General features: G+C 43.6%; 2 protein-coding genes across 7 annotated transcripts; one reads left to right on the top strand and one right to left on the bottom strand.

Annotated features, from left to right (window-relative positions):
- Window positions 1-8,586: 8,586 nt before the first annotated feature.
- Window positions 8,587-25,035, bottom strand: GNAT3 (G protein subunit alpha transducin 3). The gene is made up of 8 exons (XM_053406286.1): window positions 24,756-25,035; window positions 17,188-17,230; window positions 15,804-15,945; window positions 14,108-14,265; window positions 12,435-12,563; window positions 10,761-10,890; window positions 10,377-10,530; window positions 8,587-9,363 (listed from the first exon to the last, which is right to left on the bottom strand). The coding sequence occupies exons 1-8, from the start codon at window positions 24,871-24,873 to the stop codon at window positions 9,173-9,175; spliced, it is 1,065 nt and encodes a 354-aa protein (XP_053262261.1). The 5' UTR covers window positions 24,874-25,035; the 3' UTR covers window positions 8,587-9,172.
- A 39,708-nt stretch (window positions 25,036-64,743) lies between these two features.
- CD36 (CD36 molecule) lies at window positions 64,744-126,267 on the top strand. 6 transcript variants are annotated; one of them, XM_053406192.1, is made up of 15 exons: window positions 77,406-77,505; window positions 84,289-84,415; window positions 96,244-96,476; window positions 105,299-105,459; window positions 107,537-107,681; window positions 110,055-110,237; window positions 111,064-111,155; window positions 112,535-112,581; window positions 116,502-116,571; window positions 117,721-117,908; window positions 119,230-119,348; window positions 120,808-120,881; window positions 122,414-122,468; window positions 124,122-124,286; window positions 125,997-126,267. In XM_053406192.1, exons 3-14 carry the CDS (start codon window positions 96,357-96,359, stop codon window positions 124,284-124,286), a joined length of 1,419 nt encoding a protein of 472 aa, XP_053262167.1. In that variant the 5' UTR covers window positions 77,406-77,505; window positions 84,289-84,415; window positions 96,244-96,356; the 3' UTR covers window positions 125,997-126,267. The 6 variants fall into 6 exon arrangements, with proteins under 6 accessions (XP_053262169.1, XP_053262168.1, XP_053262166.1 ...); XM_053406194.1 differs by lacking the exons at window positions 77,406-77,505; window positions 84,289-84,415 and adding an exon at window positions 64,744-64,765; XM_053406193.1 differs by lacking the exons at window positions 77,406-77,505; window positions 84,289-84,415 and adding an exon at window positions 68,534-68,557.
- The last annotated feature ends 2,896 nt before the right edge of the window (window positions 126,268-129,163 follow it).

Genomic DNA, 129,163 nt, shown 5'->3' with positions numbered 1-129,163 from the left:
TGGGCAATTTGCATTAGGGGTCATCAAATGTTTTCAAAAGGGGGCCAGCCCACTGTCCCTCAGACCTTGTGGGGGGGGCGGACTATATTTTGAAAAAAAGATGAATGAATTCCTATGCCCCACAAATAACCCAGAGATGCATTTTAAATAAAAGCACACATTCTACTCATGTAAAAACATGCTGATTCCCAGACGGCCCACGGGCGGATTTAGAGGGTGATTGGGTCGGATCCGGCCCCCAGGCCTTAGTTTGGCTACCCATGCATTCAGCAGACCCCAGTTGAGAAGAGGTGGGGATGCTTTCTCTGGGAGCTTCACAACAAAACAGAACAAAGTCATGCTTTTCAGGGCAGGCCCAATTCACATTGGCACCTGAGGAAACCGCAAAATGCCTCCCCCTCCCCACCAACAAAAACGGGGGGGGGGGGGATAAAGCTCTACATTGGGACCTGCTGTCCTTGTGGATCTTCACATTGCCTCCTGGGTGGGCTAGTCTTTGGGACAACAGGTTGGAGCAAGAGTTTAAGGAGCAGTACTTTGGGGACAGTTGCAGTAGGATAGAAATGAACCTGTATCCCAAAGAAAACAATCGGATCTAAGCATTTAAGGATACAGTGAAGTCTCGTTGACTTCCATGCAACAGTCCTACACATACATGGATGGGAGTAATGCCCATTCAGCATAGTAGAGCTTATTCCAAACAGAGTGTTATACGTAGGGTTTCTTCTGAAGATGGTTCGAAAACTTCAGCCGATGCAGAATTCAGCAGCCAGGTTGCTCACCAGAGCAAGACAGCATGGTCACATTACACCAATCCTGGTCTGACTGCACTGGTGAGTTAGTTTCTGGGCCCAATTCAAAGTGCTGGTTTGGACCTATGAAGCCTTAGAAGGCTGAGGACCGCAATACCTCAAGGATCTCCTCTCCCCATATGAACCGACCCAGACCCTGCGATCATCATCTGAGGCCATTTTTCATGTGCCTCCTCCACAAGAGGTCTGGAGGGTGGCAACAGGAGAACGGGCCTTTTCTGTAGTGGCTCCCCATTTGTGGGGTGCTCTTGCCAGGGAAGTTTGCCTGGTGCCTTCCTTATATATTTTTAGGCTCCAGGCGAAAATGTTCATAACAGTGTATGTCCTTTTAAATGTGACTGTGGAAGGGGACAATTTCCTTTCCTTTCCTTGTTTTTATTGTGTCTGCGGTTTCATCTCAACGCATTAAAAAGCTTCCTTATACAGGGCAGCTTCAGATATCTTCTAAACAACAACAATAAAGTTCCAGATCTTTGGCTGAATTATACAAGTTTTAATAATAATAGGCTGATCATTTTGCTAGAATGTGCCCACTATATTCCTCTTTTGTAATGCATAAGCTAGTATACAATGTATCTTTCATATTAAACTAGGGCCATGATCCGTTTTTCTAGAATGACAAAAGGGGGCGGGGGAGCTTTCAGCCAACTGTTGATTGGCTTATTTTTTGTGATCTTTTTCACTGCATGGTTCCTGGAATAACTGCTGGTGTTACCAAAACAATTGAGAAATCTCAGGGAGGGTGTGCAACATGGATGATGCCAGCTCGCCCTCCTGTGGCTGAACCATGTATCTTCATCCATACTGATAAAGTATCTTGTCTTATAATTTCGCTTTCTGTCTTTTGCCATTTGTACAGGCTCCTGTTCTTCCCTCATCTATGATATGCAGGACATGTTTTGGATGTGTTTTCCTGCAAGTAATAACTTGAAATGATGTGCTCTTAGAGGTTTCTGTGTGCTTGGTACCCCTCCTGGAGTTTCTATAAAGGTAAAGGTAGAGGGACCCCTGACTATTAGGTCCAGTCGTGACTGACTCTGGGGTTGCGGCGCTCATCTCGCTTTATTGGCCGAGGGATCCGGCATACAGCTTCCAGGTCATGTGGCCAGCATGACTAAGCCGCTTCTGGCGAACCAGAGCAGCGCACGGAAACGCCATTTACCTTCCCGCCAGAGCGGTACCTATTTATCTACTTGCACTTTGACGTGCTTTTGAACTGCTAGGTTGGCAGGAGCAGGGACCGAGCAACGGGAGCTCACCCCGTCGCGGGGATTCGAACCGCCGACCTTCTGATCGGCAAATCCTAGACTCTGTGGTTTAACCCACAGCGCCACCCACATCCCGGAGTTTCCCTAGCATGTACCAATTCACCAAATTGTGGCCTGATCTTGGCCCAGACCTCCTGGACAAATACTAGACTCATATATTGGTTCTGTGTAGGGATGTATGAACCTGTTGATTTTGGATCTCTACATTTCTCATTTTTCCAAATTTTAATTCAGGTTTCCACATTTCCTTTGCAATTTGCAATTGTGCATGTTCCTGCATAAAAAGGGACGTGGGTGGCGCTGTAGTCTAAACTACTGAGCCTTCGGTTTGCCGATCAGAAGGTTGGTGGTTCGAATCCCCACGATGGGGTGAGCTCCTGTTGCTCGGTCCCAGCTCTTGCCAACCTAGCAGTTCAAAAGCACGCCAAAAAGTGCAAGTAGATTAATAGGTACCGCTCCGGCGGGAAGGTAAACAGTGTTTCTGTGCGCTGCTCTGCTTTTCATGTTCTGTTGCACCAGAAGCGGCTTAGTCATGCTGGCCACATGACCCGTAAAAAGTGTCTGCAGACGAACGCTGGCTCCGCAACCCCAGAGTCGTTTGCGACTGGACTTAACTGTCAGGGGTCCCTTTACCTTTACCTTTATGTTCCTGCATAAGGGCTGGCTCAAAGACCAGTGCTTGACCACAGTGTCAGCAGATAATATATGTGTATATGAATGAGATATCACAGATATTACACTATAGACACTTCATTATCCTAAAATGTAATGCTTTCCAAAGGAGTACCCTAACACATTCAGCTGCTTGTCATTATTATTTTAGTAATCAAGAAAAGTATTTTAGTAATGCAGAAAAGTTAATTGGTGTACATTAGTGTGTGAATAGGTCAAAGTATTTATGGATAACTAATTAAAGTATAAAACTCAGCTCTTCCTGCCTAGTTCATTACATACAGGGGCGGAGCTACCTGCCCAGAATGGTGCGGGGGCGGGGCTAGCCATCCGCACAGCAAGCGTGGGGGGGCACCGCTAGCTGCCTGCACGGCGAGCATCTCTAGCTGCCTGCCACCCGCACGGAGAGCGGGGGGGGCGCTGCTATCCACCTGGGGCAGCAATATCCCTAGCGGTCCACCGTGCAACGAGCGTGGGGTGGGGTTGCGGGTGGCGTGGCGATGTCACCCGCCCTCACGGCTGCGCACCACACCCTCTGCACCTTCCTCCGCCCGTGATTACATCTAGCCATTGTTAACTGTTCTCTAATGAGGTTTTGAACTTATTATCCAGAAAATGCATTTCACAATATCAGTGTTCTGTACTAATAAAGAGCTAATATGAGGTTTTCCTCTTCTCTGAAACCCGACTTTTCTGCAGCCTTCTGATGCCATTTCAAATTAAATTTAAATAGTACAGCAAATACACTATTTCTAGTTTTATTTAACAGAGTACGATGAGCTCTTCTTCTCAGTTAGCCTCACCCAGTAGGTGGGAAGACATCTTCACCTTCGGAGTCTATCTCCCATGGGATAACCCAACACATGAGGAGTTAGCAGGATGGCACGGATTGGCCCCACCCCCTGTGCCAGCAGGCTTACTAGCCAAGGCCCTGCCAGCTGCTCATATAAGGGCTGAGTGAAGAGTTCCTGTGCACACATGGACTGATTCCTCACATAGAGAAGTTCTACAAACATAGCTTGGTACGTGCATAGGGTCCTTTCTCACAGTTGACAAATATGCATATGGTTTAGGAGGGGTGTTTAATGGGGGGCACCAGCAGCCCCATGGCCCTCTCCTGCCTGCTTTTAATACTTTAAGGACATTGTCTGAACATCCTCATAGCTTCTGGTGGGTCAATGGGGAGGATCTGCCCTCACCTATCCCCCCCCCCGAGCTTCGGTGGAAAAAACTGGCATGATTATGAACACTACTAAAGACAACAAGCAAAGGAATCTCCAAACCAGGTGAGACCCACTGGTCAGCTGTCTAAAATTTCACAAAGCAGTAGCTGATGGTGTGGTCCTGCAGTGATGCTTACTTGACCTCCAGTTGGTCCTGTTGCTCCTGCTGCTTACTGAGAAGTAGGGGTGAGTTGATGGCTTGGTCAGCACAGTACAATGCATTGCTGGAGCCAATCTACTGCTCTTGGCATGCATTTGCAGCACACCAACCTCACGGCCACCCTGCCCATCTCTCTCCTAGTAAGCACCAGTGAAGCAACCAGCCAGAGCTCAAGTGACTACTGCAGTCCTGTCATGCTTTGCACTCCTGGCAAACAGGATTATAATGTGCTTTCCATAACAAGGCAGATACTTATTCTGGGCATCTGCTTATCTTTGACAAAATGTGGTAATAATTTGAATAAGGCTGCTGTTCATTTCTTTCTTTCCTTTTTAAAATAGCTATTTTAATAAAGATTTACTTGAGTGCAGTTTGCTACACAATGATGAAAAGAATAGATGGAACCCAAGTATCATTCTTTTGCATTAAGAGCATTGCGGTAGGAAGTCGAAATGTTGGGTTTTGCAGTTCCTTTTACACGCTGTTGAGCTATGCTACTGTGGTATTCAAATATTTATACTGGGAGGCTTTTTAAGGAAACTTCCTATTGACAGTATTTACTTTAGAAATAATTCATCGAACAACAGCATTCAGCAATGCAGATAATAAATCAGTGAAAGTGCTGGATTTCAAAAGCTCATAGGTGTGCATATCGCGGATGTGACAGAGGTCACTTGGGTTAGCATATACCATGCCCTTTCACTATTGATTCACCACTGTTGTGCATGTGTCAGGACCAGAGCTTGTGCTGGGTCTTGGACTAGAGACGGAAAGAATGGCAGGGTTTCTGCCTCTGCATCACCACCTCAGCAAGGAATGAAAGGCTAACTAGCCACATGGCCCTTGTTTGTGTCCAGGGCCGGATTTCAGTTTGATGAGGCCCTAAGCTACTGAAGGCAATGGGGCCTTTTATTTGTCCAGCTGTCCTTTGTCAACAACAAATTGTCACTGTTTTTTGTGTTGAATATATGCTATATGGTAATTTGTGGACCTAATAGGTATCTAAAGCCAATTGCACATAACAAAATATGTATTTTATCAAAGTAAATCCAGTTTTTTCCCTTTATTTTTTGGGGGGGCCCCCAAGAGAGTGGGGCCATAAGCTATAGCTTGTTTAGCTTATACGTAAATCCGGCACTGTTTGTGTTGTCCACAGCTGGTCAGGTAACACTATGGCTGAGCTTAAGTTTCTACAGGAGAGAAACGGGCACCAGGGGTCTCAGAAATGCCCCCCAAAGCACCTGCACTGCCTTTAAACTTGCTTCTTCTAGGAATGTTCACAAACTCTTCAGGCACCAAAGAAGAAGAGGAGACAGGCAGCACAGCACTGAAAGAGACAAGGCGTCACCCAATTGCTTGGCAACCGGGCAACTCACACTGTGCTGTACCAGATGAGTGGGAGAGCTCTCTGTCCAGTCAGCTGAATAACTCTCCCGTCGTTGTGTTACAAACTGCAGAAGAACGTAAAGAGAGAGAGACATGCCCTGGCATTGCCTCCACTTGCCCCGAACTCTTCCTGCGCCAGACTGTGAGGCTGCAGCACAGTGCAGGAAGAGAACGAAGTGCCCCCTGGTTGTGAAGACAGAGCTCCTTTCCCCCAAGCTATGCCCATCTTCAAAGCCCCTTCAGCACTAATGAAAGCTTGTAAATGGGACTACTGATTTCATAAAGGCTTTCAGGTTAAAAGTCTAAGTAAAAGAAAATCTGCTTCTGTTGACCACCTTTACCTTGTCCCAATCCCAACATCTCATCGGCTGAATCTGGTAGAGGGACTAGTTCTGTCCAATTGAAATTCCCACGTAAGTGTCATGACCTGGGTGCTGATGGGATTGATTCCTTCTTGAAAGTCTTTCCTCCTCCCTCCCCTGGCTGGAGGTGGCTTCTGCATGTGGAAGAAGAGCAGAAGTTCATCCCACAGAGCCTCTCCAGGGCAAACTGACAATATCAACTATTTTCTACCAGCCTGGAAGACATGAAGAATGTTATGCTATCACCTCTGCTATATGAAGCTGCTGCAAGAGATATGCTGAAGTTTTGGAGTGAGCTGACATTTCCATTCTGATGACAACCAGTTCTATTCTTTTTGGTCCCATAGCACCATCCTAAACTTGTATATGGCAGGGCCAGGGAACCTGTGGCTTCCTTGATGTTGCTGGGCTACAGTTTCTGTTGGCTTCAGCCCCCATGGCCAATGGTTTGGGACAGGGGTCAGCAAACTTTTCCAGCAGGGGGCCAGTCCACGGTCCCTCAGATCTTGTGGGGGGCGGGACTATATTTTTTTGGGGGAAATGAACGAATTCCTATGCCCCCGAGATGCATTTTAAATAAAAGAACACACTCTACTCATGTAAAAACACGCTGATTCCCGGACCGTCAATGGGCCGGATTTAGAAGGCAGTTGGGCCAGATATGCCCCCCAGGCCTTAGTTTGCCTACCCATGGTCTGGGATAATGGATGTTGTATCCCAACAATAGCTTGTGGGCCATGGATTTCCCCATCTCTGGTGTGGTTACTAATAGACTGGATAGGAAAAAACAGCCTTGAGTTCAATATAGTCAAGAATTATGGAACTTCTAGGATCTTTAGACTTAGGAAGAAAAGACCTCATAGATCAAAATTATGTCTCCTATGGAGCATCAGGTGATCCGAGTTTTGGTGTGTGGCAGCAGTAGCTCCAAGTGCCGTTTGCCAGTTATACATCATCTTACATCTTCAACCTTTACTACAAGATGAGGGCCTGGCCACTGTTGTCCATGCATCTGTAACCTCAGTAATAGACTACTGTGATACAGTGGTACCTCGGTTTACAAACTTAATCCATTCCGGGAGTCCATTCTTAAACCGAAAGTGTTCTTAATCCGAGGCGCGCTTTCCCTAATGAGGCCTCCTGCTGCCAGTGCCCTTCCACCGTTCAGCTTCCGTTCTTAGACCGAGGTAAAGTTCACAATCCGGGACACTGCTTCCTGTTTTGCAGAGTTTGTAAACTGAATAGTTTGTAAACAGGGCTGTTCTTAAACTGAGGTACCACTGTTTATGTTATGTCAGGCTGTCCTTCAAGAGGGGTCAGAAACTGCAATAAGTGAAGAATGAAGCAATCTGTCTCTTGATGTGAATCAACAACTGTGAATCAATCAGAAATATTTTCAAGTCGTGTTGACATCCTATGAGCTTCTGCACTCAATTTAACTTTTTGAAGCCTTAAACCAGCCTAATACTTGCACAGCTTAGTGCTGACTTCTCCATATAGGGACCCCCTGCTTGTTTCAGATTCAGCCAATGAGTTTTTGTAAGTTCAGCAAAAGCAGGAAGCACAACATTATCTATCATGCTCCCGCTCTGGCATTACAGAGTTTCTGTAGGCAAATTAAAACCTACTTAACCAAACAAGCTTTTGGTGATATAGCAACATTTGCATACATTTTATTGACAAAAACTGCTTTGGTTTTCTATTAAGAGAGACCATACTATGAAATTTAACCCAACAGATAGACAAATGTGTCAGAAGACTTGCCACTTAAGACTTGGGGGGGGGGGTTAGGGGGAGAAGACAGCTGCCTCTTATCCAGAGGATGCTATCACAAACAGTAAGAATTTCTTTTATTTATCATTTTTCTATTAATCCCACTGATGTGATAGCAAGGGCATTTTTATTTCAGCATCTGCAAGGAAAAAAATTAGGACATGATCCAGTCAACATGATCCAATGGATTTCACCAGTTAATCCACAGGCTTCATTGTCTTCCACTGTGATCAACTGAACTTAACAGTACTTAACTTTGGCAGAATTGTGTTCTTTATATATTTTGCTTCCCCACAACTTATCATGAAGCTTGGAGCACCAGTTAATCGACACCCATGAAGCAATGCCAATCACAACTCATGTCAACATTTTAGATAGAGATTTGTGGCACTGTAAGCAAATTTGCCAATGGAAAAGTTTAGAATTTCAGATTGCAGTAGGGTACAGGCAAACAAAAATTCTCAGTAAGATCGAAAGAATTGTGGAAGATTAAATTAGAAGGGAGGGAGAACATTGTGCCTGCAATGAAGTTACTCTACCCGATTTGGCTGTGTTAAATTGTGATTTGACACAAACATTTTAGCAAGTCAAAAAGGACTAGTATTTACAATATTGTGTCTACTTCTCTCTTTTTGCTTTTGCAGCTCAGACCAATGCATGTTTACTTCAAAGTAGGGATGGAGGAAGTGGGATGCCTGTGGGTGGCGCTGTGGTCTAAACCACAGAGCCTAGGGCTTGCCGATCAGAAGGTCAGTGGTTTGAATCCCCGCGACAGGGTGAGCTCCAGTTGCTCGGTCCCTGCTCCTGCCAACCTAGCAGTTTGAAAACACATCAAAGTGCAAGTAGAGAAATAGGTACCACTCCGGCAGGAAGGTAAATGGTGTTTCCGTGCGCTGCTCTTGTTTGCCAGAAGCGACTTAGTCATGCTGGCCACACGACCCGGAAGATGTCTACGGACAAACGCCGGCTCCTGTGGCCTATAGAGCAGGATGAGCGTGCAACCCTAGAGTCGTCCGCAACTGGACCTAACGGTCAGGGGTACCTTTACCATTACCTTTTAGGGATGGAAGAAAAAAATTCTAGCTCACATATTTAAGCAAATCAACCTACCTTCCAGATTAATCCATAGATCACAATGTAAATATCCTTCAGATTTCTCAGTTCTCTGAGTTTTGCTAGGTCAGCTGAAAAATGCTCAAAGAGCATATTTTAGGATTATATGTGATTAGAAAGGTGTGCAATTGAGATAGATGATGTATTTAAATATGTATCTTGTTCAAATACATATTTTTGAACTTTCAATTTTTTTAAAAAAATCACATTTTTTGAGAAATGGGTTAAAAGAGACTTATGAACACACACGGGGAACTGACACAAACTAGTAGCAGACTGATCCATCCATCCCTACTCAAAAGTAAGCCCAAGAGGTTGCAATGAAAGCTTACTTTCAGGAATGTATGGCATCCTTAACCAGAAAGAGAGAAACAGCAGGATGAAGGTGGCCCAGGGTGAAGAGCTAAAAGAGCCCACAGTCCTTCAGGTTCTCTTTGATGATTATATCTGTCACAGCATCAAACACAAACTTAACATTCTGCGTATCGGTGGCACAGGTCATGTGGGAGTAGATCTCCTTGTCCTCTTTTCTTAAATTCAGATCTAAGAATTGGTTCTTGATGTAATTTCCTGCATCTTCAAATGTGTTTGATCCTAATCAGAGGAAGACAGAAGGAACTGTCAGTAAAATGCCATACTAATTAATTTGTTAGAAATAGCCCTTTCCCTTCCCTTGGCACACAATCTGTCGAGTTCAGCCTCCACTGACCTCTGCCCTCCTCCCCAAACAAAAAGTATGGCGTGCATGAAATCTTCAGTGCACATGTAACTGTCTCTACAATTCTCATTTACTGCATGCAAGGAATCATTTTTTCATTCATATAGAAAAGTAATGAACCATGAGTAAGATTAAAAAATTATTTCCCTTTCCCAAAACTATCCCTTTGCATTCTTTTAATCATTATCCTTATGGGAGTCATGAAAATGCACAACTGTGCCCAGAGATGGACCACACAGCTGGACTCACCAAGCTGGACACAGCCTAGACTTTTATGGTGGCACTGTGGGTTAAACCACAGAGCCTAGGACTTGCCGATCAGAAGGTCGGCGGTTCGAATCCCCACGACGGGGTGAGCTCCCGTTGCTTGGTCCCTGCTCCTGCCAACCTAGCAGTTCAAAAGCACGTCAAAGTGCAAGTAGATAAATAGGTACCGCTCTGGCGGGAAGGTAAACGGCGTTTCCGTGCGCTGCTCTGGTTCGCCAGAAGCAGCTTAGTCATGCTGGCCACATGACCTGGAAGCTGTCTGCGGACAAGCGCCGCAACCCCAGAGCGGGTCACAACTGGACCTAATGGTCAGTGGTCCCTTTACCTTTACCAAGGGCTTAATAAAGCGGTCTCAAGAAGAGCTAAGAACACGTGTCTCTGCTGACACCAAGTAATGCTGTCTTAATTCAGCGGTGGGAAATCATTTCAATCCGGGGACTATGTTCCTCATGAGCAATCTGCAGAAACCAAAGAAGTGGGATGTGTAAGCCAGCACTGGCTCACCTGTGGCCTCCCCAGATGTTGCTGGACTGCAACTCCCATCATCCCCGATTCTTGCCCCTGCTGGCCAGGGCTGATGAGAGTTCAACAACATCTGGAGGGCCACAGGTTCTAAACTTACCATCATATTCTGGAAAGCAGACACTGAGATGAACTTTCAATATTTTTTCTTGGAAGAGATCCTTCTTATTTAGGAAGAGCACAATAGAAGTGGTTGCAAAGTACTTGTGGTTACAGATGCTGTTGAACAGGTGGAGACTCTCGTGCATTCGGTTCTGTAAAAGGCAGGGAAGTGTGGCTATTAGGCCCCATTACCTGGTGACATGCAAAGTCCAATGTTCTTTTTTAATTAAAAAAAAAAGGAATTCAGTGGGTTAGGGTTATCAGAGCAGGGAATGTGAATAATGTTCTTAAGGAACCATGCAAGGTTATCTTAACTGCTTTCCACAAATTGCAGCTCCCGTGACCCCCCCCCCCGCCCCCCACATTTGCTGTTCTGACTCACCACTTCTTCATCTTCCACCAGGACCATGTCATAAGCACTTAAAGCTGCACAGAATATTATGCAAGTAACTCCTTCAAAGCAATGAATCCACTTTTTCCTCTCAGATCTTTGCCCTCCCACATCAAACATCCTAGGAAATGAAACAAAAGATAAACATGTACGTCCATTCAATGCATCTCTGACACTGGTTATGTTGGGCATGTGGGGTGTGTGTGTGTGTGTGTGTGTGTGTGTCAGGATTCTTTCATCACTGCAAGTCTCAGAGATTTGCTGTGTGGTGTCTGCATGAGAAGTATTGTATACAGTGGTACCTCAGGTTACAGACGCTTCAGGTTACAGACTCCGCCAACCCAGAAATAGTACCTTGGGTTAAGAACTTTGCTTCAGGATGAGAACAGAAATCCGGTTCCGGTGGTGCGGTGGCAGTGGGAGGCCCCATTAGCTAAAATGGTACCTCAGGTTAAGAACAGTTTCAGGTTAATAACAGACCTCCAGAACGAATTAAATTCTTAACCCGAGGTACCACTGTACACAGTGAGCCAAGAAATCCTTCTATCTCCAATATGGGACTCCTGATCACAAATCATCTATGTGAAGTGCTATGGAAACTCAAATGCGGAGCTTGTGTCAAACTAATGCAGTTTGTTGTTTCTTTGCTATTTGCTTGCCTAGATTTGTAAATAGCATGCAAAGCATTTCACAAATATTTATTTGCTTCCACCTCCAACAATAACCACTTTTCAAATATTAGAATTGGAAATGATATGTTCTGCATGAAATCCAACATGCCTCTCACACAGCATGATGGATTCAGCAGGCAAAACAGTTTGCTCCATGGAGCTTACCAGGCAAAAATCAGAGGGGATGGGAGGGGGTGGATTTGCACATGACACCAGGCTGCACAGGTGTACCTAAACAGTTGCAAGTTATGGACAAGTACAGAGGTAAGACTAGGACGAAATGAGCTAGCTGCAAGGGTATGGCAGGCAGCAGGAAGCCTGCAGTTCCAATAATGGTTTGAGTTTCTCCTGAGCACGGGCTTTTAAATTGTTCCCTACCACAAATAAGCTAACTGAGACTGTCTTCATGTGAGCTGTTTATGTGCAGCATCTTAGTTCATGAATTGGGCAGTTTCCTCCATGTTACATCAAATCCTACCAGCTAAATCCTCCAGCAGTTTGGAGGAAAATCACCTATCTGCATCTTGAACTGATCCACATGACTGGCCCGATGTAAAGTAATCTGCGCAGTTCAACCATAATATGTAAAGCAGCTGAGAAGAGAACAGCCGGAGATTGAGAGACTTTCCAAATTCAGTAGCCCATGTGCCGCAACCCTCAATTTTAATTCTATTACTATTTCCCCCCCTGCCAACATCATGGAAGCTGACTGTGTACAGCTGTAAAGTTTCCATAGGTGGAATAGAGAGAGAGCATTTACAAAATGAATACAGCTGGGGAAACTGCAAGATTTCCTGGTAGAACATTGGATGTAGGGAGGCTCAGATTGTTGGCTGTGACCATAGCCATACCAAAGCCTCCAACTGCCCTTTAAGCTGTTTAAAATGTCAGAAATCCAGCAGCCTGAATCAGGTAGACTGCTTTGGCCTCTAATCTCAAACCACATGCATATCTATCACACTTAGGAAGAAACACGGAAGAACAGCTTTCATACCTAAAGTGCAAATCTTTGAATGAAAACTGTGTCTCAATAATTCCTGTTGTCTTTACTCGTGAGCGAAGGACATCTTGCTCGTTTGGGACATAGCCAGGAGCTGTTATCCTCTCCAGATCATTGAGATAGCTACAGAATCAGAAAGAGAGAGAGAGACAAAGCATTGCAGCTCCATCTTCCTGCAAGGTGGAAACAGGGACACTCTTGTGCATGAGGAGGTGAGGTTGGGGCAGCGCCTGGAAGTCCAGTGCCATGGCCTGGGGGATAAGGGTAGGCCAATACAATCCAGCCATAAATAGGGCACAAGCAGAAAGAAGAAACCAAATCTGCATCCAACTGGATGGTTCTACATGACAAAAGTTTGGGGGGAAGTCATGTATAGAAAATACACATTCATGCCAGGGGTATGTAATAGTGCCAGGATCCACCTTGCATCTGTGCATTAAAAAAAAAATCCGATCTGTTTCTGAGTTACTGGCCCCATTTGCACTCTCCATTTAAAACAGTGCCATGCCACTTTAAATGGTGATAGCTTCCCCCAAAGCATCCTGGGAAATGTGGTTTGTTAATGGTGCTGAGAGTTTTTAGGAGACTTCTCTTCCCCTCGGCTACAACTCTCAGAAAAGTTTAACAATCAGTTGCAAAGTCATGTCAAAAATATTTTTTTTACTGCTTTTTATTCTTTGTTTTTCATATCCCTTCTCACATTGCCTCCTCCTCCTCCTTATTATTATTTAATTCGATTCTGCAGTTTATTTACTGTGCTCAGTATTCACTGGCTTGTATCAAACCTGACCATTCTCAAGGAGAATAGACTTCTGCCCAGGCAACAAGACTCCACCTTCCTCCCTTCCCTCTGCCGTCCCCTGTGCACTCCCAAGTGTGGAGGGTTGGGGATTCTCTGGAGAAGATTTTGGGAAGCATGCAGGGGGCTGCAAGGGGGAGGAGCAAAGTGAAGCCCCACCGTGTGAGCAGAAGTCTTCTCATGCAATTTGGATTCTATTCACAACATTGGTATTTCAGCATTGGCTCGTGTTGTCTGCCTTTTGGCCTGTTTGAATGTTTGCAACCGTAAAGGCCTTTGGCCATAAGCAATAAAAAATTTACTTGCAAAATAGTAGCATTAACCATAATGGAATTGGTTTCAAAGATACAGAGATACATGTATTCAGTAACACACACACACACAAACACACACACACACACACGAGAGAGAGAGAGAGAGAGAGAGAGGGAGAGGGAGAGAGAGAGAGAGGTTATAGGTACAATTTGATTTGTGATTCCTGCGCTAGGTGTCATCTTTAGCTGCCTGCCACAGGCACATACAATGTGAGGAAGATGAAGAAAGAGGAGGAGTTGTTGAAGGAAAGAAGAGTGCGGTTGATAACTGAAAACTGGGATGTTTGGAGGGTGGTTTACAAGGCTCTACTGGAGAAGAGGATAATTAATTGTGTAATTCTGTTGTGCTTATGCTAGTTTAATAGCATCATAACAATTGCTTAATACCATAAATACAGAGCCAGCACCCTGAAGGCGGAATCAATTACGTAACTTCTAAGCATATGTGAAAATTGTGAAAAGCAACAGGCATTAAACACACACACACACACACACACACACACACACACACACGGTTTAGGATTACAGAAGTCAGTTGTAAACTGGCCCCTTACTAGGCAGCTGAGTCATTGAGTTGATACTCTGATGCTCTTTCAAAGCAGGCCTGAATCCCTGAATCCTTCCACAAACGTTTGATGATCCCAGCCAGTTCAGAAGACATGCTGCCATCTTCTATGGAATCTGCAATTGCCAAAAGCTGCCTTTCATCTTCCTGAAACGAGATTTCTGTGAATCAGGCTTGACCATTGGGGCTGATACTTTATTTTTTAAGTAATGAAAAATGATCTACCATATTAGGAGTATGGGGAGGTGGGGAGAGGGAAGCAGGAAGCAAAAGGGCAGGGAGAAAAGTTAAACATCCGACACATTTATCAGTTTCTTCATCAGGGAATTTCAAATGCAGAAGCTCATTTTTTGCTTCTGTTATCTTTAGAGATAATAAGATATCCTTGTGGTTTTGTTGTTGTTCCGGGACACAGCGCTACCTCTTGCTTCTGTTGGTCTTCTCAGGTTCAGAAGAGCAGCAGGGAGGATAAATAAGGGGTCACAGAAAAACAGTGGTCTATATATGGCTCTGGGCCATAGCCCACCCTGGTGCCTGTCTTGGCATACATAAACTTATAAGAAGATAACAGCCCAGCTGGATTGTGCCAAAGGTCCATTTAGTTCAGAATCCTGTTCTCACAGCAGCCAATGGGAAGCCTGCAAGCTTCCCCCCCACTTGTGATTCTAGGTGGCTGGTGCTCAGAGGATGCTCCCACCATCAGTGAAGGCAGGCCTTGTAGTCACTGGTAGACCAGACCTCCATGGATTTGTCTAATTCTCTTTTAAAGCCATTCAAGTTGGCAGTCAACATCTTGTCAGCCTTATTCGTGACTGCTGTGAACCTCTGTTCCTCAGTTGTTTTGAAGAAAGGTCATGGCAATTACCAGGTTTGCTTAATGCCACCCTTAGCAGTTCTGTGTCTAAATCTATGAGGTCACTAAAAGTACTCTGTCACCTTGTGACTGCAAGCGACAATCCTTTCTTAGCATTGTGTTTTGTTTTGTTTTGTTTTGTACAGCTCTGACTCGTTATCTGAATGGCTTATGGGCCTTTCAGATTAAACTGACAGCCATAGCCCAATGTGAATAATTGAAATTATGTTCAAAACAGTGTTCAAAAGGATAAGGAAATCTCTCACTGATGTCTTACCTCTGCTACAATAATATGAGGTCTGTTCAAGGCCACAACTTCTTCACATTTTCATTTGAAGGAGTTCGGTCATGTCTGCCCATGTCTAACCCTAACCCTTGTATATTGCATAAGAATAAAGGTCTGCACAAGAACTATGAGATCCTTTGCTCTCATATACAGAAATATATACATATGAGAATTAAGGTTTTTTCAGAGCAATGGTCACTTGGTGACCCTGAGGCTGTTACTGTCTGGGCAGAATGTCTCAGGCAAGCTTGTGAATGGGAGAATGTGCTTGAATGGCTGGATGAGGGCCAATAAACTGAAACGGACCTTATTCAACAGAATGGCAGCTGCGCTTCCCAGAGGTGAACTGAATTATGGCACTGCTGTGAAAGACCAAAAAATGAAAAGAAAAGAAAAAAGAAAAGTTTGTGCAGGAGGAGAGCACTGCTGCAATCTTCCCATGTTAGAGCATCTTGAGGTTCTGATGTGAGAATTCAAAACTGGTGTCCTGGGGTGACACTGGTTCAGAGACAAAATAATACTAGTTGAGAGAGACATTATACTCACTTTGCTTTCTGAGTTCCCATATTCAATTCCTAATGTGGACATTGCCTTGACGATAGCCAGAATGGATTGTAGCATATTGCTGTAAACCACAGATCTATACTCTCTGCATTCCTGATCTGTATAGCCATCTTTATGGATGATCCTAGAAAGCAAAGAAGGAGACAAATCTCACAATAATCTAAAATAAGAAGAGAGTGAGAGGGCAGGATTCTAAGAATGGGAACTGGGGAGAGACTGGCAGTCATAGACATGGCTGCATAATCAGATTTGAATGTCCCATTATCTAAGGAATAGCCTTCCAGATGTTGTTGGCCTACAAATCTCACCATCTCCAACCAATGGTCATGCTGGCTGTGGCAGATGCAAGTTGTATTCGATCAACATCTGGAGGGCACCGCATTGGCTACCCCTGCTCTAAGCAATGACATCTGGCACACCTGTCACTGGGGAGGAACACGAGCCCTGCCCATGCTTAAAGTCAGCAGGACCAGGGCTTGCTTTCTGGAGGTACTCGGGTACCCAGTACCGGCACCTTTTTCCCTAGAAGAAAAGTGCTGAGCAGAACCACATCATCCAGCCCCAGCCCTGATAGCCACTGGTGGAGGAAGAGGAGTGCAGGGGAATGCACCTCCCCTGGAAGTGCGATCCCAGTGGGGTGCCATCGCAGCTGCCCCCCACCTGCGCTGGGTGCCACGCCCCCACAGGTGGTGTGCCACGGCCCCAAGATGTGCACCAGCCCCACCCCCGCCTGCTCTCCGCCGCCCAGTGCCAGAGCATGAAGCTCCGCCTCTGCTGATACCTGCACACTTCCTGGCCCTGTGCCACGCCTTTAAAAAAATAATCCAAGGGAAGGATGTACTCATATGCATATTTCCATGTGCTTTAATGAGAACAAACATTACAATGTTCAGATGTGAACTAATATGCCATTGAACACATCGGAAAGTCCTGCCAGTGTAAGAAAAAGGCATATTTGTTTTTGTTGATAAATACATTGAGCAGTGACTATGACTTTCAATGGCAGGAAAATAACTGCAAAGCTTTTAGGAAAGGGTGTGGTGTGTGTGCTTATGTGTTTGTGTTTGTGTATGTGGCACCTTTCCCCTCCACCCTGATACCTATTTTAGCTGTCCCTCTGTCTTTAAACTGGTATCCTTGGCTTCAGATAGAAGAGGCCAATCACATATTGATATATTGGGTAAAACATCAGGTTAGTGAATGAGGTATAAAGGATTGCTTTTTTACATCCCCATGTACAGTATCTGTTAGGATTAGATTGTCAAGCTTGATTTGTTTGATCGCTCCCCCACCTCACACCCTTTGGCATTGTGCTTCATGTAGCACTTTGTGCTACCCAATGTGACATGAATATTGATGCACCTACTTCATTTGTTTCACAATAGTGCTCTTCCCTGATTCTCCAGCTCCTGCAGACAAAGAACATGCACATATTGGTCACATTTAAAGTTGTTAAAAAGGAGCCAAGTGGGAAAACGAGACAAAGAAAGTAAGTGATGGAGGAAAAAAGCACATAAAAATATGCAAAAGTGGTGGGTTTGTTTGCTTGTCTTTTTTAAAATAAAAAAACACTTCCACTTGGAAAAGAGGCATTCTGTTTCACCAGCACATGATTGGTCCAACAAAGGCTTTTGTGTGTGTCCCTCAAGCAGTACATGTGCTTTAGCCAAATGGGCAACTTGCGCTAGCCATGGTTTGGGGACATTTGTTTATGGACCAGGGTATTTAGCAAACCCTAGAGGAGTATGGGTTGCCTCTAGAAACATGCTGATTTGTAGCTACAACACATTTAGCTACTTCAAACAAAAGTACTCAGTTTATGGAAGCCACTGTGAGCATATCAAGCTCTGATAAGCATCAAATAAAAGTGTTTGATCTTACAGGGCGAATGTATGGGGAAAGTGCAGACCTGCTGGACCAGAAATCTAAGCGTCTTTATTTTACTACTCCCTAGATTTCTTCTGATATGATTGTGGGGGTGGATGCAGATAAGGATCAAATGGAAAGGCTTTCACTGCACTGTCAGACCGATTCCCCCCCCCAAAAAAACTCACTTTAATATTAGTGATATATATATTTATATGTTGCAGTAGCTGAAAAGACAGCCATAAGCAGTCAAAACAGAGAATGATTGGGCAGAGAAACCATTGCAAGGGCAGTTTTATGGAGCTGAAGAATCAAAAAGCACGGCAACAATTTCTCATTTTGTTCAACTTAAATTGTCACATATTATGAGCCAGAAATCTCAGATAATCACATCTAAACATTTTCCACCATAGACTCCCCAAGTCTTTAGACATATGTGGCAATCCAGGTTTAAGGATTTCATTTTAAGTACAGATTTCTTTCTTTAAAAAAATACCGTATTTTTTGCTCTATAAGACTCACCTTTTCCCTCTTAAAAAGTAAGGGGAAACGTGTGTGCGTCTTATGGAGCGAATGCAGGTTGAGCAGCTATCCCAGAAGCCAGAACAGCAAGAAGGATCGCTGCTTTTGCTGCGCAGTGATCCCTCTTGCTGTTCTGGCTTCTGGGATTCAGAATATTTTTTTTCTTGTTTTCCTCCTCCAAAAACTAGGTGCGTCTTGTCGTCTGGTGCGTCTTATAGAGCGAAAAATACGGTAAATAAATCTGACATTAATGGAAAATCTTGAGCACATTTTAATTTAGCATATGTATTAAGAGATCTCTTGACCTAACTCACAGAACTGCAGTGGAAAAGAGGAAATTCCTTCTATTCTAGTTTAGGAATGTCAGAGTAGTCCGAAAAATACCCTCCAGATATTGATGAACTTCAAACCCCATCAGCTCCAACCACGATGGCGAAAGGTGAGGGAAGATGGGAGTTGTAGTCCAACAACATCTGGAGGGTACCATGACAGTACCTCCCAGTACTACAGTACATTGTCTCCCCTATTATTTCCTGTTTAGATGGTCTCCTTGGGAGACATCTCAAGTTTCAAACGTCAGGATAAAGAGGTGCATCTTCAGCATTTGAGGAAAACTAGTTCCACAACTTAGGGGTTGCCACAAAGAATGCCCTTTCCCAGGTCACCCAACCAAGTTTATAAGACAGTGGGGCTGCCAGGAGGACCTCTTCTGCTGATATTAAACTGTAGGGAAGGAGATGGTCTTTCAGATATTGGGGCCTAAATGGTTTAGGGCTTTAAACACTACCCTTAGCACCTTCACTAGGCCCAGAAATGAACTGGCAGCCATGTAATTTTTAAATTTGGAGGCAGAGGACATCTAGGGGGAATGCCAGCCAATCTGGAAGTTACCAGAGAATGGAGTACAGCTGCCAAGTCATTTCTGTTCAAAAGGGACCACAGCTGGCAAACCAACCAGAGCTGGAAAAAGGCACTCCCAGTCACCAAGGATATCCCCCAGCTACTGACCTGCTCCTTCAGGGAAGTGCAATCCTACTCCAGAACAGGCTGTCTCCCCACCTCCTGGACTAGAAAACTAACCCTTACACTTCTGTCTTTTAGGATTTTATTTAAGTTTATTGGCCCAAGTCCAGCTCATCACCACATCTTAGAAATGGTCTAACAGCTTAGCCACCTCCTTCAATTCAGATGGAACAGAGAGATTGAGCAGGGTGTCATCTGCTTATTGATGACCATTCACTCTCAATCTCTCGCTGATAGATCTCAGTTTATGGCACTCTGTAAAGAACCAAGAAATTGATGCTGCCAGTGTATTCACTTACAAGCACAAACTTAGGACTCACCTGCACATACATGTACTTTATGGATTGTTAGTCATGATGAAATTAAGTCCATTGATTTCATTGGGTCTACTCTGAGTATGAGTACTCTGAGTCAGGTACAATCCAGTGTTTCATCACTTATTAATTTCTGGCAGAATTGCCTCCACCGGAAATGGCTGAATGAGATGCAATATGGGAGTTCTGTAGGTGGTGTTCATCCACGCTGCTGCTTTCAAACACAGCAAGCCATCACTCAAGCACTGCAGCATGTATGTGAGACCTCACTCTTAGTGGAACGGACCCAGTCTCAGGACCCACTTAGTTTTTAAAGTCGTAGGGAAAGGAGACTGGGACGGATGACCTCCAAAACGTTTTCAGCCCTGCATCCTCATTAGTTAGAATGGACCAGTCTCAAAAAATATTGTTGAAAACAGATTTCAGCAAGTTAGCAACAGTCAACTGTGAGTGATGAAGGGACAAATGATCCATGTTACAAAAATGTATGTAACAAAGAAACGGTATTATTTCTTTTTAAATGAAAAACCTTTTGGAGGCTGAGATTTTGAGCTGGGGGAAAGTCAAGTGATGCTTAGCCCTTTCCCTGCCAGCCCATTCCATCTCTCCAGCTTTATTTCCTTGCCATGAGTTCCAGGCATGTGTTTACAGGATTGAGCATATTTCTGATCCGGTGGCAGTGATGGTGAGAGCAGCTTGAGGGGTGAAAGGGAGGCACTGAGTAGAAAAATGGCTTCACTCCAAATATGAGGCTGCTGAGGTTACCTTTTATTTATTCATTCATTTTAAAAGGCTGAGCTTCATGATATGAATTTGCGTGTAATATGTAGCTTGCCCTAACTCAAGCAAATGAATCATGACAAATGACCCAATATATGGAAAGTGATCCCTAAAACCCACGATGTAAGAGAGAGAAACACAAGCAGCAGGTTCCATGATTATGCAAAGTTCCTGCCTGCCAAGTTTGTATAAATAATGACAACTTTGTCAACAAAAGTTTTGCATCTGGGACTTGCAAATTCAGAATTGCTCCCTGCTATTTCCCAAATGCATTTCTGAATAAACACAAATGCCATTAGGCACAATGTTTTTACTGTGGAGCAGAAGGAGCACATGGGCATCGTATACATGCAAAGTACAGGGAAGGCTGAAGAATCACAGCAAAAATTGTAAGCAAATGAAGCCCTTTCCTGGGCATCTGAATGGCAACGCTAAACTACAGTAAGTCTTAGGTTGGTAATTCCCAGGTTGTGTGTCAAAGCTCTTGAATGTGCTATGAGATTGCGTGCACAGGTGCCATGAGCCCCAAAGGGCATCAAATGCTGTGTCTGCAGCAATAAAGGACACACTGACACTTGTTTTGGTTCAAATCAGGCTACAGTTTTAACAATTACAGATGGAGGTTTGTTTGGCTTAGGAACTGGGTATCTCCCATATCATCCAACCCACCTGCCAGAAGATTTCTTGGGGTCAATCCTGGGATGAGGTTAGCCTATGACATACATCAGGTAGGTGCAACCTTGACTGGATCACCTCGCTAGCAAATGCTATGGCCCTCAGCCCCCGCCTGGGCATTTGGACAGAACTACCTCCCCTAGGATTCCTTTAGCAGGATACCCTACAGCCTGGAGGGTTGGCAGAGGCATACAAGCTCCGCTCCTTCCTCGGCTAAGGATCATACCCAATGCCTACCCTGCCAAAGTTGTGACAATTGCAACGAGGGAGGCAAAACCTGCAGAACGAGGCAATAAGTCTGTGGGGGGAAATCCGCCCTGGCCCTGAAATATGGCGGCTGAAGAATATCAAGGTTGTAGCAAAAGACCGCCCTTTGAGGAGAGGGTGCATTACAAGCAAAGAGGGAAGGGTGTGGGTGGGAGATCACATGACAACTGTGGCACTGAGGAGAGGAGGCAGGTTGAATTTAAGCCAAATTTTAGTTGAATTTAAGCAGACCTGAGTGAAGACTCTGACTCTGGACCAATCAGGTCCGCTCCCCGGAAGCCCATCTCCAGGCCTGCCTATGATTCGCCAAATTCAGGCAGGCAAAAACATTTGAATTCCCAATGGCCAATAGGAGAGGACATTATGTCTCCTGCCAGCTGCCGGGTACCATCTGCAGTGCAGAACAGGAAGTAGATTTCTACAGCATTGGAGCAATTACTGGGAAGGTTGTTTCCCAGCTGGACACACACCTTACCTCAAGGCAGGAGACTGCAGAGCAGTCCCTCCGAAGAAGAACAGAGTGGATGATTATGCTCCTGTCCAGCTACTTTTTGTGCACTTCTGGTGTGCCGATGCACTCCACATTTGTCAAAGCACCACAGAGGAAGAATCTTGTTATAGCCGTATGTACAATCACCTTTATTACAATTTTAATTTTGCAGAGCTCAGTTGATGCACACATGTACATCCTTGAATTAAATTGGGGAAGTTATAAATGAGCTGAAAGAACTGAAATAAAAGCAGCAACTAAACAGTGGGAAATTCTCAGTGCGCAGTGGGGAAGGGCCACAGCTTAGTGTGGGTGGAATGTGGCCTAGAGTGCAAGGGGAAGAGTCACCTCTGGCACTCTGCCCACATTTGCCTCTGGCTCCACCCACTTTTGCCTTGGTCTCTGTCCACCTTGGGAAAGTGGCTCCCAAGAGTTCTCTATGAGAGAATGTGGTTCTCTACCCCTGTTTAAACTGTAGGGATTAGAAAACAAACAAACCCCATTTTGTAGGAGGGTTAAAAAATGATGTTGCAACCTGGAATAGTAGAGTCTGGATTCTACCACCTGATTCTGCTGCACCTGTCAACCAAACTTCAGGTTGTGATAAGGAAGCAGCTGTCTGTCCTGTAAAATTTAGGGAACCATAAAATGACAGCTGTATAGTTCCTCCTTATCTTTTGCTCCAGAAGTTCAGGATGGAATCACTCCACTTTTTTATGGCAATAAATATTCCACAAGCAAATTCCCCTTTCCATTGACAGGCGTCATTTTGGTGTGATGAAAAGGGTCTGTGTGAGGCGCCTGAAAGAAACATCAAATGTCAAGCTCCCATGTGGTAGCTGTGATAATTCTATTCAAATCCCTGGGGTGTGATTCCATCCTCAGAGTCATGTCTTCCATAGACAATGGATTGCTGGCGAATTAGACTCCCTAAATTTTGCAGGGGAAAAACCCCAACCTATCTGAAGTAAAATAAAAAATGCTAATGACAGAAATTAATACAGCTACAAATGACCCCTTTCACAAATTCAGAACTAGAAGCAATATAAACAGTGTACTGTTTTCCTTACGTATACCAGGACTCTTAGTCAATAGTCATTGATCTTTTCTCCCTGGTGCTTTATTGCTGCTACAGGAACAATACTGACATCTGGTCCTTAATACGGTGGTAAAATAAGACCTGGGAGTGTGATAATCATCCTTCTGCATTAAGCTCAGGATAATCCTTGTGAAACTATTGGAGAATAAATTGGCTTTGAGATCGTACCTAGCAAGCAATATTGAAAACTGAGTATGAATTCTTTGGTGTCCACCCACCACAAAGTAAAAAAATACAGGAGAAAAAAAATCAGAAGCAACCACAAATTGTCTAAAGGAAATATAATTACCATCTACAAAGTGTCCCAGAGTTACCCCCAAATCTGGAGGTTCTTACTCTGGCAAAAAATGGAAGAAATTTCATAGGATGCAAGAAGAGTTTCAATAGCCCAACAAACCCATTTTTCTCTGACACAGAATGCACCCCTCTCCCATCCCACCAAGGTTCACATAAAGCAAAATTTCAAGGCAAATCTGATTGGGAATTCTAAAGAAGCAAAAGGTCTAAGACTAGTGAAATTTACAACAAGGTTTCCACACATCCTTAGTGCTGCATCCTTAGTATATGGGCATAAAAGTACCAAACCCTTGCTTGGAAATATGCACTCTTTAAGAAGAAATAGCAATAAGATAATCAGAGTGAAATGCAGCAAATTTTTTTTTAAAAAAAAATGACCCAAGATCAGCTGAAGTTACTGAAACATCAACAAACACTACTCTGATCCACATGTGGCACTCCCATTCATTTCCATGGAGCTCCAGCCTGAATGCTTCCTGGCTGAACATGCCTATAAAGATTTTCAGGATTGCAGTTAGTAACTTTTGAGCAAAATATTTTGAGCTCAAGATTTTTTAAGCTGCAGGCATCACATGTATTTCCCCTCACTATATCATCTGTTAAGTGTTTGATTCAACAAGCTGTAACAGCTTTGTAAAACTATAAAACTAACCAGTAGCATCTGGTGTTTCTTTAAAATTATTATTAATCAGAGAAACCATTAAAAACATTTACAAGTGCTAGCTTTTAACTTTTTAGAATGTATTTTAGGTGATATGCTATATATTCCCCCCAAAAGCAGACAGTTTTACTATCAGATAATTATCCAGACAGTATACTGTTCACAATTTGTTCTATTCACAAATTCACATTTTCATATCCCAGGAAACCATATAAATCAACAGCCACAATTTGGCTAACATGATCTGCAAGCAAGTCTCTTTAGATTTATTGAAACATGTTTCTTTTCCTGTGTGCACATTCTTTTCCTGATTTATCTCATACTAAGGCTACAGGGGCCGTCCACTCTGAACGTTCTCCGGAACTGAACTCTATGGCCCTGTCCCACAATCATCCATGCACTGTCATGTGCTCGGCCCATTGCGATCCAGGAGGAAATGCACATTTATACCACAAGTGGGTTTTTTAAATAGACATCTTCCATGTGCATTGCCAAGGATGCTATTCAACTCAGTTTCACCCTAAGTTGGCACATGACTAAGTTAAGGACAATTAAACTTAGTGGGTGTACTCTGAGTAACAACTAGTTGAATGCCACCCCCAGTGCCACACTCGCTGATATGGAGTGTGCATCCATGTCCATTCTGCAGACCCAGCAAGGGAGCGCACCTGTGAAGGCTGCATCCACACAAATATATCCATTGTTGGTCTGAGTGTCTGGATCATCTCCAGGCTGGTGAGTGGCTTGCGACCTGCAGCAAATATCTGAAAACAAAAACCACTCATTTCCAGTTCTATCAGTCTCTATCATTCGATTTCATGATTAAAATAAGTGGCATGCCCAAAGTGAGAGCTCAGAACACTTCTGACTGTCAAACAACATCTCCCATTCATGCAAAGGTTAATGTAGCCGTTTCATGAATGAAATGACACATATTTACCCAACAAGAGCAACTTGACTGTCCTGGCATCTCTCACGGCATCTTCTTGGAGTCTTTTTTCAAGTTCCCGTGACCTTTTGGCTGATTCTTTAGACTCAGAGCTGACTCCACTGCCCATAACTGTGGAGCTAAATTATTAGCTTATTGTCCAAGCAAGCTGGTGATGTCTAATCACAAGGAGCCTAGTGCAGAAGTGTTACAATGGAGCTTAGTTATTTCCTAGTCAGCCTTCTTTCTGCTGGCTGCCTTCACTCCAAAGAGCGGCTTCTGGTCTGTCACATGTCTCAGAGGACAGGACAGAAGGGATTTTGTAGATGCCCATGAAGTCAGCTTGCTATGATGTCAGACATGTAAATGCTGCTTTACCTTTGGAAAAGCATGTGTAAAAAGCACAGCAATGAATGCAACGACTCTGTGTTTGTGTGGCACCAGCGGTGCTTGTAGTGCAGAGCAATTTCATAGGGGAGGGGGGAAATATGGTGCAACCAAAGTAAAGCAGTATTTTTTATTCCCATTGAGCAAAACAGTTAGGCACATGCTTAACAGAATGAGAAAATCAGGGACCATGTCAATGCTGCTGTTGCTGCTGATTTATCTAAGGGCAGCTTATAACATAAGGTCCCAGGGCAGCTAATAACATTAAAACACAGAAGTTTTAAACAACTTACATGAAACTGAAGAACATGTAGCTGAATGTGTTCACCTCCATGCCTTTTTATCCTTGGCCCCTCTTTTTTGGATTCATAACCCCCACATTGTTTGCTTTTTATTCAGCTGTGTTTTTATTCCATGACACAGAAGGCTTACCTTTTCCAAATGCACTCTTCACAACAACCCCGTGAGGCTGGTTTGACTGAGCAGGAATAATATCTGGCTGAAAATCACCCCAATGCAATTCATAACTGAGCTGAGATTTGAACCTGGGCCACCCCTACCGAAGTCGAACGCTAGAGCTACTGCACCATACTGGTTCTTTATTGTAAGCTCTTTGGGGCAGGGATTTGTGTTTTGGGGGATTTAATGTCATATACATACTTGGATGATTCACTAATGACAACAACAACTGCCAGACCACAGAAGTCAGTGGGACCTTTAAAGTGATTGGAGTGTCCGTTTGTCTGGTTGTGTCCTTTGCTATTGAGGGGGGGGGGATAGCACTCTCTGTCAGCAGGCAAACCAACTCCATTGGTGTCTCCCTGTTCAATGGGGCCAGTTCATTAAACTTCACAGTTATGGCAGCAGGCTACGTAACAACAGGGAGGGAGCTCTGTCTTCCCCCAAAATGCTTCCTTTCCATGCTGCTCTGCATGCATGTGGCGAATGAGGCAGTTGCTTCTCTTGCAAATCTCATCCAGAAGGAGAAAAGGTGGTATTCATGTGGGAAAGTGACAACGTCATTGGTCCAACACCTTTACTTGACGTTGTTGACATTCCACTGTCTCAAGAAGCAATGGAGTGTGCCTCTGGGGTGAGGTCAAACCACTGGGTCAGTAGCACTGAAGTGACCTCCCTGGGGCGTAAGCCTGGGCAGTATGTATGGAGGTCCGGGGCTACCCAGACGACACGACCCCCCTCTCAGCCTCACTGAAGTGGTCCAAAGGAAAGAAGAGTAATCCGTCTGGCACCAGCTTGGCTGCAGGAGTTGCCAGAAGGAGGCGTACAATGCATCTTGCATTTGTGTAGGGTTTACTCCTTAGCCTTTTCTTCTCCTGAAGATGTCCCACAAGGCAGGAGAGGTTTAGAATCAGAGTGACCCTCTTAGCCACTGCTGTCAATGGAAGGCAATATTCAGTGCACAACAAGAGCAGGAGCTGGGCCTTTGCACAGGAATGGAGACCTGGAACCCCAGCAGCATACAAGCAGCCTGCTCTGTGAGTGGCAATTGCCCCTGCCTTGCCTGCCTTGCTTCCAGTCATCCTACGCCACTGAGGTTTTGCATCCTTATTTGCATTGTTTGAAAGCACAATGCAGTGATAAGCATATCTGGGGGCTTCATTTATTTTTCAAAATTACAAACGGACCACAAGATTTGGTTTGGACCTCACTTCTTCAGAAAACAGCTAATTTGGTCTGGTGCTTCAGAAGCTGCCTGGTTTGGTTTCACTCCACACCCAAATCCTAGTTTCGAAAAGCAAAGTTTGGTGACTTCCCAATGCACTATAGGGAAATCTAGAAACAACTATACCCCTCCCCCCTTTTAGAGTGTTAGGTAGACTTTGCAGGCACAGTAGCCTTTCCATCCATCCAAATGTCCGAGAAATAGGCCCAGGGTTTTTTGTTCCATGAATTGTCTACATTTTTATTATTCTTTCATTTTTGGCAAAAACTAATGAAATTTGCCTCTTTGGAGGAGATGGATCCTGTCAAATTTCAGAAAGATAACTGTAGTGATTTTTCTCACACGGCCTTTACAGTTTGGAGATGGTTAAAAAATGACTCACTTAATCTTCCCTATTGTTTGTTAGCGATATATACATCCAATAGTAATATACATCCAAGAAGTGCCCCTATGTAAAAAAAAAATCCTGCCAAAGAGATGAAAGGGGGCTGTGGTGGGTGCTTTAAAGTGGATTTTGGGGGTATCCCTTCTCTCCCTGTGTTTTTGGGGGATGAACATGGCATTCAATGAAGAGATGCGCCGGAAGAGTAACCTGCAATATTTCAGAAAGAGGAGTGCAGGGGACCAGAGAGTTAAGATGAGTGGAACAAAACAGCTTCAGGACTGTGTTCTGCTCAGCTGGCACCAAAAATCACATAAACTAAATTGCAGATTTGACAGGAGCAGAAATGTGAACCTGTGGCACCCAGGCAGGAGGACTGGAAAGCCCAGTGCTACCCAAACCATGAGCAGAACTAGCAAAGAGCACAAAACAGACAAGAACAAGGCTGGATTTAGACCACGTCAAAGAAGCAATTCAGTTAAATGCGTTGTAAACTCACACAGGGAAATCCAGTAGGGAAAGACGGGACTCCACAGCGCCACCTGGTGTCACAGTGTTATATCACACAAAAAATGCTTTTTCTTTATCAATTTAGCTGAGTCCGAAGTGATACATTGCTTCAACAACCCTTCCCCCAAACTTCTGCAGTTGAAGAGCCCTGGTAACATTATTTCCTCTGATTAGAAGTTAAACCTGTCAGTCACAAAAGAGCTCTCTCCCCCCCCCCCCCGCTACTCTCAGTCACCCTGTCATTTCACATGGCAAACTTTGGGAACAAATGTTTCTGGGGGTTTTTTGCAGATATGGTGCCTGATCAGAAATGCTGGTTATTATCTGGATACCATTTAAAAAACAACAACATTTATCATTTTTGAAACATGCAAATCTAAAACACCATACAACCCTGCCCCCCCAAACCCTACACAACAAATGGCATTTTGAAATGATGACTCTATTCTCTTCCATGTGCATTTGGTGCCTGGTGCACCAAAAGCCATTTTGAGCCACAGGTGCGAACTCAGTGGTATTCACTGAAAGCAGAACACTGGAAAATCTTTCCATGGCTTCACTTTAAGCAAATTGAAATGACAGTATGGGCCTGGAGATCCTGGGATGTCATCATTTAGGATAGAGTGTCTGTGAGATGTCATGGCATGGCCCATCCCAGATAAAGAAGAAGCACACGCCTGATATTTTACTGTCTATTGGCAAGAGAAAACTTTGCAGCAGCTTCCGTGGTGCTCCAGATTCACACGACGCATGCCTGCTTCGAGCCTGTAGACAGTGGTCTGCAGGTCTGGGCCCTATGGAGCAGTTGCAGCAACAGTGGAGCCCTTCTGCTCCTTTGGCTTATATACCCTCCTCCGATGGGCTCCTTTCCCAGCACCTGAGACGTTTCCTGCATGGAAGTCATTGCTGCTCTGCCTTTTTCAAGCCCCTCCTGGTTCCAGGAGACTCTGGGGTGGGGGAAGGTGGGGCATCTACTGACCCATCCGTTGCCTGAACTGCCCCTTCTTCCTCAGCTACATCCTGCACATCTTCCTCTGCCTTGGACTGCCCTGACTCCCTCCTCCCCAGACTCCCGCCTTGTGGGTGACATGACTGGTCCCTTCTCCTGGGCCACTCCCCTGGTCTCCTGCCTTCGCCACATTCTTTTCAGGAGCCCTGCAAGGCTCTGACATGGCAGATTTGGCCCAACAGCTTTCTTCAAGCCTAATTTTGGGAGAGGTGAGAGAGTGGGAATGTGTGGTTGCAGAGTGAGCACAATGCCCACAACATACTCTCTGGTTTGCAAATGTGCCCACGAGCCCCAAGTGTTGGAAGCCCCCGAGACTCTGTTTTTCTATGTTGCTTTCTCTCAAAATACACATTTTCAAATGCATTTTGAGAGCTCATTTGGGTCAAGAACTGGGTTGGAACAGTATGTAACAAAGTTCTGGTATGCACAGTTGTCCAGGGTTGCCCTCCTGCAATAAGTGAAAATCCGGACACATATTCCAAAAAGTGAAAACCCGGACATTTGAGCAATTTACGGCCGGACATTGTTTCCGACGACTGAATCCCAGCTGTGTCCAGGAAATTCCAGGCGTATGGCAACCCTACCTTTGCCCATCAATCTGGATGAGAATTCACAAAGATTAAATTTGCCAAGCATCCTCCTGGATGACTTTACTGATGGCTTACCTCAGTTTAAAGCAGCTTCCTATTTTTACTGTGGCCTTGCTTAAAAGAAGAGTCTTTTTTTAAAAAAAAGAATTAGAGACAGTCCTGATCTCCCTGAAAAACAAAGTCAGAGCTCTTTCAGGTTTAGTCAGCCTTCATCCTGATTTGTTTGTACTGCAGTTATACAGCCTCACCATCACTCCCACTTTCCCAACTCTTTTCTTACCACATTCATCCATGTTTCGTTTCATTAGTTGGTCTATTACACAAATGCACCAAACCCAACTTAATTGTACTGTATAACTTAAATCTGTCATTAAATGATCTGAAGATCTGATACAAAATACTGCTGTTGTGCACTAGATGGCAGGATAAACACCTGCAGATAATTGCTGCGGAAACTGACACACTGTATGCAGCCGGATCACTGACATATATGCATTTTGCAATACAAATATTATCTGAGTAAAGTGCTTCTGCATTCAATCAAAATGTTCATATTGTTTTTTGAAACAAGAACAGCAGGCAATCCACACAACTATATTTTACTTGGAATGTGGAAAACCGCCACACCATTTGGTCTGCCGTGTCTTTTCATTTGAGCCACCTGGTATCAGGTGCAGAGCACGTCAAGGTAGGGAACGCTTGTGCAGAGCTCTGCCCTTCCCAAGCACTGAGCACAGGGCTTGCACAGCCTTTCTGTCAATTACCTGATGCCTAAGGGACACGGGTGGCGCTGTGGGTTAAACCACAGAGCCTAGGACTTGCCGATCAGAAGGTCGGCGGTTCGAATCCCTGTGATGGGGCGAGCTCCCGTTGCTCGGTCCCAGCTCCTGCCAACCTAGCAGTTCGAAAGCATGAAGTGCAAGTAGATAAATAGGTACCACTCCGGAAGGAAGGTAAACGGCGTTGAGACTTCCGGAGGCGGAGCCTCTGACAATGGCGGATTCCCTCTGATCTAGAGGGAGAAAGCCCCGCAGAAATCGGGTCCTACTGCTGCAGCAAAGCGGGGACCCTTTCGAAAACCGCAGGTGGTGAAGCCTGCGACCATGGGACTCGGCGGGCACCTTTTGCGCCCCCCCCATCGGCAAAGGAACCCTGCAAAGGGCTCCGGAGCGAGACGGGGTGCTGGCGCGGTGCTGTGAGTCAATCGCTACTTCTGCGGAGCGAAGCTGCACAGCTGATGTCGGAGAGCGCTGTCCTCTTTCCTGTGACAATTCGGCTTTTAAACAACAACCCGTGAGTAGGACAATTGAAAGATCGGGAGATCAAAGGAATTCCCCCTTTGATCAAAGAAACAACCTTGAATTTGGCACCGAAGTGGGAAGGTGTAAAAAGGAAGTCCGCCTCCCGTTTTTTTGTAAATAGACCGAAGCAAAGATCTTATAAGCTAAAACGCCGGAAAAATTGATTTTAAGATTGAAATTTCCTGCATCTATAACTATAAAAAAACCCCTGGACAGCAGGAGGAAAGGGGGAAGAAATTTTGACCTTTTAATCCTGCAAAGAGAGTGAAAGAATACAAGCTTCCATCGTCCCAAACCTGGGGACGGAATGTCAGGACAGAAACTGTCGGTGATGATTATCAATTGAAAACGGGAAAACTACTGACAGCAGGACTAAAAGAGAAATAAAATAATTCTAATGCCGCTTTCTGCTTGTCTGCATTATATTGAAAGGAAACAAAGAATCTGAAAATCGAAAGTAAATTTCCCTTTGTTGGATACACTTTAAAGGACGTTAAATAGTAATTGTATCCCCTAGAGGGAGCTAGCCAGTGTGTTTGTTGCAATTTACAGGGAAGACATAACATCTGTGAAAATCAGACCGTGGGACCAGCTATTTGACCTTGACAGAAAATGAATAGGGAGGAAGCCTTACTTGCTGCCCTTGGCAAAATAAATGCTGTGCTGCAGCAGTTGGATGAGAAAGTGATCTTGATGAACCAAAAGTTGGATCTTATATCCGCTCCAGCTAGTAAAGATGAACTAACAGGAAACGAAGTTAAAGAAACCTCACAACAGGCATTACAGGAAACTGGTTCAACAAGGCAAGTCCAAGGGCAGAGGAAGACGGAAGAGGTTGCGATTGCACCTCAAAAGATACAGAGACTTAAAATCCCGCATGACCAAAAGCTGCAACATTGGAAGATTGAACTTGGAGAACATCTGTTAAACTTTGGAGTTAAGGAAGTCATTAGCTCTGGTGGGACTGTGAAACAAGTTGATGATCACTTTTGGAACAACTACTTCTTGGATTACAAATCAAATATTGGGGAGTGGAGTATCGGGGAATGGAGCAATCTGATAAAAGAAAATGGAGAATATTTCTGTATGGAGTTCCCCGGAGATTCACTCCCCAAGGAGAAAGGGAAGAAAACATGCAAGAATCCAACAAGGGACAGGGATGCGAGCAAGTTTAAACAGGAACAAGAAAACCTGCAGAGAGGGCACAGAAGGGACTTGAGAGCCTCTGATATTAGAACACCTGATTGATGGATAGAACATAATGGTGGAAGGACTGACATTATCCGAAACCAGGAAAAAGGGACGTTGGATAAATCCAGAATGAGAATCTCTTCTTTATAAACTATTTTACTTTTGGAATTAGTGTAATACTAATGAAATACTAAAATGTGCTGGAAAGTTCACGGCATGTAATGCCTTAAGAGAGAATATTATGAAAATGATTTATAGGTGGTACGTGACCCCAGTCAAGCTTGCAAAAATCTATCATTTGCCCAATAATAAATGTTGGAAATGTAAGGAAACTGAAGGTACTTTCTATCACCTTTGGTGGACGTGCCCAAGGATTAAGGTATTCTGGGAGATGATCTATAATGAAATTAAGAAGGTTCTTAAGTGTACCTTTCATAAGAAACCAGAGGCTTTTCTCCTGGGCATGGTAGGCCAATTGGTGTCAAGGAAAGATAGGACGTTTTTTATGTACGCTACAACAGCAGCAAGAGTCCTTTTAGCAAAGTATTGGAAGACACAAGAACTACCCACACTGGAAGAGTGGCAGACGAAGGTGATTGACTATATGGGACTGGCGGAGATGACGGGCAGAATCCGTGACCAAGGAAAAGAGACGGTGGAAGAAGACTGGAAGAAATTTAAACTTTATCTTAAGAACTGTTGTAAAATTAATGAGTGCTAAAATGTCATGGGTAATGTAAAACAGATTTGCAGCGGCAAATGATTGAGTAAGAGAAAAAGGATTAAAGAAAGTGAATTATAAGTATGTGAGATTAGGGGTTGCTGAAAAAATTTGAAACAGGGATGCAGAAAAGGGAGGCATGGGGAAGTCGCTGAAATTTGGCTCAAGAAAAAGAGGTTATGAAGTTATACGTGTTTATATGTTTGTTTGTCTATGTATTGTGAGTTGTGATGTGTCTCAATTTATGTTGGAAAATCAATAAAAATTTATAAAAAAAAATGGAAAGGAATTAATTGGCTTTAGCAGAAAGGTTTGAAGGAGTTAAGTTTAAATATGGTTTAAATTCTGAAATTTTGAAACTTTAAGGTTTAGAAGGTAAGATAAGGTTAAAGAAATTAATGGTAAATTCAACTGTAAAATTTTTAAATGGTAATGATGTCGAAACGTAACGAAGCAGTTCTAGTAATAAGGTAAAATAAGAACCTGTAAGAATGGATTGATATTAGATAGAAATCTGAAGTGACAACATATGAGGATAAATAATTAAGGGTAAAATAAGAAGGTATGAATTTGCTGAACCAACTTCTAAATGGAATACAAAAAAGGGAGGTGAGAGGAAGTCAGGAAAATAAGTAAATGAATGGTAAGAAACTGAAAAGAGGGATTTTTATTCTTTTTTTTTTACTTTTTTATGTTAAATTTTGGTTTTTGTATCTTTTGTGTGCTTTTTGACTTTTCTGTCTATTGTTTTGTAACCTTTTTTCTGTTAAAATCTAATAAAATATCATTTTTTTAAAAAAAGGAAGGTAAACGGCGTTTCCATGCACTGCTCTGGTTCGCCAGAAGTGGCTTAGTCATGCTGGCCACATGACCTGGAAGCTGTACGCCAGCTCCCTCGGCCAATAAAGAGAGATGAGTGCTGCAACCCCAGAGTCGGTCACGACTGGACCTAATGGTCAGGGGTCCCTTTACCCTTTACCTTTACCTGATGCCTTTATGATGTCAGATGACTGCCAGGTGGGTTGTCCCACCCACCTGCCAAAGTTGGTGCTTGTCAGTGAGAGAAGTAAGGATCTGGTCCTCTGTTTTCTACCTGAGCAGTTGGAGGTAAAGGGTGAACATTGCAATCCAACTTGGGAGTAAGTCCCATTGAATTCAAAAGGATTTATTTCAGAGTAGACAGAGGGGAGTGCACTCTGTCCTGCTAATTCCGGTGAAAATCTGGAGTATTCCTCCCAATGTAAATGATTCTCCTCATTTCTAGCTAAGCCCTAAGGCTGCAACTACATAAGGTACACAGGAAAAGCTAATGGGTGCGCCAGGCCCGGGCTTAACCCGAGCAACACGGTCCAGGTCCGGTCCAGAATCCAAGGGTTCCATGAGGAGTCAGTCCGATAGGGCCAAGGCAGGACACGAGGCAGGAAACCAGGCAAGGTCAGGCACAGGTTCACAGGCAGGTTCTGGCAAACACCAACGCTGCTCCCGCAACCTGGGGCAGGGTCCAGCAGCCTTTTATCTCTGTCAGGGTAACAGCTGGTCCTGATCCCCCAGTGACTCACCCCCTGTCTCGCCTGAAGACGAGCACTCCTCCTGTGAATACTCAGGTCTCTCCTTTTCTCAGACCTGAGTCTCTGCAGCTTGGGAGATGTTGGTGGGTTACTAGACCCAAAGGCCGCCTCAGCCTCCCCTGACCCAACCGGTAGTGGAGCAGCTGTAAGTGATTGCCCAGCTGGAGGCAATGAAGTACTCCCCGCATCTGGAACCAGGGCTGGCTCAGGCCCCTGACTCGGCCCAGCTGGTGTTTGTTGCAGGGGAACCTGTGCAGACTGGGGGTGATGCTATGGCCTGTCGGCTACGCAAATAAAGTCTATTCATTCATTCATTGCAGACTGGGGCTCTTCAGAATCAGGCCCCAGACTAGGTTCAGCTGCCGCCTGAGGCAAAGGATCCAGTGCGGACTGAGACTCCTCTGGCTCTGAGTCTGAGCCCGAGTCCCAGGCCATCACAATGGGTGGCAAACCGTGCAAAGTTTCAATTTTGAAGGAAATGTTAATAGTGATCAGCATCTGGGGCAATGCAACATGCTCTTTCCAAGAATTACTGCGTGGGTAGATGGGGCAATGCCTGATACAGAATGTTCCATAAATTTGTTCCTCAATCCATTAGGTGATTGAACTGAATATCGATGCTTGCAAGTTGCAACAGGATTTGCTTTCCACAGTCTTTTAAACAGGAAGATTGCACACTTATTGTAAAACAACAGTGCAGAATATATATATGTGTGTGTGTGTGCATGCACACATGCGCGCACTACTTAAAGCTATTTTGTACCTATAATTTTCAGGGACCACAGTGCCAACAACATTTACATTCCAAGGCTAGAATGTATTTCTGGGCCTCTAGGGGTATATTTTCTGCTGATGGTGTATGTTGTCACCCAGAATCTAAGGACAGCAAAAGAAGATGGACAGAATACAGCACAGCCTTCTTTAAGAATGTCTGAACTGCATATTTCCATTCAGAGGGGTATGGGCCCAGCTCAACCCGGTGTCAGACTTTTTGAATTCAGAACGTTCACATCATGAGTTCCCCTCATTGTGAATATACCCCATCCCTATCTCTCTGCTGCCTTGAGGAAATCTTTGGGAAAAGAAAAGGCCATGGAGTAAACCCTATACAAATCTGGAGTGGAGTCCCTAAGACGGTTGGTACGCCTGCTACAGGCAAGCTGGTGCCAAACAGATTACTCTGCTTTCCTTTGGACCACATCAGTGAGACCGAGAAGGGAGTCTTGCTGCCTGGGCAGCCTCGGACCTCCATACCCGCTGCCCAGGCTTGTGCCCCGGGGAAGTCACTTTGGTTTCTGGTTTGACTTCACCCCCAGAGGCACACTCCATTGTCTCTCGAGGCAGAGGGAAGCCAACAGCACCAACTGGCAGTGGCTTTCAAGGATTTCAGGCTGGGTTTGAACCTAGGACCTTCTGTTTGCAAAACAGGTGCTGTGCTATTGCCCTTCCTCCTTGCACCACAACATTCCTGCTCTAATAAAGCAAAGGGATTTATGTGTTTACCATAGAGAAGCTCGCAGAAACTCCTCTGTGCAACTCTCACCTGATCCCTACTTCCTACGCTAATGCAAAACAGAATGCAGCTAACCATTAGATGCTGCCCGGCTCCAAATCTTGCAACATTATCTGTGGGCTCAGCTCTAGGCAGGAACATTGTCCTGAGAGGAGAAGAAGAAGGGGAGTTTGGATTTAATATCCCGCCTTTGACTCTCCTTAAGGAGTCTCAAAGCGGCTAACAATCTCCTTTTCCCTTCCTCCCCTACAACAAACACTCTGTGAGGTGAGTGAGGCTGAGAGACTTCAGAGAAGTGTGACTAGCCCAAGGTCACCCAGCAGCTGCATGTGGAGGAGCGGGGAAGCGAACCCTGTTCACCAGGTTACGAGTCCACCGCTCTTAACCACTACACCACACTGGCTCAAAAGACGCTGATACAAAAGACCTTCATCCTAAAAGAGTTTTGCCTTTTACCAGGTGCAACTCGTTTTCATTTTTTTTTTTTAAATATTTATTAGCATTTTCAAGAATTAAACAAGAGCAAAAAATAAACAAAACAAAAGAAAGGTACAAAAATACATAACAAAATTAAACAACAAAAAAAGAAAAAATAGAAAAGATACACATAAAATTATTCATACTTATTGTTCTTAACCTTATTTCTCAGACCTCCTCACACCTCCCCTTCTTGTATTCCAATTTAAATTATCAGTTCAGCAAGTCCTTAACTTATTTCTTTACCTTAATTTATACATTTATTCTAACATACCATTATTTTACTTTGCTTCTTTTTTCCATTTCCTCCATTTATTTTTTACAATCTTATTTTCAATTAATTTAAAAAAGAAGAAACCAATTTTACCTTATTAAAAACACACATCAATACTTATACCTCATTAATTGTTCTTAAACCTTTTTCCTAAAGTCGACCAAAATTTCCCTTCCACGATTTACCCAATTTCCTTACCACTAATTAAAAATGAAAAGAAAAACAAATTATCCTTATGTACCCTTTGGGTTCCCAACCTCCACCCGCCCTTTTTCCCGGTTCCAGTCCCCAACCAATGTCCATCAGTCTTTATGTTATTTATTTAGCCTGGAGACCTCACGTCCGAGGCCCTTTTATCTCTCTCAGTTCCTTTCTGCCGGTCTCTTTGATGGTCCTTAATGTTAAACCCCAAGTCTCGGAGGGGCTCCGGCCCAGCAGAATCCTTGTTGCTTCCAGCCAGTCTTCCATACTTGAACGCAAAGCCTATGGGGGGCTCCAACTCTTGTTTCAAATTTCTTACAGATCCAGATGTCCCCAAGGCTCCAGCTTTCACCTTCCGCAGATTTATAATCTCCCATTCAGACCAGGCTTTCCACATCCGATTTTTATTGTCCTTTTTTATCATCATGTCAGGCCTCATATTGTAACTCTCCTTTAACTCCTGCACATCTCCTGCTTCTCCTTCATTTTCTTCAAAGACAGCACCTTGCTCCATCATTTCTGCACTTTCAGTTTCATTTACTTGTTCAGTTAAGTAGGCTTCCTGTTTCAAGTCCTTATCAGGCTCAAAACTGTTGTTCACTGTCCAGTGTAGTAGTGATATCTTTGTAGACATAACATTGTATTCATCTTTCAAGTTTCCCAAGAGAGCGAGCGTTCTATCCAGTTCTGCTTGAAATTTACGTACTCCAGCCATTTTTGTAATGTAGTATCCCTATTACCCCTCTAGGGGGATTTTAGTTCCTTAATATTCCTTTCAGCTCAAAACCAAAAGTCCAGTTAATTTGTATCAGCCCTCGTTATTTTCAAATAAAACAACAAAAACAGCAGAAACAATGTTCTCTTTTTCCAGCTGGCAACTAGCTGACTCGCAGCTCTCTTGACAGCTGTCAAAATCTTCCATGCAACAGACTTTCTCTTAGGACGTTCCCGGGTCTCGGGGGGGGGGTGAAATTTCAGTCCCCAAATTCTTTTTATCCTCCAGTAAATCCTTATAGTGTCAAAACCGTGAAATCAAGATCTTTTCACTAAAAAACAGGTTCTCTCGACCTTAGTTGCCCAGTCCTTTGCTTTAAATTGTTTACAAAGAGGGGGGGGTGACTTCCTTTTTAGCCCCTTCCCGCTCGTTCCAAATCCAGAATTAAGTTTTTTAACGTTCCAATCTCCGTATTACTCACGGGTTTATATTTTAGAGTCCAGTCGGTCTTGGAAGAAGTTGGCGCTCTCTGTCCATGGCTTGCGGCTTCACTCCGTAGGCGAGGGAGTACTCTCAGCACCACGCCTCACCCTGCCTCCGCTCCGAAGCCTTTAAAAAGGCTCCGGCGCGGATTGGGGGGGCGCAAATGGTGCCCGCCGAGTCTCTGTGTTCACAGGCATCCGCGCCTGTGATTTTAAGGGTCCCCGCTTCGCCGCAGCGGCCAGACCCAGACGCTACGGAGCCGATTCCCTCCGGAGCTCGGAGGGAGTCCGCCATTAAACAATGGCGCCAACCCGGAAGTCAACTCGTTTTCAGTCCGGAAGCTTCAGTTAGTGCAGAATGCAGCAGCACAATTGCTGACAGGAGTGAGGCCTTGTGAGTGAGTAACACGTATGCTCAGAGAGCTGCACTGGTTGCCAATTTGCTACAGGGCCAATTTCACGGTGTTACTATTAGCATACAAAGCCCTTAGCTTACCTACAAGATCGCCTTACTCTGCATGTGCCCAGTTGACCGCTTCAATCCGCAGAACAGGCACGACTGCAGATGCCACAGAATGCCCTTTCTGCATTTGTAAGAACTTTGTAAAAACAAATGCATTTCTGCATTTGTAAGAACTGGATCAATGCATCAACTTTGGAACTCCCTCCCTATTAAGATCTAGCTGGTGCCTTCACTGTACTCTTTTTGCTGCCTGCTAAAATCAGTCCTGTTTGGACAGGCCTACCCAGGTGCTTAGAAAGCTGAGGTAATTTTCATTTGTTTTAGTATTTTGACTTTTGTATGTCTTAAAGCATGGTTGTGATTTTTTTCTTGATCTTGCTGTTTCATCCCTGGTACGCCGCTTTGAGGTTTTTGTGTGTGCAAATTTATGAAATAAATAAATTATATCGGTGAGAATTGCTTGCGAAGATGTGTATATTAAAAGAAATGTGCACAAGATTCTTATAATTATTACTGAGGACTTCCTTTTTTAAATAAAAAAACACCATGAATTGATGTGGAATGCGGAGAAGTGAATTTAGTAATTGTGGGGGAACCACCATTAATCCCTTGTTGCTCCCTGTTTTCCTTTGTGGCTCTTTTGAGAGCTCAAAAAATCTGACTTGTGGGTTTGAGGAGAGGAGGGAGAGCTGCCCCATCTCTCTGGGGTATGAGTAGGAAAACTGGCAACTGAAGCTCTTGGTGAAATGAGGACTCAGGAAGCTGAACGAAGTCTTAGAGAGGCCCCGCCTTTCTCAATTGCTTGACATGAATTTCCTGTCAAAGGAACATTTTGTGTCCTGCGACAAAACACCTCCACCCTAAAAGAGTTTTGGCCCCTCTAACCTTTTTCTTTAAAAACTTAATTTTAATTCCCACATCAATTGACATTTTAATCAACAGTGCGTTGCAATCATAAATCATGCCTACTCCGAAAAGCAAACCTCATCGAGTTCAGGGGGGCTTACTCCCAAGTAAGTGTGTGTTGGATTGCAGGCTATGCAGTTATATAACTTTTAAAGGACTCCACACCTATTAAGCCCTTTTTAATGATAACCCTGTGGCTCAAATTTAACACCACCTTATAAAAGGGAAAGGATGAAGAATATGCTTCGGCCAGAGCCATTAAGCGCCTAAGCATCTGTAACTGTATATTATGGGACTAGCAAACATGTTACTGGTCTTCTAAAAATTGAATATCAGGTTTGTGGATGTGTGTGCGCGCACACACAAGATATTCATCAGGTTGCCCCCAAGATTGAGGAGGCCCAGCACATGTAGTACATGTATGACATCATATGTGCGAAATGCATCACATGACATCACACGTGTCTCCCAACTTCGTGTAGGCTGGTGCAGCCTTCTGCTAAGCTGTGCTGGTTTCTGCAGCATCTGACACCACGCAGGCCAGGGAAGCTTTCTGTGACATTCAAACAAATATTGAGGGGGGCCAAGTCTCTTGCAAACGTATTATATAAAATTGTTGAATAATACAAATAAAATCATTGACTGCCTTTTCATTATCTCAACCCACATGGTTCCAGGAAAAAACGGTAAGACCTTTCTTGATGTTTACTAATCAGTTATGTTATCTTAAAGGACAGCCGAAGGCATAATAATTTGCTTTTCTATAAATACCCCTAGGCCTGGGCATTTGTTAATGTATAATCCCTTTGATTTCTGGAAAATAAATTGCTAGCAGGGTAGGAGTGTAGGGCTTCTAACCTGGGCATACTTCTTCCAAAACTTGCATTTGGATCAATATAACAAATGGCAGAAAGTAATATCTAGATTTATCTGGCAGAGGAAGACACCAAGAATAAAATATAAATTATTAATTTATTCTAAAGAAAGAGGGGGCTTTTCCCTGCCAGATCTGAAGTTATATTATGAAGCGTCCTGCCTCTGCTGGTTGCGGGAATGGATTTTGTTAAAAAATACAGATTTACTAGACCTGGAAGGTCACGATAATAGATTTGGGTGGCACGCATATTTGTGGTGTAATAAAACAAAAGTACATAAAGGATTCCTGCACCATTTGATAAGAAATTTGATCTACAACTTATTAGAATAGAGAACACCATAGTGGCTCTCCCCATTGGAAGCAATTTCGGTTAAAAAAGTAAATATGAGAGGCAAGTGGGCCACATATAGAGAATTGTTAAAAGAGGCAGGGAAAAATGAAGATATTAGAGAATTGTTAATAGACTGGCCTCAGTATCACCAATTAAATGATGTGTTTAAGGTTGATAAAAATGGTTTTGATACGATGAGATTGAGGTTTGAAATAGATCTGTTGGAAAATAATGTCAAAGTGTTATAAAAAATGTACAAATTACTTTTAGAATGGCATACAAAAGATGAAGAAGGCAAGGCAGTGGTGATACATTGGGCTAGAGATTTTGGGTATAATATCCAACTTTCATCTTAGGAAAAGCTATGGAAAGAAGAAATAAAGTTTACTGCATGCTGTTCATTGAAAGAAAACTATATGAAAATGATATATCGTTGGTAAAATTGCTGAAATGTACAAAACAAGTTCAAAATTGTGTTGGAAATGTAAAGAGAAGGAGGGTACTTTTTACCATATGTGGTGGACATGTACATTGGTAAAGGCTTTATGGCAAATGTTATATAATGAACTAAAGAAAATGTTTAAATACATTTGTTAAAAAACCAGAAGCCTTCTTACTAGGTATTAGAGGTGAAGAGTTACCAAGAGAAGATAAAAGACTTTTTATGTATGCAACAATGGCAGCGAGAATGCTACTAGCCCAGAGATGGAAGGAGAAATACCAAAAAAAGAAGAATGGCAGATGAAACTGATGGAGTACGCAGAGATGGTGAAACTGCCGGGGAAGATCCGAAACCAGGAACATCAAGTATGGTTAAGTTTTATATGTATAAAATTATCAAAAACCCATATATATCTCAAAATATATCTCTATCATCTATCTATCTATCATCTATCTATCATCTATCTATCATCTATCTATCTATCTATCTATCTATCTATCTATCTATCTATCTATCATCTATCATCTATCTATCCATCTCACAAATCTTCCCTTTTTTTCTGTTGGAGCATATCTGGATATTATTAGGATGGGTAACAAATTCAGGGACGCGGGTGGCGCTGTGGGTTAAAGCCTCAGCGCCTAGGACTTGCCGATCGAAAGGTCGGCGGTTCGAATCCCCGCGGCGGGGTGCGCTCCCGTTGCTCGGTCCCAGCGCCTGCCAACCTAGCAGTTCGAAAGCACCCCCGGGTGCAAGTAGATAAATAGGGACTGCTTACTAGCGGGAAGGTAAACGGCGTTCCGTGTGCTGCGCTGGCTTGCCAGATGCAGCTTGTCACGCTGGCCACGTGACCCGGAAGTGTCTGCGGACAGCGCTGGCCCCCCGGCCTATAGAGTGAGATGGGCGCACAACCCTAGAGTCTGGCAAGACTGGCCCGTACGGGCAGGGGTACCTTTACCTTTTTAACAAATTCAGGAGTCTTATGGCTCAAAAACCTCCTGCTCTTTTCTCTCAAGTTGCCTTTTCCAGATTGCAATTCTCTTTCTCTAGTTGATACAACTTGCCATTGGGCGGGTGGGTTATTTGAGCAACCTTTTAATTTGAATAACATCTCCCTGTCAGCAAACATATGAACTAGAAACCAAAATTTATTCCATTCATCAGTTCAGATTCTGTTTTCATTATTCTGCTGGATTTCTTCACTGGCCTGTTTGAATGATCACCGCAAGATCATCTGGGGCCCTCTTTCTAGAAGAATCACCATTGGAATTTGAACTTTCCCCCTTGATCAGTTCCTTTCCAAGTATGTTTATTCATCCACCATTTGCTGCTTTCCCCTCCTGTCTTCACTGTAGGGCAGGAAATGAGGTGTGTCAATCTGAAGTCCCCAAAGTTCCATCAAAACACGCCTGATTGGGGCTTGAACAAATCAGATTAGGTGAAGGGCTGAGATCATTTCCTTGGAAGGTAGCAAGTGGGTGGTCACTATACTCCTCTCCTGTCTATAGCCTTGGATCCAGAGGGGTTAGGTTAAGAATGAAAAGCGACTCCTCCAAGCCCATCTCTTGAGCATTCATACTGATGTAAAAGCAAGTTTCTGAGTTCAGGTTCAGATCTTGATAGATATCATTTAATTGTTTTGCTACTGTATTTCATAGGGACTTACTGAGCTCAGACCCATCGCCATCTTGATGTACCTTCAAAACTTCACTAACTTCAGTTTCTTTGCTGGTAGGTCTTTGCTGTGGTGATACAGTGATAATTTGTTGTCTCCACTAACCTGGCAATGTACCATTTATGGCATTCAAACCTGAAACTTCTTTTTCCAGTTCTGCTAAAGATTTACTGTTTGTTTAGACAGGAGACACTGGTTGCGTAAAACTTCCCCTAGTGAGGGAGTTTCAGTCTCTGTTGTGGCCAAGTCTGTTGTGCCAAGTTTATTATTGCACACAGTTAATGTTTCATTATATGGAAGAAGTTTGCCTGGGAACATATGTATCAGCTCCTAATAAATCCAGATCAACTGACTAGTTAGCTAACCTTTCATTAAAGGAGTATGTAGCAAATCCTCTTATTTTGAATAAGGCACATCCAGCCCCATTCCTTGCACACTCGCCATGTAAAGGATCAAGGCTGTCCATATAAAACAGGTTAAGTACCTTTTGCCACAATTGCTTTGCAGGTACCGCTGCCTTCCTTGCTCCAGCTGCTGAGTCATAGTTCAGCATAAACTTCTGTATTAAATTTGGCAATGGAGTCCTGTAAGACTTGTTTGAAGCACTGTAGGTCTGTGCTAGCATGGTAATCATGATGAAAGTGTCAAAACTGCAGCGTATCCTTCAAGATGGTGGGTTAAGCGTTCCTTATCCGAGCTGAACACCGAGCTGAATCAGCTGTTTTCCCATCCCCTCTCCAATTAAAATATATGGCCATTAAACCCACATAGAAGTAAAACAGATAAAACTGATACACTCCTTGCCTGTATGTTACAATTAACACTGCTGAGGCAACTAGAACTATTAAAAAACAAATTTAACTAGAACAGACAGCAGACCTCAAAGACAAGCAGGCTTGCTTGTCACTATCTTCACCTCATCTTAGTAAAAAATATTCCCTCCCTGCATGATACGGCACCAGTGGCAAGTTTTATCCTCATATCTCACCAGGAGAAGGACAACTTAAACATCTTCTCCCTTCATATTGTGGGGAAGACTACTGACCACCTCCAACTAGTATTTAATTTTTAAAGAACAACAACATGCTAATTTTGTTACTCTCATATTGTGTACTTAGTAAGAATCTGAGTGTTCAATTTACAATTGATGTGAAATTTGAATTGGGAATTTACAGCTAGGGAGTGAGTGGAGGGGTTCAATTCAGTTTGTATTTAAAGGCAAACTTATCTAATTTGGACTTTCTGAAACAATGAGCAAACCGAAACAGAGTCATCTTCAAAATTCATATTTCTCCAAAATATGCAGTGCAGTTCTCCAGCCAAATAAGGTGTGCATAAAATGCATATATTAGTAAAATAACATACCAGAAATGCATTATTAGGGACAATTGCTTATTAAAAAGTGCATATTGGACAAAAATGCAAAAAAATGCATTAAGTGGAAGAAATTTGCATCAAATTCTGGTAATTTTCAAAAGGACTTTTCTAACAAATATATTTAAAAATGAAAGAGAAAACATTGCAAACTGATGTGGAAATGTGGAGAACAGAATTTAGGATTGGAAAAATGAGAAACGGAGATAAAGTGAAATTGACAGATTTGCCCATCCCTTTTTCCAGTTTACAGTCCATGGACATACCCACTGCATGATATAGCCAGTTGTAGTTGCTAGTAGCAGTCATCTCAACACCCAGACAGTAATCTGAAGAGAGTATCACATGCCCAGAATATTCTCTCCACCTCATCTAATTAATATCTTCAAGAATCCTATTTGTATTTTGGTTTCACTCCTCCAGCAGTAGTTGCTATTGCTGGAAATAGGTCATAGCATTACGTATATGAGACGCAACTCCCTGAAACGAACCTTTTGCCGTCTTAATTCCTGTAACCGTCTGGATTTAGCCAGGCTTTCATTTATGGATTCTTCCCACTCTTGATCCTGCAGCTTCTCCTGGGACAATAGGCCTAAATTCATTCAGTTCATGAGAGTTGATATTAAAAGGGACAGGTGGGCAGGCCTCTACAAAAGTTCAGGTAAGCACACAAGTCAAGAGGCTGGTTCATTAGGGCAATGGGGCACTGCCACACCAACGCCATTCTGGCCTCATTCAGACCCCACATGCCTGCCTTTTTCTTATAACCAGCCCAGAGGGTGGAACTGGCTAATCAATGGTTCCTCGTCATCCCGGAAACAAGTGACAAGTGGGGTGCCGCAGGGTTCCACCTTGGGCCCGTTGTTGTTCAACAGCTTTATAAATAACTAGCGTGAGGGTATCAAGGGGCTGCCTATCGAATTTGCAGATGACACCAAACTGGGAGGGAGAGCCAATGCCACAGAGGACAGAATGGGGATTCAAGATGACCTTAACAGATTTAAGAGCCGGGCAAAGCTAACAAAATGAATTTCAGTAGGGACAAATGTAAGGTTTTACACTTAGGCAGGAAGAACCAGCTGCACAATTATAAGATGGGGGACACCTGGCTTACTAGCAGTACATGTGAAAAGGATCTAGGGGTCTTGGTAGACCACAAGCTTAACATGATGCAGCAGCAAAAAAAAAAAGCTAATGTTATTCTAGACACCATCAACAGAAGCATCCAGTTCAAGAAGAAGAAGAAGAAGAAGAGTTTGGATTTGATATCCCGCCTTTCACTCCCCTTCAGGAGTCTCAAAGCGGCTAACATTCTCCTTTCCCTTCCTCCCCCACAACAAACACTCTGTGAGGTGAGTGGGGCTGAGAGACTTCAGAGAAGTGTGACTGGCCCAAGGTCACCCAGCAGCTGCAGGTGGAGGAGCGGAGACACGAACCCGGTTCCCCAGATTACGAGACTACCACTCTTAACCACTACACCACACTGGCTCTATTCAAGGGAAGTAATAGTACCACTCTATTCTGCTTTGTTCAGACCACACCTGGAATGCTGTGTCCAGTTCTGGGCATCACAATTTAAGAAGGATTTTGACAAATTGGAATGTGTGCAGAGGGTGACCAAGATGACGGTTCTGGATAACAAGCCTTATGAGAAATGGTTGAGGCAATTTGTCTGATAAGGAGATAAGATAGCCATCTTCAAATATCTCAACGACTCTCACATGGAAGATGGTGCAAGCTTGTTTTCTCCTGCTCATGAGGTTAGGGCCAGAACCAATGGATTCAAGTTACAATAAAGGAGACTCCAACTAAACATCAGGAATGACTTTCAGACAGTAAGAGCTGTTTGACAGTGGTACGGAGTCCTACAAGGGGTGATAGACTCTCCTTCCTTGGAGGTTTTTAAGCAAAGGTTGGATGGCCATTTGTCATGCATGATCTAGTTGAGATTCCTGAGGTTGGACTAGATGACCCTTGGGGTCTCTTCCACTCTACAATTCTGTGATTCTATGAAAAAGGGGACAACATTAGAATTAGTTGGCTTTGCCTGTCACTGACTCTAGCTCCATCTTTCTGCTTTATGCCCTACCAGTTCTGATGGGCACCAGCCACTTGTGACTGAAGCCAGTGAAAATGTCCAAGTACTGTCACAATAATTTCATACTGACCAGTCTGCAAACTTGCTGCCGTGTTCTGGATCCCCTGAAGTTTGTCTAGCAATCCAAATGCACAGAAACCCTGCATTTAGGGTGCTTCCAGGCAGTCACTATTTTAAGGTTGGGGTTCAATCTCATGCTAACAAATACAGTTCATTCAGTTAAGATTGATTTGGCATCTTACACAGCAAAACTGTCCCCCTCCCCGACCCCACACTCTGACATTTCACAAAGAGGAAAGAGAAGGGGAAATGCTCTGGAAATTATGGAGCAATGATTGTTTGATGCCTTATCATATAACCTCCTCACAAACAAATCAGAAGGAACACTCAATAAATACCCAATGTTGTTTAACCTCCCTGCAAATTTGTGCAAACTAACCAGCAGGAATGAAGGACGCGGGTGGCGCTGTGGGTAAAAGCCTCAGCGCCTAGGGCTTGCCGATCGAAAGGTCGGCTGTTCGAATCTCTGCGGCGGGGTGTGCTCCCGCTGCTCGGTCCCAGCGCCTGCCAACCTAGCAGTTCGAAAGCACCCCTGGGTGCAAGTAGATAAATAGGGACCGCTTACTAGCGGGAAGGTAAACGGCGTTTCCGTGTGCGGCTCTGGCTCGCCAGAGCAGCGATGTCACACTGGCCACGTGACCCGGAAGTGTGTCCGGACAGCGCTGGCCCCCGGCCTCTTGAGTGAGATGGGTGCACAACCCCAGAGTCTGTCAAGACTGGCCCGTACGGGCAGGGGTACCTTTACCTTTTTAACCAGCAGGAATATTCCATAAACAGGCTGCTTGGAAGTGACCCTAGTCAACAACTTAAAAAAAGAAGAACAATAACTCTGGTTTACACATAAAATTTAGGGCAATTTGTGGCAAAGGTTCTGAATGGAGCTCCTCATATAGCTTTGAGGACATTTATGGAGGAAAAAGCCACTAACTTTTGGACCAGATGATCAAGGCTAGGCATTAACCATTAGCTGCTGTGCGGCTCCTGAGGTACGTTTTCCGGTCTTATTTTGGGAGGAGGGAAATGAGGCTTTCCTGTTGCTTCAAGGCAGCTGGCATTTATCCTCCTAGGCTTGCCTTTGCATTGTATTTGCAGCAGGTCTGGGTGTAAGCCTTCAGACAAGATTGCAGTTAACTGGTGTATTTTCAAGAGGGCGGTGGGAAAGGGCCGTGTAAAGAACATCTACTTCCGGAATACACCCATTCCCATTGTAGCCCCTAAGGCTTTGCAATCCATCAGTCCCCCCACTGTGCTTTGGTACACAAAATGGAACAATAAGAACACAGCCTTTCCTCTTGTTACCTTTCCTCCAATAACATGAGGGAAAATGGGCACAAATATTTCTAAGTATGCTGTTTAGGCATAGCTCATTCATTGCTCTCCATATCTAAAGAAATTCTTTCATCTTTACATTTATGTTTTCTTCTGTCCTGGGGGCTGGATGCAGCTTATACAGCTGCCCGCCACCCACAGTCCAGCCCACAGACTCCCCTTCTTGGCTTGCTCCGGGCACAGCAATGAGGCTTCTCCATTGGAAGCTGATCTTAAACCTAATTTCCATGCAGATCATTTGGATGAGGGCAGAGCATGGGGTGGGTTTTAAATGGTATTACACCTTCCTTCATATGCATTGCGACCCTCTGCTGCCCCCCCTTCAGTGTGGCAATTAGGCTTGAATATTGATGGCAATTGTTTTCAAATTTAATTGCCACATGAATGGTGGGGGTAGCTCTGTGGAGACTACAGTTAGTAGGAATGGATTAACCCTTCCTTTCCCACATAATATTATTAATAAATATTGTATTATTTATACCCCACCCATCTGTCTGGGTTCCCTGAGCCACTCTGGGTGGCTTATAGCATATATAGAAACATAGGAAAATACTATGTTGGCATCTCCACAAAAATCACTACACACACACAGTATAATGTGTGAACATGGCTTTGTGTGAGAATGGATTTGTATGAACACTATCAGACCTTCCAAGTGTCCCTATTTTCCAGTGATGTCCCTGATTTAGGGAAGCCGTCCTGGTTTCTGATTTGATCCTGGAATGTCCCGCTTTTCCTTAGGATGTCCCTGTTTTCATCAGAGAAATGTTGGAGGGCATGCACTGTGTGTGAATGTGTAGGAATGCATGTGGGAAGGGTACAAGAGAGAGAGGGAGAGAGAGAGAGAGAGAGAGAGAGAGAGAGAGAGAGAGAGAGAGATTTTCTCTTGTGGGAAGGTCAGTAATACACTGAAAGGGGAACACAGGCTAATATTTTACAAAAAAGAAGAAGAGAAGAATAGTGCCTATACATTTCTCCTCATATCTCAGGTTCCACAAATGCTAGAAACATGCTTCCCTGAAGGCCCTCAATTTGGGAAAAAAAAATCCCTTCCCACTTTTTGCCCAGGCAATAAAAAGGATTGGGCCCTTCCTTTATGCTCCTGGGCCATATTTGAGGCTCCTGTGTTGCTCTACAGAGCCCTGAACAACTTGGGCCAAGGTTCCCTTAAGGACCACCTCAGCATCCAGAGGTGCACTGTTAGTGGTTCCTCCTGTTGTGGAGGCCCAACTGGCCTCAGATAGAGTTTGGGCAATTCACAATGTTGTTCACATGTTGTGGAACACTCTTGCGGCAGAGACTGGGCAGGCAGCCTCCCCTTTGACTTTCAGGGGCCTTTTGAATACCTTTTTGTGTCAGCAGACCTAATGACCTGTACTTTGTTGTTGTTGAAATGGTGTTTTATGTTTGAATATTGCAAATAACCATGATATTTTATGGCAGGATGGCATAGAAATGGTTTTATAAGTAAATAAACAGGGAAACTTGCTACTGCAACTGGATCTGGATCGTGCTCATGTCTTGGCAAACCTTCTCAAAGCAAGCATATGGTAGCTGCCAGCTGTATGAGCCATGAAATTTTGATTCAGACCTCACCTTGTTGTGAACTTAGCAGGTGGTTTCATAAAGTGCTTTCATAAAGCAGCTCCAGCCTTCCATATTTAATAGGGATAATCTATGGGGTTTTTGCAGGGATTCCTAAGAAGTGCATGTGAAACACTTTGAACTGGTGCCAAGTATTATTGTTTCTCCCTCGCCCATGTCCAGGGCCACCAAAACCTCAAGAAAGGTGTGCCTTCTCCATTGTCTGGCATTAAACTACTCTCTCTCTATCCCTGCCACACCTTCCTCAAGCCATGAATAATGAGTTCTGCCTTCCTGCTGGCATGTAGATAATTACAGCTGGGACCCATTGGACCATTCTGGTATTGTTGGCCATAGACTCCTGGCAGCTCTTGTAAGCTGACGTGGGGAGGTGAAACTGGTAGTTTGGTCAAGCCTGGTCTTGCTTATCCCTCGCGGGCATCCTTGTCAGTGACTCACACTGTCCGCAAGCAAATTATTTTCAAGGCAACAGAGTAACACACAGCCTGGAATTGCTGAAACAGATCCCTTTTCAGGATTCTCCCCTGCCAAAGGTGGTTTCCCATTTTACTCCTGCCTGGTTAAGAATAGACAAAGCTGCCATATAATGAGCTAGACAATTGTCCCATCTGCCTCAGCAGCTCAGTATTGTCTCCAATGTCCGGCAGCTACTCTCTTAAGATTTCAGGCAGGAAACATTCAACCTGTGACCTCCGCAGGTAAGGCTGATGCTCCGCCATGGCCTATGGAGGGTCAGCTCAAGATCTAAGGAAGCGTTACGCATCCTCTGATGGACCCGCTTCCTCTGGCGGTGAGATTACCTGGTTGCAGTGGCATCGTTTCAAGCTTCACTAAAGGGTGTTCAGCCACCCTTTTTATTTCCCACAACTCCCCAAATCAGGGCTACATCAGAGACCCTGAGGGAAATGAAGAGAGAAGAAAGAGCCAGCTGAATGGCAATGTTTGGAGTTCATATCTGTATATTTCAAGGGAGAGCCGGGCAAGCATCAACAGTGAGCCCTGGCAGCTGTCCAAGGGTGCCAGTCTCATCACTTTGGCTTTGCTCCAGTCCTGCTAAAAGGGACATCCCTGGCCCCGATCCCAGTGAATGTTTCCCACATTCCTGTGTACAGCATCTACCATGACAATGAACATGACGGAAACATTTCCTCTCAAGGGGACCTTCGCCCACAAGTGTTACATTGCAGCTTCAGATGAAAACAAAAGCTTACCACTTATCCCTAAAAGCAATTAACATTGCATTATGCCTCCCTGAATGCTTAGATACAGGAATAATGTGTTTCCTGTCCAAAATACATGAGGCCCACCCCTCTGAGGAATTTGAAAGAAATAAGAAAAAATAGAATGGCATATTTTTGGCTAGGACTGTAGCAATACCCTTTGCTCACTTACTGGGGCTGGGCCCCTGATTAGGCCCCAGCTAAATTTGGCATATTTGATGGGATTTTGATGAACTAGGTACAGACAGTCATGAATGAGCCCAGAGGTGGGATGAGCCCAGAGCTCATCGCTTTCAGGCAGGAGGAAGAGGGAGGCAAAGCAAAAAAGTATTAATAAAGAAAAACACTGGAAAATGGTTATATATAATCATACGATATGATAAGGGCTTATCTAAAGAGCTAAATGATTTTAGTTGGTTCAGGATGATGACACTGAGTTACAACTGCTATGGGAAGATTGGTGTGACCCTTTGATTGGTGAATATAATTTACATGTGTAATCTGGGAGTGAATAAGGATCATTTCTTTGGATATAGGTCTTGGCAGCAGCTTTCTGATTTTAGGAAGCTGATCCTACATACATTTGTATTCAATAAAGGCCTATTCTTTCACTTGGAGCCCACATCCTTTTCTTTGGGGTTTCTGTGAAGGATTCATCCAGTCTAGGAACCCCTTTTAAATTTATCCGTCATGAACACTGCAAAAAATTGTCTATGTGATGAGCACTGATCCAACAATAAACAGTAAATGCCCATCACAAAGCACCCATAAGAGTCTTAAGACTAACAAATATACCAAAGCATAAGTTTTTGTAGGATAGTGCCAACATTGACAGATGGGTTTTCTGCAGCTGGAGTGTTATAAACTGAGTTGAATAGGATCCAAAAGGCAGCAGTCTGATTGGTCCTAGAACAATAGGATTCAAAATGCAGCAGTATGATTGGTCCTAGAACAATAGGATCCAGAATGCAGCAGTCTGATTGGTCCACAAGAGCCACTCAATCCAGCTCCAGGTGGAAGGGAATCCACAACCTGATTGGCCTACAGGAGAATCCCAGAATTAGCCAATCACGTGGGGCCCATTGTGTAAATAACGTATATAAGGCAGACATTCTGGGGGAACTTCCATTCCTCCTCACCACTATGAGCTGAATAAAGAGCATGAAATCCACTCTTAACTCCGAGTATATTTCATGGAGATCCATTATTTGATCAATACACAGACACATATTATCTACAAAGTGAGGTCAGATCCTCATTCAGGATATAGGTGCGTCAAGCAGAAAACAAGTTCCAGTTCAAAGAATAGAAGATCATATCAGAGTGGGTGTGACCCATTCTCAACAGGTAATGCATTAGCAAAATAAGCTGAGTAGGGTTCATCAACACGGTACAGTCATATGTGGCAACAATTATATCCTTATAATCCCTATAGAACACCACATTGAACCCATCCAGTCCTGGGGCCGATTGCACATTCACAGAGTCGATTGCTGATCTAACCTCCTCCTCTGATATATCCTTATCCAATTCCCTTCTATTTTCTTCATTTAATTCTGGGAGTTCCAATCCTTCACAAAATTGATCCACCTCTTTGTCTTTAATTCCTTTACTTGCATACAGTCTATTACAGAAACCTAAAAAGATCTCCAATATTTTCTTAGGGTCTTTTTCCAATTCCCCTTTATTATCTCTAATAGCTCTAATATTTTTCCTTACCTGATAATTCTTAATTTTATTTGCCAATATTTTCCCTCCTTTCCCTTCAAATTAATAATATTTTTGTTTAAGTGGTACAAAGCAAGGATGCTCTTTATTTAAGCACTGGAACCATTAGCAATTAAACTCAAAAAGAATAATGAGATTAAAGGATTTGAAATACCAGGGAAAGTGAGAACAGAGGGGGAGTTATTGACAATGTATGCGGATGACATGATGGTGACAGTTAGGGACCTGGGGACCCCAATGGTGCCATTAAAAAGAATTTTGCAAGGATTTTCAAAAGTATCAGGGTTAAAAGTTAATTTTAATAAATCATCAATGATGTGTTTAAATGTGAAACCTAAAATTCAACTAGAAGCCTCTAAATTATTGGGTATTCCTATAGCAAATAAGATGGTGAAATATTAAGGGTAAGGATAACTAAAAATGTGAAGAAAATATTTGAATATAATTTGAATATAATTATAAAAAAACTTGGAGCGGTATTCAGTCAAAATTGAAAATATGGGAGAAAAGGAAGGAATCAATTGCATTAGTTAAAATGTTTTTATTACCCAGATTAATGTATCTTTTTTATGTATTATCCTGGCACATAGTGGAACAAATATTGAAAGGGTGGCAAGGGAAAATTGATAGGTTTGTTTTTGCATCCAAGAAACCAAGGGCGGCAGGAAGATATAGGTGTCATAGGATCCAAGATGGAGGGTGGGGGATTCCCAACTTGGTTTTATATTACAAAGCCTACCAACTGAGACAATCTTATGATTTGGTTGGAGGGAGAATAGGGGGAAGATTTGGGGTGTATTGAGCGGGAGAATTTGGAAGTAGTAGGAGGGAAAATAAGAATATTTGATAGGAGGAAAAGGAAAAGGGAAGTATATAAAATATCAACATTTACGGGGTCCATCTGGGTATGGGAGAACTGGAAAAGGGAGCTTTTTCCTGGCCTCTCTTCCCTTACCAAAATGTGGTATTATGATAAAATGGCCCCGTTATGGGAGCTCATCCCAAAGGAGGTAGGGGATAAATTAAAGGAGATATTGAGGAGATGGAGAATTGAGGAGATGGAGAATAGAGATGGAGAATAGTTGGGGAATAGAAGGTACAATGGAACAGGAAAGTGGTATTTGGAATAAAATGAATTGGTTACAGAAAAGACAAATTTCCTCTCTGCTAAAGGAAAAAGAAGTTAAAAAATGTAGTAAAAGAATTATTACATCCTTTGAAGAATTAGTGAAAGGATATAGGACAGATGGGGCCAAAATAGTTTCAAAATTGTACAGTATAAGGTGTTATTAAACAAGGGAAAATCACCAAAGGAAAGTTTGTAAGAATATTGGAGGTTAGCTACTCAGGAACAGATTTTAGATGAAGATTGGGAAAGAATCTTCCGAGAACCACCCTTTGTTGCAACCTCTAGGATAATCCAGGAACAGGGGTTGAAGCTGGTACAAAAATGGTATTATACACCAGTAAGGTTATATCATATTACAAAATCTGGAAGTAATAATTGTTGGAGGAAATGTGGAGTGATGGGAACGTACAGTAATATGTGGTGGGATTGTCCGTTAGTTAATGAATTTTGGAAACAGATTGGTATAGAAATATTGGGAATTGTGGGAAGGAACATGGAAATAACTAAATTAATGGTTCTTATTACCCTGAGTAGTACCGAGTTAAAAACAAAAGAGGAATGCAAATGGGTAAAATTGATAGTAATTGCAGCCAGACAGGTTATAGCGAGTAAAATGCAGAAGAGCTAGGGGTGAACCAATGGAGGAAAAAAGTGAATAATATTATAATTTTAGAATACAGTGGTACCTCGGGTTACATACACTTCAGGTTACATATGCTTCAGGTTACACACTCTGCTAACCGAGAAATAGTACCTCGGGTTAAGAACTTTGCTTCAGGATGAGAACAGAAATCCGGTGGTGCGGCAGCAGCAGGAGGCCCCATTAGCTAAAGTGGTGCTTCAGGTTAAGAACAGTTTCAGGTTAAGAACGGACCTCTGGAACAAATTAAGTACTTAACCCGAGGTACCACTGTACCTAACTGTGAAGATACATAGAATGAAAGGGTTTAAGGTCAGTGAGAAAGAGGAGGATTGGTTTGAGAAGATATTGAATTATTTGAGTAGGTTGGAACAATTTGGGGCAATTAAAATGTTAAAAGTAAAATAAACCTTGTGGAAGGGGGAGTGTTAAGGTATATAGAAGTGAGCATATGGTTAATTTGAATATGATATTATTGAATATTATTGAATATGTATATTATTGAATATTGTCTACCCAATGTCTCAGCTGCCCGGGGGGCTTCACTGTTTGTGTTTTGGTGGTTGGTAAAAAATAAAATATTTTTAAAAAAGAAGAAAAAAGAAAAATCCCGAGGAATTAAAAAAATTACTAACAGATTGGTTACAGATACATCCGATTAACCAACTGTTTAAGATGCATAAAAAAATTGATTTTCCCAATTTACAAGGGATTTATTAGTTAAAAGTATTATCAAAAATGTACAAAGTGCTGCTAGAGTGGGATACAAAAGAGGAATTTGTGAAATCAATTATGATTAAGTGGGCACAGGATGTGGGCCATAACATTGATTATTAGCTGTGGGAGAATCTATGGACGGTAAACATGAATTTTACACCATGTTATGCATTAAAGGAAAATATGATGAAAATGACACAGAGATGCTACTTAACACCTCCCAAACTAGAGATAATGTTTTAAAAAGAAAAAGATACATGTTGGAAATGCAATGAAGTAGAGGGATCCTTTTTCCACATGTGGTGGTCCTGTAACGTAATCAGGGAATTCTGGGAAGTAATTTACAATGAATTAAGCAAATATATTAAAAAAACACCTTCCCACAAAAGCCTGATACATTCCTTTTTGGAATGGTAACAACAGAAGTCCCTAAAAAACCAAAATTATTACTATATACCACGACTGCTGCTATAATCTTATTGGCACAAAGGTGGAGAATGATTACAGTACCCATTAAGGAAGAGTGGCAGTTTATAATGCTTGAATGTGCTGAATTGGCAGGTATAGCAAATAGGATAAGAGAAAAAGATGATAAAGAATATAAGGAGAATTGGAAAATGTTTATTGACTATTTTAAGAACCAGTATAAAAATGTAAATAACGTAACAGGCCTTGAGTAAATCCAGCAGAATGGGAGCTAGTAGAATGTAACAGAGGAAGAAATTTGAAGATGACAAATTTGGAAACTAGTAGAAAAGTAAAGAAACCAGGAAAAGGATGGAAGGGGTATCTAGGTATTTAGTTGTATGTTGTGACTGAAACGAAAGTTGAACAATTGGTGGATGGAGAGAAGGGGATGTGGGAGGTGTGTGTTTTATTCTGTATTAAAAATGCAAATTATATATATATATATATAGAGAGAGAGAGAGAGAGAGAGAGAGATGTTGTTGTACTCCAACTCACCTGTCTAGTGATCAGACATGTGGTCTATCAGTTTTCCATCACTGTTATAAATAAACCCAACTCAGCCTGGAGCTTTGAAGCTCTGCCCCGCTCTAATGTTTCCAAGTACTACATGGGCCACCAACCTTCTAAACTTGGATTGCTGGCATGCTTTGTATCAGATCCTGGTTATATGAGCAATATTACTCTAGACTGGGGTAGCCAATGTGGTCTTCTCCAAATGTTGTTGGATCCCAGCTCCCACCAGCCCCAGTCAGCATGGTCAGTGTTGGTTGAGACTGATGGTAGTTCCAGTCCAACATCTGGAGGGTACTGCTTTGGATACATGCTTTGATCTAAGGCCACAGTATCTTACAGACCTCCTCCTTCACCTAAGTTCTTCATTCTGGACTTGGCTCCATGCATATGCTAAGCCCATCAAGATGGCACAGGAGCCTATCCACTCAGTGTGTAGTGTTGATCATCAGTGCCCAGGACAAGACACAAAAGCGGCGGGTGCTGCAGCTCACCTATAGGAAGCCCCACTGGTCTGGCCCAGAAGCCAGTGCACTGCCAGCCAAGGCTCACACAGTGGCCTCTTTGTCTGTGCTGGGTGCTCCAGTGGCACCCACTGTGCCTGCCTTCTCCCACATGGGGGCCTTGCCTGGGGGCTCTGTGGCAGCCCCAGTAAGAGGGAGCAACTGGGGCATGCAACACTGGGGCAGAGCCAGTGGGAGCTTCTCCTCCTCCGCATGTTTAGCATGCGTCTGGAGGCAAAGTACCTGAATGGGGATAAGGCTGGTAGCACTTCACATAAAAATCAGACAGAATTTCTTGTCAAGATGGAAAAATAGTTGGGCCGCCTTCAGATTTGAGGGGAGCAGTGCATCCATTACTACAAAGTGAACAGAAAGGTTGATCAGCCATTTGAGCCCCACCCCCAGGCCAAGTTAGAAACCACTGGTTCTGGTGTGATAACATGGCTGTGTTACCAACTCAGCGCAAAAGGGTTTACTCTTCATAAAGGTGTGTGTCAAAAAAAGTTCCCATGAATTAACCCTAAAGCATTATATTTATTAGATCAGAATTTTCCGAGTGCTGAATGGGCATGGTTAACTTGAGCTTCTTCTGTTTTGTTTGCTTACTACAGCCAACATGTTGATAGTGTTTTTGCAGAGTCTCTGCACTTCGACTTACATTAGGTGGTGAAAATAACGTTTGTTCTATAAAAGCATGCAGGCTATTAACCTGAGGCAATTTCCTAACATTGTCATTACTTCCTATTTACACGCATACCTCCCCAAAGAAGAGGGCTTATTGACAAAGGTGGGTGGGGGCTTTGGCTGTCCAAAGGATGGTGGGTGATGGCTTTTTATGGAATATATTACTTCGTGCTTTATCAGTTTTGGGTCATTCTCACGGGAAGTACGTAGCTTGCCACAGAGAAGTATTCAGTCCACCTTCTTCCAGACTTGGGGGTTTGTTTTTTTTGGTATTCAGTTTTTCTGTATGCTATTTTTCTGTATGCCCTGTATGGATCACAGGGCCAGTTCGCTCATGAGGCAAAGCAGTTTGCCTTGGGTGGCAGGATCCCATGGGGCAGTGCCCCCACAGGAAAACCCCACCCTGGCTGCTGCCAGAGTTTTATGGTATTGGTGGCAGTGGCAACAGCTGCAACTTCCAGCAAAATTTCACTGCTGCCACATGACCACAATATGTGAGGCTACAAAGGGGGGGGGGGGCACATTCGCATTTCACCTCAGGCAGGAGACGGGGTGGGTCATCCCTGGTGGAACAGTATTCAGATGTATAAATTGTCATATACAACCTGAGCAGATTAGTCCAGAGGCACTTAAAAATACTGGTTTTTCACACCACACATTTACAGTTTCTCTCTATTGTTAGTGCTGAGCGAATTCTTAATTCTGAAATGGGCTCAGAAAACCACCCCCCAAAGGGCTATTTTTCTTTTCCTGTACACAATAAAATTTGGAGCCTGTTGGTTTTTCTGGGTGTGTGTGGGTTAGAGTGGCTTCCTGTGACCAGACTGCAGATGCAAAGCATTAGAGCAGGGGTAGATAATATGGTCTCAACATTAAAAACGAAGATCATGGTCACTTGGCCCATCACCTCCTGACAAATAGAAGGGGAAGAAATGGAGGCAGTGAGAGATTTTTCTTTCTTGGGTTCCATGATCACTGCAGATGGTGACAGCTGTCACGAAATTAAAAGACACCTGCTCCTTGGGAGAAAAGCAATGACAAACCTAGACAGCATCTTAAAAAGCAGAGACATCACCTTGCCGACAAAGGTCCATATAGTTAAAGCTATGGTTTTCCCAGTAGTGATGTATGGAAGTGAGAGCTGGACCATAAAGAAGGCTGATCGCCGAAAAATGGATGCTTTTGAATTATGAGTCCCATGGACTGCAAGACCTCTCCATTCTGAAGGAAATCAGCCCTGCGTGCTCACTGGAAGGACAGATTGTGAAGCTGAGGCTCCAGTACTTTCGCCCCCTCATGAGAAGAGAAGACCCCCTGGAAAAGACCCTGTTGTTGGGAAAGATGGAGGGCACAAGGAGAAGGGGATGACAGAGGACGAGATGGTTGGACAGCACAGTGTGAGTTTGACCAAACTGCGGGAGGCAGTGGAAGACAGGAGTGCCTGGCATGCTCTGGTTCATGGGGTCACGAAGAGTTGGACAAGACTAAATGACTAAACAACAACAAAAAAGATAATATGGTGCCAGATGTCATGGACTTCAACTCCCATCAGCCTCAGCAAGCATGGCCAACGTTCAGGAATGATGGGAGATGTAGTAACAACATTGGATGGTCTCTGCATACATGGATTTCCAGGAGCCAGTATGGATCTACTCTACTTACCTCATCCCAGTGCCTGCTATGGCTGCATTTAGGGTGCATACAGTTTCCATTTAGGTTGCTGTTAGAGATTGTGCTTGATGGCAGTTGTAGTCCCAAAACATCTGGAGGGCCAAGTTTGCCTATGCCTGAACTAGATCGTGCATGTAATTGTTGGAATTGTTATTGATCTTTCCTCTGCAGAGGTTTCTAGGAATTTCTCCACACTTCAGCAACCCAGCGAAGAGCTTAGCCTTTGTTAAAAGGTGTCTCTCCTCCCTTTCCTCAGGGCAGAATGGGAATGAGGCGTAAGGAGACTCCTCGTAAAAACCTGCAGGTAGGCCGAAGGTAAATGAGACTTCCCAGAATGTGATAATGTTTTCTGGGGAAGATGGGAGTTGTAGGTCAGTGACATTATCTTTATGGTGTTGAGTTTCTGCACACCACTGTTGTAATGAAGTGGCATATAAACTGTTGAAATGAATAAATGAATAACATCTGGAGGACTCGCGGTTTTCCCCACCTTGTGTATAGGATTGTGGCCCTACCAGCTATGCTACACTAGCTCTGTTACATCACAATCTGCACTTCTACTCAGAGGTAAGTCCTATGGTATCAAGCAGGATTTACTTTCAAGCAAGTGTAAGCTGCAAAGTCTTGCATTTCGTAGTATACATTTTTTAAAGTGTGCACCTAAAGTGGTGATATGCAAAAGAGGAGACCTTTTAGTAGCTAAGGGAAATGTAAAATGTCAGAAAATGCAGCTTGTTCTGGTGTCCTCTTTTGCATCTCACCACCTTATGTGCACCTAGAAGAGGGATAGCCAATGAGGTGCTGTCCAGACGTTCTTAGGGATATTGGTAGTCACACTCTATCAGCATATGAAGGGCACCATCTTGGCTATTTCAGACCTAAAAATATAATATGTAACTGAAACACGCATGTTGGAAGCACATGCCAGGTTACTGTTTATTCATATGCATAATATAAAAGGTAAAGGTAAAGGTACCCCTGCCCGTACGGGCCAGTCTTGACAGACTCTGGGGTTGTGCGCCCATCTCACTTAAGAGGCCAGGGGCCAGCGCTGTCCGGAGAAACTTCTGGGTCACGTGGCCAGCGTGACGAAGCTGCATCTGGCGAGCCAGCGCAGCACACGGAAACGCCGTTTACCTTCCCGCCAGTAAGCGGTCCCTATTTATCTACTTGCACCTGGGGGTGCTTTCGAACTGCTAGGTTGGCAGGCGCTGGGACCAAGCAACGGGAGTGCACCCCGCCGTGGGGATTCGAACCGCCGACCTTTCGATCGGCAAGCCCTAGGCGCTGAGGCTTTTATCCACAGCGCCACCAGCGTCCCTTATGCATAATATAGCACATGTATTATTTAAGTACGCTCAACACAGATCCAAAATCCACTATAATATGTTGTCAAGTGTACACAGAGATCCAAAACCAGCTGTAGAGTGCTATCAAGTATGGGTGGGTGTGTACACACACACACACCCACACACACACAGAGAGAGAGAGTACGTGCTATTTTTCTAGAAAAAAAGGGTGCTGGAACTCACCATGAATACCTGTATACCTGAAGGAGCGTCTCCACCCCCATTGTTCAGCCTGGACACTGAGATCCAGCTCTGAGGGCCTTCTGGCACTTCCCTCACTGCGAGAAGTGAAGATGCAGGGAACCAGGCAGAGGGCCTTCTGGGTAATGGCGCCCACCCTGTGGAATGCCCTCCCATCAGGTGTCAAGGAAATAAACAACTATCTGACTTTTAGAAGACATCTGAAGGCAACCCTGGTTAGGGAAGCTTTTAATATCTATTGTATTTTAATATTTTGTTGGAAGCCACCCAGAGTGGCTGGGGAAACCCAGCCAGATGGACGGGGTATAATATATTATTATTATTATTATTATTATTATTATTATTATTACCTCCTTTGTTCTCTTACAATGACAATATCACCTACCTGAGAGGGGCTGGAACTGAGTTCCAGTGAGTTCTGGTTAAAAAAAAGCCCTGCATACAGTACACACACACACACAGAGAGAGAGAGAGAGAGAGAGAGAGAGAGAGAGAGAGAGAGAGAGAGAGAGATGCAGACCTAAATTTGCTGCCACATAATGAAAGCCCATACATCAATATACCCTTTAAACAGATTTCATACATATGTATCCATGGGATCATGGCAAAAAGCCATCTTCTGGCTGCCTAACATCAGAACAGAACTAGCCCCCAATCCAGTTCATAATAATCCACCATCCATGTACATAACAGTAATATTTTGGATAATAAAGCACAGTGGAGGAAAGATGAGTGCATAAAATACACAGGGACTTGGGATCCCATCATGTTATCATACTAACTACAGTAAAGTAGGGATGGCCCTACTATTAGGCTGAGTGAGGCAACTGCCTCGGGCACCCAAGTCTGGGTGTCATGGAAGGCCAGCAGATAGACAGTTGTTTCATTTATTTTTGTCGTATGTTTTACTGCTGGGGAAGGGGAGACGCGCTGGGGTGTTGATAGTGCTTGGTCTTGAGAACCAGAAGTAGCTCACTGAGTGTGGTGGAACAGCTGCACTCGTTTCCCATGAGCTGGGCTGGTGTTGCTTACTGGGTGGGAGAGGTGGAGGGGCCACGTGGCATGGAGGTTGGTGTAGCACCTTGGAAAAATGGGGGGGCAGCATCCGCAGGACTTCAAAATGTGCTTATAAAGCACATATAAAGATTAACATTTCCCACTCTCTCAAGCCATAAGTCCTAGTTTAAGAGTACAAACCCAGCTGTGGCGGCTGGTGTCCAATGGGGTTGGTAGAGTGTAAGGCAGGAGGTCAACAGCAGGTGGAGCCAGAGTGAGTGGCAGCCTTTGTGACATGATTTTTCATGACTATTTAGTCCTAGAGTTACTTGTGCATAGCTGGAAAGGTGGGGGTCTCATAATCATTAGAGAAAGGGAGTTTATACAAAAAGCAACCCAAACCATTCCTTTGGGTTTTCAAAACATGCAATGCCCTTCTGCAGTTTGGCTCAAGCAATAAATTAACTAGGGAAGAAGATGCATAAAAGCAATAATCTTAATACAGAGGCCATGCCTGTGGCAACTAATGATGAAGGAAAGTTGCTGAATGCATCAGGTTTGTGACTCCAGTGTAATGCTTTAGAAAAAAAGCTGAGTTTGTGCCATTTTAGTTTCCAGAGAATTTGCTGCGTCAGTTTCTTGCAGCAAAACCAGCAACATATCTCATGACACTTTAAAAGCAAACCCATTCACTAGAGCATAAGCTTTTGTGGAGAACACTTTGATGGAGAGTGGACTGTATCTTATACATCCATTTAAGAGGACACAGGAGCTTATGCCATAACAAATACGTATTTATAAAAATCCAGGCTTTTGGCCTATCATGATAATTTAATAATAATAATTTATTATTTATACCCTGCCCATCTGGCTGGGTTTCGCCAGCCACTCTGGGCGGCTTCCAACAGACTATTAAAATACAATAATCTATTAAACATTAAAAGCTTCCCTAAAAACAGAAGAGAGTCTATCCATAAAAATATTGTTCTATATGTGGTCCTGACTTTTGAAGGAATGTAGAAGCTTGCAAAATCAATGTCAAAACATGGTAGTGGGCAAAAGAGAAAAGATACCAAGAGACCAGGTTGCTTGGAATGTCAAATGAGGGCTGCACTGTTTTCTACATCTGAAATGAATTATAAACAACTTAGTATTGTGGCAAAAAGAAGGAAGGATACTGTTATTGGGGGCGGGGGTGGGAGAGTTGAGACCCTTCTAACCCCTGGACCCAACAAGTGTTAAAATATAAGACAGACTGGCTTCCTGTGCTGAGGTGATTGCCTGGGTGACGGGCCACTAAGAGAACAAAAGCTCAGTGGAAGACAGCAAATGGGTGGGTCTCCCCTCCCTGAACAGACAAAGCCAGAGTTTGAAGTGGAGTTTTGCAGGAATGGGACCAAGAAACAAAGCAGCAAGTTGGAAAACCAGAGCGGCAGAACAATGGTTTATTTCTGCTTGAATCCAAGGCTGTGGCTATGTGAAAACAATACATTTTTGGGGTGTTGATGCTGTGAAGCCCTCCATCATAGGCTCAGGTTATATATATGTGTAAATAAACCATGTATCATAAAGGCGTCACAGTCTCCACTGCCCCTCATTCCAAAATATTCATTTGAATGCAAAGCAGCGTAGAAATTCAATAAATCAAATCAATTCTATCAAATCAAAAGGAAATGCGAGTCCTGGGAAGGCGCCTGGAACCCCTGGAATATCACACTGCTTGGAGGGTGGCGTGGCGTGCGACAGTATTCCTTAACTGTGGGAGAAAATACACTGTGTAAACTAGGTACTAAACTCCTTCGGGAGGAAGGACAGGATATAAATCGCATAAACAAATACATTCATTTCATAAATAGACTTCCTGCACATGAAAAGAACACAGAACATAAAACTTGCTACTGCCAGTGGGAGGAATTACAGCAATCATTGTTACAGGTAGGGATGGGAGATTGGTTTGGTTCAGTCCAGATTTAAAGGAAAACCTGCTTCATTTGTACTAACTGATACACAGGAAACTTTCAAAATTCATGTTTGTCTGAATTTTGCAATACAGTTCTCCTGTCAAGTAATGTGTGTGAATGGTGTAAATAAAGTAAAGTGTGTAAAGAAATGCATACATTAGTGAAAATAGCCTGCAAAGATGCATTATATTTGGGGGAGGAAACTTTGCAAAAACATTTATGCAGTATTAGCGGAAATGGCATATAGAAATATATATTTTTGTAGAATTAACAAAAATGTTGATGAATTTTCAAAAAAAATTTTTTGCAAACTGATGTGGAAATGTGGAGAATGGAACTTAAGAGTGGAAAATAAGAAACTGAAATAAACCGAAATGAATAAATTTGCCCATCCCTAGTCATAGTGGGGTTTGAAAACCAAATATTAACAGATGCTACAAGTTGAAAAGAAATATTGGAAAGACTGTTAGATGTTACCTTATATCTTGCTACCGGGGCCTCCAGTGACAGTGCTGGCTCCAGAAGGACCCATAGTTGTCAACTTTTCCCTTTTCTTGTGAGGAATCCTATTCGGAATAAGGGAATTTCCCTTTAAAAAAGGGAAACGTTGACTGCTATGGAAGGACCCAGGATGCAAACCTGGTCCTTCAAAGGGAGTGCAACCCCCCCAGGGTAGGCAGTTGACCACCATCTCGGACATGGGAGCTACTCACCCCCAGTGCCTCCGTCTTGCCAGGATTCAAGCTCAGCTTGTTTCTCCTCATCCATCTCACCACTGTGGCCAGGCCCTGATCCAAGGACTGCACGGCCTCTCCTGATTCAGATGTTATGGAGAGACAGAGCTGAGTGTCATCAGCAGATTGAGAGCACCTTGTCCCCAGCCTCCTAATGACCACTCATGAGATTATCTGTGTGTAATTGGATCATGGTATGTGTGTGTGCAGGGGCATCAACTTGAATAAAATATTGGGGGGAGGCAGGCAAGCCCCACCCCACATAATCACACGACGTGACGCAGACACACCATTTGGATGTCACTGCCCCCCTCAAATATTTTATGGGGGGTTGAAGGGACCTTAGCCCTTAGGAGTTGGCTCCTATATGTGTACGAGAGAGAGAGTGGAGGGGGCAGGTTACAAATTTGTATTGGGAATGAAAAAAATGGTCCCTGGTCTCTGCTCTACAGGTACCAGCAGCTTCTCTGACAAAATGCAGGCACCACAGCATCGTACTTTGAGATGATGGGAGGCAGAGGTTTTTTTGTGCAATGGTGCTCACCAGTACAGAGTACTGTCTCCTCTTATTTTGCCGCCCAGGTAGCCATTTTGTGCACTGCACTTTTATTAAGATATGAGTATCAGCACTTCATATTTTTTTTCTAACCAGAAAAAGTTTCATATATGGGGTTAGATTTCTGAGGAGTCATTCACTTTCTCACTCTCTCTCTCACAAATCATCACTTGATACTGAAGTCACCAAGTGACTAACAGGCACAAGAGAATCAGGTTTAAGAGTTACACAGAGGGGGAAGTTGCACTCAGCGTGGGTTGGTCTGTTTTTCTCCAGGATTTGGAAACTCCGCCTGGTGAAATTCTACTTCCTATGGCACTTGGGGGGTCTGGACCTGCCCATCCTATATTTAGCTAACCATGCTCTACTGCAAGTGTGGGGAAACTTGGGCCCTCCCATCATCCCAGACCATTGGGCATGCTTGCATCTGCTTTACTGGTTTAGGCTGTAATCCTAACCATGTCTACTCAGGCAAAACTTTTATTAAATTCAATGGGGCTTACTCCTAGGTAAGCAGGATTAGGACTGCAGCCTTAAACATTTCTCTGTAAGCAGAAAAAACAGAGAAGCCAGCTGATGTGCTCAAGTTGTTGCTGAGTTTGATCTTTCTATAGATTTCTTGGAAGTGCAGCTGAGTAAAGCTTGATTAGCATTTGACCCAGATGGAGGAGGTTAAGTACTTGAGAAACAAACTTTTAGGACACAACCATCTTCCCTACTAGGCGAGCTGTAACTCTGGTGACTGAAAGAGTGATATGTGTATTTCATGTCCTGCTAGGCCTGAAGTAAGGTAGGTACTTACTGTGATGCAAGGTCTGGAAAAGTACATCTCTCCACATAGAGGGGAAATGGCATTTTAGGAAAATAACAGCTATTAATAATATATTAAAACAAGCATTGTTTGGTGTATGATTTTGAAATTTATTATTAAGTAGGCCAAAGTAATTGATTTATCTCTATGAATGCTTATGCTTTAATAACTCTGTTAAAAGTAAAGCTTAACAAGAGTGATTTATTCAAAACTTCATGCTATTTTTGAGCAGTAACATCTAGCAAACTGTTTGGTGAACGTTTTCCAGGAGGCTTCTGTGATACTTTTTTCTTCTTAGCAGATGTTGCCATTGGCTTGAGAACAGTATAGTTTTGGGTCCCCGCCCCACTTTCCCCTAAGTTTTGTTCTGTTTTTGCTGTGCTTGTGTGGGTATCCTGCCCACATCTTGTTTGCATAATACAATTTCATAGTATTGTCTGGACACAGTGGTGGTTGACACACACACACACACACACGTCAGAAATCTTGGGGAGAGTTCATCAAAGAGGCAGTTGTTTGTTCTCAAATTTTACTGGGAAAATCTGTCTTGAGTAACTTTTGCTTTTTATCTAGTTAAAAGACAAAGTGGCTGGAGAGAAATTTCACAAACTCTTTTATTTTTAGATGTGCATCTGAGATAAATTCCAAGGGTTCCAAGTAGACCTCTTTAAGTTAATTGGCATAAATTAGTAATGTGTATTAATTCCAGTGGGTCTACTCTCAGTAGAATTTATGAGGCTACAACCCTGTGTGTGCGCCGCAAAGTAACTGATAATTGTCTATAGGCCTGCATAAAGTAACAAGGTTAAATATCACTAAATGTTAGTTTTCATGAGCTTATCAAATGAGGTATAGGGATTAGAGTGGTCAACTTGCCACTAGATGTGGGGGATAAATCTGATTCTGTTTGCCTTTTAATGTGAACCTACCAAATTCATGCTTCTGAAACAATAAGTGACCTGAAATGCAGTAATCCTTTGAGTTCCCTGACCCCAAAGTGTGTATGAAAACAGTGCAGTGTTGTATAGTGGTTAGAGTGTCAGACTAGTACCTGGGAGAACGGGGTTCACATCCCCACCCAGCCATGAAGGTCACTCTCAGCCTAACCTACCTTACAGGGTTGTTGGAAAGATATAAGTGCAAAAAAACCCCTAAGTAATAAATTGAAACGTGTACTAGGGGAAAATGTGAAAGGGGCTTGTAAAAATGGATTACATTTGGAGAAATTGCTAGGCAAAAGTACTAGGCAAAAGGGCATTTAAAAATGTGCCCTTTATGAGTAAAGGACACACTTTCATGCACACCCCTTTATGAGTAAAGGACACAGTTTCATTCACCCACCTCAAACTAAAGCGGAAATGTTAATGACAGGACATAGAACTGGAAAAAGGAGAAAATGAAATGGACTTATCGATACAGCTCTCATTACCTTTCCTTTAGAAAAGTTTCTTTGGAGAGAGAACAACTGAGACTGGAGAAGTTGCAGAGGTGCATAAATAAAATATTGAATAATACTGAATATTGAATAAAATATTGTGGGTGGGAGCAGGCCTGGCTCCCTCAAATATTTTATTGGGGGCTGAAGGGACCTTGGCTCCTATGAGAAGTTGTAATGAGGGTGTAACACCTCCTCACCTGCTTTTTCTTTATTTCATTAGCAAATTGATATTAAGTTTGAGAACATTCTCAATGTAATTCCCCCCCCCCCCTCATGAAGACTGAGGTTGGGCAGGGAGAGAAAAGCCCTGGGACTCTTTGATATGTACATTTGCAGACAGTTTGCCCCTTAGAGACTGCTTCTAAGTCCCTTTATCAAAATCTGCAAAGTTATCAGGGGAGTGTTAAGCTCGCAAATAAGCAGAAATACCACGTGCAATAGCTGTGTCTCTTGAACATCATGTGGTGGGAAGGGAGAGAAGAAATCTTTGCTGAATACCTTTTCCTGGTTTTTCTTTTCTTGATCAGCACATGAGCTGTGTCATGGATGGGAGGAAAACCGCTCCATAAATGCAAGAAACTTATTAAAAGGCTTATGCAATATACTTCTGGTACAGTGGACTTCCTGAGAACGGTGCCTGTCGATATGATTTAACGATTATCTGCCTTAGACTTTCGAGTAGTTATTTTGGTCGTGCCTCTCCCCTAGGCCTGACTGATTTGCCCTAACCAGGCCACTAGTTACAGAAAGGGATAAGAAAATGCAAGATGTAACTAGGAGAGCAAGAGGAACAAAATAGAAGGTTTTTGAAGCTGCAATGGTAAACAAAAAAGAGGAATTAAGATGCAATTCAAGCTTTGATTTATGAGCCTGAGTCATCCTTAATCTTGCTTGTCATGTGCTTCTCCTGTTAACATTCAGTGAACTCTAGTGAACTTCCAGTCTAAGGAATTGGAACTTTGTCCCCATTTCTGCAGATGTACAGGTCTTCGTGGATTTCACTGGTGCTTACAGGGGGATTGGACAAATTCAGGGAGAGAGCTCTATCAAAGGTTATTAGATTTTTTTTTATGGTGTGAAGGAAGTGTTCATATTCTCTTAATTTCACTTTAGACAAAATTTGGCAATTCCACTGTTGGGGAGAACCTTTGAACTCAAATCGTATAGCTCAGCTTTGAACGCTGTTGTACCCATTAACACAAAGCAAGATTGGGAGCATAATATCCAGTGCTATTTTTCTAGAAAAAGAGGTGCCGGAACTCACTGTGGGCCCCTCCCTTGTTCTCTTAGAATGGCAATGGTGCCCACCTGAGAGGGGCCAGAATTGAGTTCTGTCGAGTTCTGTCTAGAAAAAAAAAAGCTCTGATAATAACTGTAGGTGAAGTGATCTGGGAAGGGTTAAGACTCCTGTGGTGAACCTAGGTGTCCCTCCTCGTCATGTTTATTTGGATGGGGAAACTCTGGTCCTTAGATGGTTGGCCTGTGTGAGAACCCTGAATGTCCAGAGCATTTCTTTATTAACCCACAAGGTCAGGAGGGATGGAACATCATTGTGAAACTTGGCATTTGTAGGCAATGTAAGTTGGGGAGTTTTCTTTGCATGCTTGGGCAACGCTTGTGGGCTTGTGGTTGACACTAGCATATTTTGGGTGCAAGAGCAGCAGATGTGATGTTGTGGTCAAAGATAAGGAAAAGCAAAGCACTTTTGATATGCTTAGGTGACTGAACATGTGCATGGGAGAACTCTGTTGAGAGGGCCAGTGGGTGTGAAAGATGAACGCTGCCTATGAAGTGGCTTTAAAGGAGCCAGGGCTGTGCAGCCACACCTTTGGAAAACACATCACAAGGTGGGAAGGTGGGAAATGATGCATATGGTTTGAGCTCTCTGAGGCTCTAGTGCAAATAAAATGAATTTCTGTGGACAGGAAGGAGGCCAGCTTGTGTGGGAGTTCATGCCGTTCGAGCCAGGCAAGCTCTCCTCCAGCCAGCTGCAAAACATTAGCTTCTTGTTAAATGACAGGCCAGGCAAATGCCTTCACTTCTGGTTTGGGGGAAAAATGATAATGAGGCATTGGGAGTACAGTGGAAGACACACGTGGCCTTACTAACTGTAAAAACCTCTTCAGTTTTCAAGTTTTGCTTTCCCCCTCAAGAAGCAGCCTTGAAAGACGTCACTCTCTTGCAGCAGAATGTGCACATTTTGCATGGGGGTGTGTGTGTGGAGAGAATGAATGGCCTTCATTCGGGAATGGAAAGGCAAAACTCTTTTTTCAAAAGCAGACTGCTGTTTCCTTGCTGAATGACAAGAGGTGGTGGATCCAGAAGGCAGTGCTGTGAGTCAAACTAAATATGACTTCAAGTGCCGTTTTATATTGTAATTTTATGGTGTGATTCATGCTGAGATCTATGGATGGAGGGTGGTATAAAATTTTAATAAAATAAAATGAATAAAATTTTAAACGGCATCTGCAAGACTAGCTAAATCAAGTTCTCTGGCTTTTTTAAACAGCCAGGGGGCTGGGAACAAGGTGTAAAAGGAGGAAATCAGCACTTCCTGTTTCCCCGTGCTTTCTAGGTACAGTTCTGAGCGCTTTTCAGTTTGCCCCACTGCTTTCCCCAGGAAAACCCACTGTTTACCACTGAGTTGGAATAAACATGAATCTGCCGAAATACAATTGCCCACTTTTTAAACTCAACAGCAGCCTGAAGTACAGAAAGCCAGCAAAGCTTTTCCTGGCTTGGGCTTCAAGAAACCAGACTCCTGCAGCCTCTCTGGTTGGATGTTGTTGGACCTCAGCTCCTGTCAGCTCCAGGCAGAATGCCCAACAGTAGGAACCACAGTTCCAAATGTCTGGGGAACTGCTGTACTCTGTGGGGTTATGGGCTGAAGACGTAGGGGTGGAACTAGTAAATTGGTACGCCTCTGCTCAGATGCATCTCTTCTTCTTTTGCGGTCACTCGTAGCTGAATAAGATTTGTCTTCCATAAACACGGTTTTAAAAGTGAGTCCGTAAGTGACTGTGGAGGCCAATTCTGGATCCACATGTCCTTCCACAGTGGGGACATGGGCTTCTGGGCAGGAGTTGATCATGGAGAGGTTTTGCCAAACGTGCCTTCCTCTTAGTTCGTTTTCCCCTTTCATCCTGAGTTCGAGTGTCTTCAAAACCCATGACACCTTTGCTAAAGGCTGTTCTCCAATTGGAGCACTCGCAGATCAGGGTTTCCCAGTTGTCAGTGTTTATACTACATTTTTTTAGATTTGCCTTGAGAGCGTCTTTAAACTTCTTTTGTTGACCATCAGCATTACGCTTTCCATTTTTAAGTTTGGAATAGAGTAGTTGCTTTGGAAGACAATAATCTGGCATCCGCACAATATGACCAGTTCAACGAAGTTGATGTTGAAGAATCATTGGTGATCTTTGCTTTTTCCAGTATACTGGCATTAGTTTGCCTGTCTTCCCAGGTGATGTGTAAAACTTTTTGGAGACACTGTTGATGGAATCTTTCACGGAGTTGGAGATAGTGTTTATAAGTGGTCCACGTTTCACAAGCATACAGTAAGATTGCATCTATCGCTAGCTAGCAAAAGTGGCTGCAGATGAAGTCCTTTGTTGGGAGATCTGTGACTGACAGCAGGCACATGGCTCAAATGTTAAACACAGTGCTTTTCTTCTAGAAAAAGAGGAGCTGGTACTGCGTACCCTTGAGGACCACCACAAAAAAGCAGTGGTTAAACCCTACTTATTTCACTGTTTTTGTTTCTGTTTTCCCTATTCAAAAGGACTCTGTCTCTACCAAACAAAATCCCTCCCCCCCATTCTTCTGCTAGGGCTTCCATTCTCTCCTTTGGATGCAATCCAAGATGCTGCAGTACTTTTCCTGACCATATTCTAAGGCCTGCTAAATGAGCATATTCGATTTCTGTATAATTTAAAGATTTATTGGAACAAACAACCAAGTCTTAAAATGCTACCCAGCTGTTGCCAATGAGGACTTTCTCTCAGGCATCTAAACTGCATGGTGTTCTGCATGGATAAGTGCTGGATAAGGTTTCCAAACTTGTGTACAGGTTAACTTATAAAATTCTTGTGCTGAAATGCCTTTCTCTCTGCGTGTAGGCATTAATATCAAACCTGTATACAAAACACAATGGCTGCTCAAGTGGGGACCCATCCTACTGGGGAGAAAGGGGACAGGCTTCAGGTTTTCCCCAATTCTGTTGGAGCCACTGCAACAGACCAGGTAGGCACTGACAATGTGCTTGGGGTGGACTTCTCCTGCACTGGACTGCAAGACTTGTTTCTGGTCTGTCGTCTTATCCCCGTTCTGAGTGCCATCATTTTCTTCATTGGTAGTTTGGGGCCACAAGGATATCATTAGGGATGGCAGGGAAGTCGATTCAGTTCTCCTTTAAAGATTAGCCTACCTAATTAACATTTTCTGAAACAATATGCTAACTGAAACACAGCCATTCTTTGACATTCGCTCTTCCTCTGTAAAAGTGCAAGCCAAGCCAAGTGTGCATAAAATGCATTTATTAGTGAGAATAACATACTGTTGCATCCAACCCAGTGTTTGAGTGGTGCAAGATTCTAGCAGTTCCAGGTGCTTACCCAGTGTTCGTGTTTGCTTTGTAATGAGGTATAATGCAGACTATGGTGTCTTTATGATACATGGCACATATATATACAACCTGAGCTTATGATGGATGGATTCACAGCATTTACACCCCAAGAGGGTCTTGCTTCTTCTATAGCCACCATCTTGGATTCTCCTGCTTGGGGAAATTGTTTTGTACTGCTAGTCTCAGGTGGTGTTCAGCCTCGGTTGATGGTGGGAAGTCCAAGGAGATGAGTCTTCTCCAGTGTTGGGCCCCTGCCACACGTCAGGTTTTCTCAGCAGTTGGGTTGTGCTTGTGTGCAGGTGCAGATTAAAGCCTCTTCTAATTGTTACATACCCAACCAACTAGAAGTGTGGTTAGGCACAGCTGTGTCCTGTTTGTTCTCCTACTTCTGCGCTGTGTTCTCAGTGAGAGAGTAAGATTGAAGTCAATGTGCATCATGCATTTTGGAATTTCTCCCATCTGTTTATTCCCTAAATCGAAGGGTGTGTGGTGAAACCTTTTAACAACACTCCACAGGCGACTAGGTGTGGCCACCACATTGAACCAAAACTTTAGTGATGGATTTTATACTTTGGTAAGAAGTTAACAATTGAAATGATATCACACACACACACACACACACACACACACACACACACACATATTCGAAGAGTCTACATTTAAAATACACCGAAATTTGAATGTAGTGGCAGGTTAATTCTCCCTCTGCAGACAGCTTTTCTGGGAAGGTCTACTCCTGCCTACTTCATACTGATTTGTTTAAGGGAGGTATCCTGCTGTGCCATTCTGAACTTGATGCAGATGCAGGCAACTTGCCAAGCACCTGGTGACGAGCAGCTTTCTTTGTGTTCAGAAGCCATTTCTTCGGACCCTCTAATAGGCTGCAGTTCCAGCCCCATGAAACCACCTCCACTCCACCCTGTAAATGTGGCTTAAGCCATGTATCATGATTAAACAGGAAAATGTGGCAGTTATTTCTCTGTTCTCTTTCTTCAAGGTCTATTCTTTCTCTTCCGTATCAGCAAGGATGGTGGCAAGGAGAGTGATTGATTAGTTATTTCAAATGTTCCATTGTCCTCCAAGTGCCTTCTAGCACAATGCTCAAGGTATCTTAGGAATTCGTCCTACAGCCATAGTTTTCACCGTGCAGTAGATCTCTCCTCCCCCCTACCCCGGGCCACCTGAAGAGGAATGGGAAGAGATTTTAGACTGGAGGTAGTCGGCAGGATAGTCACCCTACTTTCCAGCAGGGCTTCAATGACTTTGACAGTTCACTGAATGATACGATATTCAGCAGGTGACGTTCTTTCTTTGCATTGAGATTTGCAGTGCAATCCTATGAACATCTACTTTGAAGTAAACACAACTGAGTTCAATAGTTCTCACTCCAAGGTAAGCATGTAGAGATTTTCAGCCACAAAGATAAGTTGAAAAGTTGTAGAAGGGCACAAGAGTCCTGCAAAGGAGTTAAAAGAAAAGGCTGGTGGCTTGCTCTTTGTGTCCAGTAGGTTTTATAGTTCAAAATAGACCGAGCACAACAAGCTATTTGAATATTTCCACGATTGTTGTTCAGTCAATTGACTGTAAATGAAGCCTATGCAAATTTGGTTAACTGCCTGCAACACTATGGCACCTCTCATATTTATATGACTACTTGAAGATTTTAAAATTTTGTTTTAAGCTCCATAAAATAAACGGGATTCAATCTTACTGTGTCAAGTCCAAAGTCGCTGTACATTTGTATGTTGGCTGCCTCTAACTGTGACTGCAAGCCTCTCGCTTTTCTTCAGCCTTGGTCTTAGGTCAGTTCTCTTACCAATAAGTTCCTTATCAGTTCAATAGTCAGGTGCTTCTTAGATAGGGCTGGATGGTGTTGTCTTACAGAAGAATTGGTACATAACTCACCCACTAAGTCAAGGAAGTCTTCTCGTGGAAAAAAAAGACCTTGGTTCTCTGGTGGCTGATGAGGTGAGTTTAATTATTTTGCTTCTAAACACATCAGTTGGATTACAGTGTTTAGCATTCACATACAAGAGATCCCAGTGATTAAACCCCTACATTGACAGAGTGGAGAAAAAGCCTTTGAAGTTTTTGGGGATGGTGAAGGGGGGATGAGGAAGTTTCCAAATGCTTAAACTGGAATCAGTGACTTTTTCTAATGTTGCCATCCCTGGGGGTGATAACAAGCTTGCTGTCACTGTCATTAGCCATTCTGGGCTGGATCCAGACACATCAAAGAAGCGTTTGAGTTAAATGCGTTGTAAATTTAAACAGGGAAAATGGGTAGAGAAAACTGGACTCCACAGCACCATCTGGTGGCACAATGTTATATCACATACACAACGCATGTAAATCACTTTTTCTTTACCAATCTAGCTGAGTCTTTGATCTTGCCATTCCTTAGCTGTTCCTGAATATTTTCCTGACTTGCCCGAAGGCACGTAATGGAAGACATTAAAACTCCTGACCCATTTCCGTTGGCTAAGGGACAGCTATGTGTGCAGATGAGGGTGAAATTTGCACTTCTCCTAATTTTGCAATGTAGTTCTCCAGCCAAGTGATGTGCACACAAATGCCTGTACTACGTTAAAGTGTGCATAAAAATGCATGCATTACTTTAAGTAAGACAAATCTATTTGACAAACTAGCATTGGTTTGCAAAAATGTATGCACTGGGCAAAATATCATGTGTATACTGGAAGAAATTTGGCATAAACTGCTGGTATTCCCCCCTACAAAGTCACACTTTAAAAAACAACAACAGTATCACTAACCGATATGGAATTGTGGAGAACTAAACCTAAAATTGGGGGGGGGGAATGAGAGACAGAGAAACCAAAATGGACACATTTGCCCATTTCTAGCTACATGTAATGGGAAGATTGTGGGTGTCATTAGCCCTTAGCACCTCAATAAATACAGAGATGTACCACCCTTATTCTGTGCTTCATGAGGTGCTGACTGCAGGGGAAAAGAGAGGCGACAACTTACTAGACAACCTACATGCTCAGCCCCATATCACTAGAGATGCCTCTAGGTTGGTGGCATCAGGGGTCTTGTTATAATGTGCAGTTTGCTAGTTGTAGGTTGTTGTTTTGACTAACTTGGAGCCCCGCAGATGTATTGGGACCAAAACTTCCATCAGTTCCATCCAGCATGACTATGGCACATAAATGCTGCAAGGGAGACAGTTATACTGTTTCAAAAATTCAGTTTTATCTCTCTCTTTCAGAAGGCTGACTTAGGGCCAGTGAAACATATTGTTCACATTTCCTTTTCCAATGTTTATGTATTAAAATGGAATGTAAAAACATTAAAAAATATGAGAGGGATGTATTGTTGCCCATTCTGCATGCTGGTTGTTTAGCGTTTCTCTTTTTATGAACTTCTGTATTCCTGCATTTCTCTGTTGAAAAGGCCATTGGGGTGCATGTTTGCAATAGCATTTGGAGACATTTTGTCCTTGTAAGTTGTGGAGTCCTTGGGGCGATTATGGTTTAATACAGATTGCTTAATGGATATGACGTTGTGTACTTTAGGAACTGATAGGATTCTACCCCAGTGCTTTGTCCCTGAAAAAGTTTATAAGACAGCAGTTTCCTTCTATTTAATGGACTTAATATTCTGACCTTCTTCCCATTTCAGGGTTACCAGGAACCATATCTGTCAGCTTTCAAACACCTGGGTCTATTGTTTTATGTTATCATATGTTCCAGAGGGCAGAATATGTCATGGGAAAATTGTCCCAAATTATTTTTTATAAGGAAGCCTGCAGTTTAAATCTTTTACAGTGGTACCTCGGGTTACAGACGCTTCAAGTTAGACTCCTCTAACCCAGAAATAGTACCTCTGGTTAAGAAGGTGCTTCAGGATGAGAACAGAAACCACACGGTGGCAGCGGGAGGCCCCATTAGCTAAAGTGGTACCTCAGGTTAAGAACGGACCTTCAGAACGAATTAAGTTCTTAACCCGAGGTGCCACTGTATAGCAACAGCTTGTTGGGTCACAGCCATGCTTGGATGTAGCCCATTACATTGTTAGGTGTTTTAAAACTAATTCACTACAGCCCTTTGGGGGAGTTATATAACTTCTGTAATAGCCAATAATGTTTTGGATGGTTGGTGGAGAATTTGCCCCCGATCTGAGCCCTATGATCAGCTGCAGAGGCCTTGCTTGCAGACCTTGCATGGCGGGAACATGGAGTGAGGTCTTCTTCATGGTGGCTCTGTGGTAAAACAGAAACCTGTCAGAATGGAAATAGTTCAGTATCCAAGGATGCTAACTCTATAAAATAAAGGATAGAGGGGGGTGTATTGGTGGTGATGGGTAACACTGTAAGTGAGAGGGCATCCAAACTAGAAAAATAAGAGGAGTAGCTGCCTCCACAGATCACTGTGGGTAGTAATTGTAGACCCAAAAAGAATTTTTTTACTGGAAACTTTCATTTCTAAAGAGGATCTCAAGCTGGAGAAAGAAAACAGGAAGTGAAACCGCTGTAAGAAGTGACTTCAATTAACCTCACAGTTTGCAAAACAGCACTCTCCTGCCCTCCATGGTCAGGTTGTCGGGAGGAGGTGCAGGGTTTTAATAAGCCTAATTAGCTCTGCCCCCAAGAAAATTCAGCTCAGGTGTTCCCCAGGTTAGGTTGTGGTGATCTGCGTCTCTCATTGGATCAGGGAAAGGGGCACAGCCCTAGTATTTTCTGTTCCACAGGCCTGGTAAACAGGGTTTTTTTTGTTTCTAAACTTGTGTATGTGTCTAACATATTTCTTTAAACATTTGTGCTCTTGCTTTAGGAGTTTAAAGGTTTGCAAATGTCAGGAGCTGGAGTCAATGGTAGATTAATCAAAGAAAAACACAGTGTCAATGAAGTTAACCAAAACAGTGCAGGCCTAGTGATCCCAGCAACTCTTCCCAATGAGGCAGCTGCAAGGACAGAAGGTTCCTGCCTTCCCAGTGCTCCCTAAGGCTCCTTCCCTGGTTCCTTCCCCAGCAGCCTAAAGCTCCTTTGCTTGACTCTTTGCTCCACCGCCATCATTTTTCTGTGTGTTCTAGGAGACTAGTGGGAGTCTAGGAGACACAGCAGCAGGAGGAGACCCCCTGGCTTCTTCAGCAACCTGCCTCATCTTTGCCTCTTTGCCCCCTCCTCTCCAGCTTCCTCTTCTGCTTCTGATTCTGGACTGCTCTCTTCCACAGTGTCTTCCTGTTCACTAAACCCTGTTCCCTCTTCGGCTTCTGACACCGCCTCATCCTAGGCTGCTCCCTCTTCTCCCTCTGACCATTCATTGCCATCCCACCACCAATCCCCGGGCTCTGAGCCTTTCCCCCCTGGGCATTCCCTTTGAGATTCCCCAGCTGGTGCCTCTCATCACTTCATCCAGCCTCTCCATGACAACAAAGGAGTGTGTGTGCGTGTGCGTGTGTGTGTGTGTGCTAGTGCATGTCATAGGTTTCCATTTACGTGGAATGTTTCCTACACTTATAGGGAGTCATAGCTTCTCCCCCATCTACTCACGTGCTTATTAAATGACTCTAATTGAATAGATGCTTATAGAATAAATCCACATTGGGATTTAACATAAGTTATTAAACGGGCTGAAATGCAATGGTTAGTTTTAATTAGAAATGCAAATAATCTGGGGTCTCAAAGCCTATACCTATTGAGCAGGGTTGAGACGACAGTTGTATGGAGGGTAAAGTAAAAGGTAAAGGTACCCCTGCCCGTACGGGCCAGTCTTGACAGACTCTAGGGTTGTGCGCCCATCTCACTCAAGAGGCCGGGGGCCAGCGCTGTCCGGAGACACTTCCGGGTCACGTGGCCAGCGTGACATCGCTGCTCTGGCGAGCCAGAGCCGCACACGGAAACGCCGTTTACCTTCCCGCTAGTAAGCGGTCCCTATTTATCTACTTGCACCCGGGGGTGCTTTCGAACTGCTAGGTTGGCAGGCGCTGGGACCGAGCAGCGGGAGCGCACCCCGCCGCGGGGATTCGAACCGCTGACCTTTCGATCGGCAAGCCCTAGGCGCTGAGGCTTTTACCCACAGCGCCACCCGCGTCCCTATGGAGGGTAAAAGCCCACCTCCAAAACCACGTTGGGGGCAAAACCCCTCCAAAGCCATACCATTCAAGGGAATCTTTTTGGGGGTGTCATAAGAGGGGAGAGGAATCCTAAAATGGGGCACAACTTATGGTGAAAGGGGGTCAGCTGTCACTTTTAGTTTGTGATGGATGCATACCTATCATGTTTTCTTCATTTGGGTCCATAAATACATAAATACTTTAGTTAGGTAACAGGTTCTGCCAAACTTATATAAATGTTTGCATAACTGCCTGAAACTTTCTGATATAGAGGACTTCTGCTGAACCTGATTATTACCTAAGAGTGAAGGAACTTCCAGATGAGCAAGGATGATTTCTGTTAGCTGATATGCCTGGCATTATCTGTCTGAAGCAGAACTGCATGTCATGTGTCACATTGCTAGCAATTTCATTGGTCAACAAATAGACCTGAAGGGGTTATATCACCAATGTGGTGCATGAGGGGGGAAAGAGAAAGGACCAAGCAAGAGGAGACCTAAGACCCTCTTCACATGTTCTGACCAGACCATTAACCTGTTTGGAGATTTGATCGATCTCTCAGCGAGGGCTGGAGAGTTGGTGAGACAGTCTTGTTTTGTAGTAGATATTCACATATATTGTGTGAGCAATGAAGGCTTTGAACTTTATTGCTGAATGAAGTATTCCCTTGGGCTGGAGGGTGCCTGACTATTTCTGGGAGAAATATGTAAGATCTGCTGGAGGTGATGAGATTTCCTGAGCTCTGCATTTGTGTACTAAGCATCTGCAGAAGAGAGGTGAGGTGTGGTGACCCTGTCCACTTGTCTAAGATGGTTTGATGTTTTGAACAAATAATAATAATAATAATAATAATAATAATAATAATAATAATTAATATATTTATATCCCGCCCATCTGGCTGGGTTTCCCTGGTGATATATTGTGTGCATCTTCTTTCTGCACATTAGATTGGAGAAGCTTTTTCCAGCCCAGTTTATTAAGTAAACATTTAGGGAATAAGTGCTCTGTTTCATTAGCTGCTGCTTACTAGAGCTTTGGCATTTGGTGGTTTTCTTTCGGTTTTTGGTTTAGCTGTTTAACGAAAGACTAAATAGTTTTTGGGCTGTATTCTCCCCCTGACAGAATCTCCCTCTTGCCTTCTCGCTTCGTCTGATATAGTATTATTTCTTGAGATCAAATTTTGCTAGACCAAAAATGTTGGGGGTGGGGACAATGTGTTCCTCAATGTTATTGTCCCACTTAGCACATTTTCTAGTTCAGGAAGCATTGGCTTTCTGCTTCTACCCTTTCCTCTCCATCCGGTTTTCATTTTGCAAATTTCTGAACTTATGACTATGCCAGAGGACATGAAAGGGGTAAGAAAATGCTTCTGGCTTTCCCCACTTGCTCATGTGTCCAAATGGAAATAAGAGCCAGCTCACTCTTTCCATCTTGTTTTCTTCAGAAATTATCTATGCACATCATACATGTTTTGACACTTGTATAATGGTAAGTGTGCTCTTCTCCATATTTGAGGGCTGTTTTACAGCCTAGGTTTGTTTCCTTAAGGGTGCCTGTAAAATGTGGGCGGTAAAACGATGTTGCAAGCACACAAAAAAGCCTCTTCTGTATGTACGTGCACCACATGGGTGCATGAGGCAGGAAACGGGGAGTTTCCGACAAGCAGAGGCTTGTTGGCTAACAAAGGTTTTGCCATGTCCATGTGATGTATGAAACAATCCAAAAGATGGAAAATCCTGCAGTGAGGGCAGCATATATTGTACCCAAATCACTTCAGCCAATTGTATGGTGGCTGGATTGTAAGGAAAATTAGCATATTTAGATTGGCATTACTTTAACCCATAAAAATAATAGTTAACCTAGTCACCTGCAGTTGTAAGAATTTCCTCCAGGTGAGCAGGAAGAGCAGAGAGTTCTTATCTTGCACCTTATCTTGAGGATGGTGCAAGTGCATGAAAATTTGTAGATTAACTATGCATTCATTACCAGTAACTTTACTTGGATACTGGGACCTATTGCTCCATGATTTCTTAAAGCTGAATGTTGTTAAGAGGCCTTATCGCCCCAGCACTTATCTGAATGTTTTTCTTATAAGTCTTCAGGCGCCTGATAAAGAATGCGGTTTGATTTTCTGCAGACCTCATTGAATCTGTTCCTTTCTCTTCTGAGCCTTTAATAACAAGCAATAATGCCTCTGTGTTGCTTTCTGTCACATGCTTGGAATTTGATTAAGAAGAGCCAAGTCAACATGTCTCAATGACCTCTTGAGAAATCTTGGCCTGTCCTCCGATTATCATTCATTGCCACTTCAAGAAAATATCCACAGTGCTTCTGCTTCCCCCATGAGCTCCAAACTCTGACAAAGTGAAAAGGGCCTTGCAGCGTGGGCATACTGTCAACCGAGGGACTGCTGAATGGGTTTCTCCTTCTGATCTCTTTAGGTTACTACAAATTGTTTTAGCTGTGGAAGCATTTTCTGGGAAGGAAAATGTTAAGTTCATTCATGAGGGATAAGGCTAGTCACATTGGCTATGTCCTCCCTCCACTGTCAGAGGTCCTGTGTCTCCGAATACCCGTTGCTGTGGTCCACAAGTAGGACGAGGACTGTTGAGCTTCCCGATGGCCGCTGCTGGCCTCTGTTAGAACAGGATGCTGGACTAGATGGGCCTCTGCTCTTAGAGACCTAGTCAAAGCATTTTTTCTTTCTTTGCCTGTTTCATGCATGCTGCATGTCTGTGCTGAAAGCAATTCACAATTTAAAGTAATATAACTTTATATGGTCTAATGGACAGAATACTGAATGAAATCTGGATGGGTAGAAAAGCTCCTTCAGGTACCAATTCTTGCCATGCAATGGTACATGGCTCCAGCCAAAGTTCAAAGGCTGTTCAATACCCCCAATAAAAACACGTGTGTTGAATAGCTGTGGTTGATAACATATCTGTCATTATGGTCTATGTTAAAGAAATCAGCTTGGGTAAAAAAGTTCTTCCTTTTGCCAACACAGGTAAACAGCTGTTCCTTCTTGCTGAAGACACAGTACTTGCCCTGTTTAACTAGCTCCTGTATCCAGTAGGAATGGGCAAATCTATTAGTTTGCTTTCTTTTGCTTTCTTACCTTTACAGTCTCAAATACAGCTTTTTTACATTTCCACATCAGTTTATTTTTAAAAAGTTCTCTGGAAGATTCACCGGCATTTTAGAGCAGTTTTCCTCCTGTATGCAACTTTCCTCTAATCTTCGTATTTTTGCAAAACATGATGTATTTTTGTGTGCATGTCTGGAGAACTGCCTTGGAGAAAGGTAAATTTAAAGGGATTCAGTTTGCCTATTGTTTTGGAATGTGCACATTAGGTAGGTTTGCCTTTAAATAAAACCCGAATTGAATTTATTCACCATCCCTTGTAGCCACTCAAGTGTGTCAAAGCAGTGTCTGTAAGAAATACAGGTTCTCCAGACTATTAAGGGAATGTGGTCTGAACGTTGCCTAAAATCCCATATCTGCTGGTGGGAACTCTGTGGGAATGGCCTTGTTTGTTTTCACTTTGGGCTATTCTGTGGAAACTTGGATTCAACAGGAATAGGTTGCATGTAGAAACGTGTCTTGCATATTCAGAACGTTTTCCCATAGAACGGATTATTTTTATTTAAAAAAATCCTGGCTCTATTAGCACTTGATATGGGAGGGCTAGAAGCCTACCCTGCCTGCTCTTGACTGGGGATGGGCAAATAGGTCAGTTTCTCATTTTTCTAGTCTTCAGTTTTCCACATTTCTGCATCAGCTTGCAAATTGATTTTTTAAAAAGCTTTCATGAAATTTCATTATTTCAGTGTGAGTTTCTCCTAATATTTGTATGCCTAATGCATACAATTTTTGCAAAGCTATGCTTCCCAATTTTGTGCAGTATTGCATGTATGTTTTCACTAATATGTACATGGCTATGCACACTGTACCTCGGGTCCAGTATTGGACCACTTTGACCGGATATCCCCAGCTGATGTAGACAGACTCCTCCGAGCTGGAAAGTCCACCACCTGTCCTCTTGACCCGTGCCCGTCTTGGCTGATTAGAGCGTGTCCAGACAAGGTGCGGGCCCCCCAGGGGATATCATCAATTTGTCCCTTGGCACCGGGACATTCCCAGGGGAACTGAAGGAGGCAGTGGTGTGCCCACTCTTAAAGAAAACATCATTAGATCCCTTAGATCTACCCAATTACCGCCCGATTTCAAATCTTCTGTTCCTGGGTAAGGTGATTGAGAGAGCGGTTGCTGAACAGCTTGGTGGGTTTCTGGATGAAACATCGGCTCTGGATCCATTCCAGTCCGGATTCCGGACTGGTCATGGGACCGAGACGGCCCTGGTCGCCCTAACAGATGATCTCCGCAGGGAGCTGGATCGAGGCGGGTCGGGGCTGCTGACTCTTCTATACCTGTCAGCAGCCTTCGACATGGTCGATCACGAACTCGTGGACCACCGCCTTGCCGACGTGGGGATCCAGGGCACAGTCCTTCAATGGCTGCACTCATTTCTCTCTGGTTGGGGACAGAGGGTGGCACTTGGGGGGGAATTGTCATCGTGCCACTCCTTGGTGTGTGGAGTTCCTCAGGGTGCAATACTCTCCCCGATGCTTTTCAACATCTTTATGCGCCCCCTTGCCTAGCTTGTCCGGAGTTTTGGGCTGGGCTGCCACCAGTATGCTGATGACACCCAACTCTATCTGTTGATGGATGGCTATCCTGACTCAGCCCCAGACACACTGGTCAGATGTTTGGAAGCTGTGGCTGGATGGTTACGTGGGAGCAGGTTGAAGTTAAATCCTTCAAAGACAGAGGTCCTTTGGCTGGGTCGGGACGATATGGGATTGGGGGGGGGGCAACTCCCATCTCTTGCGGGGGCGCAATTAGTGCCAGCACCATCCGTCAAGAGTTTGGGTGTAATCTTCGACACCTCCCTTTCCATGGCACGCCAGGCACCTCTGTCCTCCACTACCTCCCGCACTTTGGTCAAACTCATGCTGGTAACCTCGAAAACACTATCCAACCATCTCGTCCTCTGTCGCTCCCTTCTCCTTGTGCCCTCCATCTTTCCCAGCATCAGTGTCTTCTCCAGGGATTTTAACATATTTTAACATATATATTTTAACATATGTTAAAATAGCATAAAAACAAAGCAGAAGTAAATTGTAAAAGCATAGCAATTGTATAAAATCACGAGACACGAGGTTTTTAAAGGCGATAAGGTTAGGTCAGCTTTCTTGGGGTGAGCACTCTAGAGGTGTGACTGCAAGTAGACCCCTTTCTTGGTTGCCAGCTGTTTCTGGAAACTAGTGCTGACCTTTATATGCTCCCTTTATCCTGTTTCAAATGAATTCATTGTCCTGTTTGCTTCATATCTCAAAGGGAAGGCGGAAACAGGTCTTCTCACAGTTTTCTGACAGTTCATTGCTTCTCTGATGTTTGCAGAAAGAGTCAACTTCCTTTAAATAGAAAAAAAAATAGAGGTGGGTGATTAGAACAATATAAAAACAGACAACACAGCAGAGATACCACAGGGCTAGGAAATTGTTCCTCTCCCCTGAACTACAGAAGTGGACAGGGTTGCCAACTTGAATAAAATATTTGGGGGGGAGCAACATAATCCATCACAAGTCATGACGCATGCATGCCATTTGGATGGCAGTGCCCATCAACTTGGGGCTGCCCTCTCAAATATTTTATTGGAGGGTGAAGGGACCTCAGCCCCTAGGAGTTGGCTCCTATGGAAGTGGATATTTTTTTAGTAGTTGCCATTTCTTGGTCGATAGCCCTCAAACCCCATAGCCCTACAGTCTGTGGAGTCTTCATTATGCACCCATCTGGACCTTGTGAAGCACCAACATTTAATGACCTGCCAGTTGTTTGTGATATAATCACAATGTGAGATACAGCTTACAAGCCCTGTCTGGTCATAAAGCACGTGACTGGTGGGCTGCCTTCACATTGGTGAGTCACACAATTTGTGTGTCCATACTGGGTAATCACTAGGGATGGGAAAATGTGTCAATTTTGATGTTTCCCAGTTTCTCATTTCCCCCCAAGTTTAAATTCTGTTCTCCAGATTTAGGCAAGTTTGTAGGGGAAAAGGTGTCAGTCTGTTAAATGCAGCATAGCATAGCGTTAATGTTAAAAAATGACAATATTGCCAAGCAGTCGAATTAACTTTGTAACACTGACTTTCAGACATTGTGTATGCAACCATGATAGAAATATAATGGTGTTTATTTGGTATCCTGGGTTTAGCTGTTCTTTGTCCAATGTAGGAAACAGGGTGCTGAACTGCCTTTTCTCTGACCAAGCAGAACTCTTGTGTTCTCAAGATCTGAGTAATTGTTGAGCATGTTTGTTATGGCTTTAGACATGACGGCCTGACAAGTCCCTGAGCTGGCTGCACCACTGTAAATCCATGTTCTTTGGGTTCCTAAGAGGTCTCTTGAGCTAGGGTGTTGTTGTCTTTCAACCTACCCCAGCTGTTTCCAGTTTGGCACCCTTATTTGCGGAAGCAAAATTGGTGTGTTTAAAATTGGAAACAGAGAATTTCAGAAGGGCAGCTGTGCAGATTTAGGCAGCTGTGATACCATGTATGAAATAACCTTATTGAGTGGAGTGATGGTGTATCATACACAAAACCATAACTAGAGAGAAAAGCTTTATGTCCCTTTTCCTTTTTTAAAAAAAGAGGAAACTCCCTCTAGAACCAAGGGATCTTGTGACTTTGCTTTCTTTAAAAGTCTCTCTTGCTGTCACAGCCTGAGCCAGCTTTGCTTTGCTGGCATGCTTGCTTCTCCCCACTCCGATGCCCTTGCAAAAGTGTGGCTGTAACCACTGCTTCCTGAGAGGGTGTGTCTGTTTGGGAACAGGGATGTAATTACAGGGAGCGCTTGCTTGTCACACCGCAAGCAGGCTACAAGACCTTAAGGTCTGGAGCAGTCAGTTCATTATGCTTTCATCTCATTTCTCCCCCCCCATATAATTTCAAAAAGTGAAGTTGAATAACGACACCCCCTTTTCCCAAACAGTCTCATCTTCAGTTGCATTTTAACTGAATGCTTAAAAAAGGGCAGAAGAGAGCAGATTGTGTGCCAGCCAGGCTGAGAGAGGATCGTACAGTGTCTCTGTCAAGACATTTCTCTGTGTTGCTGCGCCTTCCTTCCTTCCATTTCCTCTTATGATGCATCCTTTGCTCCCATCAGATCTTATCACTCTAGGCAGAAATCTCTTCCTTTGGCAGCTGTTCAGCAGGTAGGTGAGTGGCTAGCAAGTGTGCTGCTTCAGCCTGCTCATCTGGTCTGAGCAGGTGTGTCTCCTCTTTCCTTGTCTCTCAGTGCTGTTGTGGACCAGAGTCTCCAGGCAAAACTGAATCAGCATCCTTGAAGGAAGCAGCAGCTCCAGAGTTCTCCTCCAGTGTGAAGTTAGTGGAGAAAAGGAAGAGGACTGGAGACAATCTTGCTGGTGGGTTCTTAAGAGGACACTGTAAGGAGGGGAAGGGAGAGTGTTTACTTGAGACAGTGGTAATGTTCTCTCTGTAAACAGAGAGTTGGCTTGGGACCCAGTTGCCTAAAGGATCACCTCCTCCCACGCACACCTGTGTGGCCTCTCTGGATACTCTCACCAAAGGACATGTGGCTGGTGGCAGTTAGAGAAGAGGGTCTTTGCAGTGGTAGGACATGGCTGTGCAATTAACTTCCAAGACTAGCACTTATGGTGAAGACCTTTTCTAGTCTTCTAATCTTTTCTATCTTGAAACATTTTATAGTAATATTTGAAGATCTTTTGGGTGTTCTTGGAATTCTTAAGGTGTATGATATTTTGGTGTTCCTGGTTTTATTTGCTGCATATGGTTTTCTGCTCTCTTTTTTCATATCCTGCATTAGCATTGGAAGCTGCCTGGAGAACCTTTGGGTGACATATAAGCATTGGTTCTATCCAATGAAGTTCCCCTGTTTGTGCAAGGCATTTACACCATGGAATGTCCTTTCCCTCAATCATCTGGAACAGATTTGAGGATGTATAGGGAGAGCCTGGGGCAGGGAAGGGACATTCTGTTGTACAAGTGACTGTCCTTGCGCAAACAAGGTGACTTGGGTTAGATACAACATACTGTAATGAATGGAAATGGAAAAGAGAGAGAAACATCAAAAAGGTTCTCTGGTTAAGTGAACATCTGGGAAGGAACAGCTGGACCAGAAGAACCTATGCTCATGGACCCGGCATACTGTTTTGACACTTAAAATAGACTTTTCTACAACTTTGTAATATCTTTGACAATGAAAAATTGCTAATTTTACCATTGTGAGCACTCCTGACCTATTATTGCCTTTGCTGAAACTGTGGATGCTCCTTCTTGTTTTTAAAGTACCAATTTCTTTCCATCCCCACATTTAGAAAAAAAAATTAATGAAGCTTTAATGGAACTGTTTAAAGGGTAAGTGGCTGCAAATTTTGTTTTGAATGTGCCCAGTCTAGCTTGGCTGTGGGTTTGTAGGAAATGGTTCTTGAATGATTTCCATGGTTGCTCAACCATTTGCTTACATGTAACACATGCTTTTGCTTGGCAAGGTGGAATATTATATCTGCCCTGTGGGCAAGATCCTTATCTCTCCTGTTGCCCATGGGCAAAGATTGGCAGCCCCACCTGTCAATCTGATGCTGACTGAATTTTACAAGGGTGATTCGAAATTAAACTATGCATGGTGTGTGGCACTTTGAAGGCCCAACAATCTATTGATCATTGGGGCTTCAAAGCACTGTGGAGGGCTCTCTGCAAGCCCTGACCATCTCCTGATTTGTCTGTGCTCCCAAAGAGCTACACAGGGTACTCTACACCATGGTGCAGATCAGCTGGTTGATAGTACTTGCAACCCCCTTTTTAATAAGTAATGTCTTTGCATCTTATGTATGACAGGGGGGTGGGGCTTTCCCAAAACTCTCACCAACTCAATGGCAGACTAATTAGGTCCACATGGAAGAAGTTCTGCACTGCTGTTTTATGACAAATGAACAAAGTGCCTAAAAGGAATAAATGCTGTACCAACAATCTGCCATATTAGGCATCTCAGGTGGATAGAGGTCTTCTTTTAAAAATGCCTGCCTTGTATCTTATCCTTTTGTTTTCCTTGATATTTCTGGAATATGTCCATTTTGAAAAGGAAGACAAATGTTTTCCAGCAGCATTCTAGAGCTACAAAATGTGGTGGTACTCAATTCGTCTAGTTGTTTTTAAACTGATTTTCAAAATTTTAATTTACGAAGTGGTTTACAATAAACAACAAGGTGAAACAATAAGCGAGATCTTCTCCCCCCCCCACCAAAAAAGAGACTAAAAAGGCAAGAATCATGGAATAGGAAGGAACTCCAAGGGTCATCTAGTCCAACCCCCTGCAATGCAGGAATCTCAGCTACAGCATCCTCAACTAATGGCCACCCAACCTCTGCTTAAAACCTCCAAGGAAGGAGTCTACCACCCCCTGAGGGAGATGGTTCCACTGTCAAACAGCTCCTACTGTCAGAAATATTTTCTGTATATTTAGTTGGAATCTCTTTTCTTGTAACTTGAAGCTATTGGTTCGAGTCCTATCTTCTAGAGTAGGAGAAAACCAGCTTGTTCTGTCTTCCATGTGACAGCCCTTGGCTATTGTATCCCCTCTCAGTCTAATCTTGTCCAGGCTGAACATATCCAGCTCCTTCAAATGCTTCTTATAAGACTTGATTTCCAGATCCCATCATCTTGGTTGCCCTTCTCTGCACATGTTCCTGCAGAAAGTCCCAAGTTCAACCCCCAGGTGGGGCTGGAAGAGAACCTTGTCTGAAAACCTGGAAAACCACTGCTGGTCAGTATAGACCAGGCATCCCCAACCTTCAGCCCTCCAGATGTTTTGGACTACAATTTCCATCATCCCTGACCTGTTAGCTAGGGATCATGGGAGTTGTAGGCCAAAACATCTGGAGGGCCACAAGTTGGGGATGCTTGGTATAGACAATGGCATGCTAGATGGACCCAGTGAACTGACTCAGGGGTCATCCAGACTTCCTTTTGTACTACGCTTTCCAGGTACAGGTCTGTGATACAGTGGTAAAACACAGGTTTTCCTGGGGAGAGCACTGAGAGGGGGTAAAAAGCCCCACTCCACTCAGACATGGAGCTTTAAAGTCTGGTCCTGTGCCTAGAATTGCAACACAAAAGTAAGTCTACGTGAGTCCTCTGTATGAGACATACTGGAAGCCAAAGCAGTTGCTGGAGAGAAAAGGTATGTTAATTGAAGCTTTGGAACTTTCTTGAAGGGCAGTCCCACAAAGAGTGCATTGCAGTCATCTAATCCGTGTGTTATCAAGGTGTGATAACCTCAGTTTACCTCAGTTGTTTGGAGCATGAGTGATTCTGGCACATGTTCAGGGACTTCACTGCTCCATCCAGATCCAATGAAAAGGGAAATGGCATTGGAAATAATCAGCATACTGTTGGCTGGATATTTCAAACTATGTGACCTAGAGGAATCTCATGGGTGGGGAATATCAGGCTTGGGAACTGAAAGATAGGGCTGCAGTTTGGCTCTGAGCAATCCCACAGCCACAACCACAACCCTTGCTGGTCCGGCTTTACAACTTGTGATGTGTCCTTGAATTCTGATAAGTCTTGCTGTTCTGGATAGAGAGGAGTATGTGTTTAGGCTAGAAAGTAGCCTAAAATTCACATTTGTTTCTCTGTCCACATTTGCTTCTGCTCTTCACTGGCATCTAGACTTAGGAAGGTGGCCCTCAAGCTGGCCTAGAGGCTTCATAGTAGACAAAATGGTACCCTGAGGAGGACCAAAGACAACTCCAATAGGGTGTCAACATAGCTTCCCAGTGCTGCCTTCTGAAACTTACTGTCCCATGAAGAACTAGAGTTGCTATAAAGCCATATCTCCAAGTGATTTCAAGGGACCCTCGAGTTATCAGACCGCCTAAATCTCTTGGGAGGTGCAGGAGAGATCACAGTTCTCTGGATTGAAGTAGCAATTGTACGCTAACACTAAGGAAGACTGACTGGGTGGGGGAAAGCCGTGACTCGGTTGGTAATGGACCACCAGGGAACTGGAGGGATGGCAGCCGTCTTAATTTTGTGTAAAGTTCTTAAGCTTCAGACTATTACCAAGCCAACTTTTCAGTACAGCAACCTTGCTTTCCCGTGTGTCTTGTGCTCTCAGTCTTCCCCTCTCTCTCAAGTAGTAACCTGAGCAGGCTTTAGTATACTGAGTGTGGAAATAAATATTGTACCTTCCCTCTTTGTTTACCTCCCATGTATATTGGAGAGGATTAGTGAAGTATTAAGGTTAATATCTGTGAAGAGTTTTGTAGACCAAAAGTGCCACATAATTGTTGAGTGTGATTAGTGAAATTTCTTCATTCAAACCTGTTCTCCTGGATTGTCCAATCCAATATATACTTGATACCTTGCCTTTTGGTTAAAGGCCACTGTACTGGAAGAAGAGAACTGGATGCAGTGTGAGTTTGTCTTATTCCACCACCACCCCTGCTGTGGTCGGTGCTTGTTGTGAAAAGTAGGGGAAAGGGTTTACTGTCCTGACTTCTGGCAGTAAGTCTAGATCTCTGGAGACTATTAAGCCACTCAGGCATTTAAGTCTCTGCAACTTGCCTTTTTTTGTCCCTACTGAGGCTGATGAAAGATCAACGGACTCTTGGAGAACTGGGCAGTCTTGTGGTGCCCTAGGTTGCTATAGGGTTGCTACAGCAACCTAATTTCTCTGTGAATAAGGGCTCGGCAAGCTTTTCTGCAACTCTACAACTCCTTTTGGCAGGGCTATTGAGAGAGAGAAGTTCAACCATTCTTCATCCAGGTTTGTTGGCATCTTCAGGCAAAGATGGTGCAGGCCCTCAACTAATGGATAAGCTTTGTAGTGGTCTTAGATGCCAAGGGGCTATGGTGGACTGGGAGATAGGGGTCAAAACTCATCTAGAAAGCTAAATTTCTGATGAAAGGAAACTTCACATGTGAGGACTCCTAAGAGAAAATGTTAACTTGTGTGCACGTGAACGTACATATAACTTTATGTGCTCCTCTTGATACTTGGGAATAGGTGTATTTTTTATGTCAAAATATTGTTTGGATTTGGGCCTGAAGGTAACCATGTATGCATTAATGTTTTTTAAATTACTCTAAGAGGTCAACAAGTGTCGATAGATGCATTCAAATTCTAAGTTTTAATTTGTTTCTAATGTTTCTAATCTGATTGAGCTAAATGACTTCATCTAATTAATTTCTAAAGCTAATGAGTGTATGAACAAGTGGCAGTCTTTTCTATCTTTGTGAATCTGTGATGCTGCAATTCTAAACATGCCTGCTACAAAGTTAGTACCATTTTGAAATCTATGATTGAGCAATGCAAAGTTTTCCCCTTGTTTCTAGTTTTATTCTCTCTCCAGCCTTTCTTCCTTATAACTACATAGTAAATTTAAAACATGTAATTTGAACGATGCAGCTAGATTACCATCTTAAAAAGCGTTTTCACTCACAGGAAAGCGTAAAACTAGGGAGGGCAGAGTCAATCCCTTGTATTCAATATTTCTTTTGCATATGGGAGGGTCACGGCAGGAAAACAATGACTTGGAAATATTTTAGGCATATTGCAGTGGGATTTTTTTAAAATAAAGGAACTATGCAAAGTAAAGTAGAATCTGATAGGAGAGAAATGACTTTGTATGTATGGCCCTATCCTCTTGTGGACTCTTACGGGTTTTCAACATTGTGCTTTCCAGTTGCTGTGGACTACCAGTCCCATAATCTTTGAACATGCTGGTTGTGGCCAATGGGACTTATAGAGTCCAGCAACTTCTGGTGGGCCGCCACAATGGCTACATCTGCTCAAAGGGTTCTTCCAGCGTCAACACTTCTTATTCTTGCAGGTGTTTCTCTCCCCCCCCCCCGGTGTGTTTCTATCCAATGATGGTTTTCGTTACAGATAAGTGCCCAAGTTAAGACACCTGATGTGCTGATATTGTCACACGCACCCAACTTTGTGCCACAACCTATTCTTTCCAAATAGTTTCCATTTCCTTGGAATCAAAGAGGTTAAGTAGGAGAGAGGTCAGCATAAAGAGAGTGCCCTTTCCTGCCTTGCATAAGCAGAAGTGCTTTCTCTAAGACAAAACCTCAACCCCTCCTGAAGCCATGGGGAAGGTAGCTGCACCTTTATCTGCCTGCGAAAGGGCAGCATAATCTGCACACAACACTCCTTGCAGGTGGGTGGAGGATCCAAAGACAGGGAGCCACCACAAAGGAAGCCTGTCCATGTTAGGGTAGCCAAATCTGTAAATTTTGGTTTCTCACTTTTCCAATCTTAAATCCAATTCTCCATAATTCTGCAACATTTGGTGATACATCTTTTAAAATCCTTGTGAATACCTCCGGTTACAAATGGGATCTGTTCCAGAGGTCTGGCCTCATCCCAAGGAATTTGCAACTAGAGGACCGCTTCTGCACATGCGTGTGGAGCGTAAAGCACTTCTGCACATGCGCGCCTGCGAAACCCGGAAAAATACTTCTGGGTTTGTCGCGTTCGCATCCCAAAGTTTATGTATCCAGAGGGATCTTAACTCATGGGCAAGTCGATACGAAAGGAAGTGCTCCTTCAGATATTTAGGTCCCAAGATGTTGCAGGTTTTATATATCCACATCAGCACCTTGACTTGGGCTTTGAAATAATTTGGCAGCAGGTGCAGTTTGTTCAATGCCAATAGTATGTCTGAGTTTGAACAGTTGTGCCCACTAGGATGCATTTTGCACAAACTGGATAGCCTTCAAGGCACACAAACTATGTTGCACTGCGTAGCAACTCACGTGCCATTTGCCAGCCCAGGTGACTTCAAGAAGCTGGTTTTCTCCCTCAACTCCTAGAAACGTTCACCATTCCGCCCCCCATTGCTACCGTGCTTTTTAAAAACATTCTTTTCTGTCCAAAACTTTTTAAAATGGGGGAATCTCATTTTCTCCAGAATGGAAGCCTGTGCTGTCATGTTCAAACTTTCTGTGGGGGGCAAAAGCATGTGACTAGCTAAATTAACTGAGCAGCCAGATGGATATATGCACAGAGAGACAATAGCTTATTTCCTTTTTGGCTCTTTCACTCTGGAGGAATTTGATTACATTTCTGTGACAAAAGAAGGAGTTGAGGTAGCACTGGGGTTGCCTGCAGGATGCTCTGTTTAGCTAGCAAAACAATGGCCTTACACAAATGTTTACAAAGCTCCAGAAACTGTCTGAAAGGAACATGAAAGTGGAACATCTTACTATACTGTGTGGGAGGGAAGCAGCCTTGGGTGTGACGCTTCTTACAGGGACAACTGGTCTGCTTTAGGAGTTTCCCTTCTCTCCCCCTGGCCCTTGCCTTACTTGGATCACCAATGCAGCCCCCTCCTTGCAAAAAGCAACACTGTCAGTAAAGCTTTTTTCGCTGGTATAAATAGCCATTAAATGGCAATGCACGTTCAGAGCATCTTCTGGCAATAAATGGAGAAGTCAAATCAGCCATCTACCCCATGAGTTAATGGATTTTATTTTTGTCTTTAGTAAGGATATGCATTTGTTCTATTGACAAAGTTTCTCTCAAACTCCTTTACAAGGAGGGGTCTCCTCTCTCTAGAGGTAAGGAGTTTCTTATGCTGGTGTTTAGAAGTTGTTTAAACATATTCAGTATTTGTGGCAACTTCTAGGATATTTCATATATTGGAAAAATTGTTTCTGTGCATTATTTGGAAGGCATCTGGCTATTTAAGCAGCTTCGGTAGGCTTGTTCTATGTGTTTATCCTTGGTTCCTTTATGATTTTAGACAATTGGAGAAATACAGTTAAAGACTCCCCCACCTTCTGTGCCGAGGGAATTCTTCTCTGAGTTTGGATTATTCCCTGAATACTCAAGAAATGCTTGGCAATTTTATTTGAGTACTTGTATTTAATATCCTGGGATATTTGGGTTCAGTACTGGGCAGCTTATGTGTACTGGCATTTTGTTACTGACCATTTGGCAACTGAGAGATCATATTTGTTTGCTAAAGCAAGAGATGCCCAGAAGTCTGGAGCTTTTTGATTTTGAATCCAAAACTTGAATGGAAGGATTGGAAACTCTTTTGTTGTTGCTCAGAATTTGGAACCTTTCTAAATACTCCATTTAGTGCTGCTGTAATTTTCACATATAAAATGGCAACACCTTAACTTGTTTATACTTAACTTATTATAAGAAAAACAAATAAACTCAAGGTGCATACAGATATCATTTTAGCCCTTTGTTGCTGCCTGATGTACTTGGCTTTCTCAGGTGCAAAGGAAGACAGGGTTTGTAGGAACAGAGGAAGCTGCCTCCTAAGGAGCCAGACCTTTGGTCCACGCAACCCCATATTTCATACACTGACTGGCAGCAGGTCTCCTACCTAGGGCTGGAAGATATGCTAGGTATTTAATCTGTGACCTCCTGTGTGCAAAGCATGCATACTGCCACTAAGCTATAGATCTACTCAAAGAATAGATAGGTGTCACTTGTCAAAAGGGGTGGGTGCCAGCTGTACTATTCTTTTAGCCGTACAGGAGTCCTCATCTAATCAGACCCTACAAGGCTTCAATTTCCAAGTGTACGTATTAAATAGAGCCAAGGGACAGAGAAGGTGTCCCTGAAATTCTACCAAGGATGTCTGCAGCATGTCACTAATGAGGGGAGAGATGACTGCAGCTTCTTGAGTAAAACTAATGCATAAATATTGTGAAACATGAGGTTTGCACAAGCCTTCTGCAATATGCTCTCTGGCTCAAATGATTGGCAGGGACCCCATAGCGCTGTGGCAGCTAAATGAATATCTGTCCAGATAGAAAATCATGTAGGATTCTCTGGACTTTGTCACAAGAATTTTGTATGGAAATACAGAGACTGTACTGAAAGCTTCCTTACTTACTTTCTTTCCTTACTTTTCTGTAAGATCTTCTGAAACCTTCCAAGGTTTGCATACTTGTGAGTTTTACCCCAGTGGTTGTCTGTTTTTTTAATTGTTTCTTTAATCTCCTTGTAACAGTAATCTGTGTTGTCAGTAGCTCAGTCACTAATGGTCTCTTATTGACCCTCAACTGCAGTTATCAATAACCTTGTTACTATCTGAATACATTGAACTATTGTGAAACATTAATCAACATTGTGTAACTTGAAGGATGAGTCTAGACTGGCTGTTTTTTTACAGTTACAGTGGTGGATAGAACTTCCAGTAGTTGGCAGACTTTGCTAAATAGCTTGTGCAAAAACTTGACAGTAGTTCAGCGCAGGCTGCCCTGCATTATGTAGCTGAAAAGAAGATTATCTGCTAGTACCAATATGTTTTTCAAGAGGTTGTTTGCCAATATATTACTATGCAGGCTCAGGAGAATGTTGGGTAGACAAATATGGATAAGGTGTTTCCTTCTCCTGAAGTTAGGATGACTTTTTAAAAAGATGAACAGCGGATAGAGACTTCTTTCCCTGATCTATCAAATTGCTGCTTAAGCATCTCACAGCACGGACCCCAATAAGTAGTTATTATTAGGTGTGCACTTATAAGGAGGAGAACGGAGATCACACCTGCTGTACCTAACTTTTACATGATGATCCAACAGGGGCCTTGTGCACATATAACTGTGGGTTCACCCACTGTGCAACTGGATAAACACTTCATTCACATGTTTGGGTGACTGCATGGAGGTCAACACTGAGGGGGGGGCTCTCCTCTCCTTTCTCCATATCCCCACTTCACAAGAGGTCCTTAAAGTGACTTGTCTGTTGCCTGTGTTGCAATTGCTGGATGCAGCTGGGGTCCCATCTGCACTACGCTGTCATCAGTGGTTTGATTGCACTGGGTATGGAACTTTGGGGTGACACAGGGGGTGCTACAACTATGATGTAGCAAGGAAGGTGAGAGGCAGACGGGGCCCCCAAATTATGGCACCACATAGGGCGCTGTTGAAATTTGAGACCCCCACAGTCTGCCACTGCTGTTTTGAGTCTAGAAGAGTGGTTAGGCTGCACACCTGAGACTGCCTTCTAAATCCAGCGTCTAGTCATTACGATAACAAAGGGTCTGGCACAGAAGGGGCACCTGACCTGCCTGTAGTACATGTGAAAAGGGTCTAGAAGTCTTGGTGGACCACAAGCTGAACATGAGTCATCATTGTGATGCAGCAGCAAAAAAAAAAAAAAAGCTAATGCTATTCTAGTCTGTATTAACAGAAGTATAGTGTCCAGATCAAGGAAAGTAATAGTACCACTCTTTTCTGCCCTGGTCAGACCACACCTGAAATACTGTGCCCAGTTCTGGGCACCACAATTTAAGAAGGATGTGTGCAGAGAAGGGCAACCAAGATGATCAAGGGTCTGGAAACCAAGCCTTATGAGGAACAGTTGAAGGAGCCGGGCATGTTTAGCCTGGAAAAGAGGAGACTGAGAGGAGATATGATAGCCATCTTCAAATATCTCAAGGGCTATCACATGGAAGAGAGAACAAGCTTGTTTCTTGCTGTTCTGGAGACTAGGAACAGAACCAGTGGCATCAAGTTACAAGAATGGAAATTCTGACTAAACATCAGGAATAAGTTTCTGACAGTATAACCTGTTTGACAGTGGAGCTGACTGCCACAAGAGGTGGTGGGCTCTCTTTCCTTGGAGGTTTTTAAGCAGAGGTCAGATGGCCATCTGCCATGGATGTTTTAATTGAGATTCCTGTGTTGCAGGGGCTTGCAATGCATAACCCTCAGGGTCCCTTCCAGCTCTATAATTCTATGTTTCTATGATTCTATCATAAACATCTTTGTAGAATTATGTCCCTGCATCTCAAGCTACACAAGTACAGTTTGGAGTGTATATAATCATAATCTCCAGTGCGGCATTTGAATCTTGAAATTAACTTTAAAAATAGATTTTAACTCCTGTGACTCTGCAGCAGACATTTTGGTGCTCTGGTCTTGCCAGGAAGCAACATTACACCTGTGGAAAAAACTCTCAACTGTAATCTTGAAAATTAGCATGCAGATATCTGCTTCTGTGTGTTCCTGTATGAACTGACCCAGACCCTGAACTCATAATCTGAGGCCCTTAGTAGTGTGCTCTTTCCATGAGATGTCCTGGGGGGGGGGGCAACAAGAGAATGGGCCTTTTCTGCAGTGGCTCCCTGCTTGTGGAATCCTCTCCCCAGGGAGGCTCAGCTGGTGCCTTTGTGACATATCTTTAGGCATTCCTCTCCTACCAGGCCTTTGGCTTATTCAACAATCTATGGTGTTCTAAACCATATTTTTATTGTTGGGTATTGCTTTGTTTGTTATTTCTTTATACTGTGATCCTTGGATGAATGGTTGTGTATAAATTTGTTGTTGTTGTTGTTGTTGTTTAGTCGTGTCCGACTCTTCGTGACCCCCTGGACCAGAGCATGCCAAGCACTCCTGTCTTCCACTGCCTCCCGCAGTTTGGTCAAACTCATGGTGGTAGCTTCAAGAACACTGTCCAACCATCTCGTCCTCTGTCATCCCCTTCTCCTTGTGCCCTCCATCTTTCCCAACATCAGGGTCTTTTCCAGGGAGTCTTCTCTTCTCATGAGGTGGCCAAAGTATTGGAGCCTCAGCTTCAGGACCTGTCCTTCTACTGAGCACTCAGGGCTGATTTCCTTAAGAATGAATAGGTTTGATCTTCTTGCAGTCCATGGGACTCTCAAGAGTCTCCTCCAGCACCAAGTCTCCTCCAGCACCATGTATAAATTTAATAAATAATTAATACAGACCTGCTGAAGAATGCAGCAATTGATGAAGAATTGTGTGTGCAGGTTATGCTGCCATAGTTCAAATTGGAGCTTTAAATGCTTTATTAAGCATGGTGCCTTTTCAGTGTTGTTGGTCTCCGATGTTCAGCCGCAGGTTCAGTGTTGAGTGACCACAGGTGAACCTGGCCCCCTAAGACCAATCTTTTGATCCAGTTTTCTGACGCTTCTTGCTCCAGTTTTGGGTACAGAGTTTCCTGTGTGGAGAGAGGGCTTAGTACTAAGTAGTCAACAATCGGCACATGAGTATGCATGAGTATTTGCTGTGTTTGAGTACTTACTTTTCTGTGTTGCGAAATGTAATAATACAAGCAAAAGGTTGCACAAGTGAATTCTCTGCTACAACCTGCAAGAAAACGATTGTGTGTGCAACAATTTTTTTTAATGGTTAGATTGATGTGAGTGTGTTGGGTGATATCTCCAGCTGTTGCTCATACTGTACTTTGTACTTTGATCTCTTTTGAAAGCTCATTTAGGACCTTGCTGTGTTAGAGGCTGCTGCTGCTGAGAGGGTGCATGTGTTCCTGGACGACAAAGTTGTAAGAGCTCCCAGAGGTGGAAGAAATTGCAGACCAGAAGGATGGGCGGTTTGCTGAACTGTGGTTTGCTGAGTGGAGCAGTCATTGGAGCAATTCTAGCCATCCTTGGAGGTGCCTTGATACCACTTGGAAACTATTTTGTTGAGAAGACAGTAAGAAAGGTAATGAGCTTCTATAAATCCTGTACGTTTTGCTATTGTTTTAATGCCCTCCTTGGTCTCCTTATTACAGTGCCATCCCCCAAACACACCTAAAACAAAAGTGGGTTTACGTGTGAAAAGAGTAAACTTTATTGAGGCTGGAGGCTAGAATATTGTTGCTATTGGTGTGTGTTTGCCTTCCTGATATGAAATACATTTCTTTGAACAGTGGTTTCCAAGTGGGCTTTTAAAAAATGAGTTAAAAAAAACCCCTGGGCTTACTCTAAACTGCTTGGAGTTCCTCCAGTGACAATATCAAAGGGGTTTGCCTATAATTACTAGTCTTCTCAGAGGAGGATTCTGGGATGCATTCTCAGTTCATGCAAAGTGATCGTTACGCCCAACAAGCTTGGCCAGATCTCCATATGAACTATATGTTTCCTAGAACACTTCCCAGGCAGTTGGGTATTACTCAGCAGGTCAGTTACTTGTTTAATGTTTTTTGTTGTTGAAACACACCGGGTGCTCCCAGAGGGTGGATGTTGTGGGATTAGTGCTCTTCAAGCATTAAAGTTTCTTTGAAGCATCCACATGATATTTTATGTTTACCTGTTTTTAATATTGTTTAGAGCATTTGCTGCCTGCTTTTTAGCCAAGAAGGCTCCCAGAATGACTTATGCACAGTCGATTAAAGCGGGGGGGGGGAGGGGAGCCATGGATCAGTCTCGCCCCCACCCCTCTGGGATCCAATATGGCTGGTGAGGTCATTTCACCCAAACCACGCACACCTGTCAATCAGTTGACATCACTTGTGATATCAGCTGGTGGGTGGGAGTGTGGGGCTCAATTCTGCACTGTTGTGGGTGTCTGATCCCAGCAAAATTTAAACAGCTTAGCAGTCTACAGGTGATGGTTTAGCCCTGCATAATTTGGCCAAGCCATCTTTGGGGAAAATGTACACAGCCAAAGGAAGCAGCAACCCCCCCCCCCCGGTCTGCTTGCTTTTAACTGCATGCACCTGATCTCTGGGAAGGGGCGACTGGTGAAAGCAAGCAGACATCATTGCAGAAAGGAGAAGTACCATCTCCTTAGAACTGTTTTGGGGAGGCTGGACTGTGCAGAAGGGTTTATCGTTCTCCTTTCCCTAGGAGGCATGTATTGAAAAAGGGTTAAGTTCTGCTCAGTTTTACTGCATGTAGCTCCCCAGGAAAGTAGAAAAAGAACTGCTTTTGCAAGTATCAGTCTTCCCCAAGTGCTGTGGTCAGGGTCCCATCCACATGCCAATCTTGCCACACAATGATGATATCACATAACTGACAGGTGGGTGATCATGTCAAAGTTGACCTGCCAGGCTGATCCTGACCAGCGACACTAAACACCTGACTTCTAGTTGAGGCCAGTTGGACCTCTGTAATATGACAGTGGTGCTTATGGGGTCTGGAATCATCCATTTAAGCTTTATACCATTGCCAATCCAAAAACTGCATTATATCTCTTCCACATTTAGATACTGGGGTTCCATATAAAATGTTTGGTACTGCATGTAGGAAATAGAGTTGGTATGAGCAGGGAGCCACAGTGCTTGGAAAAAAGTAGACCTTAGAACCTGAACACACCCACAAAGAGCACATTTTAAAATATTTACTGTGACCCACATGAAGAGCAGTCTTTCGGTGTTAGGACTCAGAAGTGGATTGGCAGCATTGTACAGATCTCTTGGCTGATTGTGTTTGTGCTCTTGAACAGTCACTCAGTCAATACTTTTGAAGTGTTGCCCAAACACTGATGAAATTGTGTTCTACTGGGGCTTTCTTGTATTTGCAATTTAAATTACTTTGGGTTTTGTTTTGTTTTTAAAAAAAGTTCAAAGGGAAGAATTCAACTTTGTCCAAAGGTGCTCTTTCTGCCAGGGCAAGCATTTTTGCTTGTCAGATGGAACCATCCCAGCTTTCCTTCCATTGTGTTCTGTTCCAGGGGTCCCCAACCCCCCAAGTCAATTTCAGGGACACAGCAGGACATGGTGTGAGGAGAGGAGGAAACCCCATTGCTCAAGCAGATGCCATTGCACAGGGCTTCCCCTGATGGGACTTGTTGAATCCTGCCCAGTATTTTTAGGGGAAATCTTTGAACTATTTGTAGGACATCAGCTTTTCTACCAAAGGAAGCTGAGGTCTGTTCAGCATAGAACTTCCTTAAGTCATCTGTGGCTCCACTGCACTCTTCTTGTTTCCTGTGATTTTTGTGTGCCGATGAAACACAGCTTTGCTAATGTGTCAGATTTTCTGCCCCCACCTCCCCTTCCACCCAGTCCCTCATCTTCATCTACCTGTGTGATTTCTGCTTAGATGTTCTGCGCCATCTTGGAAATGTTTAAATATAGATTGTAAGCTTCGCAGAGCAGGAATTGGACTCTTTGCATTTGTATGTTCTGTAAAGCATCACACATGCTGATAGAGCTGCATACATTAAAGCAGAGGTTTTCAACCTTTTTGAGTCCTCAGCACTTGACCAACTGCATTCTTTCTGTGGCTCCCCTGCGGGGCTCAGGAGCCCAGTTGTGTCCCCCCTAGCCTGCAGAGCTGGCAGCCTCTCACCCTTTTCCAAACACCCTTCCTTGTGGGATGTTCTCTCAGCCTCCTCTCCTCTCCCTTCTCCTTGGGAGTCCTCCGGGCAGCTCCTGCTTCCATCCCTGGTCTCTGAGCTGCACCCCCCTCAAAGAGAGGCACCTCCCAGAGGCACCAATTGCCTGCTGGGCTTATAGCTAGGGTTGCTGCAATAAATAGCTGTGCAAGCCTTTTGGAGGCAGAGATGCAAGAGGGCATCAGAGGAGGCAGGGGAGGAAAGACAGACAGAGGCCAGTGTTGCCTGCAGCACCCCTGACCAACCTTCAAGGCACCCCAGGGTGCCAAGGTACATTGGTTGAAAACCACTGCATTAAAGTGTTCAGTGTCCAGCCTTCATCCTTGTTCTGAGAATCTGGGTTGGGGAAACCCTGGTAGCAACACTGTCTTCCGAGACTTTGCAATACTTGACTGTGTTTAAACAAATGCAATATAGCAGGCTGGTAGTTCTGAACAGAAGCTTCAAATTAAAGCGTAGGACTCCAGGGCAATCTGAAATGTCCAGGTGTGTATAGAGTATCATCCAAGAAACTAAGGTGTGCCCATATCTCTATTATTTAAGAGGCTGAACTGCAATTAAGCTTCCCAGTAAGGGGTAATTTTCTTTAACCAGCTTAGGTTTCGGAGGCTGGTGGCAATGTAAAGGAAACTGAAACAGGCTTGTTGGGGGTTTTGGAAGTAGGGAAGGAGATTGCTAAGTGGAATTGGCACAAAGGTTTTAAACTAGATGGATGGAGTTCATGTGTTCTCTTTTAGAAATGGGTTGGCAAAAGGGGCTTTTTAATGTGGCATTTTTGTCATATTTCCTTGAATTGCTTACTCCAGAATCAGCAGCCAAGTAGCCAAATTTTTATTGTCAGTCTAGATAATTCTTTAGCACTACTGGAAGGCATACAAATAGTATTGCAATGTGTGGTGCTATCTTATCAGTTTTGGCCTCCCATTCTGATCTTTAAATAGTGGCTTGCGGAAGATTGACTAGCTTTACGGATTACCAGGGACAACACAGCCCAAGTCCTTTAGTCACTATACTGACACTAATTTTTAAGTGCCTCAATCTAAAGGAAACAAGACATAACAAGCAATATTATCCATAGCACTCTCGGGTCAGTTTCTTGATTTTCATATCTGATAGGCAGTATCTGGTGAGTTTTTTGTTTTGCAAAGAATGCAGTTCTTTATGAAAACTTATTCTGCACACTGCTATCTACTGATTTGAAAAGTGGCCTGACTTTGCCCTTGGCTAGATAAATAAAATGACTCCAAGCTATTCTGAGATAGTGACTTGCGTTGCACAACTGACTTGGGTTACTCAGTTTAACTGGGGGGGGGGATGTAGTTGAGATGCCCCTACCAAAACTTGTAACAGTTAACTCATCTCTGTTCTGCAAAAGTGAGAAAAAGCAGCTTATGAGTGTCGTGCATCAGACTCCTGATCCAAGAAATACTATGGCGTGTGTAGTTCTATATAATGGAATTGTGGGTGATTCCCTACTTCTTCCTCCATTTCATCTCCACATTTGCTTCTGTTAGGGCTGTGTAAAGGTGTAGGGACCCCTAACCATTAGGTCCAGTCACGGACGATTCTGGGGTTGCGGCGCTCATCTCGCTTTACTGGCTGAGGGAGCCGGTGTACCGCTTCCGGGTCATATGGTCAGCATGACTAAGCCGCTTCTGGAGAACCAGAGCAGCGCACGGAAACACCGTTTACCTTCCCACTGGAGCGGTACCTATTTATATACTTGCACTGATGTGCTTTTGAACTGCTAGGTTGGCAGGAGCAGGGACCGAGCAACGGGAGCTTACCCCTTCACGAGGATTCAAACCGCCGACCTTCTGATCGGCAAGCCCTAGGCTCTGTGGTTTAGATCCAGGGCCAATTCAGGGAGAGTGGCTGGCAGGAGGGCCAATTGACCAGGGCCTCAAGCTCAAAGGTGGACCTCAAATGTAGACACTTGTTAATGTTTTGGCATTTGATCAGTTTTGCAACTTGTTTTTATGTGCATTGGACCAAAATGTGACACAGTCTCTCAGCTTTGAGCTGCAAATTATAGCAAATAAGAGATGTGATTTGGTAGAAGGCATAATTATTCTCTTAGCTGGTATGTCTCACAGTCTTCTTTTTGCAGTGTCTTATTCTGTCTTCATAATAATAATAAATTTTATTTATACCCTGCCCTCCCTGGCCAGAGCCAGGCTCAGGGTGGCTAACATCAGTAAAATTACAGCAAAGTCATGAGTCATTGTTTCTTATTTTTATTGTGGCAAGGGACCTTAAGAACTGAAAGTGGCCTGGTCCTCTCTGGACCTCTGAGAAGTCTTGCATACATCTGTCTGGCACTGAGTCAAGTGCTACTATGCAGCCCAGAACAACTGTCACATTAAACTAGCTTAAAACAAGCCACAGTTTATTGTGAAGTTCTTGCAGTGCTGCTGCAATGTTGCGTGTCGAGGTCCCCAAGCCACCCCCCAAATAACTCACAACGCACACTTAATTTTGTTTAAGGTTTTTGGCATAATTTTGGCCACAACTTTATTTAAATACAAAACCGTGAGTGGTTGTTTAGGCATTGGTTAAGACTATCTGTCCCCCCGCCTGGGGACAGAACTGACTTCCGGGCACCACCGAAAGACAGTGCGGGGGAAAGCAAGTCGGGGAGAAATGGAGCTGAGTCACAGACCCTCAATTCTCATCCGCATGCTCCCCGAAGGCTTGCCGGCCCTAGTCCCATTCCAGGGATTGGACGAAAAGATGGCAAGCCCCAGGATTCCTTTAACGGAATTCCCTTTCCACAGCAACCATGGAGGGGCAGGCCCAGCCTATCCTAACCCCTCCTCCACCAATTTATAACCAGTGCCTAACCGCAACCTTACAAGTTGTGACGATTTGCTACGCAGTAGGCAAAAACCAAATGGCCCAGCCAATCAGCCAGATGGACAAAATTCCTACCAGGCCCCTGCCCCAATGGCAGACGACCCCATGACAAGCATAGCAAGGTCAATGCAACAACCTCTTACTCAAGGGCGGGTGGGCGGGTGATCCGTTGCACGCAGCAAAGAGAAAGCTCCAGGCTGCGTGCAGAGTATTTAAACATTTTACCCCTCCCACCAAAATTGCAACTTAACTTTTACCCCAGCAACCCAGTGAACCAATCACTGCCTCAGGCCATCTTTAGAGACTCTGCCTGGTAACAGAGGGGTGGCTCAGCAGACCCCACCGCAACATGTGCTCTCCATGAAGGAGAACACGCTTTGCAGATGAAAGAAGCCACAGACTGAATCTGAGCTCTTGGCTCATTTCTCTCCAAACTGTGAGCAGTAGCCAAGGTTTGTTCTTGCCTTACCAATCATGAGCCCACATTCAGATGACACAACAAGCCAGACTCTGGCTTGCTTCATTTGCAGCACGACAGGATTGCTGTAGGAGCGTTTGAGCACCGTGCACAACTTTGCTGCTGTTTCACATTGTAATATAGTTCATTTTACAAAAGCAACTGATGCGTAGCAACAATCAGTTATAGGTTAAATGTACATTTTTGCAAGGAGTATCAAGACACTGTTGAAAACTGGAGGGAATTTTTGGCAATGTTAAAAGATCTTCAGAAACATTTTTGGAACATATCTGACTCCTCACCTGTGAAGAATGGCTACCTGTGTTGTAGAAATACACCAAGTGAACATGGTTGAACAATTGCCAACTTTTAAAAATGGCAAGTGCTAGCATGTGCACCCTGGCTTTTTATTGCTTCATGTTGATGCTGTTAACACCCTTTTAATCTGTTTGTGGAGATTAAGGGTTGTTCTGGAAAGGGCAAGGAGGCCTTTGCTATGGGCTGGTTCTGAATGTTGAATTTCCATCGGGGTGACTGTTGCTCCATCCCTTCCAGTTGTGGCCCAAATCAGGCTGCCAGATGTGTTTACCAAACAGCCTGACTTCCCGCTCAAGGAATTAACTGTACCCTCTTAACATGGGATGAGCAATAGGAGAAAACGTCTGTCAGCTGTTTAGCCACAGTTAGTGCCAGTGAACTTTCTGTATGTTTGTGTCTCATAGGTCATGTAAAGATGGCCTTTTTCCCTCTGAAGGCCTTATCCAAAGTCCCAGACAAAGCATGTTGACCTTTCCCCAGTAGATTCCTGACTTTTCATTTCAACTTCTCCTCCTCTTTCTCAGTGCGCCACATAATCCCTGGCCTCCTGGGACCTGCTCAGTGTTGAAAAGCTGCAAACGTTGAGTCAGGGTGACACGAGTTTGTAAGAGAGTACATGAACAAGCAAGTCTATTGCCATCAGGATTTGGCCTTCTGGAGCTCTTCAAGCAAATCCTGTGACAAAGCTTTTTAAATAACAAAAACGGGTTGCCTTCTCTATCAAGTTCTGCTACCTCCCCCCCCCCCAATGCATCTTACATTTCCTTTCTGTCTGGCTCTCTGTAAAGGGACTATGGACTCTGAAGTGCAGTGGTTCCAGCATTCGATGGAGTTGTGGCATTTGCTTAACATGTTTTGACAGCATTGGGAAACGCACACAAAGTGCATTGCCTGACCCTGAATAGCTGAAGTTCAGCTCAGTGCAGTGTATGCCTGCTGTACAGACACAATCCTTTGCTGCATATTTTGGAGTGAAGGTTAAGTCCTTGGCAAAAAGATGAAGCAATTTCCCACAGGAGCCTTATGAGGACTTGCTCAAAAGTTGCTCTTTTGCAAACTTTGAAAAGACATGTGAAAATCCTTCCTTTTCCCCCACTCTGACTTTGTCTTCATTTCCTGTTGTTTAAAAAAATAAATGGTAGTTCAGACAAATGGGTTCTGAATGGGAACCTGTTTGGCTGTTGGGATGAAGAAATGAAACCAGCTATATACAGGTCAGAAAAGATGGTGGCAGGAGGGGGAGCAGTGAATAGATATAAAATAGGACTGAAATTTTGCAGGTTTGATCCTTCGGAAGGGTAATAGTTTGACCCGAATTTCCTGGGATCTAAAATACAAAAGTTATAAGCGACAGAAGATTGGTGGGGTGTCCATTGAATTAAATGGGAAATGAAAGTGAATGAACTGCTTCAGTTGTTAAAATGAATAAATTATAGAATTAATGATAGTTTATCCTATCTCCACGCTTCAGTTGTCACTTGAGTAGTGAAGCCAAGAGGCAAGATGAGTATCGCCAAAGTTATGTATTTAATATCACTTTAAAAATGCTAAGGCCAAAGCCTTTGGGGTTTCTTTGTATTATCTCTTCTGTCTGCACAGAAGATTCTGATCTGCTATTTTCTTCTTCTAATTTAGAAATTAGGTCTAATTAACTTTCAGGCAATGTGCTAAAGTCTACTTCGAAAATCGTGGATCTAAGTTTTCACTTTCTTTTTTTCAAATGAGATTTTGTATCAATATCTGTACATTACTAGTTCAGAGTCTTCAGCAATTCTTATTATTCTCTTAACTTGCAGGATTATCTCTACATAGTGTGTTTCTCTGATTTGGGAAAGACCAGTCCTAGAACAGCTATTTGTAATTGATGAGCACTATTTTAGGAAATGTTGAAGGAGAATCTTGCTAGAACCACCACAACTCCTACTGCATGTCAAATAAGATAATTTTAAGGCCACTATTCCTTAATGTAGTAGTTGAAATAGTTTATCTTGACTTCACTAGAAGCTCCCCCCCCCTTTCTCCCCTTCTCACACCTACATATTGACCTGGAATAAAAAGGAACAGAGTTTAAATCTGCACTGATAAATGGAACACTTAGCTAAAATGTTTCCTAAGATGTATTAATCAATTATTAGTTTGAGCAATTATAATCTACTTTTATAATGTATTTTCCAATTCTTGTGTCTTTTTTTTTTAAGTAACATTTTTTTTTACATCAGGTTGAAATGTATAAAGGTTCACACTACTGTATTAGCCTGATTGGAGGGAGCACAGCACACAACACTCCTCCTTTTCCCTTGTTCTTTTCTTCTTGTGTGGTGTAGTGGTTAAGAGCGGTGGACTTGTAATCTGGTGAACCGGGTTCGATTCCCCGCTCCTCCACATGCAGCTGCTGGGTGACCTTGGGCTGGTCACACTTCTCTGAAGTCTCTCAGCCCCACTCACCTCACAGAGTGTTTGTTGTGGGGGAGGAAGGGAAAGGAGAATGTTAGCCGCTTTGAGACTCCTTAAAGGGAGTGAAAGGCGGGATATCAAATCCAAACTCTTCTTCTTCTTCTTCTTCTTCTTCCAGGAAACAGTCATTGAAAATGGCACAATTGCATATGAGAACTGGCTTGTACCCGGGAGTCCAGTCTACAGGCAATTTTGGTTCTTTGATGTGCAAAACCCAAAAGAAGTAATGGAAAATGGATCGCATCCAATACTCAAGCAGAAAGGGCCATACACTTACAGGTAGGCAAGGTTTTTTGTGTTAAATGTGTGTCTCCTTCTGTTCTTTTTTGAGGGTGGGTTGGTGGGCAGACCTGATTGTTCCAAATCTGCTGGTTCTAGTGTTGTGCCCAAAACCTCTTCTCCAATTTCACAAAAGTCTTCTGTGAAAAATGAGTCACCCCCCCCACCCCCCGTGTTTTTCCTAATACCATATTTTTCGCTCCATAAGACACATTTTTCGTCTTAAAAAGTAAGGGGAAATATGGGTGTGTCTTACGGAGTGACTGGCGCTGCGCAGAGAGGGAAAACTGTGCAGCGCCCCTTCAGCGACGAGCCTGTCCTGCAAAGCCGAAGGAGGAACAGAAGAGGCTCCTTCTGTTCCTCCTTCCGCTTGGTTGAAGGGGCACTGCGCAGTTCTCTCTCTCTGCGCAGCACCTTTCCTGTGAAGGAGAGGCGTCGCACAGAGAGGGAGAGCTGTGCAGCGCCCCTTCAGCGAAACGCCTCTCCTGGCTTCTGTCTTAGCCACTGCCTCTTTGGGCAGGGGGAGCCTTCATCCCGCTGCCCTGAAGAGGCTTGGTGCGACTATCCCAGAAGCCAGAACAGCCAGAGGCTATCCCAGAAGCCAGATCCCTCTTGCTGTTCTGGCTTATGGGATTCAGAATATTGTTTTCCTCCTCCTCCCAAAACTAGGTGCGCCTTATGGTCTGGTGCATCTTATGGAGCGAAAAATACGGTAATCTTGCTGGGTTCAGGACTGAGTTAACCCTGTCTTTGTGAGGTGGCCATCTTTCTATTAAACACTCATTCAGACTCCCAAGCACCCTTCATTTCCTGATTTATTTATTTTTAATCTCCATGAGAGGAGCTGCTTTTTGTTGCCTTCCCTGAGCTTTAGTTGGGGAAACTGAGTTTGGCCACCAACCTCCAACCTCGCTGCAAGAAGCCAAGTTACAGGGAACCAGGCAGAGGACCTTCTTGGTAGTGGTGCCCGCCCTGTGGAACGCCCTCCCTTCAGATGTGAAGGAAATAAGCAGCTATCCTATCTTTAAAAGACATCTGAGGACAGCCCTGTTTAGGGAAGTTTTTAATATTTAATGTTCTGTTGTTTTTAACAGTCGACTGGGAGCTGCCCAGAGTGGCTGGGGAAACTCAGCCAGATGGGCGGTGTATAAATAATAAATTATTATTATTATTGTTGTTGTTGTTGTTATTATTATTATTCATATTATTACATATTATGGACCCTGCTCCCCCAGGAGGCAGTGATGGCCCCCAACTTGGATGCCTTTGAAAGAGGATTAGGCAAATTCCTGGAGGAGAGTACTATTGATGGCTACTACTAGCCAGGATGCCTGGGCTCTGCAGCAATGCTTTCGAAAACCAGTTGCTGGAAACCACATGAGGGGAGAGGGCTCTTGTGCTCATGTTCTGCTCCCTGGTATCCCACAGACATCTGGTTGGCTCCTGTGAGTGCAGGATGCTGGCCTAGATGAGCCACTGGCCTGATCCAGCAGGCTCTTCTGCTCTTATGTAAATTTTTTTGGGAGGAACTCTTCTGAAAGTATTGACTTGAGCTGGATTTATGCACAGATACGTGTTCAGGATTACTATATAAAACTCATTATGAGGGCAAATTTAATGCGGCCTTAAATATGCATTGCTCTGCTTTATTTTCTCACTGCCTGCTGCTCCCCACTTGTAACAAAGGTTCTTTACCGTAACGGGGTAAGAATAAAAATAAAGCATAGGAGCACTTTTTGGAGGTGATGTCTGTGTTGTCATAAGGTGGTATTCAATTAAGTGTAACTCAGAGCAGACTCATTGAAATTAACCAATAATCAATAATAAAAATAAGTCATGTTCATTACTTTCAGTGGGTCTAATCTGAGTAAAACTTAGTTGGATACCACCTATATATTTTTTTTGTACAAAGCACTGCAATGAAAACTTATACCCAAAGGAAGCCTAAAGATGTTGAGTGTGTTGGGTAGAGGGAATGCTCTGGCACTGGGAAGAAATGCTGATTCAGCTGGCTGGTGCTAAATCGGCATTCTTTCAATTCAGCTTTTGCAGTTAAATTTCTTCTTTGATTTCTAAGGGTGCGCTATTTGCCGAAAGAAAACATCACTCAACATAACGACTCCACAGTGTCTTTCTACCAGCCAAATATTGCTCTCTTTCAGCCTGATCTCTCAGTTGGGCCAGAAAACGACACTTTCACAATAGTCAACCTTGCCGTTGTGGTACGTAAGCCAGGCAAATTACCTGATTATGTAATATTAAAACTTTCTCATCTTCAGATTACCTTTTTCTCACACAGTCCAAATGCACAGGTTGAGTAATGAGGACAAAAGTTGTCCTCCAGCTACAAAATTAAATCAGTTTAGAAATAGTGTGGTTGTCTTTTTGTTTTCTTTTTCCACCACATAAAAGGCACTGTGTGGAGTTTGTGTGATTGTAGCCATACTCTACTGCTTGAGCCCTCTTTGCCTTGGCCGCTGGGGATGGAGAACCTTTTGCAAATCCCTTGTCCAGCCTATACTTGGCTTCTATGACAAGGCTACTAACAATGGTGCCAATTAGTGCCAGAGTGAGGCATCTCCAGAGCCATCCAGCCCTACTGAGACTGGAGCTCTTAAGAAAAGCACATTGCCAAACCCCCTTGGGGCCTGATTTGTAGAACGATACACTGCATGTTTGCATCAATTTGAATTGTTTGTTTCTTTATACGGGAAGAGTGTTTCACCCTTCTTAAACCCTCTGATTGCACCACAGTAGCACTAATTTCTTCCAGAGTTGACTGCTAAAACAGGTAGGGCTGGGAATAACTTTCATTTTCCCAGATTAGAATTTGAGGTTAGAGATCTGGTGATTATCTTGATCTAATGAGACTACTTTAACTGATGTTAAAGCTTCATAGTTATTGATGATTAGGTGAATATAGTTATGTGAAGGGCTTGAAATTATCTCAGAAATCTTGAGCATCCCTGTAATAGGCCCCTCCCTTCTTCTCTCTCTTCTGAGGCTGAGAAAGTAGTAGCTAAGTGTCGTAGGTAAGATTGGATTGCCAACTGTGGTGCAGTTGCTCCATTGATTGGCTGTCTCTCCCTTCTCCAATATTTACCAGAAATATCCCTTCAGGAATTATAATGCTCCATTCTATTTTTAGGGGCAGAAATGAAAGGTGTTATGGGCTCTCCATTATAGTTGGGAGAGCCAGGATGGTGTGGGGGTTTCCGCATCAGGAGTGGGGAGACCAAGCCTGAAATCCCCACTCAGCTACGAAGCTCACTTGTGGCCTTGGGCCAGTTGCCATTTCTCAGTCTCACCAATCTCTCAGGTTGTTGTGGGGACACAAGGGAGTGTGTGGGGAGAATCATATTGGCTAGAATTCTTGGAGAAAAGGTGGGATTTATGCACCTTTCCGCAGAGCCGGGGGGCTATCCCAGATGAAGCCTCCAGAGGAGCACCATTGAGGCTTCCAGCCAAACTGGGTTTTTGACCCGGGTGAAAATGAGCCTAGTTTTGATGCTGCCTTTCTGTTACAAATAGGTTTCATTGCATCTTGACTCTAGCAGCTTCCCCTTAAAGAATCCTGGAATTTGTAATTTTGTGAGGCCCAAAGAATATGCTCTTTAGAGAAACCAGTTTCATTGCTTTAGTCTATCACGGTACCCTGGGAGAAATAATGGTTTAGCCAGGGTAAGTTTGCAGCTGGCCTTGCAGTTGCCAAAATAGAAGTTTCCTCCTGGCCCTTAGTTGTCTGAATGATGAGCAACTTTCATAATACCGTACAGCCTATAAATAAATTCTGTAGCAAATGGAAGAGAACAGTGAAGCTGTGTATCATGTGGCTCCACACTTAGAGCCTTAAACCTCAGTTTCCTCTTTCCTTCTCACAGATTAGATATCCCCAATGTAGACAACCATCATATTCTGTCATACTTAATAGTATGAAATCATGTCAAGCAATTAGATTCATTGTAGAATCAGAAGTTGGAAGGATCTTCGATTTGTGTGTGCGTTTAAAAATCCAGACATTTTTTTTCCCGTAGAAGACTAGGGCAGGTTTCTAGTTCTTTTTGTACATGGTGGGCTTTTAAAACACTGGGGAATGTTTCAATATTTCCTTCCAAAATGAAATACAGCAGACAGGGCACCAAAACGCGAACCATGTCACTGCTCTGATTCCAATCAACCATAATGCTTATCACTAATGTTCAAAAGTTTTCATTGCCTGGTCTCTGGCTGGGTTATTGCAGCATCCCCCCCAAAAAGAGGGGGGGCATCTTGGTCGCAACCTGAATGCAAGAAGGTTAGTCAGAGGGAATACAGTGGTACCTCGGGATGCGAACAGGATCCGTTCCGGAGCCCCGTTCGCATCCAGAAGCAAACGTAACTAGCGTCAGCACGTCTGCGCACGCACGCGTCACTTTTCGCCGCTTCTGCGCATGTGCATGACATCATTTTGAGCGTCTACGCATGTGCGAGCGGCAAAACCCAGAAGTAACGCGCTCCATTACTTCCGGGTTGCCACGGAGCGCAACTTGAACGCGCTCAACATGAAGCATATTCAACCCGAGGTATGACTGTATATGTGTTTGTGTTTGTCTCAGGCTGCACCTGCTTTGTATCAAAGTGGCTTCATACAAGCGTTGTTGGACATTTGGGTGAAGTCATCAAAGTCCCAATTCCTTCAAAACAGAACTGTGAAAGAAATACTCTGGGGCTATGAAGATCCTTTCTTGAAGAAAATTCCACTTCCAGGAGTTGAAAGGGTTGTTGGCGTATTCCTTCCTGTACGTATGTGTCCCAAAAGGGAAATAAACCACTTGTCTTGGTGCTGGGGGAGAATGGAAAGGCTCTTAGAAATTGGATCTTACTACCAGGCTGGGGAAAAGGAGAGGGTAGGGTTGAAGAAGGCGAGGGGAGTGTGAAACAACTCGGCTGTGTCTTCCTCGGCTGAGCTTTCTCCTTCTCAGCCTTAAAGTAGCAAACCTGCTCCTTAGGGCCTTGTTCCGCCATTGCTGGGGGCAGCGGCAAAGATTGTCCTTCCACAGGCCACCATGTTGCCTCAGTCCACCCCCGCTGGACTAAACAGTGATCATGTACCCAGCCTGGCCTCTCCAGACCACAGTTCCCATCAGCCTCAGCCAGCATGTTGGGAGTTGTAGTCCGGCACCATCTAAAGTCCACCCTGTTGGCTAATTCTGATGCAAAAGGAGCAGGTGGTCTCGTTCCATTAGTGCCCACCCTGGAGAAATGAATAGAGTGGTTTTCATTTCTGTGTCATCCTGTTGACTGCGGTTTTAAATTGAACATTAGTATTTCAGTATCTTACTTTGGGTTATTTTTAAAAGATGCAAATTCTTGGTGGTGTCTAACCCATTTTAAATAGATATATTGCTGATATATCTACTTTTCTTGCCTTCAGTTTTGGCAAATCCATACTTTAGAATGGTATGTCTGCATGCAAAAGTGTGTAAGAGAAATAAATTGATTGCTAAGAAGCATGAAATGAGGAAGGGTGTACATTTATTTGAACATAGAAAAGAACCCTGGGATTTACCTTCATTATCAAACCCGTTTGTACTGAAAATTGTGTATTTTCTCTCCTCTCTCAAGTACAATGAGACATTGGACGGCCTTTATAGAATCCACAATGGGAAAAATGACACAAGCAAGACGGCACTCATCGAGACTTATAAAGACAAAACGTAATGTATATCTGAAAAATGTACATAGCTTTTTTTTAATGCTTTGTAAAAGATCCAGTAATCATTTACGGTGGATCCTTTCTCACGTTGCTGTTGCAAACATCCGTGTCTCTGCATGCTTTTGCAGCCACCTGTTAGAAAATTCAGGATAGAATAAAGAACTTTCTCATACAGCACATGGTTGAAATATGGAATTTCCTCCCCCAGGAGGCAGTGATGGCCACCAATTTGGGTGGCTTTGAAAGAGGATTGGACATTGGGGATAAAGCTATGTCCTGCCTCGACTGTTGGAGGCAGGGTGCTTCTGAATGGCCTTTCAGGGAGGGTGCTGTTGTGCCCAAGTCCTTCTTTTAGGCTTCCCAAGGGCACCTGGTTGGGAAAACAGAAAACCTTTGGCCAGATCCAGCAGGTTCTTCTCAGATTGTTATTTCAGTGCAGGAAGATTGAACATAGGAGATTGCTAGGCTTGAAACTACTGTATTGCAGAGATGTGTTTGACAATACTTGTTCGGGATAAATATATTCTGTTGGCTTTATGAGCAGATACAGGGCCAAGATTATTGTCATTGGGTCCATCTGCCTCCCTGCCTTGAAGCTATGGAGGAGAATGAAACTTGCTACCACCAAGGTTCTGGTGCAAAAATTAACTTTAAGGGGATCACTTCTTCTCAGCATAGGCTACCTCACAAGATGGTTTTAAATATAAAATCAAATGTCCTATGTACGCCTTCCTGAGTTCTTTTTTTGGAGGGAGGGATACAGATGAGATTTTAATTTTAATTTTGTGGATCAACAGCACACTAAAGCCAAGCCTTGATTTTTACACTAGTATTCTTGACAGAGGTGAGTTTTGTAGACCTTCAAAGCCATTCCTACCTTTGGCTCATAGAGGCAGGTCCTTCAAATGCAATGTGTATATATAGCACAGCACCCACCGTTCTAATGCACTGGTTTGGGCAGTTCTGTTTTGTTAAATGTTTCACTTCGGCTGGTTTCACAGTTCTTGAAAGAGCAAGTAGTGTAGAGGGCAATGGGGAAATAATTAAGCATCTCATGCTCTACTGACTGAGCTCTCCAACATGCACGGCTCCTTTCCATTTAGCTGTGCCTGAGGCATGACACGGGTTGTCCATGCTTGACATGGCTGACACCTGCCAGTGTAAGCCAGGCTTGTGAATCCTGTAGCAGCCCTAGACTCTGGGTTAGGAAACTGCATAATTGAATCAGGCCTTGGATTGCGTCAGAGAATCCTTCTAGAACGAAAGCACTGTGGCCTGAATCTGACTCCTATATTAATATAGAAAAATGTATAGCAAAATGGATCTTTCTTTGAAGTTCTGTCACCTGACCTGCATCATCCCCCTTTTTTTCTTTTAAAGCACCCTTCCATACTGGCCCGGAGGTTGTGCTATGATCAACGGCACAGGTAAGTAAGTGTGGGTGGGTGTAAACTACTGATATTTAGGACCAATTTCTTACTAAAAATCTTGAGCCAGAGGGATAAGAGCACAAGTGTTCTGCATTGTCAGTACACTTAATGGTTCTTCGATATGGATCTGTCCCAGGTTGCCACCAAGCACATTCCTACATGTCATGCACCTTGCAAAGACAGACTTTGTCCTGCAAATGCATTGTCATATCCTTGGGGTATTTGTGGACTGCACTGCGGATCTCTGTAGATAGAAGGTGGAGCAGCAGATCTGCCTGTTCCCACAGAGCTGTGCATGACAAACTGATGCTCCACACCCTGAAGAGGTTTGCTTGAAAATAAGGCCATGGGTGGGGGGGACGGACACAGGAGTGCTCTTCTACAACTTTGGATTTAGGGGCACAAAAAATAGTGCTGGTAGGGCCTTCCCCTGGTGACCAATTCGAGTGCATTGATGAGCACAGAAAACAAACAACTGTATCAGAAGGGTTTTTTAATTTGTATTCTGCACTGCTGTTTGCATTGTGTTTTTGGTGGAAACTACGCGCTGTGGGTAAAACCTCAGCTCCTAGGACTTGCCGATCGCATGGTCGGCGGTTTGAATCCCCGCGGCGGGGTGCGCTCCCGTTGTTCGGTCCCAGCGCCTGCCAACATAGCAGTTCGAAAGCACCCCCGGGTGCAAGTAGATAAATAGGGACCATTTACCAGCGGGAAGGTAAACGGCGTTCCGTGTGCTGCGCTGGCTCGCCAGATGCAGCTTGTCACGCTGGCCCCGTGACCCGGAAGTGTCTGCGGACAGCGCTGGCTCCCGGCCTATAGAGTGAGGTGAGCGCACAACCCTAGAGTCTGGCAAGACTGGCCCGTACGGGCAGGGGTACCTTTACCTTTACCTTACACACACATAAAAAATGCTGTGAAAATGCTTTATTTTAAGACATTTTAAAAATACATTGAATCTTGCACAGCTCACTGTCGCCTTCTAGTGTCACATTTGTATATTGTACATTACAGCACCTTTAAAATGTTTTATTTGCAGCTGTGTAGCTGAGTCCCTAATGTGCTGTGGCCTGCCCTGAGACTCGCTGGTGCAGGGCAAGTAGGAAAAATATAACAAATAATATTAAGTCGTACACAGGGCCTGGGGTGAAAGCTTTGAAAGGTCTTCCTGGGCAGGAGCCACTCTGCCAAGAGAATCATTACTTTGCTTGAGCTTGTCTCTTCCTCCTTTTTTTGGCTGCTGCTGTTCTCCTATTACGTGCGGAAATGCACCCTGAACATGGGAGGTTGATGATGTTTGTACCTTAGATGCCTGGTGATGCCTCTTATCCCACATGCCTCACCTCTAGGGTGTCTTCTTGGCGGGGGAGAGGGATAGAGAAAAATGGAGCAACAAGACAACTAAGCTAAAAGCGGACAAGTGCCAATAAACAAACTTTGTGAGATTTTATTGCAGCAACATCTCTTGGGAGCTCCTGTGTGCTGTGTTTGTCCTTCAGCCAGATGCACTGGCTGTGTGTTCCCTGCAGGCCATGGAAGCCTGTGGGAATTGAAGGAGTGTGTGTTTGTTATTACTCAATGGAGACAGTGCTCCTTATGCCACGGGGCTGGCAGCCATAGCTCTGCTGTGAAATCAGAGAGAATATTCAGATTTAGATGTGATCAAAAAAGCTGGTGCTACCTCTGCAGCTCATTTATTTCAACAATCACAAACAGGAACACTTCTTACCCTTGGAATTGGTTCAGAGTACCTCTGACCTAGAGAATAGTCATTGTTCTTACTGTTGGCACCAATTACGAGCTGTTAATGCTCCAGTCAAACAAGTACCCACAAGTCTAGTTCAATGAGGTAGTAAAGTCCCATTCACTTATAGGAATGAGTCATCTAGGAATGCTTATGAAATTTCTACTTGGCTGAACTCCACCTATTTGGGGTTTCTAAATTACCAGCCTTAATTCTTGGATTGGCACCAATAAATTAACCTAGCATTATCAGGTGACATCAGTTTTCTTATTCTACTGTAGATTGTTTTCCTGTAGGTGCATGTTGGGTCATGATAGCCTTTCCTCCAATTTTGTCGGTGTACATTTGATTTCCCTCCTCTATTTTCAAGCCACTAAATAGCATGACTGAAAACGTTTGCAGATATGAGCAATTGCTGTCGCTCTCCCTATATCCTACAATAAGGGTGGCTTTGGGTGGTAAGAAGGTAGCACAGTCCCTTCTGTCATTCTGCATGGTGTTACCATTTGAAATTGGTCGCTGTGCTCAGTGAATGATTTCCAAGCACTCTTTACTTGCTTTTCTTAAACACACACCAGGAGGTTGCGAGTTCTCTTACCACAGGTCTTTTTAGTTCCTATCCTGTGACTATTTAAGTGCAGGCCCAGGCCTCACACTTTCCCCTCAAATAAAATGCCAGTAAAAGACACAAGAGTTGAAGTCAGGCCATAACTGTAGTGACTATAGATGAAGAGACTTGGGATAGGCAACGGGTAACCATTTATTTCTGACCCACCTGCCAGAAATGACATCAGGGTCAACCCAATATCCCCACAAGGATAGCTGCTGAGGCCCAAAGACCCTGTCAGGGCATATGGACAGAAGCAACTCCTTCACTGATCCCTTTAACGGGATAACCTATTTTTTTTGGGGGGGAGCGAGGGTACAACCCCTCCTCCAACCAGGACTAAGGTTACCCAGTGCCTAAACTGCCAAAGTTGTGATGATTGCTATGAGGTAGGCAAAACCTCCAGGCCATAGCCAATTCGCCTGATAGACAAATTCCTACCTGGCCCCGCTAATATGGCGACCGCACCACCCATAGCAAGGCCAATTCATTAAGTGAAATATGAAATTAATGGAGTGGGTGGGTGGGTTGATCTGACGTAGAAGAGCTGGGTGTCGGGGGCTGTTTAAAACCCCTGGGAGAGGACCTGAGGGAAGTCCGATTGTTCCTTCAGGCCCTCAGGAGTTGCAGACCAAAGCTTGATATTTTTAAACAGCTGGTAAGAAAAACAGTGACAACATACCTCTGCACTCCTTTCACCATTTTGTCATTGGGAGTTTTGAACAATAGCTCAGTGCCATACACAAAAGCAGGCTGGTCAGCATTTTAAGCAGTAAGCACTGCAGTTTTGCTGGGATGTGTGCTCATATTTAAACAAGAGGTAGATGTGGTAACCTTCAGATGTTGTGGATCACAATCTCCATCATCCCCAGCCAGCATGGCCAATAGCCAGAGATGATGGGAGTTGTGGTCCACAATATCTGGAGAGGACAAACTCATTTAAATTATTTAAAAGATCCTACCTATGTGGACAGAATGTATCTTGCCTACTTTTTATGATCCATGCCTCCAGTCATTGGATGTCTCCTCTCCTGCCCCCCCCAAGGCAGTGAAGTAGAAAAATAAGAAAATATCTGTCACCCCTAATCATTACAATAACATGTGAACTGGTCTGTTCATTATCCTGCTTCCCTGATATCTGGGATAGCTGAGAGGTGGAATCAGCCTCACTTGCTAGTCAACAAGATGTGCGTGGTGTTTGTTTAAATCCAAGGAATGGTTGCTTCTTTGCCATGGACTCTGTGTAACCTTAGATGACTTTCTGTATCTTGGCTTCAGGTCAACCAATGGGTGGTTTCCAAATTAACTCAGACAGTATTTTTAAAAGTACCATTAAAAACTTCAGATCTTGCACTCTAATGTTAAAAGCCTTGGGAAGATGTCAGATGTATGTTTTTATTGCCTTCCTCTGAAACGTCTGTCTGCAGTGTCTCTTCATTCAGTTGCGAAAATTGGCCAGATGAGATAGATGAACACAAGTGAACTGGCAGCTGAGTTTTGCACTTACATGTGTGTTGTGCAAACCTGAGCGCAAGCTGGGAATTCATATATTTCTCATTTTATTTGCAGATGGGGCTTCCTTTCCCCCTTTTGTCCAAAAGACTGCAAGACTTGATTTATTTTCTTCTGATATTTGCAGGTAAAAAGCATCATAAAGTCCTTTTCTATACTTGACTTAGGAAGGACATAATGATTAAAAGTTTGTTTGTTTGTTTTATTTTTTAAAAAATCTGGCTTATAGTCAGCTTGGGGTAACATTGAAGAGAACCAATAACATTGATCTAGCAAAGCTTCTGGATTGTTTGGGCCAAAATTGGGCATCACATGAGAGATCAATGACCAAATTCTTCCACATTTTTTTTAAGTTTAAAGGCAGGCACAGAATGCCCCAAACCACACAACTACAGTGCTATTTGCCAATAGAAACCACCCCCCAAAGTTACTATTTACCCATATGGAAAACTAGTGTGTTAACTCTTCTGGTAACCATTTTTTTCACCAGTTATTTTTTATGGCAGCCCATCAAATTTTTGGTCCCACTGTATCAAAAACTGCTGTGAGGTAGTACTACTGAAGCAATATTTCTTCAGGCCTTCCCAGGAGGAAATTCATCCATATGGGTTGCAAATTTAAATTATCTCTTCAAATGTGTTTAGGCTTGTTTTGGTCACCTCATGCATTTGGAGAGGTGTTGAAAACACACTGAAAGTAATGGGCAGGTTGAAATCTCTGGCTTGTATTTTAATTTTGCAGATAGCCACCAAATGTATGGGAAGTATATGGATAGCAGATTAAAGGTAAAGGTAAAGGTACCCCTGCCCGTACGGGCCAGTCGTTTCCGACTCTGGGGTTGCGCGCCCATCTCGCTTAAGAGGCCGGGGCCAGCGCTGTCCGGAGACACTTCCGGGTCACGTGGCCAGCGTGACGAAGCTGCTCTGGCAAGCCTGCACCAGCACAGCACACGGAGACGCCGTTTACCTTCCCGCTATAAAGCGGTACCTATTTATCTACTAAGAGTGCTTTCGAACTGCTAGGTGGGCAGGAGCTGGGACCGAACGATGGGAGCTCACCCCGCCGTGGGGATTCGACCATGTGATCGGCAAGTCCTAGGCGCTGAGGTTTTACCCACAGCACCACCTGCTGCTTCAGTAGTACTACCTCACAGCAGTTTTTGATACAGTGGGACCAAAGGATAGCAGATTAGGATAATAGAAATTATGAAATTACAGGTGCCTATACGTTTGGTCCTAAATTAAGATGCTACCTCCATGTCCCATTTCATATCCAGATCCATCTACAGCAACTTTGACAGTGAACAGACTGTGAAGGACATCCCACTCTATCGCTTCATCGTCCCTCCAGGTGCTTTTGCATCTCCTCTTGTCAATCCTGACAACATCTGCTTCTGCACAGAGAAAGAGATATCCCTGAATTGCACATTAGCTGGGGCACTGGACATCAGTTCTTGCAAAAAAGGTATCTGCCTGCAATTTGAGATGAGCAAGCTACTGGAGTGGTTAATATAAAGATTTGGAGGTCTGGACAATATGAACTTGGGAAGTGGTCCTGCCGTAGGCTGTGCCCTCTGCTGTCCAACTAACAGCTCTTTGGTGAGAACGGAGGCACCAGGGGCAAGGCTCTGTATTGGGTCCAAATTATGTTACTTGCACTGTTCTCACTGATTTCATTGGAGCTTAAGTCATGTCTTAAGTTGTCCCATTAGATTCAAAAGGGAACCAACAGCCCTTTCTCTATAGCAATACTGCTAAAATGGAGTTGATCTATTAAGAGTAAATCTATTAAGGGCTGCATCTGAACTCACTTGCGAGGGCACGTTGTGATTGAGGCTTTATAATGTAAAGCTGAGTAAAATTCAACAATGGGGTAAATTGAAAAAAGAGAACGGAAACACTTGTGAGAATTTTGTTTTTATCTTTTAAAATGCAACAGATCTTATTCACTGTACACAAACTTTTAATACTTCAAATGTACACACATTCATACATCTACATATAGGTGTGTGCATGTGTACACGGAGCAGAATTCCACATTGTAAAAGTTTTGCTTGCATATACAACGAGCTGTACAACATTACTCATAAGAATTGCAGGTGCGCCTGGACTCCCACTGGAGAAAGGGTGAGATGAAAATAAAATAATTTGCACAGTCTTTCTTTTTTTGATGTTAAGCCATGTTAGCATCCTGAGCTATACTGGCACTACACATTCAAAACTTATATCTGACTGTGTGGTGGGGCAAAACAGACCTGAATTGTGGTTGCATGTCAAAGGTTTATCATCTGTGGTTGCATCATGTTTTTTTACAGTATAAATTAATGTACATCTAAATTGTCACTGTTGCACAATGCAATGTCTTGTGCAATTTAAGTAGAAATGTCATTATGCTTGCCTCAAATGTTAGCACTGTGAGTCCAAAATCCTTTTCCAACTCAGTTTTTAAAAATGAGAATAACTGAAGAACTTCTGCCTTTTCTTTCCTCACTACCTGCATACCTTTGAGCCCCCTCCACCTCTTACCCAATTAACCTGACCACTGCTGGCACTCTGGCAGCTGCAAGCATGAAGAAGATGGCCTTCAGTTCCATTCTGAGCTCCTGGCATGCTGCTGCATAGGGTGCTCTTTGGTGGTGGCCCCTGGAACAGATGTAGTTTTCCCCATATAAGCTGAGTAGCATGGTTTTTAGCATGCTAGGTGCTAGAAAGAGAAGGGAGAAAGCAATCTTGCTTGCTTACTGCCATGGGATTGTACTGATGTTTTTTCTCCTCTTCCTCTGCAGGAAAACCTGTATATGTTACACTCCCCCACTTCCTCTATGCAAGTGAAGAAATTGCTCAAGGCATTGAAGGCATGCACCCAAATCCACCTGAGCATATGACCTTTTTGGATGTAGAGCCAGTAAGTAATCACACTGTACTCTTCCTCTCTCTCCCCCTCCCTACGTGCTTCAGTTCTGTCCTTTAGAGAAACTAGGATTTGGCTTGCAGTAGAGCTCAGACTGATATCCTTTACATGCATAACTTAAACATAACTTAAATGTAGCCCCACAAAGGGGCTGAGGTGGGATGCCAGCAGCTTCTGTCTTGTCACACAGGATCTTGGCACCAGCGCTCTGGAGCAGTAGCAGCCTGTAATTTATGGATACTGCATGTGATCTTGGGATTAACTTTTGGGGTTCGTGAAAGAGTGGCCGGAGTGTTTGCCTCAGGAAAAGCTCCCTGAGGGACCTGTTGTCACCAGATGTTTCTGAAGCTGGGCAGGGCCTAGGTTGCTTCAGCCATGTGAGACGAGGGAGAATTATTCTCCACTCTTGGCAGAGGTCTCCCCTGCCCCATTTCTTGATATCAAAGAACATAGGAACCTGCTTTAGACCAAGTGAGACATCTATCTCAGTCCTGACTGTGTGCAGCTCTCCATGGTTTCAGATGCGGAATATTTCGAGCCCTAACTGGCAGTGCCAGAGATTGAAGCTGCACACAAAGTCCTTCCCATATTGAACAAAAGCCTGATACAAATCTTAAAGCGAAATGTCTTAAAATTGGCTTCCATCACTTTAGGGCCGAATTTTGCACTGTGGGCTCATGCACACCTCCTCTTGTGTGGGGCAGGCAAGCCCACGTCCTGCAAGCTGGACCAGGCGTGGCAGCCCTCCTCCCTGTCACAGCACTTCCAGGCCAGCAATGCAGATGGGATGGGGGGTTCACTGCCTGTGTTCCCCCACCCAGCACTGCACAAGGGCAAGTGAGTGCAGGTTTGGGAGCATTTAGCCCTGGGAGGTTTGAATATAACCCTCAGGTTAAACAAGGACCTAGCTACTCTGATGTAACTCATGTGGAATCATGATAACTGGCCTCTGTTCAAGGTGCTGCAGCTAGGACTTCCCGAAAGAAAAAGTGGACTGAAACACAGCCCTCCTTCAAAATTCTTCGTTGCTCTTCTCCAGATTTTTGCAATGCAGTTCTCTTGCCGAGTATTGTCTACTGAAATGCATATACAACAATAAAGTCTACTTATCAATGCATATATTGCTAAAAGCATCTTAAGGACGCATTATAGTTGGAGAAATTGCATACAAGATTGGAAAAATGAGCAACTAGGGAAATCTGAAATTGCAGTGGTGCTGTGATTGCCAATGTCTAGTTGCAGCTAAAGTAACAAGATAAATCATGTAACTTTGGCCATTTCCTGTCCAGCTACTCTTACAATAGGAAATGCTCTAATTTTGGATCCAAATAAAAACATGTTACTGTATTTTAATGCTGCTAATCACTAGCGTCCGCCTCCGCCCCTCCCCCCCCCCCCCCCGCGGCATCAATTGTACATGGCACTTCATATTTATTTGTGTTGTGTTTTTAAGACCACAGGGTTTACACTGCAGTTTGCCAAAAGACTGCAAATCAATTTGTTGGTGAGGCCTTCTACAAAAATTACGTAAGTTGCTGTTTTAATTGAATTAAAAAGTAGTGCATGTGCTTCTCTGTAAATTCTCCGTGTTGGGTTTGTAAGTCCCTCTGCTTACTTGAACCTGATCATTTTCAGGGTTGGACACTTTGTTCCTCAACATGTTATGGATACAGTAGAAATTATCACTCATTGTATGTCTGGACAGTTAATTCCAATATGTAGCGTTACATAACTGGACCCAACTCTATCCCAGGTCCCCTGCAATCTAAGGTAGAATTTAGATGACAAGGAAAAAGACAGAAGTTTCCTGGTACTTCGCTCCTTTCTGAAGAATACACAATATTCAAGTCAATATTACAGTGGTACCTCGGGTTAAGTACTTAATTTGTTCTAGAGGTCTGTTCTTAACCTGAAACTGTTCTTAACGTGAAGCACCACTTTAGCTAATGGGGCCTCCTGCTGCTGCTGCGCCGCCGGAGCATGATTTCTGTTCTTATTCTGAAGCAAAGTTCTTAACCTAAAGCACTATTTCTGGGTTAGCGGAGTCTGTAACCTGAAGCGTATACAACCTGAAGTGTATGTAACCTGAGGTACCACTGTATTGGCTTGAATAGGAATGGAGAGAAATCAGATACAGTTTCCAGTTAAAGCCAGACTTGCTGAAGTTGCACTTTCTGAAGCAATACACAAGCCAAAGCACTTCCATCCTGTGATGGCAGCAAGGGCTGATGGGAGTTGGAGTCCAGCAACATCTGTAGGGCACCCAGTTGGCTCCTGCTGCTTTAGATTTTCTGCTGAAGATGAAACTTCAGAAAGAACTTCTATTCCTGCTTAATGCAACATCATTTTGAGGAAAACCAAAGGAAAAGCATCACATGTGCTCTGGACATCTGTAGCTTCCCACCAGACATGCTGAAGTGAAATTTTGGGAGAATCTTTTTTTAGGTTTTAACTTGGTGAAAGATGTGAGGAAAATTGTGACAAGTCATATAGTTCTTTTCTTCCGTGCTACCTTGAAGAATTTTCAGGTCTATCCTTAGGACAGCACACAATAGTGACAATATTGTCTAAAATGCAATAGGAAATACATCTCATTCTCTTTAGCCGTCCATACTGGGCTGGTTCCAATGATCATAGCTATATATGCATGCAAATAATTTAATAATTTGGTTTATTAGAGAGATGAATGAGTCTTTTGCCTGGTGACAGGACCTTTGCTCCTCCCTTCGCAGCACAATCAATCAAACCAAGAAACCTCTGGAACCATAGCCTCCTCTTCTGTCCAAAGCAGGGAACTATGGTTACCAGCCTCAGACACTAAGGTTAGAGTTTTTACGGTTTGATGGCTCACACTGTGAAAAGGGTATGTGTGTGGGCTTTTAGTTATTATTAAAGACTGCTTCATAAGATGTGATCATCTGAACATATCAGGATGTATGTAGTTCTTTTTAGGTTTATTCCTGTTGAACATGCAAAAACTGCTGCATAAATGCTATTCTGACTTACGGATCTTTGTCCCCTTTTTCATTCTAATTATATTTTCATATGTTTTATTTCAGCGTCCTAAAAAATATCAAGTTGCCATTTCTCTTTCCTATTTTGTGGCTGAATGAGGTAAATTCTGTTTGTTGTTCTTCTCTGTTGCTCTTCATTAGTTATATAAGTACTGTTGTAACTAGCTATTCCTACCCCTTTAAAAATGTTGGCCAAGATTTGAAGACTTCCTTTCTATCACAGTTAATCTATATATTATGCTTGTCCTACTTCTTTAGTGTTGACAAGTTCCATGGGTGCAGCAGCGGTGGAATTTAGTTTTTAATATTGGAGGTTATTTGCAGCTGAGGCACTGGCGACAGCAAATCCACCTGCTCCCCATCAGATCTCCAGAGGAGCAGCAGCTGCTCCGAAGGACACTCTCCTGTGTTTTTCTCTCTCTGACGCCTCACGCAGAGTAAAGCCTCTTCCCCAAATTCTTTCTCCTGTGTTTTCTGCTTAGACTTGCTTGCAATATGGCTGGATAGATGGACAAATAAGTCTGAGTCATTATCTTCAAGTGTCGCCTTGGGCCACTTTTCTGTTGCTTCCCAAATGGAAGATGTGCCTTGCAAACTTCACTGCATGAGAAATGCCTAAAGCAGGCATGGCCAAACATGGCCCTCCAGATGTTTTGGGATTACAAGTCCCATCATCCCTAGCTAACAAGACCAGTGGTCAGGGATGATGGGAATTGTAGTCCCAAAACATCTGGAGGGCCAAGTTTGGCCATGCCTGGCCTGAAGTCATCCTGGCTCCATTGACCCTCTCCAATCCAACCTGCCGTATCCCGACACCATTGGGTGAACTGAAGTGGCACAATCTTGGATGGTGTCCCTTCCCTTCAGGGGTTCATCTTTTTTGAATGCTTTGTGTTGTAAACCAGTTACCCTATTAGAGTTGTTTACCACAGCCTTCTCCTCTGTGTTTGGCTACGCCAGCTGTCTTGCCTGTCTGTCTGTCTGTCTGTCTTATCTATCTGGTCCCCTTCAGAAATTGCTGAATGACATGATCCTTAACCCTTGGCCATACTACCTGAAAGTCCCAAAAAGCGCCTGAAGGCCAACACTGCTGTAGAGCACCTGGGTTCCCAGGGTGTGGCCTTGAGACCATCACTTTGTTGACTGAGTAGGTGTGAGTCTGGGTCATTGCCCAGATGGGAGACCTCCTGGAAACCACATTCCCAAAGGAATAACTTCAATCAAGAAGATGTGACATTTATCTTCCACTGCACTATGTGCAGCATGTGTTGGTAAAACATTTTGAGCAATGTATGGATAACCACTTAAGTCCCTGACTCTCTTCTTGCACTCACTCCTGGGTGGGGAATCTCCAACACATGAGTCTGTATAGGCCCACTGAGCCTCCCCAGTTGTCCCGCAATGCTGTATTCACTGAGCAAACCTGCCCATCATGATGCCAAGTGTGGGGCAGATAAAAGCCTGATGGCCACGAGCAGGTTTGCAGGCCATAGGTAGCACTTTGAAAGGGGCTTCTGAAGATGTGACAATCAGCTGGTTGTTGTTCCTCCCTCTCCTTTCACCATTTCACCATTTCATTTATTATTATTTTTATGCAATGGAACTGGGTGTAATCAGGGATGTAAGCAGGTTCCATTTCGTAGATCCAAGATGGAAATAACTTGACATTGCAGTTCCCACATGTGGGGAGGAAACTGCTTGTGGACTTCTGTGTGGAATAATGTTGCTCTTGGTCTCCCTCTTCTTCCTCCAGACGGCCATTATTGATGATAAGAAAGCTGAGTTTTTCCGAGAAAAAGTGACCAATAAGATCAAGCTTCTGCATCTGCTGGAAGCGGTGCTCATCATTGCCGGCAGCGTGATGTTCCTTGGATTCCTCGTCTCGTTCTTAGTATGCCGAGCGCAGAAATCGAAATAAGTAAGGAAACAGGACTGTGGCAGGATTTCCTTTGATGATAATTTCTGTGATTCTTTGGCTGAAATAATAACAGCAATTGGGCGCCCACAGTTCTGTGTATATGAGACCATTTTGCACATGTCGAAGGCAAGGCTTGGAAAAAGATGTATTGATTTTTATCAAGCAAATCTATACCTTGGGTGAACATTAAATGTGCTGCTACTCTGATTCCAGACACCGGGTGGTATATCCAATGAAACTGTACTGTCAATAGCAGATAGCTTTTTAGAAGGGTTGTACATAGATGGTGCTCAGAAATGAAACTTCCAGTGGCCTCTTGGGCTCCAAATATCCTTATGCAGTGGCTTAAGGCTTAGTGTGTCTCTTCACACAATCCTCTTAAATTTCAGCTTTAAATGAGCATACATTTAAAAACATAATGCAAGAAATACATTTTTTACCAGCGAATCCAAATTTGCTGCAGTTTTCCAGTAAGTTTACATTAATGGAAAGCTGGAAAACTGAAGCAAATTTGGATTTGCTGGTAAAAATCACAAGTTTTGCCTCCACATGATATATGGGTTGCTTCCAAACCTACCCCTCTCTTGCCCTCACCACTCCCTTCGGGAAATCCATATAGACCAGCCTTGGTCCCTAGAAGTTGTTGTACTACAACTCCTATCTTTCATAGCCAGCATGGCCAGTGATGATGGGAGTTGTAGTCAACAACATCTGGGGACCCAAGGTTGAGAAAGGCATTAATATAGATAGTAGTAGTTGGTCCTGGAGCACTGCTTTCCTGACCTCCCATCCACTGGGCTTGAGGCAGCAGTGAGCTTGGCATGGTGGAAATGCGCCAGTGGGAGCACCAGATCCACGACTGCATTTGCACTGTGCCCGCCTTGCCACTCCCCCTCCTGGTGAGCCACGGCAATGACAGTGATGGGAAGTCGGGCAAGCAGTGTTGCCCCATCAACCACTACCAACAGCCACTGACTCCAGCTCCTGATATATGTGGGGCGGACCATCTCCAGCGCTCCAGGCTTTGGCCTATAAGAAGTGTTGACATTCATAGTTCTCTCGCTGAATTTCCACATCATGCTAAGTCATGGTTTACTGTTAATACGCAGATCACTTCTGCTGTGCTTCTCCCTAGCAGCTAGTGGAAGCAACCCCCCCCCCTGGCTTAGTGTTACATCTGACCTGGGGACTGTGGTGCCAAATGACCCATGCATGGCAAGCCAAGAACAAGCATGGCTTCAGATCACAATTCCCAATTCAGATGTAATGCTTAGTCAAGAATTGTTGTCTTCGCTCTCGCTTTTTATCAGGGAAGAGTGATGTGGGAGAGATCTGCATATTCATAGGAAAACATTTACTATGACACAAGAATCCAGCCATTGTCCTCTCCCCAAAATTCAGAAACATACTTAACAGAGTTTGCCTATGGTATGAAGGCCCTGTGCAATACAAGTTTCAAAAAATTACAGAAAGGTTACTCCTTTCCCCAAGGAATGTTGCTTTTCACATTAAGCGGGTTTCTATCTTTAACCCAATTAATACAATACGAAGGATGCTATCTGATGCTTCTGATAAACGATCAAAAGGCCTTTATGGTTCTATTATAGAACCACAACCTCTGCTGTGATATGTCTGCTAAAGCCTTCCATGAGAAATTGATCCAGATACCCTGGGTCTGCTGAACTAACTTGGAGTGATTTCTTTTCTCAGGTATCAAGCTACTTCAGGTATCAAGCTACTGCAGATGTAGGCAATAGTCATTTCAGACTTTAAGCAAGGGAGGGTAATGAACCTTCCGGATGAACCTTCCTGATGGCATTGCTGGACTGTGCTTTGTATGTGGCAAATCAGCTTAGGAAGAAGCCCCGCCTCAGTGTGTTGAGTGAAGTATGTGCCTTTGCCTGCCAGAACCCCAAAGGTGTTCAGAAGAGAGACTGTTGTTAAATCTGACCTTCTGACATTCTCTGAACCTTTTATAAGACATCCAAAATGGAGATCTGATCGGGACTCAAACCTGTGCTACCGTTTATGCAGCTTGCTGCTGCTGCCACAGTCTCTTCCCACCTGGGGAATTCAAGAATGGGAAGAGAAGTTCTTTGCCTTAACTGTGTTCAGAAAGCACAGAATCCTGCTCTCAAACATGTTCAATCATTTGTTTTTCATCCGCATCTTCAAGAAGTTGAAGAAGCCTCTAAAATTATGCTGCTGTTCTTTTTTCTCTCTCCAAAGATGTGATTTTAGAAGATGAGAAATGTAAAACACCATTAATTGTAACATAAGGATTTCAGTAAAGGGTTTGTCAAAAAGACTGTCTGTATTTCCTTGTTTTTGTACCCACGCTTGCAAGTCTATGTGCAACTACACTCCTTCTCACCGCCAAAGTGGGGATGGGTAAATCTGCTAATTTCAGTATCTCCATTTTGCCTCCACTGCATTTTAGTTCAGTTACCAACATCTCCACACCAGCTTGTGGGTTTTTTCTTTTTAAAATCCTTGTGAAAATCCACCAGAGAATTCCTCCTAATAAGCACATTTGTTTGCAATTTTGGCCTAATGCAGCACATTTTTGCAAAGCAATTTTGTGTATTCATGTATGTTAGTTTCAACAAAAATGCACACATATTGATGTACATTTGCATTTTTGCACACATTACCTGGCTGGAGAACTGCATTGTCAAATCTGAAGAAGTGCCTATTTCAAAGGTTTCAGTTGGTGTCTTGTTTCAGAAAGGGCAAATTTTGGTAGGTTCACCTTTAAATGTGCAAGGAATCCAATTTATCCCCTGTTGCTTTGTTGCAGCCGTGAAAAGTAGACTCTCTAGCATATCACGAACTTCTCTTCACCAGATATACTGGTTGCAATAAATAAATAAAATTAGCTTGATTTGGAAAAGTCTTACAAAATTCTCCCTGGCTTTGGGTGTATGTGGCCAGTGCAAATATTATTGGGAGGTATTAAATCTGGAGGTGGCTACAGGTCTAAGGGAAGGAAGAGCAAGTGTCAGCAGTGCAAATACCTTTCCCTGGTCGCCCCTCCCTCCCTCTGCTTGCAGGCTAAGAAATGCTCTTGAGGCCAAGGATTGTTGCCTCCTTTGTTTCAGACCACTTACTCCTCAGGTGCACCTATATTAAAAGTAATCTCAATAAAATACTCTTAAAACACCCTGCTTTTGTTTTCCTTTCTGTCTTTGTGTTCATGATTGAATGTCAGACTGTATCCAAATGGCATCCATTGGACTAGCTGTGTGTTAGCTCTCAAAGTCCCCACGTGTGCTGCTGCAGACCTTCGCATGGGAAGGTAGGGGAGCCCAGTGTTCCACATCCATTTTCATATACATACATCATCTCATATATGAAGTGGGACACTGCACTTAGATTCACCTTTGGTTCTTGCAGCAGGCCTCTTGCGTCTGGTCCTCAAAACAAACCCAGTGATGGTTCAGCTACAATTGCCATATTGCAAATGACAGGGCTGAGGATAAAGAATGGAGTTTTTATTTGCTTGCTTACAGTAATTCTTTTGGTTGTCTACTAACATATCTGGGTAGATCACAAAGATAAAATAAAAACAGGATATTAAAAGTATAAGAAAGTTGCATAATAAAAATATCCAGCAGAAAACCCTAAATCCAAGTTCACCATTGAACTGTAAATATGCAATTTAGTGCTAAATGGTAGACTGACAGGCATCCCTTATCAGAATAGGCTTTGTTTATGTTCTCAGGACGTTGATTGCATGAAGCATATCTTACGGCATTGTGGGCAGTATGAGCAAGCGAGGGACCAACTGATCAACCCCCTGCTGGCAAATCTGCCGGGAAAGTCTGAAGCCTCCCATATTAAATATCTGCTGGAGGACAATGATATTACAGTGGCCGTGGCAAAGTTTCTTTTGGAACTTAAAAGAAACAAAGATTGAGACATAACAAAATGACTGCCTCGGTTTCTCTCTCTCTCGTCTTAACTGTATTTTGTTCTGTACTTGTTCTATGGGTCTTTGGACCACAATAAAGATTTAAAATAATAATTAAAACACAATATACAGGCAGTGGGATAAAAATTCAGATTTCACATGGTGCTGAGAAGACTGTATTTAAGGTGCCAGACAAACTTCTCTGAGGAGGTTTATCCATAAGTAGGGTGCTATCACTGAGAAGGCCCTGTCCCTGGTTGTCATGCCTCCCCACAACCTGCACAACCTTAGCGGCTAAGGTGAAATTTGAGCTGCCCATCTTCTCCACCTGGTCCTGCTAATGCACAACTATAATTCACTTCTCTGCAGGACAACTGAACTTCATTTTTGTTGCCTGAGATTCTCAGAGCTTGTGTGTTGTGGCAGGTATGCTCAGCACCAGAATCAAATCTTGGCCGTGGCAAAGTAATAAGACATGTTTCCATTATTAACTAGCCGCAACATGACATCAAGGCATCAATTAGAGTGAAAATGAGAGTTCCAATTATCTGGGAAGTGTGGATGTTGAATATGCGCAACTTAAGCAATGACCGCTAGGTGGCAATGGTGCATTTCAAAGTCAACTATTTTCTTCCATACTAGTTCAGATGAAATCTTGCACATTTTCCAGAATGCTGAACACCATCACCTCAGCAAAATGAAGAGGTTGAAAGATTTGGAATACTATATGCCAATGGACAGATTCCAAAGGAAGTAAAAGATACAGGATCAATATTGAGAAGTAGTTAAGTAGTAGTTAACACGAGTTAAGGCTGAGCCAGTCCCTGTTTCACAGCTTAAGTGAAAATGCCCAGGATAGAACCAGTAGAACAAGCCAGATTTCTCTGCCATAATCTCACTAGGCCACATCCAGATTCTCAATATTTTGTGGGAGGAGTTCAACTGCATGCTTTAAATTTAGGGT

Source organism: Podarcis raffonei, chromosome 10, assembly GCF_027172205.1.
Source record: "Podarcis raffonei isolate rPodRaf1 chromosome 10, rPodRaf1.pri, whole genome shotgun sequence".
NCBI lineage: Eukaryota > Metazoa > Chordata > Lepidosauria > Squamata > Lacertidae > Podarcis > Podarcis raffonei.
Note: the sequence above shows the minus strand (reverse complement) of the source record. Positions and strands in the feature narration are given on the sequence as shown.

What these genes read in the sequence shown, in the direction of transcription:
- CD36 (XM_053406194.1), top strand. Translation starts at nt 96,357, where the DNA reads ATGGGCGGTTTGCTGAACTGTGGTTTGCTGAGTGGAGCAGTCATTGGA. An exon ending in TAGTCAACCTTGCCGTTGTG is followed by an intron (nt 107,682 to 110,054) that starts GTACGTAAGCCA and finishes TGTTTGTCTCAG; the next exon opens with GCTGCACCTGCTTTGTATCA. An exon ending in TTTTCTTCTGATATTTGCAG is followed by an intron (nt 116,572 to 117,720) that starts GTAAAAAGCATC and finishes TTTCATATCCAG; the next exon opens with ATCCATCTACAGCAACTTTG.
- GNAT3 (XM_053406286.1), bottom strand. Translation starts at nt 24,873, where the DNA reads ATGGGCAGTGGAGTCAGCTCTGAGTCTAAAGAATCAGCCAAAAGGTCA. An exon ending in AGTCAAGTTGCTCTTGTTGG is followed by an intron (nt 17,231 to 24,755) that starts GTAAATATGTGT and finishes CTTTGTCTGCAG; the next exon opens with GAGCTGGAGAATCAGGGAAG. An exon ending in ATGGGAACTCAGAAAGCAAA is followed by an intron (nt 14,266 to 15,803) that starts GTGAGTATAATG and finishes ATCTCGTTTCAG; the next exon opens with GAAGATGAAAGGCAGCTTTT.